Below are 144,179 nucleotides of genomic sequence, written 5' to 3'. Positions count from 1 at the left end.
AAGCGTTTTGACATTAGATATAGAGATACAGAGTTTGGAGTTTACTCAATTGGTTTTCGGTTTTGCATTGATCCAGTATTTCTTTACTATGTTTCAATCCCTATGTTTTAGAATAGTAATGTAATGTGTTGGAAGTATGTGATCTGCTTTTTTATTTTGATTTTAAGGGAATTACAGTTAAGAGATTGCACTAATCTCAGAAGAGACTTTGAACTTTAGACTTTTAAATAAGTTTGAGAGTTGAGCTGAACGCATTTTTGCAATATGGTATGACTACGTGCCTTAGGGGGCCAGGGAATGGAATGTGGTGGTTTGAAAGAAAATGGCCCCGAAGAGAGTGGTACTAGTAAGAGGTGTGGCCTCATTGGAGTAGATGTGGTCTAGTTGGAAGTGTGTTATTGTGGAGAAGGGCTTTGTGGTCCCCTTTGCTCAAGCTACCTCCAGTGAGACAGATCACTTCCTGTTGCCTTCAAGCCAAGTTGTATGATACTCAGCTACTTCTCCATTACCATGTTTGCCTGCATGTCACCATGTCATACCATGACCATAATGAACTAAACCTCTGAAAATGTAAGTCACCCCAATTAAATGTTTTCCTTTATAGGAGTTACCATGGTCATAGTGTCTCTTCACTGTGGCACAATTAATAAAAACCCAGAGACAGATATTGGGATTCAAACTGAAGGTCAGAAAAGTAAGGCAGCTGAGCCACTAGAGAGTTCTTACCTCTACCGAGGCTCAGACAAACAAAGGGGTGATCCTGTCCTCACTGTGACTGTAGACTACAACGCTCTCCCCCAAACACCAGACTGCTGTGAACTCGCCTCCTCCTGCTTTATATACCTCTCTCTATACAGCCATATCACTCCTGTCTCCACCTCCCTAGTGCTGGGACTAAACGTGTGTGATTCCCGAGAGCTGGGAGCGCCTTTGTGTGGAGCTCTGTTATTCTTTTTAGGTAATCTCACATAGCCTAGGGTGGCTTTGAGTCCTGAGATTAAAGATGTTGTACCACCACTCCTGGCCCCTAGTGGTTTAGCTCTGCATGCTGATCTTCAGGCAATATTTATTTATTAAAACACAAATAAAATATCACTATGCTTCACAGCAATAGAAATCCTGACTAAGACAGCAGGTCAGTGACTTTAAGACTAAAAACTATTTCCTAGAAGCCCACATTTATGTGTCCACTCATCTGTTAATGCACATTGAATTGCTTTTCCCTCTAAGTGACAGTGACTAACTGCTGTGACAACTGATGGGGCAATGCTGCTCAGGTGGCTGCCTGTGACTCTCTGGGTACCTTCCTGGCGGTGAGCACTGCCATGCCGCTTCCACAGCACTGCCAGGTCGCCAGCTTCTCCCCATGCTTGCCGACCCTTCTTAGTTACTATCGTTAGATGCCTATTTAGTCGTCTGTGTATCTCACTGTGGTTTGACTTGCGTTTCTGTGGTGATTGGTGACACCGAGCATCTTTTCACCTGCTTGCTGGACGCTTGTCTTCAGAGAAACATTTATTTAGTCTTGGGCTCTTTTTAAAATTGGGTTGCTTTTTCCTGTTGTTGTGTATAGGTGTTCTTTATACATTCCGGATAGTCATCCTTTATCATATATATGATTTGCAAGGATTTTTCTCTCATTTCATGAGTTACCAATCTTTCCCATTTTTATTCGTGGATCAGATTCTACTAAAAAGATACGTTCAACCTTTACCTTGAATATTTAGGAATTGGAAATTCTTTAACAAACTGGCCTCGTCTATATAAAAATGATACCACAGTTTGAAAACCAAATGAAGGACTAGAGAGATGGTGCAGTTGTTCTTTTTGCTCTAGAAGACAACAGTTCTCAGCACCCAAATCAGGCAGTTTACTATAAAATCTGCCTGTAACTCCAACTTCAGTCGATTCTCTGCTGTCCTCTGGCTTCCTCCAGCTCCCCCCCCCCACATAACATACATAAACACTCATACACACATGTACGCATAGACACATACATACATGCACACACATATACACACAATACATACACACAAATGCATGCACACACATGCGTGCATATACACACACACAACCTTTGGAAATCAAAAGAATTTTTCACTTACAATTTTGTTCTTCAAGTTTAATATTATTTAATCTTAAATTCAAACTAATGTTAAATATATTTCAAACTTCCTCCATTCACAACTTGTCTCAGTAAGTTATACTCATGCAATGTGTAATGAATGATTACTTGGTTAATGACAGACCACATACCGAAAAATGGTCCCACAAGATCATATCATCTAGTGATGTCATAGCCATTTAAATTTGTGTTAAATACATTCAAGGATTTTGATACAATGTTGAAAGTGCCTAGCAACACATTTCTCAGAAGTTATCTTTGTCCTTAAGCAATGTATGACTAGGCTTAGTTTATTAGCAAACTAGAAAATCTATTTCTTGGCTTACACAATAATTAGATAGATTAACAGATTTGACAACAGAAAACTAAAGCTGTAGATGCCTGTGGGGAAAATATAATAATGTTTCTTGGCAATAACATTGCTTGATCATGCTTTACCATTCACCAAGGAAATCCAATGGCCCTTGTCATAGCAGAGACTAAAGACACTCTGCAGAAGTCAGCTGCTAAACTTCATGGAGGAAATGTGTGCGGAATGCTAGGAGTCTTTCACTCATTCTTCTGTTTTATGACTTGATAGGCTTGACTCTGTATCAGACACTGGGATCAGGATTCAGAGAGCCCAGTCTTGCCTTCAAGAAGTGCTCACTTGGGCCGGGCGGTGGTGGCGCACGCCCTTAATCCCAGCACTCGGGAGGCAGAGGCAGGCGGATCTCTGTGAGTTCGAGACCAGCTTGGTCTACAAGAGCTAGTTCCAGGACAGGCTCCAAAAACCCACAGAGAAACCCTGTCTCAAAAAAAAAAAACAGAAGTGCTCACTCTCAAGGCTGATGGTGTGGGGGAAGCATCAAGGAAAGAGGCAATCACAATACAATAAGGCAAAGAGCTAGCTCTGAGGAATGTTCCCTTTATGGGCAATTCACAGCTAATTGCTGTGAGGCATACCTCAGAACTACCAAGCCAGTGGCGGACATGCTTCAGCTTGTGAAACCCATCACTAATATAAAACTTTACGAAATGTGGATTGCTGTCATTACACTTCTCAGTGTCCCCTCAGTACTAAGAGATAAAGGGCAGATGTCTGACATTGTGTGTGTGTGTGTGTGTGTGTGTGTGTGTGTGTGTAAGAGAAAGAGATATAGACAGAGACACAGAGAGACAGAAAAGAGAGAGACAGTTTTTAAATTTGCTTTCATTATAAAAGTAATATATTATCCCACACAGGATTATCACTACCATCCACAATAGTCTGTTTCACCTCAGACACCACTAAGGTACAGTCTAAGCTGAAAGAAAAGAGAAAAAACTCAAGGATCTTAATAAGCACTTGAGATCCTTGAGCTGTGTGAGTGACAGCCGAGGCACCGAAGCAGGCCTAGGCAAACGGAGCAGGAAAAGACTAGAGGGGAACGATCCATATCTACATATATGAACTAAGGGGTAACCACTCCCAAAGACCTGGCCCTTATAAGATCCTGTTTATCGTCCTAGCTCATGCCTACTACCTTAGGAATGGGTTAAAGAACGCGATCCTCACCTTCTTGAAGATTTATTCTGTGTGACTCAAGTGAAAGTTTGCCTGAGAGACTATAAATCTCTAGTTTCTGAAACATTGGTCACTAGGAATATACTGGTCCCATGCCAGCCGCACAGACATGAAGGAGCATGCGGCTTCCTTATTCAGTTACCTTACATTTATTTTCCGTACTAAAATCCAAAGGGTCTTAAGAGATAAAATATGTTAAGATACAGCCTGTCCAACTGTCAAGTTACACTGTCACAGGAATATTAAGAATAGTATAATACACAGGAAGATGTGTGGAGAACCCTGGGTTCTTCTGTTATGGCTCCTGTTCACTTTCCAATTAAATGCATAATTTTAAATAAATCACTTCACCCCTCTACGCCTCTGTCTTTTGTCTGTAATTACCCTATTGAAAGCCCAGCTATTAGGAAGATCAAAAGAAAGTGTAAAGATGGAACTGCTTCAAAAATGTAGCACATTTGTATTGTAAGGTATTATTAATGCTTACATTTATTATCTGTCTGCAATATACTCTTAACACTCAGGCAAGAGGGGTCTTTGCTCCAAGCCTTGTTCTTAAGGTCACATGCTCGTAAATTTATTAAATATATATCAACATGTCCCTACAAGATGTGGCTTCAAGGCTGACAATAGTATTGACATTTCTTGGAGTGATTAAAAAACTATATATAACACATACTGGATTGTCTTTATTAAAAACATACCAAATATAACCTCAAAATTAGTCTCAACTGACGTGGGCTATTCCATTTAAAATGGAGTTGTTAGAATTAATTTAAACAAGCTAATGAGCAGAACAAGGGGTATGAAAAGAACTAGCAGAGACCCCTGAAATAAATAAAGGAATTGTGATCGATGGTAGAAGATGCTTTTTTTGTTTGTTTGTTTGTTTGTTTTGCTTTGCTTTGGTTTTGGTTTTTCTGAAACAGGCTTTTCTGTAGCCTTGGCTGTCCTGGAATTCTCTCTGTAGTCCAGGTTGGTCCCAAACTCAGAGATCCGCCTGGCTATCTCCCAGTTTTTGTGTGGGATTAAAGGCCAGTGAAGAAATTTTTCTTTTTTTTGGTTTTTTGAAACAGAGTTTCTTAGTCTTGGCTGTTCTGGAACTAGCTCTTATAGACCAGGCTAGCCTTCAACTCACAGAGTTGAAGCCTGTCTCAGCTTTCCAAGTGCTGGGATTAAAGGCATGTGCCACTATTGCCCAGCAATGGTGTTTTTTTAACAGCTATTTTAATTTTTTCATTTCTATTATTTTTAATTATAGGTAGATGTGTATGTGCACATTGTAATGGTCTGTCCTGTACCTTTAAGAGACAAGCCCCATCTAAAAACAAAGAAAAAAAAAGAGACAAGCCCCATCCACTCCCTCCCCCATCTGCTGAGGCAAGCAGATCTTCCTTCTGGTTCCAGCCTGAGTTCTTTTCTTCCTGTATCCTGAAGAGGAGAGGCAGCTTCTGACTTTCTCCTTTCTCCCCACTTCTCCCCTTCCCCCCCACTGTTTCTCTTTCTCTCTGCTCTTCTCCCTTCTCCCCTTTCCTCTTCCCTTCCATAACCCACTAAATAAATATTCACCCTCATTCTGCATGGCGTGCCTATCCATGTCTCTGTCTCTCACCTACCGTGGCTCCTCGTGGGACCAGTGACCCACCTGACGGCAGGCAGCATGTACTCAGCACTTCTGAGGCTAAAGCAAAGTCCAAGTCAACCTGGACTCATAGAGATGCCCTCTCTCAAAAGCACAACAACACAACAACGAACTTGTAAAAACGCAGAAATATTTGACTAGTTTATTTTTTAAATAATTTGGAATATTTCTGAAAATTTTAAGCAATGTTTTTCTTACAGGAAAGGGCAAATGTGGACTATGCAATGAAAATGAGATTCTAGCGGAAAAATTGAAATAAGGACACAAATACAGAGTATGATTAAAAAGAAGTTCATACGCAAATTGCATCTATTTTTAAATATGCCTATTTTCTATATATTCTAGACAGCAGTCTGGCCTCTTTCAAATGAGATTTGAATTGACTGAACCACATATTGTTCTTTTTGTTTTTCATTACAATATACTATCATCAAAATAATTGAAAGAAAAATTTAATACTTCATGAATAGATAGTGCTTTAGGGGCTGGAAAAATATCAATGAAAGTAATAGAATCCATATTATAAATATCCATAATATTTTCTTTTTTGGGTTTTTTTTTTTTGGTTTTTCGAGACAGGGTTTCTCTGTGGTTTTGGAGCCTGTCCTGGAACTAACTCTTGTAGACCAGGCTGGTCTCGAACTCACAGAGATCCACCTGCCTCTGCCTCCGAAGTGCTGGGATTAAAGGCATGCGCCACCACCGCCCGGCTTAATATTTTCTGATAATTACAATTTCACCTTCTTTAAAATATGTAAACATTATATGTGAAATTTATGGCTCATTTTCAAGTGTAAGTATTGATTTAGAAATTGGATTGACCTTGCCAGATACTACTGCCTCAGCAGAATAAAAATTCCTCCAATTTCACTGAAATTAATTTAAAATTAACATCTAATATTAAAGAATTATTTTTTGACATGAAAATAGCATTAAGCGGGCGGTGGTGGCGCACGCCTTTAATCCCAGCACTCGGGAGGCAGAGGCAGGCGGATCTCTGTGAGTTCGAGACCAGCCTGGTCTACAAGAGCTAGTTCCAGGACAGGCTACAAAACCACAGAGAAACCCTGTCTCGAAAAACCAAAAAAAAAAAAAGAAAGAAAATAGCATTAAGGTAGAGATCCTTTTTGTTTTTTTGGGTTTTTTTTTTTTGTTTTTTGTTTTTCGAGACAGGGTTTCTCTGTAGCTTTGGAGACTGTCCTGGAACTAGCTCTTGTAGACCAGGCTGGCTGGCCTCAAACTCACAGAGATCCACCTGTCTCTGCCTCCCAAGTGCTGGGATTACAGGCGTGCGCCACCACCGCCCGGCTCGGTAGAGATCCTTTTTATTATACATGCATATTAATATAATCGTGAACAGAATGCTATCTAGAATTTACTTTCAAATGATTAAATAGAATTGGGGAATATAAATTAAAAAAAGGTTGATCAACAGTTTATTGTTACTGAGGTTAAATGAAGGACACACGGAAGACCTTTCAAAATATTTAAAAGTGAGTGTGTATGTGTGGTATATATAATGGTATGTTATTTGTGTTTTAAAAATAAAGCTTGCTTAAAGATCAGAGGGCAAAGCAGCCACACCAGTCAGCCAGACAGGCCAAGGAGTGCTGGCACACACCTTTAATCCCAGGACTCGGGAGACAGAGGTAGATGGAACTCTGTAAATTCAAGCCAACCTGGGCTACACAAGATTGACTCTGTCTAAAAGAGAAACAGAGCTCACACAAAGGTGATCCCAGTATTTGGGATCATGCACCTTTAATCCCAGCACTAGGGAGGTGGAGACAGGAGTGATATGGCTGAGTTGAGAGAGGAATATAAGTGGAAAGAGACGGCGAAGTGTGGAGTTTGAGGATTCATGGAGACAGTATCTTGCCCTTTGGTCTGAAGATTTGATAGAGGTAAAAGGTCTCTCTAGTGGTTGGCTGCTTTGCTTTTCTGATCTTTAGGTTGAACGCCAGTATCTTCTAGTTTTTATTATTTGTGCTACACTTGCCCCTGTGTGTGCTCAAGTGCCTTTCGGTCAACTCACATATCTCTCTAAGCTCTCTCACAGACTCTCTCACTGATCCCAGACTCTGATTGGCTAGACTGGCTGGACAGCAAACCCCTGGGCCAGCCCTGACAGTCTTTAGTAGCCTTTCAGCATCAGCACTGGGTTTACAGAAGCTTGCTGCCCTGCCCACTTTGTTTCGTTTTTTGTTTGTTTGTTTGTTTTTGTTTTTGTTTTCACACTGGATCTTTCTTTGCAGCTTTGGGCATTCAGGATGGCCTTGAACTCACAGAGATCCGCCTGCCTCTGGTTTTGAAAGACGCGTGCTGACATGTGTGGCTCCAAGCCAAGTGTTTGGGTTCTGAACTTGGGTTCTCACGCTGGCACAGTAAGCATTCACCTGATGACCCATCTCCCCAGCCCAGGAAGTTCTTTATACTCTGTTATCTATATTTGTAAAAGTTTTAAAAATTCCATAATAAGAACATAACCAAAAAGCTAAGAAGTGGGAAATAGCCAGAGGTGGAGACGAGGGGACTTACCAATCATGCCAGTAATGAATGGAGGGGCCCAGCAATCTGTTAGTTGGAGAAGCAAGGCTGGGTTCCAGGGTCCCCAGTACACCTCAGGGTGCCAGGAGGGCCTGCCGAGTCTCATGGCGGCAATATTATAATTTAAAAATGGTGGGATAGAGAATCACACCATACAACAAGGCTCACATAGGACGTTTATTGGAAGAGGACAAAGAAGGGACAGAGAAGAGAGCAGAGGTGGGGCAGAGACCCACTATTATTATCTCCTTTTTTTGAACCTACATAGTTTCCACCCACCCCTCTGCCTGATACAAGTAATAATCAAAAACCCCTAAATAGTGTTCCTAACCCTGAGGACAAACTTTTGAGAGAGGGGACATCGTCCTCTAGAATTGCTTCCCGCTGTCATGGAAGCGATATTCTCTTTATGGGATTCTGCAAATGTAAAGTGATGGTTAAGTTTCAAGATTACTGTCTAGTATAGGTGCAAATGACTTCCAAGCAGTCGATAGGATTTTTTTTTTTACATTTTTATTGGGAGTTCTGACCAGAACGTCATGAGAAGATGCACCATGTCAGCAGCTGATAACCAAAATAACCGGTCTTGTAATAGCACTATCAGCATCATGATGTCATCTCCATCAGCTGGAGTTGTTGCTGTGGGACCCCATCTTCTTCCTGGAAACTTCAAAGATTACTGCAGGAAAAGAATCTGTAAGAAACTCTATTGTTTATCATGGAAAACTTAAAACATTATTTATATAAACATACAGTCAATAAAGAATATGATATAGACAAAATCGACATGGAGAAAGTAAAATTTTTCCTAAAGTCTTCCTTCTGTCCCATACCAGATGGCTCCCGATATGAGACAGAAACTCTGAAAGTTCCTTTTAACAACACACCATGCTTGGATTTAAAGAAGTATAGAGTCATTGTCCAACTCCAAAACCAGCTCTATATATTCATATACATATATATATGTTTTGATCATCTGTCCTCATAAATCATATTCCTTTTTCTCACTGATCCTTAACTAATAGTTATTTTTTCCTTCTGTCAGCATCCAAATATCTGGGGTCTCTTGATGCATATTTTCCTGTAAAGTCAAGAATAGAACCCTGCCCCAACCCGATATGGTTTCCTTACCACCTGTATGGTTGTCATCCTTGTGGATAAGCTGTCATTTTTCTTTCTTAAGAGTTTTAAAAAAAATCTTTATTAATTTTGATGGTATCTATAGTTTTTTTTTTCTCCTGTGGAAACAAGAGTGAAACCCCTTCCCCAACATAGCACATCTCCTGGTTTCCATTGTGAGGTCAACACATCCTTGAAATACACTGGTTGATTTAATTTAGAATTTTTTTTTTCATTATCCAATGTCTCTCTGCTGCCGTTGTTCCTTTCTCATTAGCGTTAAGAAAATTCAAGGTTAATAAAGCATTATGCAATCTATTTCTGGGGGTTTTTCCATCCCTTTCTGTTTGTTTAGCATATCCTTTATAGTTCTACTTGACCTTTCTATAACTGCCTGACCTGTAGGATTATTTGGTATACCTATAATATGCTTTCTATTATAATAAGCAAAAAAAGTTCATTTTCTTTCATATATATTCTGGACCATTGTCTGTCTTTGTTTGTGCAGGAATACCCATGATAACCATAGCTTCTAATAAGTGTGTGATTACTGAGGCAGCCTTTTCCAAGCTCAAGGCAGTTGTCCATTGAAAACCCAAATACGTGTTTATGGTGTGGTGCACATATTTCAATTTTCCAAATTCTGTAAAGTGGAACACATTCATTCACCAGATCTCATTCCTTTGAGTACCCTTTGGGTTACTCCCTGCAGGCAATGGTGTTTGATTATAGAAAGAGCAAGTAGGACATCTCTTTATAATCTCCTTAGCTTGTTGCCATGTAATAGGAAACTCTTTCTTTAAACCTTTACTATTGACATGATGTTTTTTATGAAATTTTGAGGCCTGAAACATACTTCCAATCAATAATTGATCAATTTTTGCATTACATTGTGCTAGAGGACCTGACAGACCCGTATGGGATAGGATGTGAGTTATGTAATAGGATAACTTTCGGGAGTCAGTTCTCTCCTTCCACCGTGTGTTCCCTGAATCACACTCAGAGGCCTTTACTGACTGAGCCATCTCGCTGGCCTTAAATTATTTTTAGTGTTCTTTATAATTAAGAAAGTTATTGGGAGGCCTTGGTGAGCGATAGGAATCAGAGACAGGTGTACTTGTGGAGCATGTGGGGACAGCATCTGGTCCCTCAGCTGTGGTCCTAAAGGCAAAGACATGACCTGGCGTGAGCAAGTAGGGGAGGAGCCTCAGAGCAGCCAAGGGTCATGCAGGGAAGGAACAGAAAGATGTGCTACCTCACCAGCTCGCTTCTGCCTGGCTCAGATTTGAAATAAACCTAAGGAACAGAAACCTGGGGGAGGTTACAAAGGTAGGCTCTCCCCTCCGAAACTTCTTTCAAGATCTCACCAGCAGCCGGGGGAGTGATGGCGCATGCCTTTAATCCCAGCACTTGGGAGGCAGAGGCAGGCGGATCTCTGTGAGTTCGAGACCAGCCTGGTCTACAAGAGCTAGTTCCAGGACAGGCTCCAAAACCACAGAGAAACCCTGTCTCGAAAAAGAAAAAAAAAAGATCTCACCAGCAGGCAAAGCAGACCTTTCTGCTTGGGAAACTGAACTGGGAGTTCGCCTTGAGCACTTCCAATAATATTTAACCTCTTTGTGCATGCTGTTACATTATTTTGATTTTCAGGCTGGAGAGATGGCTCAGTGAGTAAGAGAAACAGTTGCCCTTATAAAAGGACCAAGATTCGGTTCTCATCACCCACACGGTGACTGACAGACACCCATGCCTCCAGCTAGAGGACATCTAAAGCCTCTTCTGACTACCGAGGGCACCATGCACGGACACGTTTGCAAGTAAAACACTCATATTCCTCAGATAAAAACATATCTAAAAGTATTTTTAATATTTTGAATGCTATGTGTTCAGAAATGCAAACTATTTTAAAATTAGGTCCCAGAGATTAGAGTCATTGGGTGTTACTATGTTTGCCTAATAATTGAGCCCTTTCCTGGAATGTATAAATTCTGCTTCAGACTGGAAAAATAAATTAAACAGAAAGCATATTCCCCGAATAAAGGTCAGATGGGCTCTTTGTACCAGGAGTGAGGTTCCACAGCAAGTGTGCTGGGCGCCTGGTATTTACTGCAGGCGGCTTCCTGTGAAGGCCCTGGAAAGGTTAATAAGAAGCACTTACAGGCCTGAACTGTTTTAACGGATATGTTTATGTTAGCTGTGTCCTTATTCTCTGAAGAATAAACAACACAAAAAGTGTAAGCATCTCATCTACAAGGCTGTCTGAACGAGAGCTGACCGAGGACGACACCTAGAGACACCCTAAGATAACAGGGGAAATCTCATGGGGCTTCAACTGGAACACTGAGAGTGGGAGAAACAGCGTTCTCCAGGGAAGAGCCCCATATCAATAGCAAAAAGGCGGCATTGAAATCATATACATACAGGTAACTTTAAAATGACTGAGCAGGCTGCATTAAATCTGTTTTATTATTTATTTATTCATTCGTTTGTTTGCTTGTTGTTTGAGACAGGGTGTCTTTGGCTGTTCTGGAACTCACTCTGTAGACCAGGCTGGCTTAGAACTCACAGAAATCCACCTGCCTCTGCCTCCTGAGTACTGGGCTTAAAGGCGTGCATCACCTCTGTCCAGCTAGGCTTTCACTCTTAATCGAAATTAGGAGTCTGCCAGGCTGGTCTGTAATCGCAGAATTTGGGAGGCTAAAGCTGGAGGGTTAGGATAGACATATTGAAGACTTGCTTATAAGATTAGATAGACAGATAGACCGATAGACAGGCAGACAGACAGACAGACAGACAGACAGACAGATATAAGTAAGCAAGTCTGACGGTGGTGTTGGCGCATGCCTATAAAAAATAAATAAAATATAAATAAATAAGTACCCTGGGCAGTGGTGGCATACACCTCTAATCCCAGCACTTGGGAGGCAGAGGCAGGTTAGTGCCAGAGTTCAAGGCTAACCTGGTCCTAGTCTACAGAGGGAGTTCCAAGACAGGGCTATACAGAGACACCCTGTCTCAAGAAACCCAAATAAGTAAATAAATAGTTAGGTAGATAAGTAAATGAAATTAAAAATAACTATATTAACTATATATAGGAATTAAGCCCTAGCTGGAAAAAGCCTTCTCGGTAGAGGGCAAAATAAACTTGGCATGGCTGGGAGATGGTGGCGCACACCTTTAATCCCAGCACTTGGGAGGCAGAAGCAGGCAGGTCTCTGTGAGTTCAAGGCTAGTCTGGTCTACAAAGTGAGCTCCAGGATAGCCAGTACTATTACACAGAGTAAGCTTGTCTTGGAAAACCAACAAAACAAAACAAAAAGACCTTGGCAGAACCTGGGGCCTGGGAAAGAGAAACCTCCTCTACAGGTGGGGAAAGTAGAGTGGTCACATTCAAGTTTCAATCAGATCGTCTGTCGGCTCTGCTTTGGGGGTCATCTCTTTCACTTTTTAAAATTTATTTCAAGGTTTATTTATTGTATTTATGTGCACAGCATGCACGGCTGCACACACCTACACGTGTTTATGTGGCCCACATGCACGTGTGTGCCAGAGCCCTGGAGGCTAGAAGAGGGCACTAATACCCTGGAACCAGAGCTACCCGTAGCTGTCAGTTGCTGTATGGGTGCTAGAGATCCAGCCCGGGTCCTTAGCAAGAGCAGTAAGTGCTCTCACCTGCGAGGTAACTCCTCATTTGGAGCTATCTCTTTCCATTCATGAGTCCCTTTTTCCTCTGACTTGGCTCCCGTAAAGGCTACGCTAACACAAATAACAGGCCCTTCTGGATTTGGCAAGTCTCCATCTTACAAGCCTGCCCCTGTTCTTGTATAAATATTAAACTTAGTTTCAAAATTGTGTGTGGTGGCACACGTCTTTAAACCTAGCTCATGGGGGGGGGGGGGAGAAACAGTTGGATCTCTGGGAGTTCAAGTCCAGCCTAATCTGTGTTTCAAGTTCCAGGCCAGCCAGAGGTACGTGCTGAGACCCTGTCTCAAAAACAAACAAACAAAAACAAGCAAACAAACAAAAGCCTTACTTTCATACTTACTGTCTTTTTTTATAAAAACAATATAATTACTCAAAATAAAACTGTTAGTTTTATTTGTCTGTTTGTTTTTGTAGTTTTGTTTGTCTGTTCATTTCATTTATACTGATGTACAAAGAAATAACCAGGTGCTACTAAGATCCAAGAAAACCAAAGACAATAATAAGTACAGCTGGGCTGGGGATTTGGTTCTGTTGGTAGGTGCCCCTGATTTGGTCCCAAGCACCACACGAACTGGGCAAGCTGGAATACATCTGTAATCTCAGCACTTGGAAACCAAAGGCGAAAGGACCAAGAGTTCATCATCATTGTCGGCTGCACAGTGAGTTCAAAGGCAGCCTGGGCTACATAAAACCCTATCGCAAAAAAAAAAAAAAAGGAGACAAGGAAAGAAAGAAGGTACATTCCCGGTATGTGGAACTATCACCACAATTTTCAATCAGAGCCATATGTTGTGATGAATATTAATATGTTCTTTTTACTAGAAAGGAGACTTCCTCAGTGAAGTGCTACAAGTAGGTCAGAGCACCAATTAGTGACGCAGACAACAGTTGAACCAGGTCTGTCTGTCTTCAAGATCCGTGTATTCTGAGCTGGGGAGATGGCTTGGTTAAGAGTACTGACTGCTCTCCCAGAGGTCCAGAGTTCAATTCCCAGCAGCTACATGGTGGCTCACAACCATCTCTAATGAGATTTGGTGCCCTCTTCTGGCCTACAGGCACACATGCGGACAGAACACAGTATACATAGTAAATAAATCTTCAAGTAAAAAGAAGATCCATTTTTCCTACTTCATTTACTGTCGAAGTCATCTCTATCACTGAAATTGGTATTTCACCTGGCAGCTCAGTGTCTATACCGTACAGGTGGGAGACAAGTAATCCAGTGCGAGACTTCAGAGAGGACACAAGAGGTTGGAGTCGAGAGATGCCTGTAGGTCTTAGAAGGGTGAGTTTGAAAGGGTGCTCGTTAGTCAAGACACCGAGAACTTCTGGCTGTACTGTTCACGCTACTCCAGTTTAATAACAAGCTATATTTTAAAACAAAGATGCGCTCAATTTCACGTTAGACATTCATTAAAATAAGTCACATAAGAAAGTTGATCTGTATCGGGAGGGAAACACCCTGGGACGAGGCTTGGCCCTGTAAATGAGGTTTGTAATGTCTGGCGAGCTCCGGTTCCCTCTTGTTAGGACAAGGCTGGTTTCCCGGTCCCACTCACTCCCAAATCACACGCTGGGGCACTAAAAGTCATCCGCCTTGATGATGAGTATCTCTGTTTACTTTCTAACTAAGGGGTTTTAACGAAGGCTATTAGAACATAGGGAGGTGTTTAATCTGTCCATCTGTTTGTTTTTAGAACTCTGACTCCTTTCATTTGTGGTCCTTGGTAAGTAGTAGCTGGGAGGGTTTTACTTACACAAAAAAGATGAGCTCCGTAATTGTCAATTTCCCTAAGTTTCTAGTGCCTGACCGGGGTTGTCTTGAAATGGGGGAGGGGAAGTTATCAGGATGAGCTGAGATTCCCTGATGCTTGAAGTCTAGGGCGCTGCCTTTTTTTCGGTTCTTACCTTCATCCTCCTCCCTGCCCTCACAGCTCCTCTGAATTTTCAGAAGGAGTCTTGAAGGAAAAGTCCTGTGTCACACTGAGTAGCCAGTCACACAAAGTAGGCAGCAGTAGCTAGACTGCAGGGTGACAGAAGAGACTGACTCAAGACATGTGGGAGGGAGTCTTGAGGTAAGGAATACTCAGGCACCCCTCCAACCCAATATCCTTTAAATGGCTGAGGACATTTTCTGTAGATAGGAAGGGTACCGCTCTTTATGGTTAAAATAAAGAATCTATTACACTCACTGAATGCAGTAATATTGCCATTGCTTTAATAGTCTCTCATCTCACACTTTTTCTTTCATGGGAAGAGCAATAGTTACTCACCAATCAGGAAGGACATTTACATTTGCAAATTTTTACTCAAACTGTATTTACGAGGGCTGGAGACATGGTTCAATGGTTAAAAGCACTAACTGTTCTTATAGAGGACCCAGGTTCGATTCCCAGCTCCGACATGACTGCTTACAACCAGCTGCAACTCTGGGTTCAGGGGATATTACACTCTCTTCTGACATCTGCAGGTATCAGGCGTGCACATGGTGCACAAACATACATGCAGGTAAAACACTCGTACACATAAAATAATATATACATACATATGTTTTGCTAGTTTTCCTGTCATGAAAACAATTTTAACTTCTTCAAAGTTCTTGTTCTTTCACGATTTTTCTTTGAGGAGTTTGTGAGCTGGGAAACCTCCTAAAAGACATTCCCACAGTTTTCAAAATGCAGAAAACAAGCCAGGTGTGGTACACACCTGCAACTCCAGCACTTGGAAGTGGAGAAAGGAGAAGCAGGAGCTCAAAGGGTACGTAAGACCCTGATCCAAAATGTAGTAATAGGAGTGGCGGGCCGCTTCCCGCCACCCGGCTAGCTTTACCTGAAATAATTACATGGAAACTGTATTCTTTTAAACACTGCTTAGCCTGTTAGCTTTAGCCTCTTACTGGCTAGCTCTTACATATTGATCTAACCCATTTCTAATAATCTGTGTAGCCCACGAGGTGGCTTACCAGGGAAGATCTTAACCTGTGTCTGTCTGGAGTGGGAGAATCATGGCAACTCCTGACTCGGCTTCTTTCTCCCAGCATTCTGTTCTGTTTACTCCACCCACCTAAGGGTTGGCCTATCAAATGGGCCTAGGCAGTTTCTTTATTAATTAACCAATGAAAGCAACAGATTAGAAAGAAATCACTCCCACATCATTTCCTCTTTTTCTGTTTAAACAAAAAAGAAGGCTTTCATTTTAATAGCAAAACAGTTATCAAGCAAGAATTACAGTTACAATATTTATATCTATTTTATCTTTTATCATAACTAAGGAAAACTATAACTATAACTAACCATTCTTCAACTCCATCAAAGACTCCAGAAGGATATAATATTACTTAAGTAAACAAGAAATCCAAAACTCTGGAAACAACAGAGACATCTCGCTGCCTGGACAGTCACACAAAGTTCCTCTGTACCGTTGGGGCATCCATCTTCAGCCTTCAGGCCCATAGTATCCAGCAGACATTTCCATGAAGCAGGAAAATTTAAAGACAATTCAGTCACTATCTGCTGTGTCCTGCAGAATGTCTCTCAGACTCTTTCATGAGTCAGGAACCCCGAAAGACCATCTCACCTTTAGGCAAGTTCAGCAGTCCTCTCTCTGCGAGTTCTCTATGTCCAGTTCATACATCAGTCCAGCCAAGAGCAGTTTCTTGCCCAAATGGCTATCAAACTCCATAAGGAGCCTCTTCAATGCTCATCTTCCTCTTGAAGTAGCTGGGGCTGCCAGTAGCAGACATGTCTCATTGTCATGAAAAGCCCTAAGTTATTAAAACATTAAATGCCATATTCTGTAGTCTTTGAAAGATATGAAGAATGCCTATCTAACTAAAATATATCTCTATATATCTAGAAAATCTAACTAACATGACTACAAGCTTGACTATTATTGATGATTATCATTAACAACCTATATTTCCTAATTATACATTACATTTTAAATGAACTACACAATCACAATACCTTAATCAAGATCAGAAATACATATACATATAACATAATTGACCTTAAAATCCATACCAATGTAAATTATTCATATCTATATACCAAAAGACAGAGAGATGGAGCCAAGAAGGTGACTTGGCCAGTATCTTGGTTACTGTTCTATCGCTGTGAAGAGACGCCATGACCAAGGCAACTCTTATGAAAGAAAGCATGTAAATGGGACTGGCTCACAGTTTCAGAGGTTTAGTCCATTATCAGCACTGTGGGACTGCGAAGGCAGGCAGGCAGTAGCCAAAAGCTACGTTCATAGCGTGGGGAGTTGGGGGTAGCATGGACTTTTGGAAGGGATATAGAGAGGTGTGGGTTTTTGGATGATCACAACCCATCCCCCAGTGACACATTTCCTCCAACAAGGACCTCCTAATCCTTATAATCAAAGAGTTTCACTCTCTAGTGACTAAGCACTCAATTGTATGAGCCCATTGGGGCCATTCGCTTGCGAACCTGACAACCTGAGTTCAATCTCCAGAACCCAGAGTGAAAGGAGAGAGCCAGATTCCAAAAGTTATCCTCTGACTTCCACATATTTTTGCAGACAATCATGCATGCACATGTGCACACACACACACCACATTATACAACACACACCAGATACACAACACACACAATACACACCATACACACAACACACACCGTACATACAACACACACACACGGCACATACATTCATACACACACACTGCTAATAATAAATTAAGTAAATACAAAAAAAGACAAAAATAACCCATCCTCCCCTCAAAAATTTGAAATTTGTAGTAAAGTTCCCAACCCCAACCTACAACCACCTTTTTTCTTTCACCTCACTTCCTTGAGGAGTGAACACACCTGAGTCCATCCCTAAGGAGAAGCCTGGCACCATTTTATTGGTATGAACTGACAAACGCCTACATTTAAACTGAATCTTGCGAGTCAGAGTCTTCGGCACTAAAATAACATCTTGGGACTCCTGTCAGGTGAGCCCGAAGAGAGTGAAGGTATGGCCTCAAGCGGAGTGGTACCAACAGCCAAACTGTACTTAAGTCTACCTACCCTTCCCCATGCCAGAACCACACTGGCTAGCCAGAGTCATAGGACTGAAAGCAGAGAGGGTCAAGAAGAGGAGGCCATCTCACCTCGCTAGCTCCTGTCTCTAGATTTGCTGTGTGTGAGTGTGTGTGTGTGTGTGTGTGTGTGTGTGTGTGTGTGAGAGAGAGAGAGAGAGAGAGAGAGAGAGAGAGAGAGAACCAGCTTGTTCCTAATGAAAGCACTGAAAGAGATGCCATTCAATATTCCTCTCACTCCCTCTAGGAAATTGCCCCCAGTGTCTCTGACCAGATGTGCCAGCTTTTGACAACTTGATGCCCTCTAGCCTGAGATTTCTCCATCCGACTGACTGTAAAAATGTCTGTGGGAAATTTTCTTGTGGGAATGCACAGTCAACAGTGGGTAGTGCCATCCTAGGCAGGCGGTCTGGGTTCTATAAAAAAGCAAACTGAGCAAGCCATAGAAGCAAGTCAGTAAACAGCATCCCTCCATGGCCTCTACTTTAGCTCCTGCCTCTAGGTTGCTGCCCTGATTTCCGTCACTGGTAGACAGTGATTGGGTTGTGCAAGCCAGAAAAACTCTTTCTTTCCCAAGTTGCTGTTGGTCATGGTATCTTCATCACAGCAACAAACTGTAACCTGGATATCAGACTAGCCCCTTTCTCCATGTAGAAGATCTAGCAAGAGAGGAGAAGAGTGACTGAGGTTTGGATGAACATTTTCTGTTTCATGTGCTTTGGCAGAAATGTTGAGCTTTCACACCAACCTTCCTGGTCTCCATTATTTTTGACATCTGAGTTTGACTAAGTCCTGGTCACAGAGGACTGTCCAACTAAGAGAGATTAACAGCTCCTAGGCAGTTACCATTGGTTCTTGCTGTAACTTCCCAGGACCAAAGCTACATGCAGTTAAACCATCCCTCTGAAGATATTCTACAGTGGATCATTATGGAACTTAACAGGTCATTAATCAACTTAACTTCAAGGCTATCCTGCACCTTGGGACAAATCCTCACTCTCTGGGTCTGTTTCCCATTTGAAATAATATCTAATCATAATATCCAAAATCGGTCAGCAGAGAAAAATACTTTCAAAAGTCCAAATAAAACAGCAAAAAGTCTAAGAATTGAACAACATAAAAGCTTTTCCCATTGGTAAATTTCCAGAAGTCAATCCAGAGTTGAATTTCTATTGTAAACCAAACTCTAAGGACTTGAAGCATCTACTGGCATTGCTGTTTGCTTTTCCAGTCTCAGAAGATGGCTCACCCTCAAATGACTGTGGGTATGTGGTCCCGCATGGACCACTGAGTCTCCTTCCATCAGAACAACATTTTCACTACTTTCATGATTAGTAATCTACCAAGATCTCATGTCTCATAAATGTAAAAGGAGAAGAAATTTCTACAATAATAGAGGAATGCTGTTCTAGAACCCATGTAAGAGCCTTGTAACGTTAGCCATCGAGGATAGTGGCCGCCCTTAGCATCTATGGGGAAAGGGAGAGACATTGAGGATGATGGCCGACCTTAGCATCTATGGGGAAAGGGACAGACATCGAGGATGATGGCCGACCTTAGCATCTATGGGGAAAGGGAAAGACATCGAGGATGATGGCCACCTTAGCATCCACAGGGAAAGGAGAGACATGGAGGATGGTGGCCACCCTTAGCATCCATGGGGAAGGGGAGAGACATCTCCCTACCGCTTTACAGGGTGCCCGTGAGAACACGACTATTCTCTAGTTCATTTGTCATCTTAAATTCAGTTTGCAATTCTCACCATGGGATTACCTGTGATGCTATATATTCAGTAAGAACATAGCACTTCCTGTATTAGTTATTTTTGTCATTGTCACCGACTACTTGACAAAGGCAACTTTTTTTTTCAAGACAGAGTTTCTTTGTAGCTTTGGAGTCTGTCCTAGAACTTGCTCTGTAGACTAAGCTGACTTCGAACTCACAGTGATCTGCTTGCATCTGCTCCTTGAGTTCTGGGATTAAAGGCATGAGCCACCACTGCCCAGCACAAAGTCAACTTTAAGAAATGGTTTATTTTGAATTATGGCTTAAGAAGGATGTGCTGGCTAGTTTTATAACAATTTGACCTCAGTGGACAAAATGCCTCCATAAAATTGTGCTGCATTCTTTCCTCCTCAAGTTGCTTCTGATCATGGTGTTTCCCTGTAGCAATAGAAACTTAACTAATGGTATGGGATAATTGTCTGTATTCTGTCAATCATATCTTAAATAAACACTGATTGGCTGGTAGCCAGGCAGGAAGTATAGGTGGGAAAACCAGACAGGAAGTAGAGGTGGGGCAATGAGAACAGGAGTATTCTGGGAAGAAGGAAGCTCTTTCCACAGTCTTTCCCAGACCATGGAAGAAACAGGATGTGTCCTGCCCTGCTGAAAAAGGTACTGAGCCACGTGGCTAACATAAATAAGAATAATGGGTTAATATAAGTTATAAGAGCTAATACAAAGCCTGAGCTAATGGGCCAATCAGTTTATAACTTATGGAGACCTCTCTGATTTTCTTTGGGACTTGCTGGCTGTGGGAAACCCCAACAAGCAGGCCCTCATGTTACAGAATGGCGCCCAATGTGGGGCAACTGCATCCACATAAAACCTGACAGAGCTTGGGAAGTAATTCTGGGGAGAAAAGAATAAAGCATGGTTTCTTGGTAACAGCAATTTCTCTGGTCTGCTCTGCTTGCTAGAGGCAAGCAAGCACTCTCATTTAAGAGAGGCTTCCTGACTCAGCTTTAGCTGCAAAACCTTGCAGCTCTTTTAAGAGGTCCTGCCATGAAACACTTAAATGGTGTTGATAAAAAGCTGACCACATGCTTTTTGGTTTTCAGCCATAGCAGGAAAAAAGCTGTGCCATTTTAAAATGCCAGCTTTTTGGGCCATCCTGACAGTACAAACTCTGATTCTTTCAGTCAGGTGGTCTGACTATGGAGCATTTGAATGTGATTTGTGAGCAGAATGCTGCAGCTTGCTTGCGGGCAGGGACCTTTAAATGCCATAGAGTTGTGGCAATAAAGATGGCTCTGGCTGGTACCTCTACCATGAGCCTGGAATCTCATAAAGCTAAGGAATGGGCTGGATCCAGCAGTCAAAGAGACAGCTTTAATCCTACCCATATTGCTTGGTAAATTAAAGACTTTTGTAGTCAGAAAAAGAGAGATTATACAGTAAAGAGAGATTCAAAGAAAGAAAACCTCTAAAAAGTTTACTCTGTGTTAAAAATATATGCTGGTTTGGGAGAAAAAAGAAAAAGGTCAAAGTCCCTTTTTTTTTAAAGAAGACATTTTATTTATTTATTTAATATGTATACAATATTCTGTCTGTGTGTGTGTCTGCAGGCCAGAAGAGGGCACCAAACCTCATTACAGATGGTTGTGAGCCACCATGTGGTTGCTGGGAATTGAACTCAGGACCTTTGGAAGAGCAGGCAATGCTCTTAACCACTGAGCCATCTCTCCAGCCCCAAAGTCCTTAAAATAAAAAAGAAAGAGAGTAGTTGGGTGTGGTGGTATACACCTTTAAACCCAACACTTGGGAGACAGAGGTACACTGACCTCTGTGAGTTCAAGGTGTGGTGGTACACACCTTTAATCCCAATGCCTGGGAGGCAGAGGCAGACAGCTCTCTGTGAGTTCAAGGTGTGGTAGCACACACCTTTAATCCCAGCACTTAGGACGCAGAGACAGGTGGATCTCTGTGAGTTCAAAGACAGCCTGGTCTATAGTTATTCCAGGACAAAGATATATAGAAACCCTGTCTCAAAAAGCCAAAAATTAAAAATAAAAGAAATAGAGATTAAAATAAAGACACATAAAGATGGAAAACACACAGAGAATCTTCATACTGTATGTTATTATGCTCTCATTGAATTGTTTGAATGCTGAGGAAGGAGCAACAATTGCTAAAAGATATTTGCTTCTAAATGCTGCTGAATTAATCCAAGATAAGTATTTTGAAAATATCTTGACTTCAAAACTGAAGTCAAAAGGTATGTTACTTTGGAGAAGAGATTTTGCTTTTGTTTCCACAGGAAATGAGAAGCTATGGATTCATTCTGAATTAAGAAAAATCAGGTTTGATCAAGGAAGACCACCTGAGAAATCTTCGGTTGGAACAGATGGCCTTCTAAAGTTTCCATAACCTTCTAAAACATCAACACCACTTAAGAACTGAATGTTTAAACATATGAGCTGTGGGATACATTCCATTTTTTTTCTTTCCTGGCCACCACAGGCTTAAGTCATCTCATAATGCTAAGGCATTATTTCAATTTTTAAGTTCCTTCATAGTCTTTTTATGAAATTAATTACATTCTCTCTCTCTCTCTCTCTCTCTCTCTCTCTCTCTCTCTCTCTCTCTGTGTGTGTGTGTGTGTGTGTGTGTGTGTGTGTGTGTGTGTATGTGAGACAGTGCAGGTGGAGGTCAGAGGACTTATAGAAGTTGGTTTTCTCCTGTACTATGTGAGTCCTGGGGACTGAATTTAGGTCCTCAGCCTAAAAACCATCTCACTGACTCCATGACTTTGAATAGTTCCAACTGTTGACCGAAGTTTCTATCCCACAGAAACTGGTTTCTGGTCCTACAACCATTCAGTCCCAAATAAACACATAGAGGCTTATATTCATTATAAACTGTTGGCCTATAGCTCAGGCTTATTACTAACTAGCTCTTACAATTTAAATTAATCCTTAATTCATATTTATGTTTAGTCACGTGGCTTGGTACCTTTTCTCAGTAAAGCATTTTTATCTTGCTTCCTCTGCATCTGCCTTGTGACTACTTCCCTGCCTTTCTTCTTCCAAGAATTCTCCTGGTCTTGTCATCCCACCTACACTTCCTACATGGCAACTAGCCAATCAGCATTTTATTAAACCAATATGAATGACAAATCTTTACAGTATACAAGTGCATTATCCCACAGCGCCCAATACTTCAAAAATCCAAAGTCAAAATCTCCTCTGACATTCAAGGCAATCTCTTAGTTGTGTTACCTTTTAAAAGAAGATGAAAAATAATTTACATACTTCCAATGTACAATGACAGGGGGTAATCATTTCCATTCCAAAAGGGAGGAACAAAGGCGTAACAAGTTAAAATCAGACCAAAGCAAAACTGAAATCTAGCAAGGAAAACACCAAATCATATAGCTGTATCTGGTCTAGAGCCTAACGTGGAATCCCCACCACTCCAGGTCTGCTGTCTATAGCAGATACCAATACTCAAGGCTGCTCGACTCTGCCTCAGGCTTTTTTGCAGAAGTCCCACAGTCCTGGCACCTTTAACATTCTGGGGCCACTTCTGGAACTTAGACTTCACCTTCCCAGCTCTATGTGCTGGCCACTCAGGGCCTTTCAGGGAATTCAAATGCTCCCACACATTGCCTGGCCTTGGTAGTTTTCTGGAATGTGGCATGAGTCTTCATGCCCCCCTCACTTGTATGTATTTGATGCATGACAAAGCAGTACCATGCAAATGATGCTGCCAAGTTCTTCTGCAGGTTTGAGATGCAGCTGAACCACTTGGACCATAGCTGTAGAGGCCTCTCTATACTTTGGTGTCTGAATTTAAGAAAACACTTCTGTTGTTGGCCATTTGGAATCAGGAAATCCTTTTGGCAGTATATACAGTTCAACCCTTCTCTTCTCAAACATACTTACATTTTTATAAGCCAGAGCCTTTAGTACATCCATCCTCCTGTCTCAGTGTAGAACACTAGCTTCCTCTATGTTGGCATTATTTCTTCAATAAATATATGTGCTTCTGCATTCACCTTGTCTGCAACTCTATTTTTATCGTTTTAACATATAAACATACACTCACACACAGAAAATGAGAGAGAGAGAGAGAGAGAGAGAGAGAGAGAGAGAGAGAATGCATGAGCTGCGTATTTCTGTCAACTTGACACAAACCAAGGGAATCTTAATTAAGAAAATATATCCACAAAGCCACAAGACTCTCTATATAGACAAGTCTATGGAGTATTGATTAATGATTGATGTGGGAGGGCCCAGCCCATTGCAGGTGGTGCCCCCCTGAAAGATGGTCTTTGACAGTCTAAGAAAACAGACTGAGAAAGCCACGTGGAGTAATGGTTCCTGCCTTGAGTTCCCATTCTTACTTCTCTTGATAATAGATAATGATGTGGAAGTATATGCTAAATAGACCCTTTCTTCCTCAAATTGCTCTTGATCTTGGTGTTTTATCTCAGCAATAGAAATTCTAAGAAGTGCACTCTGCCTAGATCAGAGGACAACTTCTTTCTTTTTTGTGTGGGTTCTGGGGATTGGATTCAGGTCATGGGGCTTGGCAGCAGTGTTAGGCCTTTGTCTACAACTTTAAATCTTCTTTTGCTTACTTGCCAAACTGCACAGTTCTCTTATCTTTCCATTCTACAGCTTTCTCCATAGACCTAGATAAGAACAAGGAGGATTAACCAGGACACTGCCTAAATGCTATTCTACCTTGAATTTTTCTCCACTAAACAAGTTAGTCCATTACTTTTTCCTTTTCCTTTTCCTTTTTTTTTTATTTTGAGACAGGGCCTCTCTACACAGCTCTGAAAATCCTGGAACTCACTACATAGTCGAGGCTGGCCTTGAACTCACAGAGATCCGTGGGCCTCTGATGCCCAAGTGCTCAGATTAAAGGTGTGTGACACCACACCTGGCTTTAGTCCATTCCTTTTGAATCCAACCTCACTCAAAACTTCAAAACATGGGCAGAGCATAGAAAGAGTCTTTGTCATAATGTAACATGATGGCTTCCAATCTAATTCCCAACAGTTCCCCCCCCCCCCGAAACCTCATGAGCTGTGTCTCTACTATTTTCATTTCTCTAGAGCAGTGGTTCTCAGCCTTCTTAACACTGCAACCCTTTAATTCAGTTCCTCATGTTGTGGTGACCCCAACCATAAAATTATTTTCATTGCTATTTCATAACTGTAATTTTGCTATTGTTATAAATTGTAATGTAAATATCTGTGTTTTCCAATGGTCTTTCCCAACCCCATGTGGAACCCACAAGCTGAGAACCACTGTGCTAGGCATTCTGTCTTCCAAATTCCCACCTGCGTGGTCCAGTAAGCTCTTCTTCTAGCCTTCCAGGACTTCTCTAGACCATGGCACCAAACTCTCTATATCCCTCCCTCAAACAGTTGCAAAGGCTTAAAATCCATAGTGAGCTCTATCACTGTAACTCCCGACTCCTGGTACTACTTCCCTATATTAGTTCCTTTCTCTACTACCATGGCAAAATACCTGGCAGACACAATTTAAGAAAAACTGAGGATGCAGCTCAGCGGTAGGATGCTTACCTACCATGCACTAGCAAGCACAAAGTTCTGTGTCCAAGTTTGCAACATGGATTAAAAAGAAAAAAGAAAGGAGGGACTGAAAAGATGACTCAGCGGTTGAGGTTGCTTGCTTCTCTTTCAGACAACTGAAGTTTGGTTGCCAGTGCCTATACTGAGCAGCTCAACACGACCTGTTACATCAGCTCCTGGGGACCCGACACCATTTTTTTCCCTTCAAAGGCACCTACATTGTATATACCCACATAAATAAAAATGAAATAAAAATGTTTTTGAAGCCAGGCCGTGGTGGCGCACGCCTTTAATCCCAGCACTCGGGAGGCAGAGGCAGGCAGATCTCTGGGAGTTCGAGGCCAACCTGGTCTACAAGAGCTAGTTCCAGGACAGGCTTCAAAGCCACAGAGAAACTCTATCTCAAAAAAACCAAAAAAAAAAAAAAAAGCAAAAATGTTTTTGAAGAAGAAAAGCAAGCAGGGTGTGGTGGTATACACCTTTAATCTCAGTACTCAGGAGGCAGAGTGCTATCTATGAATCAGGCAGGTATCTGTAAACTCAAGTCTAGTCAAGTGAGTTCCAAGCCAGGTAGAGTTACACAGTGAGACCCTGTTTCAACCTCCATGCCCCCAAACAATGTAAGTAAGATTATTTGTTTGTTTGCTTATTATATTCTAATTCCAATTTCTACACGTCTCCTGTCACATCCTCCCTACCACCCTACGTTTGTGGAGTCCATGCCTCCTTTTTTTTCTCTCTCTCATTAGAAAACAAACAAAAAACAGAATAAAGCAAAACAAAGGGAAAAAAAACAAAGAAAAAGTATAAGACACACACACACAATGGAAACCATAGTGTAGCGCCAAAGACCAGTAAAGCAAAACAAACAAACATTATGAGACAAAGATTCTCTAAAGCTATCACTGAGTTTGTTTCCGGTTGGCTGTGGACTACTGGGCACAGGGCCTGACCATGTGGTTTGTGCACCCAGTGAGCTTGGAAGGGTTTGTTGGGCTCGTCCACCATGGTAGGGAAGGCATGGTGGTTGAAGTCTGAGGCCGCTTCTGCACCCAGAGAGAAGCTAGCAGACAGACAGTGAGGCCAGGTTCTAAATCTTCAAGGCCCACACCCGCACCTACTGACCCTCCTCTTCCATCCAGACCTCCCCACAACCCTGTTAAAGTTCTGGAACCTTCCAAAATGGTGTGTTCAGCTGGAGACCAAGCTAAAACCATTGCACGTTCAAACTGTTACACCACTTTTTATACAACGTCTTCCTTCCTCTCCCTAGGCCACAGCTCCAAACTCTTCCATATTCCTCTCCCAAAAAAGTGGCAAAGGCCTAAGAGCGACAATTGCTTCAGTAACCACCCCACTTCTGGTACTATTCTGGATTAGTTACTTTTCATTGCTTTCACAAAATACCTGACAAAAACTTCAAAATGTCTTTAATGTTTTTTCTTCTAAAGGCCTACATCTGGTTTCACTCCATATGAAGGTCAAAGCTAGTCTGATTGGTCTGAGGGCAATTCCCTCTCCTTTGCCAGAGACAAAGAATTGGCATGAAGCCAATTAGTTATGGACCCGAGGGTTTGGGTAGCATTTCAAAGTCTAGTTCTTTCTCTAGCCTCTCTTCTTTCCCTTGGAATCCTCTCCGTATCTTGAATGCTTATTTCTCTTTCAGCCTGGTGTTTCTGGCCTGGAAACACAAGGTTGATCTTATCCTGGTTTCTGCCCAATGATATGACTTCTCCCATATGTGAGCCCAGCACTCAGTTATAGTAATCACCTCGACAATCCATGCTTACAGCCTTAGTGCTGATTTTTCTGGGATTTGCCCATTTCCAGAAAGAACTGGAGACTTTGTCAACTGTAGGGTACAGCTGCTGCCACTGTTTCTTTTTCTAGAGCTCGGTACTAACCCTGCTCCCAAGGCCCCCTTTCCTGCAGTGTGTCCTAACTGCATGGATTCCTGACTTGAAGCTGGTTACAGCTTCAAAGGGTCATGATTGCAGAAACACGGCGGGAGACCAGAGTGTCCTCTGGCCCATGCTTGTCTTCAACTGCCTGCTTCTTTTAGTTGTTAGACTCTCGGGTAGGTTTATTTCTGTCTCTTTTCTTCCTTGTCCTGTTTTTTTTCCTATCATTTACTACTCCCAATGGGGCTTGATTAGTGTTTTGTTATTGTTTTCTCTTTTGGAGCCTTGACTGGATATACAGAATCAGCTGCTTCCAAATCAGAGATGCTCCTTTCTCAGCCTCATGAGTGCTGCTGGGATTAAAGTCATTTGCCACCTTACTAGGATGAGTATTTATTTTAACCTGCTACTTAAGTGGGACCAATTCTTCCTCTAACACAAATAAGCCTTCAACGGCTCCCCAACCCCTACCCTGCCTCAGCCCTGTATGTTTCTCAACCTGCTGCTTCCACTTGCCCTCAGCAGCTACCCTCTACCTATGAGTTCCATGTACTGCTTGAGTGGAGAAATCCTTCCGGAGGATTCTCCTCTCATCAGATCCAACCCACGTCAGGTTCATGCCTATAGCTGCCCTACCTCTTATTCTCAGGGCTGGAGAGATGGCTCAGAAGTTAAGAGCAGTGATTGCTCTTCCAGAGGACCCCAGTTCAATTCCTGGCAACCACACTATAACTCACAACCATCTAGAATGAGATCTGGTGCCCTCTTCTGGCCTGCAGGCATACATGCAGGCAGAACACTGTATACATAATAAATAAATAACTTAAAAAAACACAAATGCATATGTACAATAAACAAATAAATAAAATACATTTTAAAAATTCTTATAACATTAATTTTCTAGTCACATTTCCTTACAAGAACATACCTACTCCCTATGCCCCCATCCACCCAATGTACAGGTAATCTTTTGTTTGGTTAGTTCTTGTTTGTTTGTTTGTTTTTCGAGACAGGGTTTCTCTGTAGCTTTTGGAGCCTGTCCTGGAACTAGCTCTTGTAGACCAGGCTGGTCTCGAACTCACAGAGATCCGCCTGCCTCTGCCTCCTGCTGGGATTAAAGGTGTATGCCACCACCGCCCAAGTGTACACAGAATCTTAACACTGGTCAGATAAAGTGTGACGTAAAGGCACCCTCAGCAGCAATGACCACAATGATTAACCAGAGACTGAATGTCTACTATGCATTAGGCACTGGTTGACGCACACTCTTTTAATAAACACTAATTTCTTTAGTCCTTGTGATAACCCTGCACAATGAGAACTATTATCATAACTCCTCACCCTCATTTTGCAAACATAGAAACAAGCCCAGAGATGCTAAGGGATTTGCCCAAGGTCATCCAGCCAGTGACTGCACTTCTATGACCTTGTCCCTCACAACCGTGGCTTCTGTCACCTCCTAGACCTTCCATAGGACAACTTCCATACAGAACTTTGACCTAGTCTTCTCAATATTGAGAAACTGAGTTCTCCCTTTTAAAAGCGAAATATAAAGATGTATAAATATGGACCACAATCCACCCTAAATCTTGAACATAATTAATTTCTCATACTGTGCTGGCTACATTATTTTTTGGGGGAGGGCATTGAAGCTATTCTGCAATTCTTTAAAGATGACCTCTAGAGTAAGTATAGCTGGATGAAGGTCACCAGGCTTTTCCATGTAGACAGACATTTAAAGCCTTGTTCCAAGTTAATTTTTACTACCCAATAAAGCACTATTTGAGCACATACTAAAGAATGACTTTCTGAAGCTTAGTGAAATAAGTCATTCATACTCCAACACGGATATCTTAGTGCTGGTTATTCCTGTAGGGAAACTATATTCAGATCAAACTAATTTCTTCAATGACATAAAAGGAGCGAGAGGCTTTGGGGTGTCTTATGTAACCAACTGAGTGCTGATGCCTTGGGACTTGATGGCAGCTGACAGGGAAAGGGAAGCTGAACCTTAGAAATGGCAGAAATTATAATTTAAAAATTACAATAAATATCACCTGCCAGGTATTAAAATGATTAAAGGGCTTCTTTTTCTACACTCCTATTGTGAGAGGTTTCATAAGCAAATAATTTTAAGTATGTTAACCTGTTAAACACTAGTAATTAGCTGAGAAAAACAAACACAAATGTTCTTTAAGATGGAGCGAACCCTGAGGGAATTCAGTCCTCTGAGATCATACTAAGTGCTACTGAAGTAATTCTTGAAGACTGCCACCCCAGGTGAAAAACCCCCTTTACATTTCCCTCTCTTTCCCGCCATTTAATAACAGTGTCTGGAAAAACAAAACCAAAAATCAACCAAACAAACAAACACCCCAGGGGATTTGGTTCAGTAGGTAAGAGAGTTGAGAAAAATGAGAACCTGAATTTGAATCCCAGCACCCATGTAAATACATGGGTTCACTCCATGCACCCACATGTAGCCCTAGTGCTATGGGAGGCAGGCACAGCAGTTAGAGCACTTGGGCCTGCTGGCCACCAGCATGTGAGACCCTGCCTCAAAGGGAAAGACACGGCGGTAAAGCAGGTCACCTGATATCTTCCTCAGGCCTTTGTGTGTGAGCACGCTGGAGCACAGCATACCTGCCTATATACCACCCACACAAAACAGGGGCTCTCTGTAGCCCAGACTGTCCTGGAAATCAGTATGTAGCTCATAGTGGTCTTGAACTCACAACAATCCTCCCACCTCAGCTTCTTGAGTGGTGAGATTACAGGTGTGAGCTATCATGCCCAGCTCATTGACAACTCCTATGGCAACTGTCAGGATCAGTTGCTAATATACACGGGCCTGGCGATGGATGAAACCCCTCTGGAATGTTTTAGGTTTTCATGAGAATCATTAAATGTTTGTAATAGCTCAGTGGGTCTGTTGCTGAGCAGTTAATGGGGTATGGTTTGGTCACCTCATGTCTCTGGACTTTAGTTTCGCAGTCTGTCGAACACAGAAATGAGATGAAATGGTCTCCAAAGCCCACCCTAAAAACTCTGAGCTCCACAATTTAAAGATATTTTTGAACACTGGTGTACAAACAAGACTTAATTCCATGAAATAAATTAAAAATATGTTTAAACCAGTGACATGGGAATAGATACTTTAAAAAATATTTCCCCAAAGATCCATTATTGTTAAACTAGTTTCTCTCACACATTTCATCGTTTCAGCTAGGACACGGAGCAGAGCAAATGCGATCTCATGGAGGAAGAGGTGCCAGTGTTCTCAATACTGCCAAGGTTTAGGCAGGAAGGATGTAAGTTCAAGGCCAGCCTGAACTACAACAGAGATCATATCTTAAAAAAAAAAACCAAACAAATCTAGTACATAAGGATTGTTTCCAAAAGAAAAGAAATCCATTCTTTGTCACTCAGGAAAATGAGGAAAAGAAGGCAAGGGGCCAGGGGAGAGCTAAGAGCTAATTCACTTTCCGTGCCCTCTCCTGGTGGAAAGATAAGTTGGATGTAAGGAGCTGACAGATGCACATACATATGGATATTCAAGAAGCCTAAGATAAAGGGTTGCTTTTCTGGGCATGCCTGCAGAAGGCCAAAGCCTCTTCGAGTGCACCATCAGCCTCCAATTGTGTTCAACGTGATGCAGGGAGAACAACGCAGTGTTGGAAGAGGTGGCCCCAGAAGCACAAAGCAAGTCTCCTGCCTCATCAAGGCATGGGGAATTTGAGAAGTCCAGAAGTGATGATGTGTCTCAGCAAGAAGCCAAAGTGCCACTCTGAGGATGACCGGATCCCTGAAGCCTTGAGTTCAATACAGACACTAGTGTGGGGGAGGGAGGAAAGTGACAAACACCTCCAAATGAATTACAATGAAAGGAAATCGCACAACATCTCAAAAATGATAGAAACTACCAGTTTTAACCTAGGGGCCACACTAGAGAACAGTAATACATGGTGTGGCACTTGGGGCATAGACATCCGTCCTTTCCTCCTGCGTGTAAACCTCCCTATTCCTCAGTCACTGTTTATTAGAAAACAGAGTTCCTGGGCGAGCAGTATATGGCACATGCCCTTTGTATTTGAGAGGCAGAAGTAGATCTTTTTGAGTTCAGGACCAGCCTGGTTTTACAAAGTAAGGTCCAGGTCATCTAAGAGCCTGTCTGGAAGGAAGGAGGGCTGTTTCTTTTCTTTTTTTTGTTCGTTTTGTTTTTACCAGACAGGGTTTGTCAGTAGCTATGGAGCCAGTCCTGAACTTTCTCTGTAAACTCACAGAGATCTGCCTGCCTCTGCCTCCCAAGTGCTGGGATTTAAGGGCATGCACTACCACTGCCCGATTATAAATTTTTAAAGTAATCAGGATATGAACACAATTATGCTATTTTCCCATACTTTTAAAACTCTTCCTTTAATCCCAGCACTCGGGAGGCAGAGGCAGGCAGATCTCTGTGAGTTTGAGACTAGCCTGGTCTACAGAGCTAGTTCCAGGACAGGCTCCAAAGCCACAGAGAAACCCTGTCTCGAAAAAAAAAAAAAACCCAAAAAACTCTTCCCTCAATGTTTATTTAAACCTAAAACCAATGTTTAGGGGCTGGAGAGATGGTTCAGCGGTTAAGAACATTGCCTGCTCTTCTAAAGGTCCTGAGTTCAATTCCCAGCAACCACATAGTGGCTCACAGTCATCTGTAATGCGATCTGGTGCCCTCTTCTGGCCTGTAGGCATACACACAGACAGAACATTGTATGCATAATAAATAAATATTTTTAAAAAACCAATGTTTATTTTCACCTAGATAACAACCATAACATTTTAATGCTTATTTGCATATTTGCTTAGAGATGAGCCTTGTTATACATATACAGTTCAGGATGGCCTAGAAATTGCCATCCTTTTGTTTCGGCCTTCAGAATTCTGAGATTATAAGGCATGATCTACTCGTGCACGACTCAAGCTTTTTTTTTTAATTAAAAATTAAGTTTAAGTGTATGGGTGTTTTGTTTGCGTATCTGTGCACCACATACATTCCTGGTGCTTTCAGAGACCAGAAGATGCTGACAGATGCCCTGGAACTGGAGTTCTAGACAGTTGTGAGCTGCCATGTGGGTGCTGTGTTGAACGTGGATCCTCTGGAAGGGCAATCAGTGCTTTTAAGGAATGAGCCATCTTTCTTCAAGATGTTTTTCAAATAACTGTCTTCACATATAGGTTTTGAAATGATTGTTCACAAGTCTTCATCTTCCTGACTTAAAATTAGAACATCTCAAAAATCACCATACTCCCCCCCCAAAGAAAGAAAAACAATTGTATATCATATGATAAAGTTTTATTTAAACGGCAGGAGAGATGTCTGCTATCCAGAAAGGTGATTTGCCTAGAGTCACCTAAGAACTCTGGGGCTCACAGGGCACAACACTGGCTTACTGCTCTCCTGGTGCTTCTCTCAGAATTCACGTTTCTCTCTCTTGGTCTGGCTTTTATCAAGCTTTGTAATGTCTTATCTATCGTAAGCCTAGAGAGCAGTCAATGAAATTCAAGCAGGAAATCACTGAAAGCTCTGAAAAGATGGGAATCCAGAAGTGTACCACTAGCTAGCTGTGCTATAACGAATAAATAGCGAGAGGAGTGCGTTTTCAGCCATCACAGTGGCAGCCTGGGAATAGAAACGCGATCTCCCTAGGGAGAGATTATGCTAACGGGACCAGATACAGATACAAAAGTAATTCCTCTTGGGAGTTTCTCTTTTTGAGTATGTGGGCCCTAAAAAATAAAACAATGAAATAGTCACGATCACAACCTCCACACATTTATTTCTTCCGGAACATTATGTAGACCACTTTTCCAAAAATCAAAGCAAACTAGTTGGCCAAGATCTAAAACATTCTGGTTTGGGTTAACAGACACTGGAACCGACTCCAAACTTTAAGCTCGGCGAAAGCACATCTCTAAGGTTTGCAAATACCCCCAGCTGGTTTCAGGGGCACAGAACCTGGAGCGCTCCCTACAGCTCAGAGTTAGAACCTACCGAGCACAGAAATCCCGAGTTACCAAAGACTGACTCCCTCACTCCACTCCACTTTCCGTTTAAGAAAACCAGGTGAAGGCTGGGGTGGAGGGAGGCTGAAACGGCAAAATGCAAGATTAATCACTTCTCCCAATTACATCAGCAGCCCCCGCCCTTTCTTCCGAGCACCTCCTCTCCTAGAATCTTCGCTGCGTACTGGCGCTCCTTCGCCTACCCCCAGCTCCATTATATGCCCTGATACCTCCCCATTATCACCCGCCCTGCCACACTCCCCCTTTCCTCTTTCCTCCTCCTCCGCGGGGGGAAGGAGGAAACCCGAGAGAGGAAACAGGGCGTTGGAGGAAGGGACTTCGCGATAAGAGAGGAGGCTCCATTGGCCCGGAGGCTGCACGGGCGCTCCCCATTGGTCCTGCCCGGCCGGAATCCCCGCCCCTGGCCCCGCCCCTCCCCTCCCCCGCCGCCCCGCGGCCCTCCCCCGCGCCCCCAGGCCAGCCCCACGGCGGGGAGGGACCGACTGGGTTAGAGTGGAGGCTCCGGCGGTGTCAATGGCTCCTCCTGCCACGGTGCAGCAGCAGCGGCGGCGGCAGCGGCGCTGGGGCTGAGGAGGAAAGGCTCCTTTAAGGAGGAGGAACGACGACGCCTCTTTTTGCCCCTATCTCCTCCCTTTACACTCATTTCCCCTTCGCTGAGGGGGGGGGCGGAGGAGAGAAGAGGCCGAAGAAAGAGAAAATTCCTCGCAGGGCGCTCTTTCAGGGGGTGTGGGGGGAGGAAGAGGAACGGAGGCGCCCGGCGCCCCCCGCGCGCTCCCGCCCCGCTCTCCCTCTCCGGGATCGCCCGCCCACTCCCCCCGCCGCCGGAGACGCCGCTCGGGAGTCGGCGGGCCCGGCTCGTCTGCTCGGCCGCAGACGCCGCCGCGCTTCGCCTCGGGCTCCCCAGGCGGACGGACGCCCTTTCTTTCTTTCTCTCGCCCGGCCCGTCTTTCTGTCTGCGTCCCTCGCGGCCGCCCCGCCCGGCGGCCTCGGCCTTGCCCGTGCGCCAGGCCTGGCCGACCGGCCTCGCTCGAGCTCCGGCTGTGCCCCCGGCCTCCTCGCGGACCCGGGGGCTCACGCCCGCCCCGGGCCCCCCCGTCCCTCCGTCCGTCCCTGCTCTTTCCCGCTCCCCACCCCCCTCTTCCCCGGTACCCGGAGCTCGCGGTGAGTGTGAGAGAGTGTGTGTGTGAGTGTGTGTGTGTGTCCCTCCGCCAACGCCGCCACCTCAGCCCGGCAAATGAACTCCGTCCGAGCCGCCAACCGGAGACCCAGGCGAGTGTCGCGGCCGCGCCCGGTGCAGCAACAGCAGCAGCAGCCCCCGCAGCAGCCGCCGCCGCAGCCGCCCCAGCAGCAGCAGCAACAGCAGCCGCCGCAGCCGCCCCAGCAGCCTCCGCCGCAGCCACAGCAGCAGCAGCAGCCTCCGCCGCCGCCGCAGCAGCAGCCCCCGCCGCCGCCACCACCGCCTCCGCCGCCGCCTCAGGAGCGGAACAACGCCGGCGAGAGGGGTAAGGCCGCGCTCAGGGCCGGGCAGGCGGGCGGGCGGGGGCGGCGGCGCGCCGGGGGTGGGAAACGGAGGCCGAGCGGAGGCGGGTCCCACCGTGCCGCAGTGTTCGCCTGGGCCCGGCCTGGCCCGGCAGGAAAAGCCGCGGCTGCGCGATTCGCCCGGGCTGCGGCTCAGGCCGCGCTTTGTTTGGTTTCGGGGCCGGCACTCTCCGTCCCCACCCCTCCTTGGGGCTTCCCGGCCGGCTCACCCACCCCACCGGAGTCTGTTGGCGGCCGGGGGCGGGCAAAGGGTGGGATTTTTCTCCCCCTTTTTGCCGCCTGGCTGGGTCTGGGCTCCCCCTTTCTCGTGGTAGGTGGGGGGACAGCCGGCAGCGTGGGGCGGTGAGGCTGGCTGGGGAACTTGTTTTTTTCCCCTTCTCTGTGGGCTCTCCCTTGCCCTGGAGGAGGGGGAGAGGGGCGCCCGAGTGGTCCGCTGGCTAGGGAACTTGTGTGCTCCCCGCTTCAGGTCATGGGGCCGGGGGAGCAGTGGGTCCATTTCCAACCCCACGATGTTTGCTGCGCAGTTTGTCTTTAGTTACGGAGCCCCTGGGAAGGACCCGTTAAATCAATACCTTTAAATAAATAAATATAGAAGCCATCGGCCATTTCCAGCCCCCTCCCTCGTGTGCAGTGCAGTTACCCTTCCGCTGTGTCGTTCCCCTCATCTATCCTCCCCACTACACCGCGGTGCTCCCCTCTGTCTCCTGGTGGGTTTTGAGCACCCCTGTGGTGGAACCGGCCCTTTGGGATCGTGTGTGTGTATCCGTCTGTAGACTCTCTCGCGCGCGCGCATGTGTTGTGACCAAGGCCTAGTGAAATGTGTCATTTGGACCCAACTGTGCTGCGCTGTCTGGTAACCACCATTGTCTAAGGGTTGAGGCTCCCCGGGGTTGGATTCCTGCTTTAGTAAAAATAATGTTCGGTTTTGCCTGGATGATGTAGTTATCTGGGGAGGTTTGTGAGATGAGAGTTGCACCTTGATCTCCGAACATAACTAGTCTCTCTATTAATGAGCTGCTTGTAGTGGGTGTAAGTAAGCACGGTATTTTTGTGTGTGGTTGTTTAAAGGAGACTTGTTAGGAGACATTTTGCGAGTTTGGTTGGCGGATTAAGGTTAATTTTTCTTGGGTTGCGTTGGTTGTCACACCTCTCTTGATTAAGAAGACTGCGTTTAAAGGTACTTTTTATTTTTAGAATTGTACATTCTTTCCTTAACTGTTTAATTGTATTTGATCGAAATATTTATCGGGAGTAGGAAATTGTTAGTTTGAAAAACAGTTTAAAAGGTTTGCGTTAGTCACTGTTACTATAGACTTTGATAAAGCAGTTTGTTGTATGTTGTTTGAGAGAAGGGGATGTTTCCAGCAGCTAGAGTGCTTTTGCAACGGGGTTGGTAAAAATGTTTTAGTAATTCTGTGATACGTTTACCAGTTTTTGACAAATTAAAAAAAAATGTATCTCATCGTTACCTTTCCGTTAAACTACCAGAGTTCTATCCAAATAATTATCAGGTCTTCTAGAATTGACACTAGGGAAAACAAGCAAAATTGAAATGTTACATGAAATGTTAAAGATTCTGTCGTTACGGTAAGCCTTTAAAGAGGTCCTGATCTGTTGACAGTAGCAGGTCACTTAAAGTGTCAGTCCACTCGCGTTGTGTATTTAAATGTTTCTTCTGCATTCCAGTCTCACCACTTGTTCTAGTTCTAGTTGAGGTAGACCCTGGGTGTTTTCTTCATTTATTCTGAATTATTAGTTACCAAGGTCTATTCCTGCCTACATCTTGGTTATTGATGGTCACATGCCACAGTGTCAGTTTTCTTTTTATTGTTGTGCAAAAACTGACAAAGATGTTTTTGAATTGTGGTTTCATTATATACTTAACCAAATAGTAAGTGAAGTGCACTCTGGGGTTGTTGGTTGTGTTGTAGTTGTGGAGGTTCAGTATTCACACAGAGGGGATAAGGACTTGCTGGTTAGCCTTGGGGGAGAATAGCGTGAGTCTTTTCAGCCGGCAAATAGATGACCTCAAAATGAATAAAACATTAAGATGAATTAAGACTAAAATAATAAAGGTTTTGCTAGACTTGTGCAAAAATAATATCATTTTTTTAAAGATTAACATTTTTGTTACATTTTTAAATGTGCTTAAAAATTTTAGGGTGTATACAGAGTATTTCTAGCTTAAGAGTATCATATTATTAATAGCCATTTAGGAATATGCTGTAATTAATAATTTTATGAGGAGGGGCAGAAAGATTATTGGATGGATAAAGCAGCTTGTCACCAAGCCTGATGACCTGCCGAGTGTCCATGCTGAGACACACGTGAGAGGAGAGGACCCGCTCCCTTAGGTCATTTTCTGACCTAAAGATTTAAATGATTTTATAAGGGAATTAAGGAACTAAGGCTAATGTGTTTGTGGTTATTTTTTTAAGTCTTGATGAATATGTAATTCTTACATTATTCTTAATTATGTAATAGTGGTTCAGGTAGTAAATCAAAATGAGAATCACAATTTTTAGACAAATTAGTTCAATCTATTATAAAATTGACTTATTTCATATGAAGATGTGCTATAAGCTTTTTAGTTCTAATACAGTTATAGACTTTTTTTAAACAAAAGTTCTTTCAGGTTGTTAGTTGCTCCTTTATTCACAAGTTAACTATAATAAAAATTCCTTGGCTGTGCTATTAAGTATCTATCTACAGCTATGTGTATTTGTCTGTTTTTCTCTTGTATTTAATGACCAGTGTTTGACGTGCAATAGAAACTTGGATGGGATCTTAGTAGGATTATACGCCACTTACCTGGAGGATTTAGTAGGCTACACTGGGAGAGGAGTAGTCGTCTACACTAACTGAAGCTGTTTGTTTTAGACTGAAAATTTTTAGTTTGGGATTTCGCGTACTACAAAAACTAGAAGAAAATTTGTGTTCCACGTAGTCACAGTTGGGAAATATATTCCATGATTTAATGAAGTTGGAAAATATTGGGGTTGAATTTTGTTTTTTGGTTTGTTCATATTTTATTTGTTTACTTATTTATTTAGAGTCAGGGTCTCCTTTGTAGCTCTGACAGGCCTGAAACTCACTACATAGACCGTGCTGGCCTCCCACTTCCTGAGTTCTGGGATTAAAGGTGTGTACCACCATGCCAGGCTATAGCTTGTGTTTTTAATTTACTATTTATGGAGAACTCTGTTTAGTAGTTGTATATATAATGTGTAAAGTTCAAATCAGGATAAGCATCAAATAAACATCGCTTTGAATGTTTATAATTTCTTTCTGATTAAAAACAGTCCTAACTTTTTTTTGAGGTACATAGTACATTGTTTCTGTAGTCCTCCTACTATAACAGTAGGGCACCAGTGCTAAGTTCTCTTTTTACTGTGATGGTGTGCGGTCCCACCTTCCACATCCTCTCTCCAGCTTTCGTGATTCTGCATCAGTGAGGTCAACTTTTGAAGTTCCACATAGACATCTGTCTTTCTGTGCTTGGCCTGTTTTACTTAACATCACGAAAATGACAGATTTCATCCCTTTCTCTCCCTGAAAAAAGTGTGTGTGCATGTGTATGTATGTGCTGGTACTTCAGTTACTAGTTCTTGAGTTGTTTGCATCTCCTGACTAAACAGTAAATGAGGCAGTGTAGGTTTAACATACTGAATTCATTTCTTTTGTTTACGCATGCATGCTTACTCTAAAATTCTAAAAGGGTTTAGCTTTTGCAACCTGTCCCAGAGTTCATTCTCTTTATTCTTAGAACCTATTTTTTTACTTTTTCTAGAAAATACAAGGAAAACAAATGTGTAGATGTGCTATAGATATTTTAACTAGTAGTTTTTTAAGATTTATTTCATAACATGTCTGTGTGTGTCTGTGTGTAAGTTATGTCAGGTCCCTAGGAATAGTTATGAGCCACTTACTTGACAGGAATGGGAACCTGGATCCTGAAGAGTAGCAAGTGTTCTTAACAGCTGAGCCATCTCTCTAGCCCTTATTTTTTAAAAAAACAGTCTCTCCATGTAGCCCTAGATGGACTGGAACTCACAGCCTGCCTCTAACTCCCATGCCCAGGGATCAAGAATGTGCGCCACCGTGCTCAGTTTCTCAGTTTCCTGTTGCTGTGTTAAGGCACTGTGTGACCAAGGCAACCTATAAAAGAAAGAGTTTATTTGGGGCTCACAGTTTCAGAAGGTTAGAGTCCAGGCATTCATGGTGGGTGATACTGCAGCAGGCAGGGCACTAGAACAGTAACTGAACACTTATGTCTTGTACAAACACCCAGCAGAGAGTGCTGACTGGGAATGGTGTGGGTGTTTGAAACCTCAAAGCTGGGCCCCCAAGGCACACTTCCTCCAACAAGGCCAAACCTCCTCTGCCTCCTTCTCAGATAGTTCCACCAACCAGTGACCAAGCATTGAGACTTGAGCCTATGGGTAGGGGAGCATTTTAATTCAAACGCCCCCACCTAGTTAACCAGGTTTTTTTTTAAGATGCTAAAATAATTTTTTAACTGGATACGATTGACCCATCATTGTAATCTTAGCTGTAGGGAGGCAGACACAGGATCATGATTTGTAGGCTAGCCTGGGCTACAAAGCAAGACTCAAATAAAAAACAATTAGTACATGTGCACAATTTAAAATTCAACTCCCTTTTTTTATTAAATATTTTTATATGTAAATGCCTGTGTATGAGGTTGGGGAGTATGAGATCCCCTGGAGAAACAGGCAGTTGTGAACTGCCTGGTGTTGGTGCAGGGATTTGAACTCGGGTCCTCTGCAAGAACAAACAATATGTGTTCTTAACCACTGAGCCATTCATCCAGTCTTGATAGTACCTTTTTATATACGCCTGTCCCTACTAAATTCTACTTGGGATCAGTCACTCTTCCCAACTTCTCCATCATGATGTTATTATAAGAGAATTTGAGTTGTGTAAATATATTTACATAGAAGTTTGTGAAAATAGTAGTAGTTTCTAGTATGTGGGAAAGAGCATGACTGTTTTGGGTGGTGAAAATTTTATAAAGCATTACTTAAGAAATGTACTAATGCCATATATTAGTAGATATTGCTATTTATTATCAGAAGTGATTTCTTAACACAAAAATTTAGTATTTATTTTTATATTTGTATGATAAAGATCTCATCTCTGACTATAGGCTCTGGTCATGTGTGCTGGATATACCTTCTGTGTGACTGTTTGGGCTTATAGAATTTTACCTTCAGGTTCTTCATACTGCTTATAGAAGGAACCTCTAAGACCTATTTTTGGATCTAAGATGTGATTTTTCTTTTTTGAGGAATTAAGTGCCCTAGGACACCGTTTCCATCTAGCGACATAACCCTCACTAAAGCTCCTGAGAGAAGAGTGTTGTTCTTTAGACCGCTTTCTTAAGGGAGCCTGTTTTCCCAAAGCTTAGAAACTGAGGGATACAAAATGTTAATGTCACTGTTCTGCTGGTGAGACCTCAAGGCTGTGTCACTGCAGTACTTTTTTCTTTCTTTGAACCTCCTTGAAATCCTGGCAAGCCCAAGGGAAGGCCAGCTAGCTTGTGAGCCTATTAGGTAGTTAAGAACCGCCAGCAGTGCTGTCTAGTTGTGACGTCTGCCTTCCATAACTCAAATTTGGCAGAGTCCACGGTGCATCCTGCAGTATGCTAGGGGAAGGGGACTAGTTTTAAGACCCTAAACCAAAGTCTGAATCCTAAAATCCCTTCTACAAAATGGCATAGTACAGAATCTGCATATAAACTTTACATACTCTCCCATAGACAAGAAGTCATTTCTGGATTGCTCCTTATAATGCAAGTGTTATGGAGACTGTTATAGTCTTCTCGGGAATAGCAATAAGGAAAGGCTTATATACACGACAGTTTCCAGTATGGATGCAGTTTCCTCTTCAGATAGTTTTGCTTTGTTGAAACAGGGTCTTTATTATCTTTCTCTGACTATCATGGAACTTGCTATGTAGGTTAGGCATTTGGGCCCTTAATTTTTTTTTAATGTTGGAAATAGCTTACTGGAGGTCTGGCATGGTAGCATATACCTTTAATGCCAGCACTTGGTAGGCAGGAGCAGGCTGATCCCAGGGTTCCAGGCCAGGCAGGGTTGTATAGTGAGACCTTGTCTTTAAAACAAAAGAAGGAAAAATAGCCAGTCTGTGGTTTATTTCAATGTAAGAGTTCTTGACTTCCTATTTCTCTGTCACTAATAATGTACTCTTATTTTGTATAAATCCTGTTGTACCTATCTCAGAAGAATTCTCATTTTTACTTTCCATTTCACTTTTTTATTAGCTTGAATTACATTCTTCCAAATAACTTGGATTGGTGACAAAGTGGCACTCCTCAAATTGCACTTGTCCATTGGAAACAAAATTAGGGAAACATAAAATATAAGGGGCCTGACAGACAGCATAGTGTGAAGAACTTAGCTGCTATAGGGCAAGCAGCACACTGCTGTGCCTTGCTTTAGAGTCTTTGAAGAGGTGAGCACTTGAACTATACAAAAGTGTAAGAAGGATAGAGAACGAGCACCCATGATATGTACATATGATAATCCTCAATAATGACTACTCTTTGAAATACTTTTTAAAAGGGGAGGTTCTGACCAGTTATGTACAAAATTAAATGTAAGAAATAAGTGCCCATGAGACATTAAAGACTTGGGTTGGTCCAAAAGTTTTGATCTAGATGACTTGGTATAAACTGAGCAACACTGATTTATTTATTTATTTATCTATTTATTTATTTATTTATTTATTTTGGTTTTTTTTTTAACTTTATTTCATGTGCATTGGTATAACGATGTCAGATTCTTCTGGAACTGGAGTTACAGACAGCTGCGAGCTGCTATGTGGGTGCTGTGAATTGAACCCGGGTCCTCTGGAAGAGCAGTCAGTGCTCTTAACCACTGAGCCATCTCGCCAGCCCCGTTTTTTTCTTTTTTTTTTTTGAGACAGGGTTTCTCTGTGGTTTTGGAGCCTGTCCTGGAACTAGCTCTTGTAGACCAGGCTGGTCTCGAACTCACAGAGATCCACCTGCCTCTGCCTCCCAAGTGGTGGGATTAAAGGCGTGCGCCACCACCGCTCGGCCAACACTGATTTTTTTAAAGCTATTCTTTTTAAAAATAGATTTATTTATTTTATGAGTGTTTTTGCCTACATGTATGCATGTGTACTATGTGCATGCTTAGTGCCCATGAAATTCAAAAGTGGGCATTGAATCTCCTGGAACTGAAGTGACATTGTTGTCGACTCTCTGGGAGTGGAACCTGGGTCCTCTGCAAGATCAGGAAGTGCTCTTAACTGCTATGCCCCAATAGCACTGATTTTTTTTTTAATTGTAAACAAGTAATCTTAAATATAGTGAATTGAGTTAGTTTGTTTTTGATTTTTTTTATATGTAGATGAGTGTCTGCATGTAGGTGTGTACACGTGAGTACAGCTGCTGAGTTCGGTGGTATTGGGTCCCTTGGAGGTGAAGTTAAAGGCTGGTTGTAAATCTCCTGACATTGGTGCTGAGAATTGAACTTGAGTCCTCAGGGAAAGCAGCAAGTGCTCTTAACCACTGAATCATCTCTCTAGACACTGGTTGATTGTGTTTGTCTGTTTGTTGTTCTTAAGTAGGAAACAAGCAGTAGGTATTGAACAATAAACACTAACTTTCTGCAGGCACTTTCATAATATTCTCTCATCGAACCACGCAGCAAGTCTGGAAAGTACGTTTCATTATTCATTTCTCAGCAGAACAATCAGGAATCACATTTTCATGCATAAGAAGTAGCAAAAAAGGACTTTCAAAGTTGATTTATGTCACTGTCTCCGTGTAAAAGGAAATGGCCAGAACATGTTTGGTTGAATGCTTCCATCATGTTCAGAGGAGGATTAACCTAGCCCTTGCAGCCGATCTGTCCTTTATCTAATCTCATCTAGTTTTTGGATCTGGGTACGTTAGTTTCTCACCGTTAATGAGTCTCGTGGCTTCACATGTTCCAAATAACCTGATGATAATTTTCCTCACTTGTGGACTAGTTAGTCAAATGCTGCTCTGATTGACCAATATGAATTTTTTTCTAGTATGTTGATGACACCACTAGCAATTATTGTACAAAGAAGGGTCGATTTCCTCTGAATTACAGTTTAAGAGTAAAGGATTTCAAGCCATTTTAGCTCATGGGTACAGGTGGAATATCTCAGGAGGGGAAATGTGAGTTAAATAACAGTAACTTAAACTGGTTTAGAACTAAATATGCTTCCCTTACCAGAAGATTTTTTTGTTTCAATATTTGTTTAATATTAAAATAGATGTGCTTAAATTTAATGTTAGAGAACAAAGAAATGAAATCAACTAACTTCCTTCCTGTAATTTACTTGGTTTTAGCCAGATACCAAAAATAATTTGTTTTACTTTAAAGTGGACACTAATTGTGTTTATTCATTTTAAAACACCTTAATTGATATGTATGTTAAAACAAGTGTAGGTTCTATATGATTATTGCTTACCTCTCGGTTTCTGAGACTTACTTTCAGATGTTCTGCTCTTCTAACACGTGGGACATTGAAAAGTTAACAATTTAAAAGGTGAAGGAAAAATTATTAAAAGCTGTTCTCCTATTTGGTGTCTAAACATTAAAAACTATTACTACTACTGTATCACGAGAAAGAAGGGTTATTTAATTTTTTCTTTTGTTTTTTGAGAAGAAAGATTTAGGGTTTATGTGTATGAAAGTTTTGCTTGTATGTATGTATTGTATGTGATCTGCCATGCGGTGCTGGGAATTGAACCCTGATCCTCTCCTATCACTTGTTATGCTTTGAGACAGACAGAATTAGTATAAACGTTTCACTAGTAATTTCTTCCCATGTAACTGGTCATGTACCGTTTTGGAAAAAAAAAAACAACTGAAACAACCCACTTTTTTTTTAAAGAAAGACTTGTGCCAGGCGTTAGTGGCACATGCCTTTTTTTTGCCAGCACTCAAGAGGCAGAGGCAGGCAGATCTCTGATAAGGCCAGCCTGGTCATAGAGCTAGTTCCAGGACTGCCAGGGTTACACAGAGAAACCCTGCACTGAAACAAACAAACACCCCTAAAACAAAAAAAATCAGACTTGCAGTCAAAGTATGTTAAGTACACAAGTAGTGCCCAGTTTGATGCCTTTGGACAAATGTGTAACTGATAACACCTACATGAAGACATAAACATTATGTCTTCTGTTACTGCTCCCAACTCTTTCTAATTCCCTGGATTAGTTGTACATTTTTTTTAACTTTATGTTAATAAAATTACCCCGTGTGGACTCCTGTGTTCCTTGCTACTTGACTGTAGTATTTGTGGGCTTCTTCTATGTTGATGGCTTATAACATTAGCCTTTTCACTCATTTATTACGTTGCTTAAATATGCTGCAACATTGAACCTAGAGACAAACATAGAAATTGTTTTTGTGTTTGGATGTCAATGAACCTTATTATGTGTATCTTACATTATTATGTGTATACACCCATATTATGTCCACAATTCTTTTGCATTTTATGTCAACATATATTGTTGCATCTTCTCAAAGAAATTTACAAGAAATGGAAGATAGAACAGTTTGAAGACAAGTGAACCCTGGCTTTTCATGATTATGTCACTAAAACTTCACCATTCGAATAATCCAAAAATACAGTGGAGGAGAATGTTAAGTCCTCTGTTTTCATTTTTCAGATAGCCACATTGGTATTAAATTAGCTGGGTTATGCCAGAGACATTACTATAAACGTGTTGGTGCTTGTTCCCCACCACCACGTTCTTTTTGTTTTGTTTTGTGAGACAGGGTTTCTCTGTGTAGCACTGGCTGTCCTGGAACTCACTCTGAGGTTGGCCTTAAACTCAGAGATCCTCCTGCCTCTGTCTCCCAAGTGCTAGGATGGGCCACCACCAACCAAATGACTTTTTTTTTCTGTTATACATTATATCCTGACTGTAGTTTCCCCTTCCTCCATTCTTCCTTGTCCCTCCCCCCATCTCCACTCTTACCCAGATCCATTCCTCCACTGTTTCCTTCAAAAGGGAAAAAAAGGGTCCCAAACACAAGCAAAAGAGTCAGAGACACCCTATTCCCAATGTTCGGAGTTCCACAAGAACACCAAGCTATTCAACCATAAGATAGATACAGAGGACCTACGCAGACCCATTCAGGGTCCGTATTTGTCGCTTCAGTTTCTGCTTAGTTGAAAATGTGGGTCATGTTCTCTTTGTGTCCTCCACCCATCTGGCTCCTATAATCCTTCCTCCTCCTCTTCTCAGGGGTTCCCCTGATTCTGCCTAGTGTTTGGCTTTGAGTCTCTGCATTTGCTCCCATCAGCTGCTGGAGGAAACCTCTTTGATAACAATTGAGCTAGGCTCTGATCTGTAAGTATAGTAGAAATCATTTTATTGGCTTTCTGGGGTTTTTTTATTTTTATTTTTTTTTTTGGAAACAAGGTTTCTCTATAGCTTTGGAACCTGTCCTGGAACTAGCTCCTGTAGCCCAGGCTGGCCTCAAACTCACAGAGATCTGCCAGCATCTGCCTCCTGAGTATTGGGATTAAAGGCGTGCCCAGCTACTTTTTTTCCCCTAAGGATCACTATGAAACTTGCTTTGGCCATGCATTCTTAGCTTCAAGAAATCTACTTCAGTCTTTTAAGTAGCTGGGATTTAACATTTGTGCACCATTGTCCCTGCTCGCTCTCTCGCTCTCTCTCGTTCTCTCTGTCTCTCTGTCTCTGTCTCTCTCTCTCTCTCTCCTCCTTCCTCCCCCCTCTCTCTGTGTGTGTGTGTGTGCGTAAGTGTATGCACATGTATGCCATAGCATATGTGTGGAGGTCAGAGGATATTCCTGGATGGCAGTCTTCACCTTCCACCTTGTTTGAGACTGTGTCTTTTTGTTGTTGTTGTTCCCAGTTGTCCAGTTCCATTTTCCTGTAGGAATGCTGGAACTACAGGTGTCCGGGTACTTGTCCAGCTTTCACATGGTTCTGAGAATTGTGGCTTTTACTCATTGAGCTACCTTTGTAGCCCGTATAAACTGTGTTGTGAGTATTTCAAAGTTTACCTTTCATTGCCTGAAATCCTATCTACTCAAGAGGCTGAGACAGAAGGATTATAAATTTAAGGTCAGCCTGGGCAATTTGGGGAGTTTCTATCTAAAAATAAAACTTTGGAAAGAGAATTGGAGATGTGTCTCACTAGTCTTGAGTTTAATTTCCAGCATGGTTTTCTTCTCTCCCCAACCTACAAAAAAAAAACAAACTTCATGTTTCACTTATAAATTATAGGTTTATGTGGTTGCAAGGATAGCGTCTTTTTATCTTCAGAAATTTTAAAATATTACAGATTTTGATTTTTGAGTATTCACTCCAATAACTAACGCTACTGAAGTGGTTCTAGCCTTAAAGTCATTAAAAAGGGTCTTGCACTGGGCAGGTACCACATGTGTAGGCAGAGGGATTATGAGTTCAGGATGTACCTGGGCACAGAATTGAGTTCCAGACCAACTTGGAGTATATAGTGAGAGCCTACTCCCCATCCCCATCCCTGGGGTATTCCTAAATAGCCCTGGTTGGCCTGGAACTCCCTATGAAGATAACACTGGATGGAACTCTAGAGTGCTGGGATTAAAAGCATGTTCCATCACACCCATCAAAGAAATACTTTTTCTGTTCTCTGGCTTTTTGCTCATTCTTAACTGCTCTTATTGTCTTACAGTCAGCATACAGTAAGAATTTTAAAAAAAACTTAGGGCTGAAGTGATGGCTCGGCAGTTAGCAACATTGGCTTTTCTTCCTGAGGACCTAGGTTTGGTTCTTGGCACTTATGGGGTGGGTGGTTCACAACCATCTGTAACTCCAATTCTAGGGGATCAGACACCTACTCTGGCCTCTGTGGGCACCAGACATGCACAATATGCAAGATGTGCTTGCAAGAGAAAGACCCATTCACATAAAATAAAAATAAAAAAATCTTAATTTTTTTTAAAAAAATTGTTAACTTTTTTGGTTTTTTTGAAACAGTTTTTCACTGTTTAGCCCTAGTTGTTCTGGAACTCACTTTGTAGACCAGGCTGGCCTCAATCTCAGAAATCTGACTGCCTCTGCCTCCCAAGTGCTGGGATTAAAGATGTGCACCACCATTGCCTGGTTAAGAGTTTTAAACTTTAGCTGAAAATTTGAAACTTGCTTTGCTGTCCTGACAGAGAGGAAAAAAGATGAAAATAAACATCATTGGTAAGTTCTCAAGTAAAAGCTTGTGCTAAAGTGACTTCAGTCTTGTGTCCCTAGAATACAGGTGTCCCCCGAGAATGACTTCTTGCTTGAAATGGATGATATGGTAGCCTTACATACCAAAGGAGAAGGGATTCGCTGCTTTAAGTCTGTTCTTAGTATTTGCTGGTCTAGACTGAGGTTATCTTTCCTGTCCACAAAAGCAGGTTAGAGGAGATTACTGTCTTCCTTTCCTGACTTATCTTTTTTCCAGACAAGGTCTTACCCTCTTTGTTTCAGCTTTGTGTTTTTTTTTTAATTTATTTTACTGAGCTATGTTTTGTAAATGTTACCTAAAAATTTGGAGATAAGAATCACCTCCTCCCTTTCCCCCTCAGAGTGATTTCTTTTTGACACCTACACCTTTTCTTTGGAGGGGCGGGGGCTGGGTGGTGGTGGTGGCGGCTGTCTCATTTGTAGACCAAGCTGGTCTCATACTTCTGGCAGTTTCAGCCCCTGGAATTCTGGAATTACAGGCATGAATCATCATGCCCTGTTGAGAAGGATTTCTTAATTAGGGACTTTTTTTGAGTAAAATGACTTCTGAGACCTTACAAATTCTTTGTGTAGTTTTTGAGTTACTAATATAATTCAATGGGGTTTGAATTTATTAGTCATTATGTATGCATAATTCTTGCCTTGTGAAACTTAATGCTAAGTTAAACTGACTTTAAAATAAAATACAGGACCAAGTTGGATTGTAAGTAACGATATTGTTTTCAATATCGTTTCAATTTTTTTTACTTTTTTTGATAGAAACTTACTGTGTAGACCTGACTGGCCAGGAACTCAGAGATCTGCCTGCCTCTGCTTCCCAAGTGCTGGGTTTGAAGGTGTGCACCACTACCACTTTGCTTTTTACTTGTGCCTTTTTCTTCTAACAAGTAGAAATCAATGTTTAAAATAATAATTTATTGCTTAAATCAGATACATATACATTTTCAAGTATGGTGACCGATGTAGACGTGTACTAGTCTATGTGTGTCTTCAGTTTTGTGTGGAGCTTTGTTGGGACCCCTGTTGTTTAGTAATATTTTTGCTTTTTAATGGTCTTATACCATTTTGTATTTCAAAAGTAATTTTAACTTAACAATTATTTAGCGTTTTTGTGTATGTACATTGTTTTTTTAAAAAAGATTCTAGCTAAGGAAATACCTGCAGAATTCTGGTCACTCATTTTATTTTCATGGTTTTGTCCTATTTTATTATACTTTTTTGACCTTATCTAGAAATTAAAGGTAAGAAGATGGGTTTAAATTAAATGTGTGTTGCTAGAGTCCAAATAGCTCAACTGCAGAGATAGAACAGCACTTGAAGCATATGTGAACAAGTAGTTATGTCTCCCAGTGGGCTTTCCGGAGCCTAGACTGTTTCTAAGTTAGTGAGCTGAAAGACTAAGAACTAACTGTCAGGAACTTGAACCAAAACATCTACATTAAAGCTCTACGTTTAGGGGGCTAGAAAAATTCCACTACCTATTATGGACATGTTTTAACATAGAAACCGAAACTAAGAAATGTGCGTTCTTGAGTTGATGAATATCTGAATGTTTTATTTTTTTTTTTTTTTTTTTTTTTGGTTTTTCGAGACAGGGTTTCTCTGTGGCTTTGGAGCCTGTCCTGGAACTAGCTCTGTAGACCAGGCTGGTCTCGAACTCACAGAGATCCGCCTGCCTCTGCCTCCCGAGTGCTGGGATTAAAGGCGTGCGCCACCATCGCCCGGCCTATCTGAATGTTTTAATGAGAAACTTGATAAGAAGTTATGATGGTAGAGGTTACTCTTTTACATTTTTTTCAAGTAGTATACATGTAACCTAAAGAGAAAGAATTTTGTGACATTGGTTTTGTCATCATAGATAGGACAGCAAAAGTGAAAGTAGATGTCTAGTTCTACATCAGATTAAAAGGCTTCTGCATAGCCAAGGGATTGAAAAAGGAGCCTATGAAACGGAAGAAAATATTTGCTTACCATTTATCTGATAGGCAGTTAGTTTCCAAAATAAATAAATTATTACTACACTTGATAGTAGAAAAACTAGTAACTATTAGAAATGGGCGAAGGACTTAAGAAATTTCTCCAGTAAAGATACAGATTAGCAAGCAAGTTGGTGAAAAAAGACAATGTCTAACCATCTGGGAAATGCAAGTCAAAACTAAGATGTTTTCTCACCTCAGCTATTTAAAACAATAGCAGCAAAACATGATGGGCTGGAAGGGTGCCTCAATGGTGTTCAGAGTGCTTACTGCCCTTGCAAAGACCTGACCCAACCTTTCTGTCGCCCATGTGGCAACTGACAACTTCTATTCTAGTTCCAGGTCATTTGATGCCCACTTCTGACCTCTGGGGACTCCTGCATGCATGTGGTACGCATAAATTCATGCAAGATTACATATATGCACATTAAAAAAAATAGTCAAGGCTTAGGAGTGTAGAGTATTTGCCTAGCCTGTGCAAGGCCCTGTGTTCAATCCTTAGCACCTCACTCTCTAAAAGACAAGTATGGGGGGGGTGGCGCCGTGTAGAAGACTGAAGCTTTTGTAATCACTGTTCTTAGATACAAGATAGTACAATTCTGTAGAAGATTAACAGGCAGAAGGTTTCCAAAAAACTAGTGTATTCCCAGAAATTCTACTTCCAGTTACTGACCCAAAAGAGGGCTGAAACCAATACCTCTTCTCCTCTCTCATCTTGGGAGTTAAAACCAGCAGGCAAACATTTTCCATTTGAACTCTATTCTCAAGTCACAGACAGCCTCTGTATCTTGAAGAGATGTTGACTCTCTGTGTTCATAACAATAATTATCCATAGTAAGTAAGGTATGAAAACAATACACCTTTTATTGACAGATGAATGGATAAACAATGTACACACACGCACAGGAATATTATTCAACCTTTAAAAAAAGATACTGTGCAATATGCAATGACATTGGTGCACTGTGAGGACTGTATGTTAAGAAAATAAACCAGTCAGAAGAAGTACTACCTGGCTTCATTTATATGAACTATCTAAAATAGTTTCCCAGAATGAGCTTGTCAGAAAATGAGGGAGAGTCCATGGAGAATTCAGTTATCAGCAAACATAAAGTTTCAGTTAAGCAATACAAGTAAGTGCTGGAAACCTGCCTGTCTTCAGCACAGGTTAAAACAACAAAACTCACCTTAAGTGATATTGGCCAAATAAAAGGAACTAGTTAAAAGTTGTGATTTAGTAGATTTTGTTTTGTTTTTGAGGTAGGATGTATGTAGCCAGGTCTGTCCTGGAACTCCCTATGTAGACCAGGCTGGTCTAGAACTCAAAAAGATCTTCCTGCCTCTGCCTCCTGAGTGCTGAGATTAAAGGTGTGCACCACACCTGGCCAGTGTTTTTGATTATGATATGAAGTCACACTACTTGGTTAATTGTGTAAACTTCAGCTTAATTCTTTTTAAATTAGAAAAGCTTAAACTTTATATTTCTCAGCGCAGTTGTAAATACTAAAATCTGACCTGTTTTGGTATTTATAACCCAGCAGCTTTGCAGTGACAGTTGGCTAAAGTTACTGTGGTTAGAACTGAGCAGAGCTAATAGCAGAGACCTAGTGGAGAATTTAAAGGATAAATATTTGGGACTTTGAACAAGCAGTACTTTCTGGAGTAAACTTGGTGAGTGTGGCATAAAAATCTTTTTGTATCAATTAGATTATGATAACAAATACAAAGAAATTTAGTGTCTAAGTAAACTGAATGAGATTTGAAAGGAAAATGTGTTTTTGTTGACAGTAGTTGGTTCTTCTAAATATCAGTGGTATAGATCAAAGGCTATTTGATGTTTTTCATAAAATTGGGTTTGTCTCTAGAAAAATTAATGACTGTTGCTTCAAGAGGTGTTAAAACAGATTGATAAATTGTTTTGTCTTTATTTTACACACACACACTTTTGTGTGTATGATATATGCATACTAGAGGATGTATGGGGAGTCAGAGAAGGAACACCTTGGGTGTTGGTTCTTGCAACATTCTGCCTCATTTGAGGCAGGGTGTCTTGTTCACCTCTGTGAACCAGGCCAGCTGGTTCCATAAATGTGTGTGGATTGTCCTGTACCTGTCTCTCATCTTCCCTTAGGAGCACTGATGTACAACACCCTAGGTCTAGTGAATGCTGGGCATACGCACAGAGGTCTCGTTCTTGCTGCAGAGCAGGCACTTTTGCTGTCTGTGCAGCCTGCCCTTTACCTTTGGGCTGTGAGGATACCTAATCTGTTTGGGAATAAGTAACTGCTTTCAAAAAGTAAGGGCCTTTGAAATACAATTAGTTGCTATTATTTTCTTTAAATCTTTCTTAATTTACTTTGATTTTATGTGTATTGGTGTGTTACCTGTGTGTATGTCTGTATGAGTATGTTGGATTCCCTTGGAACTGGAGTTACCAACAGTTGTGAATGGCCCCATGGGTGTTGGAAATTGAACCTGGGTCCTTTGGAAGAGAAGCCAGTGCTTATAACCTGAGCCATCTCTCCAGCCCCCACTAGATTTTTTAAAATTGATTCATATATTCAATTAGTTATTAATGACTGTCTTACAGGATTCTTACAAACCTAGACCAAGAGAAAACAAGAACTTACCTGTTTTAAATACATTAGACATATATCAAAGAATTCAGAGATGTTTGTCTTAAAGGTTAATGAACTGGGAATAGCTTAGTGATAGACTACTTGCTTAGTATGCTCAAGTGCCAGGTCTGATAATTAGTACCATTAAAACCCAAGTAGCTGGACATGGTGGAGCACACATGTGGATCTCTGTGAGTTCCAGGCTAGCCAGATCTACATAATGATGATACCCTGTCTGGAGAAGAAAAAAAATTTAGAGGCTACTGATTGATTTAGAAAAATCATTAAGAGTGATTCTAGATAATAATTTATATGGGTATATACTTGATGTGTTTATCTGAGACTGTAATTTTTTTAGCCAAAAAATTAATAAGAAAAAAATTTAAATAAAATTATTGTGGCAGTTATATTTGTGTTTTGTCAGTTGCAGGAAACTCGTAAATGTGGTTTTAGTAAAGCTTAACTTACAAAGTAATGCCAGCATTGGCAGCAGATTTTATTCCTTTTCTTCTCTGAACCTGGTTTTGTTCATATAATTACTGGTTGATATTACTAAACATTTTGAGATAACATTAGATAACAAATCTGAAACTTTGTTTTTTGGGAAAAAAAACAAGAAATCAGAGTAATTTGATGTTTTTAAGGCAAATGTACTTTGGTGTGTAAAAGCAAAAAAGTAGACTCTTAGAAATAGTATGTGGAGAGAACTAAGTGTAGCAGATATGTGGTATAGTTAAAGCTCGAGAGGACATGTGTGAGTGTGCACCCAAGCACAAATGTGATGCTATAGCAGTAAGTGTGCAGGTTTTTTTAATGTCTTGGCTGGGTATGTAGCTCTGTTATAGTATATGCTGAGCATCTACACAGCCCTGGATTTGGTATCTAGCATCATGTAAAGTAGACATGGTAGTATATACCTTAACACCAGTACTGCAGCCTTGGGGGGTGAAGGCAAGAGGACCCAAAGTTCAATGTCATCCTCAGCTACATACTGAGTTCAAGGACACCCTGGAATACATAAGATCCTGTCTCAGTTTGGTGCAGGGGTAAATGCCTCTGCTCTCAGCGCTCAAGCTAATGAAGGATTCCAAGTTTTTTATTTGAATGTATATGATTGATTTTCTTTTTAAATTAAAAGAAGCCACAAGATATACAGGAATTAGTTTGTTAAAGCTTTGCTTTTTAGTTAGATACTTAAGAGTATTCATTCCTCCATATCCATCACTCAGCTTTTTTATAGTTGCTGAGTAGTCTTTATAAATATACTGTATTTATTATAATGTTTTTCTACTAATTGATATGTAAGTTTTAATTTTTATCTTTATTGAACTATAGCAATTAACCTTATGCTGGTATCTTTGCATGCTAATGTTGCAGTTTCAGGAAACAGATTCATAAAATAAGGTCATTGGGTCAAAAGAACCTGGGCAGCAGAGGCAAGAGTGAGCTTGAGGCCAGCTTGATCTACAGAAGTAGTTCCAGGACAGCCAGAGCTGTTTGTTACACAGAAACCCTGTCTGGGTGTGTATGTGTGTGGGGGTGTGCATGTATGCAGTTTATCATTCCCATTAATGTAAAAGATTAAATACTATTGAATGAATATGTACATGAAATACTTAGGGAATAACTAGGCCTAGGGTAGAAGTGATTTCCAAAGATGCTCAGAGAAAGTAGATAAAGTAGATTTGCTTACTTTGGTTTGGTTCAGTTTGACTGGATACTGGGTTTAGGATGGTCCTTCTGTCTCTACTTCACAAATGCTGGGATTATAGGCCACCCCTTTGGGCAAGTAAATTTTGAAGAATGAGTATATACCACAGGTAAGGAAAGAGAAAAAGAAGGACTTAAAAGCCCCCAAAAAACAAAAACCTGTTAGAGAATGTGAGTAAAATGTAGAGATTGGGAGAGTTACCAGTATACTGTCTTCACTGTGTCATACTCTGTTCATCTCTTTGTTTGCTCTGAACTCCAACTTTTTGGAGTTAGCTTGTTGTTGATTTAAGATTTCTGAATCTTTGGAATTCTGGATTTTTAGAATAACAGGTTGAGTTGGTAATCCAGGCAGGTAGAAGTCAGAAATGCGTGGTAGCTGTAGTGGTGCATGCTTATATTCACAGAACCTGGTATGTGGGGCAGGAGGAGCTGGCATGTAGAATCATCCTCAAGATCAGCCTCTACCTCTAATAATTTGATGCCAGCTAGTTTGAGATCTTATCTCAAAAAGAACTTGAGGGTGGAGGAAACCAAACTCTTATCCCAAACATTTCAGATAAAGATTTCTGCGGGACCTTGGTGGCACTCCTTTAGTCCCAACAGAGGCTGGTGAATCTCTGTGAGTTTAAGGTCAGCCTGGTCTATATAAAGAGTTCCAGGACTATATAAAGAAAAGAAACCCTATATCATGAAACAACAACAAAAACTCAAACAGAAATATTTCTAAGCAGTAATGCTGTTTGACACTTAAGTTTGCCAAATATTTAATTGGAGCATATTTTCCTTGTTTAGAAGTGTATATATCAATGCGTGGACTTGTCATATACAATAGAAACCCTGTAATTTATGTTAAATGCAATAAGATTTTTTGGAAGAATTTATATATACTTGTATTTATTTCTGGAAGCATGGGAAACAATGTAGAAAATTTCAGATAATGGTAACAAACACTACTTACAACAATAATAATAACCATCACTTTTGGTCATTGTTCTAGGGAAGCACTAAATACTCTTTAGTGTTGTAACAGCCCACATCAGACAGATAACGTTTTATACAGTTTACATGTGACAGTACAGAAGTTTAGGAAATATAAAGAGATTGGAAACCATGGGTGAACCTTCGTTACTGTATTATACTGTACCAATCATGATCAGCTCGTGTAAAAGATGTGAAACTATTTCTAAGAAATGTAACTTTTGTTACATAAAGTTAATCACTAATTGTGCTGTAGTTTCCTGCCTTTTCTGAAAGGAGGAGAGAGCACACCAGCACTCAGGAAGCAGAGGCAGGCAGATCTCTGAGTTCTAAGACAGCTAAGGCTGTCTTAAAAAACCAAGAGCGAGAGAGAGAGAGAGAGAGAGAGTAATAAATTACATGCTTATAATTTTTTAAATTCAGGATGTTTAAAAATTGAAAAACTGCAGCAATTTAACAAAGTAAGGAAAACTATACTTTCATCCAGTGAAAGTAAATATCTAAAACATAAAAATATGTAAAATTGTGTCTACTAGAACCCTATGTTTACCTCCATATCATTTGTTTTTTCACGTAAATGTGCGTGCATATGTATTCTTTTTGTTGTTGTTGTTGTTGTTGTCAAGGCCTCACTTTATTAGTGAAATGGTTGTGGTTGTGGCTTATATAGCCTTTGAATGAGGAATTTGGCTTGGGATGGGGGCAGGGGCATGGCAAGGGCAGGAAGGGGTCTTAGAGCAATAGTCACGAGTCGACACTTGGTCACGAGTCATTGGTCACGTATGTATTCTTTGAAAAGATTTTGCTTTGTTTCTTCAAACAAAGTTATTGACTGGAACAACCTTTTTAGACCAGGCTGGCCTCAAACTCACAGAGACCCGCCTACCTCTGCCTCCAAAGTGCTGGGAACTGAAGGCATGCTGAAAATGGTTCTTAATGGATGCACAATACTTTACATGTATACTGAAGCTTACCTAATCACTACTAGACATGTGAGTTACCATAACTTTTCCTGCATTTTAAGTTGTGCTGTAGATAGAACAAAACTAAAAGAATGGTGCTATAATTTCAGCTCGGAGAGTCTCTGTCTCTCCAAAAAGAGCATTGGCAAATGAGAGTCACAGTTACAGTCTTTGGAACAATAACCATTGTCTTTGCCTGGGCCTTTTTTCTCTGAAAATTATAAAAAAGGAGAATAAGAAAAAAACCTTGACTTTCATTCTCAGTGAAATTAAAGATTATGATTATTAAAGGCTGTCAGACGTGTCAGAGAAGGGCAGAAGCTATAAGTCTATTTGTTGAAAGGGGGGTTTCACGTTGAAGTTATTTATAATGAGAGAGGTAGTGGCAGAAATAACTGGTTTGGTTTAAGAAGGAAGAGAAAATAGATTAATCCAGAAGCATACACAGCCCCAAGTTCAGAAACAGCCATCCTCTGGATTGTACTGTGTGACATCTGCCCCCTCATACCCCTGCTGCCTGCTCTGCCAGTGTATTCTAGGAACCAGCATATTCTGTGTCAAAAACAAAAGAAGTAGTCATGGTAGTAGAAATTTACCAGAGCACCAAAGGACACATTAGTAAAGGTGTTCCTACAGCGCACATGTGTGTGTTTTTGTGTGTGTGCGCGCGCGCACGCGCGTGCATGTGTGAAAGAGAGAGAGAGAGATTGAGGGTCTTACTTTATAACCTTTCAGACTAAAATTAGATGTGTAAGCCACCTTGTCTGGCTCCATACCCCCATCCCAAACCCATTTGATTGAGACAGAGTCCCTCACTGTATATACCTTGGATGTCTTAGAATTCACTATGTAAACCAGGCAGTCCTCAAATTGGGAGTGGTCCTTTGATTATAGGTGTACACAGCTGTGCCTGGTTTGTTTCTGAGCTGAAGATGCTGTAAACATTTCTACCAAAGATGATCAGAAATCAGGAATGCAGGAACTCAGGGAAAAGATGGTAAACCAACAAGAGATGGAGTATGAACTGAGAAAACTTAGAAAAGGACTTGAAAAGGCAAAAATCCAGAAGTTCACAGAAGTTAGAAAGAGGAAATAGCCTTGAAAAAGCAGCAAAGAAATAAGCAGATAAAACTAAGAGGAGCCAAGCTTGGTGGGCACATGCCTGTAATTCTAGCATTTCGGAGGTAGAGGCAGGAGGATCGTGAGTTCAGCATCATCCTTAGTTTCATAGTGAGTTTAAGGCCAGCTTGAGCTCTAACAGACCATGTTTCAAAAGGGAGAGGAGGAGGGTTATGGAAGGAAGGAGGGATGGATGGTCTTTGCCTATAATCCCAGTATGCCTGTAATCTCCATTGGGTGGTAAAGAAGGAAGATTGTAAATTTGAGGCCAGTCTGAGTGCAAAGTGAATTTCAGAATAGCTTTGGCTGTGAGACAAAATAGTATAGAAAAGATGTTTACAGTTGTAAAAGATGATCAGAAACTCTGGATGTACTGTTACCCAGCACTTGAGAAGCAGGATTGAGGCCATTTTGGACTGCATACAAACGTCTCAAGAAACAAAACAAAACAGGAAATAAAACTGATAGAAACTGCTGTAGATCTAGTACTCAGAATTGGAACCTCTGTCGAGAAAACCAAGATAGTAAAACAAGATAACTGATAAGAGCTTTATGACTGAAAAGAAGCTAACTTTACTGAAATATACATTAAAGACTGCGCTGAGGAAAAAAACTGATCATTTTATACCAGGTAGACAAACAGCCACATCCCCACAAATCTGACTAAGTAATTTATAAGGTATTGAAATCAGGCTGGCCTTCTATAACACTGAATAGTACAGCCGCATTTATAGCATACAGGGGGAGTAGGGTAGGAACAGAAGATTTCTCCTGTCCATTCACATTGTCATTGAAGTGCACATAGAGCTCAAACGGCACTGTGTTTTGTTGTTTTGTTTGTTTGGGTTTTTTTTGAGACAGGGTTTCTCTGTGTATCCCTGGGTGTCCTAGAACTCATTCTGTAGACCAGACTGGCCTTGTACTCACAGAGATCCACCTGCCTCTGCTGGGATTAAATGTGTGTATCATCATGTCCAACTAAGAACACTGTATGAGTCCTGCAGAAGTGCAAGAGAAACCTCAGCTGACAGGCATATGGAAGAAGCTTTGGTGGTAAGTATTGAATATAGACAGACTCCCAAGGAAGTAGAAATACAGAGGCCGAGGTGACAGGACAGTGTTATTCACAGCCATGTAATTCTGAAGGTGACTAATCTTGTCAGAACATGATGTTGATGTTATGTAACTCAGTAAGGCAGAAATGATAGGAATAAGATACAGGCCTGTGATCCCATCTAGTCTGGAGTCTGGGGCAAGAGGATCACAACGTCAATACCTGCCTATACCACAGAGAAAGAAGGTGGAATATTCTCATTACCACTTGAGAGTAATAACCAAAAGGATTACATCACAAATCGAGTAATAAATTCAGTGGTGGAGCATAAACATACAAAAGAAACATTAAAGATACCACAATAAAATGTTATTGGGATGGATGAGGAAACATCCTTAGTTTTAACATTGTTCTTATGCTGTAGCTAGTGAATAGAGAAATATAGATGAATTATGGAAATTACAGTTAATCATGTGCCTGGTAGTACTACACGTGACTAACTGTAATTTCTATAATACATGGGCAGAACCAGTTTTGCCTGGAAAGCAACCTCAACATATTTCTCTTGTCAAGGCGAATTAAGCCCATTAATTGTTCTGTTTGAGTTTTTCAGCAAGGGGATTGAATTCAGGCCTTCCAGCATGCGAGGCAAGTGTTCTACCAGTGAGCTAACCTCAGATCAGGCCCTTTATTTTTTTCTTTCTTAAGATCTTAAGACTCCTATGTTTTGCTGCATGTAAAGTTGGATGTAAATTTTCTTTCACTAGATTTTAATAGGTTTTTGGGTCTTTCAGTATTAAAATTTATATTTTTGTTTTTAAAGTTTGATTTAACAGTTGTGAGTCACCTAACTAAGGCATTTTCAAGGAAATGTGCTTTTAGGTATTTTGCTGCATGAACACTGTGTGTCCTTACATGTCACAAAACAAGCCTTAAACAAATGAGAAAAACATACTGAGTGTTTTTGGAATGGCAAAGTAACGTCAAAAACAGAAGTCCTCACGGAGGAACTTATATAAATTAATTTTAAATAATAGACATGCTCTTTCCAAAGTGTATGTAAGGAAAAAATGAATGTTGTTTTTTCATATAATCACGTGGATCGTTGAAAACTAAGTATGAAAAACAAAATTGTGCTGGTTGTGGTGCTGCACACCTTTTAACCCAGCACTCATTAGGCAGACGCAGGTGGATCTCTGTGATTTCTAGAGCAGACTGGTCTACAGAATGAGTTCCAGGACAGCCAGGACTGTCGCACAGAGAAACTCTGTCTGGAAAACAAAACAAACAAACAACATCAAAACTCACAAAAAAAAAAAAAAGCCAAAAATGTAGGCTGAATACTCATGAAATAAATTTTAAAAATTTAAAAAACATAGATGTCTTTTTATAATCTTAGTAAGGGAAAACATTTAAGTGATTTGAGCTAGGGTGTAGCTTGGTGATGGAGTGCCTCTTCCGTCTGCACAAGGTTATGGTGCTCTGCCAGGACCAACAGCAAACCAGCTCAGATAAGGACTAATAAAGTGACAAATACGAACATAAAGTAAATTTTTTTTCTTTTTCTTTTTTTTGGTTTTTCGAGACAGGGTTTCTCTGTGGCTTTGGAGCCTGTCCTGGAACTAGCTCTGTAGACCAGGCTGGTCTCGAACTCACAGAGATCCGCCTACCGGAAGTAAATTTTAAAAAATTAAAAAAAAAAAAGAGCAGTGACTGCTCTTAAGGAAGACCTGACTTCAATTCCCAGCCCCTGACAACCAAATGTAATTCCTGACCCAGGGGTGTGGGCGGGCAGTGCATACATCTGGTGGTCAGATATGCATACTGGCAAAACTCATACACATAAAATAAAGTAATAAAGTAGTTGATATGCTTACTACATTAAAAAAAAAAAACACTTTTGCAGCTGGTGGCTGGTGGTATGGATCAACATGTAAAGGTGCTTGTTATGCAAACCTTGTGACCTGAATTAGATTTCCAGATCCCAGATGAGGTGAGAGAGAACAGATTCCACAGTTGTCCACTCCTACACATGCTCCCCACCTTATCATTTGTATGTGCACACAATAATAACTTTAAAAAACAAGCACTGGGTTTTTGCAACCCCAGCACTTGGGAGGCAGAGGCAAAGGCAGGAGGATTGAGAAAATGCAAGGCCAGGGTGGGTAAGAATCTTATTTCAAAAGAACAAAACCAAAGTCAAATAAATTCCTGTCTGAATGGTTAAGGAAAATGTGTTTTGTGTTGTGAAATAGTTGGTCCTCCTACATTTAAGAAGCATGGGACACACCACAAATAAATAAAACTTGAAGAAGTCATACAATGCCAGGTAGGACTGAGCAGCGTGGTGTAGTAAGAGGCTCTGACAGGAGGACTACCCTGAGGTCCAGGCCAGCCTGGGTGCATAGCAAGGCAGTGCCTCCAAATTAAAAAAAAAAAGGAAGGAAAAAGAAAACAGCCATTGGGTGGACTTTATTTCACTCAGTTGTGGATTGCTTGTCTAATGTGTACAATTGGTGTATGGTTGCATTTGACCCAGGTACCTCAATTAGTTATATCCATTAAAAGCAGAATGGGTATTGTTGGGTTGTTCAGTATGTATGGATTTGTAGCAAATATTTATGTACATTCTAAAATTTACAATTAAAAGTGAATGGGCTGGGTAATGATAGTGCACATCTTTAATCCCAGCACTTGAAAGGCACAGGCAGACAGGTCTGTGTGAGTTCCAGGCCAGCTTGGTATACAGAGCTAGTTCTAGGACAGGCAGGGCTGCACAGAGAAACCCTGCTTTGAAAAAACCAATAAAATAAATAAGGCATAAATAAATCATATCATAGTGATATACAGCGCATTTCCAGACAGTGGGTGATAATTCAAATAGGTAGTTCTTAGGAAATTAAGTTGTTTTTAATAAGAAATTGCCAGCCTCATTCACAGAGAAATTAAAGTTACAGTGTTCTAGTTTACTTAGGCATAAACATAAAGACTGGGTGACATGTTCTTGTTCTGCTGGTTGTGATGGAAATGGTGTATACACCATGGACTATTCAACCTTTAAAAGGCTGACCTCAAACTCAGAAACCAGCCTTGTCTTTGTCTCCAGAGTGCTGGGATTTAAGACATATGCCACCATGTCCAGCTTATGAGTCTTAATATTATCATATCCTATATGAATTTTCTCAAGAGAACTCATCAGTGGACAAGATTTTTCTGATGAATAATGTTCTATTTTATTTTATTTTTAGAGACAGAGTCTCACTGTTTAAACAGGACTTGAACTCAGAGAAATCTGGAATGAAAGGCTTGTACCACCAAAGCCTTTGCTCTCACTATGTCTCTAAGGATTAAAAAAGTCATCTGCCTAGTTCATTATTCAGAAATATTTGCAAAATAAATCTCAGCCATCTCTGAAGAGAAAAGATGTCATGAGAGTGCTCTTCTGCTTTGTATGATGTTTGTGTGTAAACTCTACTTGGTGCCAGAGACTGCTGATGTTGAAATCCTCGCTACATTTCTTGCAGCCAAGCATGGTGCCATATGCCTATAGTCCCAGTCATCAGGAGACTGAGGCAGCTAGACTGCATTTGAGGCCAGTTTGGGTAGGAGTTGAGATAAAGGGAAAAAAAATAAAGGTCATTTTGTACTTTCCCTTTATTTTCTTTGTAAAATAATAGACAATTTATCCTGAGGAGGACCATTTGCAAAGACATAGTAAATGATATGCTGAGGTATAAAGTATAAGGAACAGCAGGAAAGGGGCAGTAGGAAATGAAAAAGGATAGTTGTAACAAGGTAGTGGAAATACCGTCAGTTAAAACTAATGGACTAGCAGTGTGTAGTTAAGAGTTCTAGGCCAGGCGGTGGTAACGTACTTGGAGTGAGACCTAGAGGACTGAGAGTTAAAACTCGCATAAAACCAGATGGGCATCCAATTCCCTCCCCGTGTCATGTGTGGTCAGGCATACACCTGCTTCTACTATTAAGGCAGGAAAGCTGAAGATAAGGAAGGGTCTTCAAACCTATGAGGATGATGACTTAAGTGGGAGGTGTGCATACGGAAAGGTTACACACTGGGTTTCTAGATTTGCCTTTAAAGATGGCATGTCAGTATCGTGGCATTAAAGGAGGTAGGTTGAGCCGTCCAGAAACAAAGTGAGAGCCATGGCTGTAGCTCAGTAGTAGAAGGTTCGCTTACCACACACACAGCCCTGGGTCAGTCTGTAGCACCCTACAACATCCTCCCTTAATAAAAAAACCAAAGTGGGTTACAGCTGTTAATACAATAGCTGTGGCATAAAAAAAGGCTGAGCAAGATGGCTCAGTGAGTAGTGGCACCTGTCACCAAGCTCATCAACAAGTTAGATCCCTACGGCCCACATGGTAGAAAGAGAGAAGTGACTCTTGCAGATTGTCCTTTGGCCTTCACACAGATGCTGTAACATATATGTACACAAATAGAAAAATAGAAATCTAAAAACAAAATGTTTTTGAAACTATAGCAAAAACATATGTGTTAACATGGCATACTTTAAATGAAGAGTAATGCTTTTAATCTGAAATTTCTCCTACAGGAAAGTGTACTTACTGTGGCTCAATTCTTAGCCCGTGGTATTATTTTGGAATACTATGGAGCTTTTTGGAAGTGGGACTCGGCTGTCTGAAGGTATGGCCAGCCCCAGTTTCCATCTAGCTTTTATTAAAGACATATGTGAGCAAGCATCTGTCACAGATATTTCACCATAGTTTTCCCCACCATTATGGACTGTATACACCCTTTGAAGTCAAAAGCCAAAACAAATTTTTCCCCCATAAGTTTTTCATGTTAGATTTTTTTTTTTGGTCATGGTAATGAAAAAAATAAGTAGTAAACTAACTTCTCCACTAACACATTTATAGTATCACTGTTTTATAATCTTGTGATTCGGTGTTCAACTTAAGAAATGATTTAATACTTGCTTCCATGTTTTTGTTCTTATTATCAAATATGTGTGTATTGATACATGTATTTATTAATAAGGAACTGGCTTGTGTAGTTTTGTGGCCTGTGGCATTTAAAATCTGCATATAGTCTACCAGGTTGGAGACCGATAAAAGTTGATGGAATGAAGTCTGGATCTTTTGTTTTATTCAAATCCTTAGTCCCACTCAGCACTGATGGAGAGCTATTTATTTACTTACTCCAGAGTTTGCTGGTTTCGGTTTTCTTCTTACCACAAGATGCTCTCCAAATTGATACATTGGCACCCAAATTTATTTTCTTAAGCCTTGCATAATCTGTCACTGTCCTGGAACTTACAGAAGTCTACCTGCCTCTGCCTCCTAAGTGCTGGGACCAAAGGTATGTGCCACCACACCCGGCCATAATCTCCTTAAAGATAACCCTCACATAAGTAAATAGTGTGATTTTTCTTTTTTTTAAAGAGTCAAGACATGCAGGCAGGATGGTACACATATTTAATTTGAGCACTAGGGAGACAGAGGCAGCTGGATCTCTGAGATCCAGGCCACCCTGGTTCCAGGACAGCCAGAACTGCATAGGAGACCTTATCTCAAAACAAACAAACAAAAACAGAGAATGAACTGTAGCTTGGTAATAGTGTACTTATCATGCATGTCTTGAGTTCAGTCTGATTCCTACCCTCCCCAGAGGATCATATGTGTTAAATATCTACACACAGAGGAGGAAGAAGTACTTCTTTGTTTCTATAACTACTGTTCATAGCAAGCAGCGTCCTTTTGCTATCTATTCTGTATTATCTTTGCATTAACAGCTCAGATGTAATTCTTCGATTCCTGAAGGATCTGGGCTATTTGTAGTCTTGATTAATTGGGTTGTAGTTTTCTGTTGATTTTCATTACATGAACAATGATAATATGATATAACCTGGGGAATCTCCTACATGCTGTATATGGTCTTCCTTTTCCCTTTGTAAGTGAGGAGTAACCTACCAGTTTTCTCTCAGTAGTCCAGATAAAATACTTAGGCAGCTTAAAAACTCCAGATTCAGATACGCATGGGTATTTGAAATGCCAGGTAGCAGTGGTAACTTCCAATTTAGTGGAATTGTTTTATCTCCTGATAGAAGCCTTTCTTCCTTTGGAACTAAGATCTCTAGGCTGGGAGAGTATATACTCACATATACTGGAAGAGTATATGCTCACAGTGACAAAAAGCAAAAATTTTGTTAGTGTGTCACTAAAGACAAAAGAGATAGCACTCTTATGATTCTTGGGCCTGTGAATTTTGGCTACTGAAGAAACCGTATGTTAAACACAAATTCAGAGAAATACATAGTTGCTTGTAGATCATCATCTCATTCCTACAAAGTATTAACCTAACAATCTTCAAAAGACTGTTCTCTAAAGCCAAACTGTTTTAGAATGGTATAGTCAGTGAATTTCACAAGCATTTGCGGTTGTCTCTAAGGCAGATAAGATGCTGGTATTCCATTTTGGGACTGCTCCAGTGATAGATAATCAGACTTCAGTGACATCAACCTTCCATCGCAGGGGGAAATGTCATGTCAAGTCTAAGTACTGGTCTCCACTGCTGACAGACTCAGCGCTCAGCAGCAGCCAGAACTAAACCCACCTACCTCCCTTCTCACCTCTAAACCCAGCTGCCACTTGCTTAATGGACACTTTATTCATGAGTCCATTCGTCACTAATAGGGAACGTCACCACTTGAATATTTATTAAAAACCTCCAGCCATTGACCACAGCCCATCGATTTGTGTATGATTGCGTATCTGGCTATATTCCTTCATTACTGCCCTTCAGTGGGTGGCCCAGAATGGAGTTGGAGTACTACAACTCTCCACCCAGAACTGCTTTCTACATGTTATACAGGAATATCCTATAAAGTAAGCCCCTTTATCAACTGATATAGAATTCCCCCTGGGGTCATGTGTGCTGGTGATAGCAGTGGCGGGGTGGTGGCAGGAGTAAGGATCATCATGAAATGTTTCATCTAGGGCCTTGTTGGTACAGTCGTAACTGTATCGCTTCCATTTGATGACAGAACATTCTTGCCCTTTCATCTGCCCTTTTCTGGGCCAACTGTCATTGGCCTATACGAGCAGTTCTGACCAGAAATGTTTTGTCATTTCCAATCTGAGACTTTCAGAGCTCTCTTTTTGTTTTGCTCCTTCAGCTAGCAATTAGCAGTGTTAAGGAGTGTGTGCTTGCATATATGTATGTGTACCATCCTCAGAGGCCAAAGAACAAGGGTGTCAGATCCCCTGGAGGTGAACTTACCTTGCCCCATGGGTGCTGGGAACCGAGCTTGGGTGTTTGCAAGAGCAGCAAGTTTTCTTAACCACTGACCCATCTTTCTAAATCTTTTTGGTTTTTTCAAGACAGGGTTTTTCTGTAGTTTTGGGGCCTATCCTGGAATTAACTCTTGTAGACCAGGCTAGCCTTGAATTCACAGAGATTTGCCTTCCTCTGCCTCCCGAGTGCTGGGATTAAAGACATGAGCCACCACTGGCAGTTTTTAGAAAGAGGAGACTTGGGAGATTACTGTGTAAGAAGCATGAGTACCTGTGTGCTGATCCCCAGTCTGGTATGGCAGCACATGTCTTCAGATCCCTGTGTTTGGGGAGTTAGAGACAGGAAGATCTCAGAGGCTTGCTGGCTAGCCACAGTTGATGACCTCCAGATTCAGTGAGAGATCTATCTCAAAATATAAAATGAATAGAGCTGTGACCATAGGTCAGCAGCTAAGAACTCTTGGTGGCTCTGTCGGCATCTGTATCACAGCTCACAGCTGCCTGTAACTCCAGCGCTCTCTTCTGGCTTCCACAGATACCTCCTCCATATGCACATACCACAAACATACAGACAAGAAGGAGAAAAATAAATAAAGACCCAACCATTGGCTCTCTGACCTCTGCACACACACAGGCAGGCATGTTTGCCTGCACACACGTGCATGTACCACACATACGGAAGGGGGAAGGTAAGAGGCTTTCCTTCTCTCAGATGAAGCATTTGAAGTAAGTTAACATGTACAGTTGGCATGAGGGCTCATCATGACATAAGGGACCTAGGTTTCTCTTTTTCCACTTCATTCTCTTAAATATATAAATTACTTTTATGTTGCAGATATATATTCATGCTCCAGCTTTCTGTCTAACAAGAAACTGAGGAAAGGCATTTTTTTCTTTAGAATGTATCCTAGAAGTCATACAGAACACTTGGTGTATTCTCTTGGCCAAAACACAGTCTGGTAGCCAAGTCAGTAGATGTAATTTTGCCATTCTTACAAATCATAATGTAAATATCTCCATTTTCCGGTTGTTTTAGGTGACCCCTGTGAAAAAGTCAGCCCACCCCTGTGTGTTGCAACACACAGGTTGAGAACCACTGTTCTAGATGTTATTAACCTCTAGATGTTATTAAAACTGCAGGTAGAACCTTAGCAGTTTTTCTACACTGATACAATCATTGTTTTTTAAAGTCCTTATTGGTAGGTACTGTGGTGAGAATTGCATTTTTGTGTTCATTTATAGTTTAGCAAAGTTGAGCTATAAATATGTTCAATTACCCGGGTGTTTTTTACTCACTTAGATGTCTCATCAGATGTTACTTTACTTGAAAAGAAAAGGAGAAAAACCCCTGACAAAAGGCAGAAAGTTGGGGCTGGAGAGATGGCTCAGAGGTTAGGAGCATTGGCTTCACTTCCAGATGTCCTGAGTTCAATTCCCAGCAACCACGTGGTGGCTCACAACCATCTGTAGTGAGATCTGATGCCCGCTTCTGGTATAAAGGTGTGCACGTAGATAGAGCACTGGCATACATAAAATAAACAAATCTTAAAAAAAAAATTTAAAAAAAAAAAGGCAAAAAGTGTGCTCTGGTTTCACATAGCTTAATACAAGAATGTGAGGATTCCCACCAGAATCTTAGAATCAAAAATAAAATGAGAGTTTTGATTTTAATGTCCATCCCTCACACTTACGTGATAATATACCTCATTCATCTATCTGCTGCTACTGAATAAAGTAGTTGTCTACCCAACCTCTGTGGACATCTCATTCTTGACAGAAGCCCCTATTTACAAATAACACAGCTAGTTTTTTTGTTTGTTTGTTTTTCAAACTGGATCTCACTATATTGGCCCTGGCGTATAACAGGCAAATCTCAAACTTGCAGTGATTCACCTGCCTCTGCCTCAGGTTCTGGGATTACAGGAATATGTCACCTAACCTGACTTACAACTAACTTATAATTTAATGAATAGAAATATTAGTTTAGGATGGATTCTGTTTATAGTTAGTTTGGTATTACAAATCAAAGATGAGTGAGGTTAGCCGGGCGATGGTGGCGCACGCCTTTAATCCCAGCACTCGGGAGGCAGAGTCAGGCGGATCTCTGTGAGTTCGAGGCCAGCCTGGTCTACAGAGCTAGTTCCAGGACAGGCTCCAAAGCCACAGAGAAACCCTGTCTCGAAAAACCAAAAAAAAAAAAAAAGATGAGTGAGGTTATAGTCACATGCCTTTGTAAATATGATCAAATTGCTAAGTTTTTAATTGAGGTAAATTTAAGGTTCCAGCAAATATACCATTTTTTGGTAAGAAGCCCCCCTCCCCCCGGGTTTCTCTGTGTAACAGCTCTGGCTGTCCTGGGACTTATTCTGTAGACCAGGCTAGCCTTGAACTCCACCTGCCTCTGCTGGGATTAAAGATATAGACCACTGCCACCCAGCCTTACTTTGTTTTCAAGATGGAGTTTCACTGTGTGGTCCGGGCATGCCTTGAACTTGCCATTCTCCTGCCTCAGCCTCTCCATATTGAAATTACTGAGATTGCAAGCATGCCTTTGCTGGCCTGGGCATCAATTATCTTTTTTATAGTTCTGACAGGTCTACTTCTTTTTTTTTTTTTTGTTGTTGTTGTTGTTGTTGTTGTTTTTCGAGACAGGGTTTCTCTGTGGCTTTGGAGCCTGTCCTGGAACTAGCTCTGTAGTCTAGACCAGGCTGCTCTCAAACTCACAGAGATCCGCCTGCCTCTGCCTCCTGAGTGCTGGGATTAAAGGCGTACACCACCATCGCCCAGCCAGGTCTACTTCTTATTGAGCTAATTTAACAAGAGCTTGGTTTCGATTCTATTTTCTAGATTGAAACAGCACAAATCCTTGTATTTGGAACTGTTGAGTCTTTGGACTAATTGTTTTAGATTTGTTGTATTATTAATTAGCAGTAATATATCTGGTACTATGATAATTGAAGCTAAAGGGGATTCAAAGAAAGATTTATATATTGTGCGTGTTTTGAGAGTTGGGCTTGAATTGTTAGTCTTTGCCCCATAGATTACATTACTCCACCTTGCTTAATCCCTTTAATAACACGGACTTCATGTTTTTACTCCTTATTTTGTATCATAAATGGTGGAACTCCTTCAAAATTCAAGGTGTTTTGGATGTAAATTAAATTAAACTCAGTGTGTGAAACATAAATAATTAAACACAGCAAGTCTTATTTCTGATTTTCCACAGTTGTATCTTTGCTCTTGTCAGTTTGTCAACCTAGCATGCTGTTGGTTTTTCTCAAAGAACTGGATAATTGCCTACTGTAGATGAGCAGTCACCTGTTTTTGATTCTGCTAGCAGAAAAGAGTGTTGCTGTCTTACAACCCCCTCTTCCCTTCCAAAAAATAAAGAAATGCATAAGATTGGCTTGGGCTTACCTACCCTGAAATAGATATATATCTGCCATGGGAGACGGCTTTGTGAAATTCGTTCTAGTGGCTAGTCAACTATTTTTACAGAGTCTGCAGGTGACTGTTGTGGGAGTGGGGTGGGGGCATGTACCATTTTACTAGTGGAAGTCCAAGGACAGCTCTCTGAAGCTGCTTCTTCGGTGCCCCCTTTACATGGATCCCGGCTATCAAAACAAACTCACATCTCCAGGCCATTCATTGTTTATCTACTGAGGACCCCAAGGCTAAAGTTTGTTAATTGTGTTGGTTAGATTCCAGGGTAAAATGTTTAATTAAGGATAAAGATTGAAATCTTATATTCTTGCCATTTACTAGCCATCAATATGAAATAGTCAATTTTTAATGTCCTGGTTGTGATTTTTGGCAAGAGCTAACCAGTTGGAACAATGGTGGGAGTTTCTAAGTTTCTTTGTACGTGTGTGTATGCACAAATGCACTGGTGCCTGTGCTTGTGGAGGTCAGTTCTTCACCTTTATGTGGGTCTCAGGTCAAATTGAGATCTGAGTTGGCCAGGCTTGCACAACAAGTACCTTTAGCTGGTTTAGCTCTCTGGCCACCCCAGAAAATTTTGTAATTATTTGAAATACAGTACTCAAATTCCATAACACTAAAAAAACAGACGTAATAGAGACTTCTATGCAGCCTAACATAATTTTATACCCTATGTACTTTATTATTTGGGAGAAAAACACAGTCTCCCATTAAGTGTCCACTTACTTAAAAAAATAGATGTAGATGTTTTGTTTTGTTGGTTTATTAGAAAAAAAGATATTCTGTACTGTTGGTGGACAGATGGAGAATTTGACAGACAGACAGTAAGGAAAGGGGAATCCCAACACTTACGAGACAGGGAGGGTGTCTAATGAGGCCTTTTAAAACAGTACCCCATGAAAACTTCAGTATTTTATTATTCTAATGTAGATTCTTCAGTTTTACCATGATGGGTCCTGGGCCCCACCTCCTGCCTTTGGTTCCAGTTAATTATGAATTCATTTATAGTAACCCAAAAGCAGTATTTTTAATGATATTTTGGCGCCATCTGCCGTTTCTTAATGTGATGCTCTATTTACTTTGATAAAACTTGTAAGTAGGAGGTTAAAATATATGTTCTTTGTTATTTTTGCCCATGTAAGCATAAAATTGAATTTAAAGCATGCTTTACCTGTCTAAATTTTTATATCACATCTGACATGACTATAGAAATATTTTTGTACTCTTGTCTCTGCTGGTTTTGCATGTTCAACCAGTGCCTTTTAAGTTCCTAAAGACTTTGCTTATGGAGTCTCAGTGACAAGGCTCCTTACCATTCATGTTTTTATGACTCTTCTTGTCTCTGAACTCCTAGTTTTTCATCTTGTATAGGTTTGTTTCTTACCTGCAAAGTTCCACGGCTGTCCATTCAGATGAACACTCATTCCATAATTCTAAACTACATTTACAAGATGTAGTTGCTGTTTTGTTTTTTTTGTTTTTTTTTTTATAAGATTTTTTTTTTTCCCTTGGTTTTCCAAGACACGGTTTCTCTGTGTAGCCCTGGCTGTCCTGGAACCAGGCTGACCTTAAATTCAGAGATCCGACTGCCTCTGCGTTAAAGGCCTGTGCCACACCGCCTGACTTACATTTACTTCTTAACATCTTTCCCCAAACCCCAAAACGGTTTTCTTTTTTACTTTTTAAAAATTGATTTTTTTTTTGTTTTATGTGTGTTCTGCTTTGGTTACAAGTATGTATACACGCTAAGTGCATGCTTGATACCACAGAGATCAGAAGGGATCCCCTGGAACTGGAGTTACAGACGGTTGTGAACCACCTTGTGAGCTCTTGATACCACAGAGATCAGAAGGGATCCCCTGGAACTGGAGTTACAGACGGTTGTGAACCACCTTGTGAGCTCTTGATACCACAGAGATCAGAAGGGATCCCCTGGAACTGGAGTTACAGACGGTTGTGAACCACCTTGTGAGCTCTGGGAATTGAACTCAGGTAGTCTGCAAGAGTAACAAGGACTCTTCTCTTAGCTGAGTCTCCAGACCTTTGAAACAGGGTTTTTATTGACCTCAAGCTAGCTTCCAACTCCAACAGTGTAACTGAGATTAGCCTTAACTCCTGATTATCCTTCCCTCTCTTCTGTGATAGCATATGCCTGTATATAGCTTCTTTTATAGAAATCATTTCTACTACAAATACAGCGTCTTATATTTATAGTCTTTTGATCATCTTACATGATCTAGTACTGTGTCTAGTGTAGCAATTTGTATATGTGGGCATATTAAAGATTATTCTAGGTATGTCTTTTCTTTCTCAACGGAGATGTCTTCGTGTCTACATATGTGAGTATAGGTGCCTTCAAAGGCTAGTGGAATCTGATCCTCCTACAACTAGAAATATAGAGGTTTTGAGTAACTAGATGTGAAGGCTAGGAATGAACTTGGGTCCTCTTTAACAGCAGTACACACCCTTAACTACTGTGCAGTTTTTCTGGATCCCTGTTTTCGTAATCTCTAGAAAGTAAATCTGCATGTATTATTAGATATATATAAACTTGGAACTTTGTTGTCCTAATTGAAAGACTTATGCATAAAGAGAGATGGCTCCAAATGGTAGATTTTTTTTTTTAGTAAAGTAGATCATATGGCCATTCAGAGCTCATCCAGTCATTTCTGTGTTACTTTTAGATGTTGTCTATTGAGTTCTGCTGTGATAATCAGCTTAATTCCCTTAAACCTTTCGGTTGATAGCTATAGATCCGTTCTTTAGTATAATGATGGCATTCCCCATTCTTGCTTTTTATTGAAATACTGTCCTAGATGAGTTCTGTATTTGTATTGTATCTGTACTGGCTGGTTTGTGTGTCAACTTGACATGAGCTTGAGTCATTAGAGAGGAAGGAGCCTCAGTTGAGGAAACGCCCCCAAGAGATCCAGCTGTAAGGTGTTTTCTCAATTAGTGGTCAGTTGGGGAAGGCCCAGTCCATGGTGGGTGATGCCATCCCTGGGCCAGGAGTTCTGGGTTCTCTAAGAAAGCAGGCTAAGCAAGCCATGGGAAGTAAGCCAGTAAGCAGCACCCTCCATGTCCTTTACATCTGCTCCTGCTTCCAGGTTCCAACCCTGCTGGAGTTCTTGTCCTCACTATGATCTGAAAGTGTAAGCCAGATAAGCCCTTTCCAACTTGCTTTTTGGTTGTGTTTCATTGCAGCAATAGAAACCATAACATGTATGATGAAGGTAAAGAATGTCTATATTGCCTGGCGGTGGTGGCGGCACACACCTTTAATCCCAGAACTTGGGAGGCAGAGAGAGGCAGGCAGATCTCTCTGAGTTCAAGACCAACCTGGTCTAAAGAGCAAGTTCCAGGACTGGCTTCATAGCTATTGAGAAACCCTCTCTCGAAAACCTCCCCCCAAAAAAGAATGTCTATATTGGGAACTGGAGAAATGACTTCAGAAGTTAAGAGTTCCAAACTACCCTTCCAAAGAACCTGGGTTCAATTCCCAGCATCCACATGGCAGTTCACAACTGTCTGTAACTCTAGTTCCCGGGATCTGGTACCCTCACATGTAAATACATGCAGGTGAAACTCCATTGTACATTAAAAAATAAATACATCTTTAAAAAAAGAATGTCTATATCGGTAATGTGTACAACTGTTTTAAGTTTTCCAGTAATTTGTGTGTGTATTGAGTGTAGAAATTGAATATATACTTGTGTTCACCTTATTATGAAACAGATAATGTAATACTTCTGTAATGCTAAATATGTACCAGAAGTAAATTTTCTTCTCCAGTGCATAGTATTACCCTATCCCTGGGCCACTAAAAAGGGATTCTTCGTAGTTGTGTTGATGGAGTGTGGTTTTGCCTGCATGTATGTTTTTGCACCACTTACATGCCTGATGCCCTTGGAGGCCAGTAGAACTGTGAGATCCCGTGGGACCAAAATTACAAACATTTATGAGTTGCTATGTGGTTACTAATAATTGAACCCAGGTACTTTGGAAAAGTAGCCTGTGCTTTGAATGTCTGAGCCATTGCTTCAACCCCCAATGAACTTTTTAAATATATGTGTTGCTTTTATCATTTTATCTGTTACTCTGGGGAAAAAAAAACATTGTTTGATTCTTTTTCAAAAGATTGAGTGTCTACTGTTTCTCTTGGAGCTTCTCTCCTCCTCCTTCTGTAAGGCGGCTACATTATTTGCTGGATTCTGTCATCTTATTTCTGTATTTACTCTTTAGTTTGGCTGAAATAGATCTGCATGTCTGGAATATTTTTTTATTCTACCTCCCCTTGTGTTTGAGGGTTTAATGAAGAGTCATTACTTCCTTTGCGACCTACAATGAAGGCCATTATTTTGACATTCACTATGACAGTTGTCCTTTGTTGTATTTGTACTTTTATAATCGGAAAAAAAATAATCACACTAACTGGCAACATTGTTGACCTTTTTACAGCTTTACCAAATGCCTTACATTGTTGGCTGTTTGTAAGGTTTTACAGCCTTACAAAATGACTACTAGAGTTAATAGGAGACAGGGTTTGTTTTTAAGCTGTAGTCAGCCGTTGGCATTTATGAATTTAACTCTGTAATTTTTGCTCTTTGAGACCTATCATGAGATGTATTTTGTAATCATTATTTTTGCTTTTCTAAATACTAGATAGGTAATATTAAAAAAAAACTTTTACCTGGGATTTGAAATAATGTTTTATACGTTTTGTAACTTTCGGTGTCCCATCACAGTTATGATGATAGCTGATGTTGAGATAAAATATCTTTACCAGGAACTATTATCAGTCATCACAATAAATACTAAGGTGGACAACCATGACATACCCGTTTATTTTAAATGTAAGGTTACTATTTGTGTGGTGTGTAATGCGTGTGAGTAAGCAAGTGTATGCAAACAGTCAGGCATCTTTCAGGAGTTCTTCTATCATGGGTTCTGGGCATTAAATTCAGGTTGTCAGCCTTGTACAGTAAGTGTGTCCACTTACTGAGCCTGGCTGGCTGGCCTACTTATCTCCATTTTGTAGATGAACTGAGAATCAGTAAAGGAATTGAAATTTAAAAACAATAAACTGAGGCCAGGGAGATTTCTCAGTTGGTTAAAATACTTTACGGTGTAATCATGAAGGCCTAAGTTCAGATCTTCAGGATCCATATAAATCAGCTAGGCCCAGCATCATGTATCTGTAGTTGTTGGGGAAGCAGAGACACGGGGACCCCAGGTCAGTGAGAGATACTGGAGAAACCATAACCATATATCCTCTGTGTGTGTGTGTGTACACATGCACAGAAACTTTCTGAACAGAATGGGGCTAATAGTGAATTCTAAATAAAGGCCAGTCTTTCTAGAACTCTTTATCTTTACGTTGTCCTGTACTGTCTCCAGTTAATATTGATATTCTTTTACTAAATGAAAATACCCAAGGAGCTACCTCTTTAGAAAATATTCTTAAAAGGTGTGTGTTCCACTACTTTGTCTTTTTCTACAGGCCTCTAAAATACTACTAGGTAACAGGTGTACTTAGTGATATTTAGTACAAACAATATGCATTTGGATAGCAATAAAACCCCAGCTGGCCACGGACTGATCATCCTCCTGCCTTGGCCCTCTGAGGTTGAAGATTGGGGCCTTGTGCTACCATGACTAGGTCATACTGGTTTTTGGTTTTTGTTTTGTTTCATTTGTAGAAACATTACTAGACATTGTACTGCAGTTAACTATAATATGTGGAAAAAAGAACTGATTATGCCTCTTCCCCATTTGCTTTCCTTCTTCTAAATAAAGTAGTTGTTTTAGGTGACACTTCACAAAGCAGAGGTGATAAAATTATGTTCCAATTGTGTCCCTAAGGAGGACAAAAGGAGGAACTGGAGTTACAGATGTTTGTGAGCTGCAGTGTTGGTGCTGGGAACCAAATTTTGGGTCTACTGCAAGGACAGCAAGTACTCTTAACCGATGAGGCATCTCTCCAGCTTGAGGTTAAATATGTAGTGATTGTAAGAATAAAATAGGAGCCAGACAGATGGCTCAGCGGTTAAGAGCATTTGTTGCTCACGAAGAGGATCTGAATTCTGTTCCTAGCAACCACATCCTTCATAACCACCTGCACCTCCAATTTCAGGAGCTCTACCGCCCTTTTCTGACTTCAGTAGGTAGCACACTCACACATACACTTAATAAATCCTACAAATAATAAAATAAAGTAGCCTTATTCTCATTTTGCTCTTTGTGCTTGGCTGATCTAAGTTATTCTTTCTCCAGTAAATATAAACCAATAAAAGACATTTTTAGAAATCTTGCGTTTCATATGAAAATAAGTGATAGACACAATAAACCTTTTCCCCTAAGCTTGTGTGCTAAGAGTGAGGGTCATTGTTAGTTTGGAGCGATGGTCATTCTGATGATATATTAGTCACATCAGCTTATACAGGTCTAGCCATGCTTTTAATTACTGTGTTAACTAGTTAATCTTGGGTTAAACTTGGAAATGATTAATATTATGCAAGTTGCTGGACATGGTGACTACATAGTGAGTTCCAGGCCAGCCTGGGCTACATAATGAAACATTGTCTCAAAACAACCTGAGAAATGTCACTAACTTTAAAAATAATTTTTTTCTTGTTCAATAGAATAAGAATATATTTATGAAGATTGACAGGTAATAATGAAGATGCAAAATTGAATGAACAGCGTGAAAAGAGAAAACACCTTTTGAAAGAAAGAATTTTTAGACTTGCAAGATGGCTTGGCAGGTTAAAGTGCTTACCATAGAAGGAAGCCTCATAGTTTGAGCTTAGTCTGTGGAACCCACGGTAGAAGGGGGGAAACAATTCCCAAAAGTTTTCCTCTGACCCCCACACGTGGTGTGCATTCACATAGACACACACTAGTAAATAAAAATAAATTCAAGAAATTTTATGATGTTCCATTTTACAAGGAGAAGGGGCTGTTTTACACTCCTCTCCCTGAAAGCCTGAGAAAAATGTCCCGAGTAAACGGCTTGTTATGTGTAACAGGAAAGCTAAAATATTCCCAAAGAAATGTAAACTTGAATTAATAACTGTAAAAATTGAGAGATTTGATTTTTCAAGTTAAAGCTATGAAATTTAATCAGTTCTGGAACAGAGATTTCTTTCTAGACACTATCAATAATTTTGACCTAAACAAAAATAATAACACAAGTCCATTGAGCAAAAATACTCTATCATTTACAGTGCAGTTTTCTCTTGAATTGGATGGCACATTAAACATGAAGCATCACTGTTGTGCTCTATAAAAATGATGACGGGTAGTCTGTGCTTTCTGACCGCATGCATGCTGCAGTGTATTTTCAGATGACAGGAGCAGCTTCCCTTGTAGACCTCACTTGTCGCTCTGGAGATCTGGCTACTCTCTCCAGGGTTAGCTAGCACCATGCACGGCACAGCCATCCATTGACTCACTCACTCGGCAGTACTTGTTAGCCATGCAGTGTAGAACAAAAAGGTATGAATTTCTTCAGTAGAATTGAATCCTCGTTGGGTTTTCTGATATTTATAATTAGCAAAGATTAGACTTTTCAAAGTTGTTAGAGAATAGCCAAAGTGTTTTTATCTTTTTTTTTTTTTTTGAAGAAGGAATTGGCTGATCCGTACAGTTATGTGATGGTGAAAATTTAACAAACATGTTTATACGTTTATATAAATAAATATATTACTACAGGGTATTATTTAGCATTGTATTAAATGATTACATTTAGAAAATTTGTAATATAAGTATAACCAGAGTCTGGTCACATTGTACACCAGGCCAAGACTTTCAAAAGCAGATTTAAAATACTTACTTTTAGATTCTCTGTCTTAAAATATCTCTGTTTTAAGTGAAGTATTTAAATTAAAGAATATTTAAAATAAGTGTTCTCTTGATTTCACTTTACTCATGGATATTTTTAGTTGGAAAAATTCTGTAGTGTTTCCTAGCTGTGTTAGAAACAGTTGTCAAGTCAGTGCTTTGCACTGTAAGACTCAGAGCTGTTTCTAACACACAGTTGTTACCAGCACAGACTGGACTGTTTGCAGGTTGCCCAGTGTCTCTGTAAGTAATGTGGAATATAGATAGTCTGTGTATAGGGGATAGCTTCTATATGTTAATTTCTATAAACTATTCTGCAAACCTTTGATATGGTCACAAATATATATATGAAAATCAAGGTGTTCTACCTAGCCTTAGACTGGATAGACACCAGATTATTATTTGCATCCTAATACATTTTCATTGCTACTTAATTATGAAGTTGTTAAATATTTACCTTTAAATTAAGAAACCCATTTATTTTCTAAAGATCTGCCTTTTCCTAGTGTTTTCAATTCATTGTGAAAATTCAAGAAAAAAATATAGGATTTGAAGAAAAGTCTGGAAATGTAAAAAATTTTGGTTATGTGTATGTATATATAATATCTATGTGTAGCTTTCTGTTAAATTGCATATTAAGTTTTATTACTATTCTTGAGATTACATATATATATATATCGAAGTGGGGTGTTATATAGCGAATCCTAATTGAGTTATGGTATTTAGTAGCTGCAGTGGACCATTGGCTTTATATAGTTTTTCTTATTTATGTAATATATCATATTTTATCTGTTCTTGTGTGATAGGTCTGTCTTGGGGAATATTTCTCTACAATTTTAGATGGGAACAAAAAATAATGTAAAAAAATTCTAAATTTGGAGGATAGAAAAGTTAAATCAGTTCCTATCTGTTCATTCTTCAGTAAAAAATCATAGTTCTCATTAGTTGTGGAAATTAATTCTCTATTGAGAGTAATCAACATTTACTGAGTCTCTATAGGTACTGAGCTGAAACAGTGAAAAAAGATATAAAAGAGGTCCCTTGCCTTCAGAGATTATAATTTTGTTAAAATGTTACAGCTAAGGTAAAAATAATTAAGGCAACTGTCTTTATCACTGTTCTATTGTTGGGAAGAAAAATATCACTAAGGCAACTTTTTTGTTTCATGACAGGGTTTCTCTGTGTAGCCCTGTCTCTCCTGGAACTCAATCTGTAGACCAGACTGGCCTTGAACTCAATGATCTGCCTGCCTCCTGAGCACGTGTGCCACCACAGTTGGTTCCAAGGCAACTCTTATGAAAGAAAGCATAACTGGGGGCTTGCTTAATTCTAGCCCTTTATCATCATGGTGGGAAGCATGGGGTCAGGCAGATGTGATGCTGGAGAGCTACATGCTGATCTTCAAGCAGAGAGACACTGAGCCTGGCTTGGATATTTGAAATCTCAAAGGCCACACCTCCTAATCCTTCTAATCCTGTCAAAGAGTCCCTCTCCCTAGTGAGTAAGCTGTCAAATATATGAGTCTGGTAGTCATCTTATTCAAACCACCATAGTCACAGTACTACAGTAAGGAAGATGTGGTACATACTCAAAGACAAATCATAGAGACAGTGACAACTAGAAAACGTCCTCCTTTGCTTGCTCTACTGATGAGAGAAAAAATTCCAGAGCAGATGGGTGGGATGAGGGTGTAAGTAGAGAGTTTGTGTAGAATAACAAAGTTGATACTGTATTTTGAGTCTTAATAACATTATTCTGAGCATGGCTAAACTAGGCTGATAGAAGTACCAGTCTAATGTATGCATATATTCCAAACATAGCAGAGTGACATCACAGAATTTTAGCTGAACCCTGAGGAAGGAGGAAGGGGAGTGGGTGCTGGGAATGAGAGAGCCCAAGCAGTGAGTAGGAAGGACATGGTGCTGCTGTAGTAGCGCTGGGCTTGTGTGTCCTGCCTGACTCTGCATGATATGAGACCTGTGAGGACGACTCAGTGGTTAAGCATACTTGTTGCACTTGAAGAGAACCTGGGTTCAATTCTAAGCTCACAGCCATCTCCTGTTCCAGGGTATCCAAAGCCCTTTTCTGACTTCCACAGGTACCAGACATGCATATAGTACAAACACATTTATACAAGCAAAACATTCATTCACATAAAAAAAATAAATGTTTTGGGGGGAGCTGGATAGATGGATGGCTCAGTGATTAAGAGCACTGACAGCTCTTGCAGAGGTCCTGAGTTCAATTCTCAGCAACTACATGGTGGCTCACAACCACCTGTAATGAGATCTGGTGCCCTCTTATGTGCAGAAGCACATGCAGACAGAACATTGTATACATAATAAATAAGCAAATCTTTATAAAAGATGCTTTACATATTTAAAAATGATTAAAGATATTCAAAACAAATGTTTTTAAAGTGTGACATTGTAACTTTTTAAAACAGCTTGCAGAGACTTAGAAATTGAAAACATTGACAACATTCCTCATTGTTTGTAGTGACTAGAAAAAGACCTCTGGTCAGACACAAACAAATTCAATGATAGAGAAATCTTAAAGATAGTATAAAACGTTCATAAAGTAATTAGGGGCAAGATGGTAAAGGACTTGGTGCACAAGCCTAATTTGAGTTCAGTCCTAGGAACTCGTGGTAGAAGGGATAGCTCTGAAAGTTAAACTAAAAATGAATATTTTAATAGATTAAAGAAGGGAATAAAGCAGCTGGGCAGTGGTGATGAATGCCTTTAATCCCAGCACAGGAGGCAAAAAGCAGACAGATCTCTGTGAGTTCGAGGCCAGCCTGATCTACAAGAACTAGTTTCAGGACAGGCTCCAAAGCTATAGAGAAATCCTGTCTCAAAAAACCAACAAAGGAAAACAAAGGGGGGGGGTGGATAAGGCATGAAAATTTAACAAACAAACGTGAAAAAGTGAGTCAAATCAACTTTCAAAAATTAAGGTTGGTAGTGCATGGCTTTAAACTGCAGGGAAAAGCAGATGGGATGGTCATTCCAAGTTTGAGGCCAACCAGGTCTACATCACTAATTCCAAGGATATATGACTATATAACACAACCCTGTCTCAGAAAGGGTGGTGGTAGTGCCTAAGATGATACTTAGGATACTTTATGAAAAGAATAAAAAGAGCTATTACATAATGATACATTGAGTAATTTCCCAGGAATTAATAATCTTGATCTGTAGCCACTTAACATTTTGAAGTATATAGAATAAAGGCTTATAGGTTAAATAGATTACCTAGAGACATGGTGGGAGATTTTAGCCTATTTCTTTCTGAAGCTAGTAGATAACCATACTAACCCAACCCACAATAAAGGACAGATACTGGAATTGAACCATATTAAAATGGAGTTAAAAGAACACTTTCTGTGCTGGGCAGTGGTGGTGCATGCCTTCCAGCACTCAGGAGGCAGAGGCCTGTGAGTTCCAGGAGAGCCAGGGCTATACAGAGAAACCCTGTCTTGAAAAAAAACATAAGCAAAAACAACAAAAAGAATACATTTTGTTATATATCCTAGAGAAGCCTCAAACTCTTGGTCCTCCAGCCTTAGCCTCCTGCATGCTGAGGTAATGAGCATGTGCCCGATACCTGGCTAAAAACAATGTTTAAATGAAATATTAACAACTAAACTCCCTGCTCATTTTGCTGCTTCTTTCTTGAGGGAATAGAAAGTCTGGTTTCTCTTTTAGTTATACTAAGGATGATTGATTTTTCAATTGCTGAATTTATTAATTCATTAGGAAATTGCAAAGCAGTGATTCTGCAGTTTTATTATTTTCTTCTGAAGTATGTGTCTGTAGGGGAGACATTTCTTGTCTATTGGCCATCTGTGATGGTTCAGTTTAAGCCAGGAAAAAATTTTTTTACTTTATGAGTTTGAGTATTTTGTCTGTATGTATGTCTTACACCACATGCATGCCTAGTGCCTGAAAAGGCCAGAAGGTGCCAGATTACCTGGAACTGGAGTTGTGAACACCTACCAGTGTAGGTGCTAGAAATTGAACCTGGGTCATCTGGAAGAGCAACCAGTACTCTTAACCACTGAACCATCTCTCAAGTCATTTCTTTTCTTTAGCCGATAAGAGCCTTTTTCAAGCTAACTCCCTGTCCTGTAGAGAGTGTGTGTGTGTGTCCCTGAACCACAAACAAGTTCCATGTGTAGATATATGTACAGAGTTTTTGTTTGGTTGTATTCTTCAATTGTTTCGTCTTAGTTTAGTAGTTTGGGCCTTGTACATAATGGGCACTGTACGTTCTTCAGCCCTGATTGTTTGTTGTTTTGTTTTGGGTATTTTGTCAGGCCTGACTGTATCCCTGGCTGTCTTGGAACTCATTGTTTATACCAGGCTGGCCTTGAACTCACAGAGATCCAACTGCCTCTGCCACCCGAGTGCTAGCAGCCCCAATTTGTATGCCACCCTGTATATTGGAGGTAGTGCTTCATCACACTGTATCTATAGACTTGCTTCATATGTTGTAACAGCTTCACAGTAATCCATTGTGAGCTATCTGACAGTGAACATTTTGGCTGCTGTCTTATAGGACAGCTACTGTGACAAATGTCTTGATACATCTACTACTTTGCCGCTTGTGTGACAACAGCTGCAAAAGCAGCTGTCAGAAGAGCTTACCACACTGCCTTCTGAAAGCAATGAAGAGTCTTTCCTCCTGTCTTTGGTTCTAAAATGTAAACTGTCTTTTGTACCTTTGGTAATGTGGTACATAAAATCAGCTGGAAGGTGGCAGAGCAGGTGGATCTCTGAGTTCAAGGCCAGCCTGAACTACACAGAGAAGCCCTGTCTCAAAAAACCAGTGTGTGTGTGTGTGTGTAATTATACACATTTATTTATTTATTTATCTCACTGTTTTTATTTGTATTTCCTTAATTTAGAACTGTCTGTCCACATCTTATTTACCACTACAACCTGTTGATCATGTATTGGTTTGTGAACAAATTGTCCCTTTGTAACGTATTGCAGTCTTCTTTTTCTGTCTTTCTTCTTTTGGCTTGTTTGTAAAATTTGTAAGATTTTTTTTTAAATCCAAACTTAGAGAATTAGCTATAGAGAGTATTCAGTCCTTTAAAGGTTAAATCACCTTTTTACATCCTACTTTGTGAGTATATGTGTCCTACAAACAAGACTTTGTCCTAAAGAACCATGAAGTTAAACACATCCTACTTTCTAGTCTCTAGGTTTCCAAGCCTCACTAATTGGTGATGTGGGAGGGAAGTAGCATTCTTCCCTCAAGAAGCACATGTTGTTCTTAGTTGCCCTGTCTCTTTGAGTCCTACAGAACAACTTTTCTGTTGTGTTTTGACAGAAACCATTTTACTTCATAGAACAAATTTGGGCTTGTTTGATTCTTCATAATTCTCCTTATGCATCTTTATCAGGGATTTCATAGAAATTCTATTATGCTATCGGGTTTTCAGTTTCAGTTGTTTGTCTTATTAATGATGTTAACTTTGAGCTCTTAACACAGTTGACATTTATACTGTTTCACTTCATAATCTCTGGGTAGATAACTTTTAAGTACCGTACTTGTTATATTTTTCAGCATGTTTATATCATTGTTAATTTATGGATTATATATTTGCTTTGGTTTCTTTTGATGCTCCAGCATAATTTTGCCTTTTCAAGTTCATTTCTACCTCATTTTATATGACCTCATCAGTTTTTGAGTAGTTTCTGCCACAAGCTATTCTCGGCTTATTTTGTACTTTTCCTGCCCCAGCCCTGGGATCTACCATTTTTTTCCAATGAGTATGAAAATTTACTTTTATAAAAAATGTTATTCAGAAGCAAGATCCAACTATTAGTCATGCTCATTACTTTGGGAAGCTTTGCATTCTTAGATGTGGAGAGAGCTAAGGATGATAAGCACATTTTCCATGCACATCTAAATATTTACATCTGTATTTCTATATTCCGTGGTTGAAAATCATGAGTGCACACTTTATACCTTTAATTCCAGCTTATCCATGCTTTGTGTTTTTATAGTTACAGCTGTTTTCTTTAACAGAAATATGGCTTTCATTATCCTGTGTACTTATTTGATCATTGTATCACTCTGTTGTTACTTGTACTCCCGTCTCTGCCATCACCTCCACTGCATGATTCTTCCCTTCCTTCCGGTCTCCCTCAGCCTTTGCCTTCCCCTCCCTGAGGCAGATTTCTTCCACACTTTGGATCTCTAGGACCGGACCTCGGCACACCTTTCTACCCATTGGTATCTAGTACGCAATACTGATGGCAGAAGTGACGCCTCCTCTGCTCTGCTCTGCTCTGCTCTGCAGTGGTGCTCCTTGTCAGTCTGCTCCCCTCACCTCCCTGTTCCATCCTCTTCTCTCCTTAACTAGGTATCTCTTCACTTTTCTAATGTCTTCCAAGCTTTTTGTTTTGTTTTGGTTTTTTGTTTTGGTTTTTTGAGACAGGGTTTCTCTGTGTAGCTCTGGAGCCTGTCCTGAAACTCAATCTGTAGACCAGGCTGACTTTGAACTCTCAGAAATTTGCCTCCCGAGTGCTGTCATTAAAGGCATGCACCACCACGGCCCAGCATGTCTTCCAAGCTTTATAAGACTTCTAACATCTGCCAGGTAGTCAGTCATTCAAATGGCTGGAATTCCATATAAAAATTCTGTTTGTTCCTATCTCTTGCCAAATTTGAAATTTTTATTTAGAAAGTTGAATATTATTTTTCTTTTATCTCTTACAGATGATGTTCCTGCAGATATGGTTGCAGAAGAATCAGGTCCTGGTGCACAAAATAGTCCATACCAACTTCGTAGAAAAACTCTTTTGCCAAAAAGAACAGCGTGTCCTACAAAGAACAGTATGGAGGTCAGCTAGTTATAATTGTTTTTGTAATGAAAGAATTGTGGGCGAGGGGACACAGTTTTGAGAGGTAATTATATACTATAGAAATACTTGATTGATAATTTTTTTTCTGATTCTGAAGGGTGCCTCAACTTCAACTACAGAAAACTTTGGTCACCGAGCAAAGCGTGCAAGAGTGTCTGGGAAGTCACAAGACCTATCAGGTATTTTGAATGGGAAGCTAAGGAGTAAGAAGAAATGAGTTCTTCAAAGCCATCCTGGTCTACATAGAGATTTCCAGGACAGCCAGGGCTACATAAAACACCCTGTCTCAAGTAATGAATAAATAAGTAAATAAATATTTGATGCCAAAAGTTTTTAATTAAGTATCTGAATATGTTAGGAGTAGTTATTACTAAAAAAATATTTCCCTCCTTTTTTAAAGATTTATTTTTAATTATGGATGTGTGTGTTTCTGTGGGGAGGGTATTACAATTGCCTGATAGGCTAGAAGGTAAGAACAGTACCAGTTTTTTTTTTTTTTTAAGCCAGGCCAAGTAGTATGACCAGAAACCCCAGCTACTTGGGAGGCTAATGTGGATATGTGCGGGGTTAGAGGGTTGGGAAATTAAGTGCCTGACTTAAGTTAGTGAGTTCAGGGCCAGCCTAGGAAACTTTGCAAGACTGCCTTAAACATAAAGCAAACAAAAGCCATTGTGTGTGTATGTTGGTGTATACACATATATGTAAGATAAAAGGAAAATATAAGTCATCAAAAAATACTAGCTGTTTGCTAGATAAAATAACATTAGTTAATGAGGAAGTCATTGTTTGATAAATGAATTGTTTACATTTTGTTTGTAATCTCTTTTTAGCAGCACCCGCCGAACAGTATCTTCAGGAGAAACTGCCCGATGAAGTAGTTTTAAAAATCTTCTCTTATTTACTGGAACAGGATCTTTGTAGAGCTGCTTGTGTGTGTAAACGCTTCAGTGAACTTGCTAATGATCCAATTTTATGGTAAGTAAAAACTTCCTTGTTATCTTGAAATATAGTATGGGATATACAAATGCCAAATGTAGGGAAGTAAGTGTTAACAGCTAAGTAGTTAAAAGAAAATTAAAATGTTTATAAATTCTAACCAGGTGGTGGTGGTGCACGCTTGTAATCCCAGCACTTGGGAGGCAGAGGCAGGTGGATCTCTGTGAGTTTGAGGTTAGTCTGATCTACAAAGCAAGTTACAGGACAGCCAGGACAAGACTGTTAGATAGAGAAACTCTTGTCTCAGGGCAGGGGGTGGGGGGGACAAACAAACAAAAAAAACCTTACCTGATTATCATAAATGTGGAGGACTAGTCAGTCCAAAAAAGTATTTATAAAGCAATGAATGAAATTGTTTCTGCTATTTGCAGGTTGATAGCAGTTGAGTGATTTGGGAGGAGATGTTTTATTTTTGGACTCGGGTGGGGTGTTAAAGACAGAGTCTTGTGTAGCTGAGACTGCCCTTGAACTCCAGCATCCCGCTGTCTCAGCCTGGGATGCGAATATATGCCCCCACGCCCAAATCCTTTCAGTTCTACGTTTTTAAATGAAGCAGAGTTGAGGTGTAATAAAAATATTTCGATATAGACTTTAGTACCAGGGTCAAGAAAAAGATGCTCAAAGATCCACCTGCCTCTGCCTTCTGAGTGCTGGAATTTTAAAGGCGTGCGCTACAACCATCTGGCCAGCCTGGTGTACAGAGCAAGTTCCAGGACCTGTCCAAAAAAAAAAAAAGAAGAAGAAGAAGAAAAGAAAAGAGAGAGATACTCAGAATAAAGTAGGTCAACCAGGAGCAGGGGCGTGGGTTTCTTAAAAGAGTCACAAAGATATGCCCAGGTTGGTACAGGCTCCACAAGATTTGAGAGCAGGGCTAGTTGGACTGGTGACACATACCTTTAATCCCAGTCCCAGCAGAGTTCCAGGCCAGCCTGGGCTATATTTGAGACCTTGTCTCAAAAACAAACAAAAAAATAAGCTGGGCAGTGGTGGTACACGCTTTCAATCCCAGCACTCAAGAGGCAGAGACAAGCAGATCTCTGAGTTCGAGGCCAGCCTGGTCTATAGAGTGAGTTCCAGGACAGCCAGGACTACACAGGGAAACTGTCCCATCCCCCTCAAAAAAAAAAAAAAGAGAGAGAGAGAAATCATCCAAGTAATTTTAAAATAGTTCCTTAAATCTAGTAGCTCAGTGAGTATATGTGTTATACACACCTGAAAAAGAAAAATAGCTACATTCATAAACTTGAAATACACATTCCCTTGGCCCAGTCATTGTATTTATGAAAATGTTTTCACTATTTGCACAGTTTTTCATAACAACGTGTAGTTAATGAGTAGGAAACTAGAGACCCTCTCCTTCCAGCAGTAAGGCATGAGGTGAGGACTGGCACTCTTAGAGGATGCAGTGCACATATAGAGCTCATGCAAGAAAGTCACACAAACACCTCTTTTACAAAAAGAAAGAAATGAGTGAACTGTATAATGTCACTTAGATTGAGATAAATCAGCTAATGGTGACTTTTACTTTAAAAACGGTTGGTTTTTGAGCCTGGTGTGGTGCACCCCTGTAATCTTCGCACTTGGGTGGTAGAGGCAAGAGACTCAGTTTCCCAGCTACATAGGGAGGTTACATGAGACCTTGTCCAAAAGAGAGGGAAGGAAGGAAGGAAAGAAAGAACATGAAACAAAAGGTGAATGGAACAGAGTGAGGATGGCTACCCTGAACTGTTGAGACAGCTCAGAAGTGAGAAGACACCACCACCAAGCCTCACAGCCTGCATTTGATCTCTGGAACCCACATGGTAGAGGGAGGGAAATGGCTCCCAAAAGTTGGCTCTGACCTTCACATGTATTTACATGACATGTATATACTCCCTCCAACCCACACAGAGTTAAATAAAATTGATAAGACATTTTTAAAAGATTTTGAATAATCAAAGTAAATGAATGATCTATAAATCAAAAAAAAAAGACTGGAAGGAAAATATATCAAACTATAACAAATGCATTGAAGCTTGTGTTTAGTCTTTTATGCTTGTGTTTTATGGAGTAAGAGAAGGAGAGAGTGCGTAGGCAGGAACTTCTTGATGTTTTGTAGCCCTGGCTGTCCTGGAACTAGCTTTATAGACTAGGCTGGCCTCAAACTCACAGAGATCCGCCTGCCTGTGCCTCCTTAGTGCTGGGATTAAAGGCGTGTGCCACCACTGCCGGCTTTTGAAAATTAATAATTTTTTAAAATACATTTTGTCAGCCAGGTGTAGTAGCACATGCCTTAAATCTCAGCACTTGGGAGACAGAGGCAGGTAGATTGTTAGTTTAAGGCCAACCTGGTCTACAGGAAAAAGAAGGTATTTTGTTTGCACAGTGGTACATGTCTGTGGTCCCAGCTATTCAGAAGGGTAAGGCAGGAGGCTCCCTTGAGCCCAGGAGTTTGAAGCCAACCTGGACAACACCACCAATACCATCTCAGGAACTAATCAGTTAATTAATTTTTATATTTTGATATTTATCTGTTCTTACTGAAATTTTGATCATTCAGATAATATGTTAAATATTTTAGTAATCTAGAGTATTTTATAAGGAAATCTTGAATTACTTTTTTTCCGTCAGGAAACGATTATATATGGAAGTATTTGAATATACTCGCCCTATGATGCATCCTGAACCTGGTAAATTCTATCAGATTAATCCAGAAGAATATGAACATCCAAATCCATGGAAAGAGAGTTTTCAGCAGTTGGTATGAAATACAGAAAATACAGATTTATATTACGTATCTGTAAATACATTTCTTTATAAAAAAATAAATAGATCCGGAGCTAGAGAGATGGCTCAGGGGTTAGAGCGTGTATTAATTACTCTTCTAAAGGACCTGAGTTTGGATCCCAGCACCCACATAGGCAACTCATAGCTTCCGGTAACTCCAGCTCCATCGGATCCAATGCCCTCTTCTGGACTACTTGGCCAATTGCACTCACACATACCCACACACAACTATACATAATGTAAAGCTTTTAATTAAATACATAAATGTATCCAAGAATAGATTGTAATCCCAGTGCTCAGGGTGCTAAGACAGGAAGATCCTAAGTTGAAGGCCAGCCTCTGTCTGATAGTAAGACTGCTAGAAGGAAGAAAATGTAAATAGCAGGAACCATCAGTAGCATGGATGGTTATGAATCCAATGGATCTGTTTAAATTTGTACATAGATTAGTAGGTTTTAGTCATTTTAAAATTTTACATATGCCTTACTTTTCTTGTTTTTTAAATGAGGTCTCACTGTGTAGTTTTGGCTGGGCTAGAACTCTCACACCTGTCTCTACCTCCACTTGTGATGGATTAAAGGCATACACTACATCCTTCATATTTTAATTTTCTTGTCCATTTTTAGTGATTCTCAGCTAGGCACGATTGCTTTCTCAAATGTCAGGGAACATTTGGTGGACTTGAGACACTTTGTCAAAGCAGAAGGAGGGCACTTATCTTTAGTATCAAGTTTGGTAGAGGCCACGGATGTTACTGAATAGCCTCTGCTTCATAGGTCAGCTTCCATCTCAAAGAACTGTCTAGTCCAAAGTAATAGTAGTGGTGAAATTGAAAGTCTGCCTATCTTACTAGATAGTAGTAAATAGATTCTTCATTGTACTGTATGATTAAAAATTAGTTGGGATAGTTGAGAATTGTTTCATATTTAATAAACATTAACTTCAAACACTGTGTTTCTATGATAGTAGACAATGTCTGTCTTGTTTTTGACATCTTAGTATAAAGGTGCACATGTAAAGCCGGGATTTGCTGAGCATTTCTATAGTAACCCTGCGAGATACAAAGGAAGAGAAAATATGTTGGTATGTTTGTTTTTATTTTTTAATTGGCATATGGGATTTTGTTACAGCATTTTCAAATAGAATGTATTTCTGTTGACCTCCCCCTTGTCTCTCTTTCCATTATCATATGACATATGTTCTATACTACTGTGAGCATGCCTAGTCCTGTCTCATTTGTATTTTTATGACTTTACATGATAACTTTCTGTTCTGAACGATAGTAACTGTTCTGTACTGATACTTTTATTTTTTTTCTAGTATTATGATACTATTGAAGATGCCCTTGGTGGAGTACAGGAAGCACATTTTGATGGGCTTATCTTTGTTCATTCTGGGATATATACTGATGAATGGATATATATTGAATCTCCAATCACTATGATTGGTGCAGGTATTTTGAAACTCATTATTTTTAGAATTTTAGCATTTTGTAATATTATTTATTTTACATATTGGTGCTTTTTTAGTGCTAGTGACTTAAAATCCAGTTGAACTTTGTTAATACCTTAGTGGTAGGAAAGCCCAGCAGTGGAGATCCTTGAGAGCAGGGAAGGTTAGGGTTACAGATGTTTGTGTGTTTCGATGTCACTCGTGCAGTTGCCCTCAGTTACTCATTGAAAGAGAAAACATGGTCATGTGATTTTTCCCTTTGAAAACAAACATGCTGGTTTGTTTGTTTTGTTTTGTTTTTTTTTTGCTACTGGGCTCAAACTCACTCTACAAGTGCCTACCTCTGAGCTACCTCCCTAACGTTAATGCTTATGTTTTTATTGCTGTGCCATTTTGTCTTTTTAGATATGCTTTATTTTCTGTGTTCTTGTATGTATGTATATATGTGCACCACATGCATGCCTGGTGCCTACAGAGATCAGAAGAGGCCATCAGATCCTCTGGAGCTAGAGATAGAAATGGTTCTGAGCCTTCACATGGGTACTGGGACCTGGACCCAAGTCCTCTGCAAGGGCTTTTAACCTCTGAGCTTCTATCTCTAGCCCCCACTGCTGTGTTTTTAAAGAAACAAATTATAGCTTTTATGCTTTTTTCACTAGTCAAGTTTCTAACACTAAATGTAATAAAGTATTTATTTAAAATACTAATGAGTTATTTCAAGATTTGACTTTCTTTTTTGAGAATACAGCTGCTAAAACCTAACTTTAAGTTAGCTAATACTATTACTAATGAAATTTACATTTACTGCCTCTCTGCTTCCCTCCCTAGCTCTACCATAAAGGGGGAGGGTTGAGAGTTTAATGTTTGTCTAGAATGTGTGGAGGACCTGTTTAAGTCCTGGCTTTTTAAAATTTTTTTATTTTTTTGGTTTTTCGAGACAGGGTTTCTTTGTAGCTTTTGGTGCCTGTCCTGGAACTAGCTCTGTAGACCAGGCTAGCCTCGAACTCCCAGAGATCCACCTGCCTCTGCCTCCCGAGTGCTGGGATTAAAGGCCTGCGCCACCACCGCCGGGCCCTGTTTAAGTCCTAACAGCACCACTGCCCTAAAAAAGAGAGAAAACTCTATCTTTAACAGTTGAGGTTCCCACTGAAAATTAATTGAAATAAAGAGATCTTTTTTCTCCCCGGGCTGCTGTTGCTGCTGCTGGTGGTGGTGTCTGGTTATTTCTTAATATTTGCTGCATTTGATATTTATATTCTTTATAGTTTTTGTTTTTTTGTTTGTTTGTTTGGTTTTGGTTTTTGGAGATAGAGTTTCTCTGTAGCTTTGGAGCCTGTCCTGGAACTAAATCTTGTAGACCAGGCTGACCTTGAACTCAGAGATGCCTCTGCCCCCTCTTAGTGTTGGGATTAAAAGGTGTGAGCCGCCACTGCCTGGTTGGTTTATAGTTGAATTTTACTAAAAGTATTACTTACTATATGTGAGTTTGGGTGTAGGGTTGATCAAACAATATCTCCAATAGATATGATCATTTGTCATAAATACTAATGAAGCATGTAGTTAACTAAAAGATCAATATTAGTCCTGCTGTTTAATATTGATATCTTTTTAATTTATGTATTCATATGTGTGTGTTTGAGTATGGGCATGTGTGTATGGAATCCAGAAGAGAGGGCCAGATCCCTGGAGCTAGAGACACAGACAGTTGTGAGCCACCTGGTGTGGGAGCTGGGAATTGAACTTAGGTCCTCTAGAAGAGCAGGAAGTACTCTTAACCACTGAGCTATTTCTCCAGTCCAATACTAACTAGTGTTTTTTACACTCCCCTCTATGGTGATGTAGGCTTGTCCCCAGGCTATCCTGAGTCAGTCCTACTCTTGGGGGAGGAGGGTGGTCTCTGCACAAATACTGCACTGGTTGAATAGAATAAACTGATGCTTCAAATGTCTTCCCTACAGCACCTGGGAAAGTGGCAGACAAAGTTATCATTGAAAACACTAGAGATTCAACTTTTGTTTTTATGGAAGGTTCTGAAGATGCTTATGTTGGCTATATGACCATACGAGTAAGAAATTTTTACTTTCGAAATATTTTTTGAATTAGGTAATGCGATGACTGTTTTTAAATACAATTTCTACTTTTCAGTTCAACCCTGATGACAAATCTGCCCAGCATCATAATGCCCACCACTGCTTAGAGATTACAGTGAACTGTAGCCCTATTATTGATCACTGTATCATCCGAAGTACATGTACAGGTTAGTGTTTCCTTTATGTTTTCTATGAAATAGAGCCACTATATTGTTCCTCAATGGGTTTTTTTAATGAACAAATCATTTTTTTTTTATAGTTGGTTCTGCAGTGTGTGTTAGTGGTCAAGGAGCATGTCCCACCATCAAGCATTGTAACATCAGTGACTGTGAGAATGTCGGGCTTTATATAACAGATCATGCACAGGTATTTCTGTGGTTCTAGCTTTCTTTTAAATTAATTTTTTTTTGAAATCGCACTAATGTTTGTTTCTCATTGTTGTAGGGAATATATGAAGATAATGAAATTTCTAATAATGCATTAGCTGGGATATGGGTTAAAAATCATGGAAATCCAATTATTAGACGGAATCACATTCATCACGGACGTGATGTTGGTGTGTTCACATTTGATCATGGCATGGTAAGATTTTTTTATTAAGATAAAACTTGGCTGCCAATTAATATTTCATACTTCAGCATTATTTTTTTATCATCTGAGTTGAAGAATACCATTGTATTTTTAAAGTCATATAATATTCATTCTATAAATTCATGTGCCTAAATCATTATGCCCAGAAAAATACGTTTATGGTAGAACTCATAAAGAGTTGATGTGATCTTTGAAGTTTAATCCAGCAGTTAGTTCTCAAGTCTGAATATATATAAAATCACATGGAAACCTATGGAGTTTTTGGTTGTTGTTGAAGGGAGTGTGTGCTATGCCCACATGATGTACAGTAAGGATTTCCAAAAATGAGACCAAAGAATAGTGTTTTAACCAGTACCATAATGAGTCTAAGACAGTTTATCTGTAATGTGTTTGCTTTGGAAACAATAGTCTCAATTGGTTTAGGGTTTTTTTTTTATTTGTTTGTTTATTTGGTAGGGAACAGTGTTGAGGGTCAAACCCGGGACAATGGGAATAGTAGGCAAATGTTTCTACCCAGCCTCCCATTGTTAATTTTTAACTTTCATAAATTCAAAGCCAATATAAATAATAAGATACTAATTCTAAAACAGGCAGAAATTATTGAGCATCTAAATTTGGCTCTTTATTTTACACAATTTTCTAGACTTGACTTTTAAGTTCTCTGAAGTCATTATTCCAAAATAGTGTTAGTAGCATACTGGTGTAGGGCTCATGTCTGTAGTCTGAAAACTCTAGAAGCAGGAAGATTGTCACAAGTTTAAAACAAGCCTGGGCTGGATAGCAGGCTCGAAGCAGATCAAGGCTACAGAGTAAGACTCTGTTTCAATAGACAACAACAACAACAGCAAAAGTAGTATTCAGGAGGCAGAAGCAGACAGATCTCTGTGAGTTTGAGGGCAGCCTGGTCTACAAAGTTGAGTTCCAGGACAACTAGAACTGTTATGCAGAGAAACCCTGTCTCGAAAAAACAAAAGTAGTATTAATAGATACTCATTTAGATGTTCTTTTGGTTTAGTGTCTGGTTTTTCTTGAGTTAATTTTCAGGTTCTCATACTGCATTGCCAACTTTTTTTTATATTGTAGGCATCAGAGAAATGGGAGAAAAGTGGTGACAAATAGGATTATGTTGAGATTTGATTGCTGTAATGCTGAGAATATTGGGTTCATATATGCATATTGTCCATGGCAAGGAAAATTTGTCAGATTGCTTATATCTGAGACCCAAACACAGATCCCAGGTGAACACGATGAGGGACACTTTCCAAATGCTGGATTAGTTTATCCTCTTTACCACTGTAATCTGAGAAAACCGTCCCACTTAAAAGTCAAGCTGTGGCTGGAGTTTGTATATAAGAAAATAATGTGGAGGCAGGGTGGTGGTAGCGCACGCCTTTAATCCCAGTGCTAGGAGGCAGAGGCAGGTGGATCTCTGTGAGTTCGAGACCAGCCTGGTCTACAGAGCTAGTTCCAGGACAGGCTCCAAAGCTACACAGAGAGACAAGACCCTGTAAGAAGTAGGGAGAGGTGGGGGGGGCAGAGTGAAGGTGTAGTGGTGCACACCTGTAATGTTAGCACTCAGGAAGACGACAGGTTTAAGGTCAGCCTGAGCTGCATAGCAGCTCCCTAATGTAGGCGGAGGCGGGGTGAGGGATCTGTAATAATGATGATGATGTAGCTCTTTTACTGACAGCTGAGAAAAGGGGTTTGGATAATTATACCAAGGGCACTGAAACAAGACTGCTACAAAGTTACACTCCCTGGGAAACACCTACTGGTAATAGGTCCTAAATAGAATTCTTCATCTTGTGATGGAACTGTATGCTATAGTATGTCTATGTTTTCTTTAGGCTGTGTCCAGAAGTTGCATTCAATTCAAGTATCATATTTATGAATACTTTTGTCTCATTCACAAATGATTAGAAGTACAAAGGTAATTTAGCCTGAGTACAAGCTCCTTATTTATGAAGTATCTATGGTTAGTTACTAAAACTCACTTTAGTAATTTATTCCTTATCTTATACCCCTTAGGTAGGTTTTTGTAGTGTTTGTTTACATATTTGTGTTTACAAGTATTATAACAGCATTTTGAAAACAACTCTCCACAGTGTTTTGGATTGATAGTTCCATTAAGGGTTAGTGAGAGCTTTTCTAAATAATCACAAATTTGTGAGGGAAAAGAAGTGTATCTTTGCCTGTTGTATCTGGATTTCTTTGAGTACTGTGCACAGTCTGAAAACCCTTTAGAGCTGTGCTTCCATTCCAGTCCTGTTTGGCCTGTTGTCTTGTTGGCAGCTCATGATGTAGTCACATCACGCATCCCAGGTAACCTTCCTAAGATTGGCTTTTGTTTTCTATGGAGCTTTCAAGAACATGAAAATAAATATTAAAACCACCTACTGGTCTATCACTTGTCTTTGAATACATTTATATTTATTGTTAATTTTTGAAGTTATCCTTTTCTGTGGATATTGCATTCCTAGAATTTGAATTCTTGTATTCCTAAAATAAATCACAAGAGATGTTAAGGGCTTGGGAGATGGTTCAGTATGTAAAGTGCATGCTGCTCAAACTTGAGAGCCCAAATTTGGATCCCCAAACCCATCCAAACCTGGGTACTACATCACTTGCCTGTAATCCCAGCCCTAGGAAGGCAGAGACAGAGTGATAACAGAGGATCACTGGGCAGCTAATATAGCCAAATCCTTGAGCTCTGAGTTCATGAGAGAACTGGAGAGAAGACTCTGAGGTTATTAGTATATACTGCTCTCATAGCTGGGTTCCCAGCACCTGTAACTCCAGCTCAAGAGAGATCCAATGCCTCTGGCTTCCAAGAGCACCTGCACTCAAGTGTACATACCCTACACTGATACACATAACTAAAATACATGTTTTAATAAAAATGGTGACATAAATTGAGGAAAACACCTATAGTGACCCTACCCTACACATTTGTACACAGACATGTGCTTACTACCCATGGATATATGTGCTACACAAACACCCTAAAGATTTTCTATTTTTTTACTTAAAAAATGTTGTTTCTTTAAACTTTGGTTTAAAAGAAATAGAAAAAAAATGAAATGCTTTGCTACAACGTGTTTGAGCTCTCCTATTTTAAAAAAAGAAAAAATAGCCTGGCGATGGTGGCGTACGCCTTTAATCCCAGCACTCGGGAGGCAGAGGCAGGCGGATCTCTGTGAGTTCGAGACAAGCCTGGTCTACAGAGCAAGTTCCAGAACAGGCTCCAAAGCCACAGAGAAACCCTGTCTCGAAAAAAAAAAAGAAAAAAGAAAGAAAGAAAAAATATACTTTTCAACTAGCTTCATCCCATCACTCATAAATCTTTTGGGGATTTGGTTTGTTTTTTTTTTTTTTTAGATAGTGTCTCACTTATTTAGCCTTGGCTGACTTGAAACTCACTCTTTAGACCAGACTGGCCCTTGAACTCACAGAGATCCACCTGCTTCTGCCTCCTGAGCACCCTTTTATTTTTTTTTAATGTATATAGGTATTTGTCTATGACAACATGCAGGTCCCAGTGACAGACCCTGCCTCAAAAAAGGAGATAGGTTTCTTAAGAGTTCTTAAGAGTTCTGTGTTTGTGCATACACGGGGGGGTGGTGGTGGTGGTAACATGCACACACAGATTTTTTTAAAAAAAAGAATAAATAACAATATTTCCTTCTTCAAATCTATTGTCAGTATTTACAGTTTGGGGATGTTTCCCCTTTGTTTTTATTTTTTTTTAAATAATTTATTTTTATTTTATTTGTATTGGTATTTTCCCTGCATGTCTATGTGTGGAGTCAGAGACAGCTGTTAGCTGCCATATGGGTGGTGGGAACAGAACCCGGGACCTCTGGAAGAGCAGCAGATAGTGCTCTTAACTGCTGAGCCATCTCTCCAGCCCCCCCCCCCTTTGTTTTTAATTTAGTGCACTGAAGAATATTAATTTATTTGGAATTAGAACTGAAAATGTGAGTCACCATGTCCAGTTTGAAGACTTAATCTTTGTATGATAATGATTAAAGGAGAGTTGCCAAATTGTAATCGAATTTTGAAACACTTATTCCAAATTTCTGAACTTAAACTTTGACAGATTGAATCTTCATTTCTTGTATTTAAATCTGACTCTCATCCTTTCACTTCTTATCACTTTAAATAGGTCATTCTGAGGTAATATTAGTTTAGTGTCTTCTTTTTCCAGAGGATGCAACAGTTTGCATATGTCTTATAAATTATAATTTGTGTTATAGGTGTTGATTTCAATGAAAATAGCCCTTTTCTTGGTGGGCCTTTTTTGTTGTTGTTTTCTTTTCCAATCTTTTTGATTTCCTTAAATGCAGTGTTCTGCTGTGTAGCATAGGCTGGCCTTGAGCTCAAGGCCTTGTTCTCCTGAGGTCTGGAACTAAAAGCTCGCACCAGAATACTTTGGCCCTTTTTTTAATTTGGAAAGGTTTCACGTGAGTCTCTTGCACATCTTTCATTGTGATAATAAAGATGGTTTTACACCAAAAATTACAATTAGTGCTTTTATATTACAAAGCAGTGCTCTGTACAAATTCATTTTACAGTTTGGCTTTACTGAACCATTTTATGTTTATACTGGAGTTGTAGCTTAACAAAATAGATGCATTTTTTTTACCCTGTTTTAAAGCAAAATATGCCTCATTCCATTGGTTTAGGATGAATGAACCTTTTGTTTTTTCTAATGATTTTTGAAACAGGGTCTTATGTACCCCAGGCTGATCTCAAACATCTTATGTAGCCAAGGCTGACCTTGAACTCTACGTCCTCCTGTCTCTGCCTGCCAAGTGCTAGGGTCACAGGCCACAATATTTAACAGTTGGTTTTAGGTCAGTGTTTTGTTTATTACTACTGGTTTTGAGACTAGGCTTCTCTGATGCAGGTTAGCAGGAACTGCTGGGATCAGATTATGTAATCCTCTTGCATCAGCCTCCAAGGTAGCTAGGGTTGGATGCTGAGCCCATTGTGCCTAACTGCAGGTCTTTTAGAAGGTTGAGCCCTTGTGCCTAACTGTAAGTCATCTTTTAGAAAGTGATTTATGAAGCTGTTTTTCTTTTTCTCTTTTTCAAGCATAACAGGCATTTTATTTTCCCCACCCTCAAACCAGTTGTTAAATTTTAATTGATATGTACAAGTGTTTTGTCTCTGCGTGTGTGTATATGCACCAGATGCATGTCTAGTGCCCACAGAGCCCAGAACACATTATTGGATCTCCTGGAACTTGAGTTAAATACATGGTTGTGAAACACCACATAAGTGCTAGGAACTCAGCCCAGGTTCTCTGCAGGAAGAGCAGGTGTTCCTAACCATTGTGCCAGCCTCAGATTGTTGATATTTTTAAGACAATAAACATGTATTTTCTTTAATGATGTCAGCCTTTTGTTAAAAGGATAATACATATTAACTAAGTAGTTGCATTTATTGAATAGTTCTTTATCTGTTTTTCTTTCCTACCATTGAATGCATTTCAATAATTAGACAATTTGTATTGTTTCTGTATTATTATTTGAACATTAATGTATGTGTTTCTTTTTTTCATTTCTATTCAGAAAGTATCCTTTACATACAGACTTTAACTCGTGTTTTTCAGGGTTACTTTGAAAGTTGCAACATACACAGAAACAGGATAGCAGGCTTCGAAGTGAAAGCCTATGCTAATCCCACAGTGGTTCGATGTGAAATTCACCATGGGCAGACTGGAGGAATATATGTCCATGAGAAAGGAAGAGGACAGTTTATAGAGAATAAAATCTATGCAAACAACTTCGCAGGAGTATGGATTACCTCAAATAGTGACCCAACAATAAGGTATTTGCATCATTACAGATACAGGTTGGGTTTATTTTGCTTTGGGGGTTTTGTTTGTTTGTTTTTACATCTGAGAAAAGATGCTGAACTTAACTCTTAAAAAATATATTTTGGGGGAGCTCTGGCTGCTCTCCCAAAAGACCCACATTCAATTCCCAGCACCCACATGGCTGTTCACAACTGTATGTAACCCAGTTCCAGGGAATCTGACACCTTCATACCAAATGCACATAAAAAAGTTAAATAAAAATTCACATATATATACAGAGAGAGAGAGAGATGGCTCACTGGTTAAGAGCACTGGCTCCTCTTCCAGAAGACCCAGGTTTAAGTCCCAGCACCCACATGGCAGGTCACAATTGCCTGTAACTCCAGTTCCAGGGCATTTGACACCCACACACAGGCATACATGTAGGAAACCATAGATACGTTTATAGGTGTTAGCACAGGTTATTAACTGCCCATGTTATAGGTTATTAAATAGGTCTAACTGTCTTAGAACATAAATGCCTTTGTCTTTTTTTAAATGAAAGACAGCAAATAATCTCAAAGATCCTAGGACAAAGAGACTAAGAGTCTCTCAAAGTTTTTGGCCTACTCTGGTCACAGTAAGAAAGCAAACAAACTGAAAGCAAGTCTTAAAAGCATCATTGGTCAGTCCTGTAGTACAAATCTATTTTAATTTAATCAGAGCATGGTTTTTTTTTTGTTTTGTTTTGTTTTTGTTTATTAAATGGTCTCCTTGCATATTTGACTGGCCTCAAATTTTATGTAGACCAGGCTACCCTTGAACTCAGAGGTCTACCTGCCTTTGCCTCCTGAGTGCTGGGATTAAAGGTGTGTACTACCATGCCCAGCTGATTTATTTTTAATTATCAAGTTGTCTGTTGATTTTATGAAAATGTATAGACAGAAATTTCTTTCCTGCCTGGTCCCACAGCCATTAGGTCCCAAAGAAACACACAGAGGCTTATATTAATTATAAACTGTTGCTCAGGCTTATTATTAATTAGATCTCACAACTTAACCCATAATTCTTATCTTTGTGTAGCCATGTGGCTTGGTGCCTTTTTTCAGAAAGGGATTCTCATTTTGCTTCCTCTGTGTCTGGGTAGTGACTGACTTGCTGCCTTCCCTAGGCTGGTTGCTCTGCCTATAAAAATATATGCTAATATTCACCACATGTTTCTAAAACAGCTAAAAGAAATTGTTTCTAGGGTTTCAAGGGAATGTTTAAAAATACTATTTTGGAGTTGGGTATGGTAGCAAACACCTGTATTCCCATTGCTTGGGATTCAGAGGGTGGAAGAGCCCTACAAGTTTGGGGCCAACCTGTCTGCATAATGAGACTGTCTGAAAAAGTTAAAACCAAATCAAAACAGGAAGAAATATTATTTGCAATCTTCGAATATAGCTCAGAACTTACCCAGCAATATAGAAGGCCCCAGATTAGTTCAACACTGCAAAATAAACATACATACATACATGCGTTTTCATCTTAAATAATAAAAGAATTTTGAAATATCAGGTAGCTTTTTTGGGTTTTTGTTTGTTTTGTAAATTAACAAACTAAGTTTCTGAATATAGAAGCTAAATGATTTTTCATGTTACCATGGATGATCTTACAGTATATTGTCTAAAACAAATTTTGTTAAGTATATGATTTTTTAAAAATTTATTTACATTATAGGGGGAATTCTATATTTAATGGAAATCAAGGAGGAGTTTACATCTTTGGCGATGGACGAGGACTTATTGAAGGAAATGACATTTATGGTAAGCATATGATTTTGTTCTATAAAACTTAGATGTTAGCTTTTTTCTCATATGTGTGCACCGGACACATACAGATTTATTGAATGAAGGAAAGTACAGATGAGGCAGGCTCAGTTCTTGGCCTCTGCTTTCCTCATGGCTACCTGTACATTGCTCAACTCCTTGTTTCCTCTGGATGTGTGTCCCACATTCTTGATAAACTTCAGTACCCATTTGTCCTTGGAGATCTTGAGCAGTTCCATAGTGCACTAGAGTATGAAGTCACATCCTGCCAGATCATGTCCTATATAAACTTGGTATGTTTGGTGAGATGCCATAGAGTCAGCTGTGCCTCGACTTGCTGTATACTTTGTTACTTTGTGGCCTTGTAGAAGCCCACAGCCATGCTGTAGTGCAGAGCTCTGGCTCTTGAACTCGCAAGGACTAGGACAGTAAAACTAGCCTACCTTCTTCACGTCAGCAGGAGACTGGTCTGAAATTATCTAAGGGAGAGAACTGATCTAGTTCCTTTAAAGTCTCAATGAAGGGGCTAGAGCGATGGCTCAGTGATTAAGAGCACTTGTTCTTGAGAAGACCCAGGTTCAAGTTCCAGCACCTACAACTATCTCTAACTCCATATCCAGGGTGTATATGATACACAAAATACTCACACAAACAAAACAATAATAAATCTTTTTAAAAAGAATAAATTCTCAAAGATTATTCTCTAGTATTTAAACATTCAATGCTGTATATGCAAAGCACTAAGCCAAATACCACAGAAAAATAGAAATAAGACCCTAGTCTTAAGGAATATGTATGACTTTTTTTTTTTACATTCACTAAATCACTAAATATCTAATAATAAACAGTTCTGTTTGAAGTTTAGTCTACTTTGAGCTCAGTAGAGAAGGGAAGTACTTCTCACTAAAACTTTTATTTAGCAACTGATTAGCCAAACACAGTTCTACGAGATACATAATATTAAATATCTCTAGTTGCTAATCAGAACACAGGCATGAAGAATTTAAAATACTGACTCAAAGTCACATTGGAAATGAATCTTTGGTAACCTGGCTTGACCTCTAATCTAACTGCAACAGTTCTACATCTACTATATTCTAGTACTATTGGTGTTGTCTTGTAATGCTCACTAAAAATCTAGTAAATGAATTGTTAGTGTTGCTTGATGTAAAATTTTTATTGTGTACTACTAGACTCTAAACATTGACATTGTAAATTTTATTTTCAAATAGGCAATGCATTAGCAGGAATTCAGATTAGGACAAACAGCTGTCCTATTGTTCGACATAACAAAATTCATGATGGGCAACACGGTGGGATTTATGTGGTAAGTTAATGTATATACTTACGTAAATCCTTGTATGAAGTCAAGGCCCGCGGCTAGAGATCTGCTTCATTGGTAGAGTGCTTAGCTAGAGTAGGTTTCATTTCCATCACCACTTAAACCCAGCCTAGTAGCCCAAGCCTATATAATCCCAGAATTTGGAAGAGGCAGGAGGATCAGAAGTTCAAGTGTAATTGTCAGCTATATAAGCAAAAATCAAGATTAGCCTGGACAGCATGAGACCCCGACTCAAAAAACAGGAGAGAAAGGAGACAGGTACAAAAAGTGACTCATTGGTGCCTACACATATGCTCTTGGCTACATCTTCTAAGCGCCTCTGTTTGTCTTAACTCCCATGTTCAAGCCTTATGTTAAAATACTATTAAATTACCAACCCGAGAGAGAGAGAGAGAGAGAGAGAACACTGGTGGCAGCTGGGTATGTTGGCCTGTAATTCCAGCACAGAGCTAGGACAGGAGAACCAGGGCAGGGGCTGTATGGTGGCATTGGTGACAGTGCACTTGCCCTACACGCATAACAACTTGAGTTTGATAAAAGTGTTTAAAAAAAAAATAAAAGGAGCTAAAAATCTGTTTTAAAGAAAAATGGCCATTCACACCTTTAATCCCAGCAGCAGAAGCAGAGGCAGGTGTCTCTGAGTTCAGACTAGTCTACTTAAGGAGTTCCAGCCCACATGTCTCAAGCTGGAAGGGCAGTTTGGGGCCCAGTGAGATGAATGGTGTAGCTGTTAAAGGCACTTGTACAAGCTTGACTTTAGAAAAGTCCAGGGCAAGGCCTGTGGGGTAGCTGGGCCCCCTGGAACCTGTGTAAAGGTAGGAGAGAACTGACTCCACACAGCTGCCTTCTGTCCACCTGGCTGTGCCATGGCATGTGCACACCCTCACACATCATGCACACACACAGTAAATTACAAAGATTTTTAAAGACCAGGGGAGAAAAGAATGATGGAAGGTACTGCTTAGTAGTAAAGCGTATTCCTAGCTTTCATGAGTCCTAGGTTCAGTTACCAGTGCTAGAAAAGTTGTCATCATTTCCTTACCTACCTGCTGTTGGCAGAACTGTTTGAGGGAGGATCATCTTAAGATTCTGCTATAGACAGCATATACTGTAACCAGTTTATCTTCTGTTCAGCATGAAAAGGGACAAGGTGTAATAGAAGAGAATGAAGTTTACAGCAATACTCTGGCTGGAGTCTGGGTGACAACTGGCAGCACACCAGTACTGAGAAGAAATCGGATACACAGTGGCAAGCAGGCAAGATCACTTACTTGGTCTTCTTTGGGTCACTACTGTTTGTTTTTAAAGAGGTATCATCTGAAAAAATTGTTTTCTTTCCCTTCCAATTTAGGTTGGTGTTTATTTTTATGACAATGGACACGGTGTGCTAGAAGATAATGACATCTATAATCATATGTATTCAGGGGTTCAGATAAGGTAAATGTTTTCTTGGCTTCTTTTGTGAAGGACTTGGGAGTACGTAGACTGTAAAAAATTGTTCGTTTTAATGATCAGTCAGTCACTCTGTAATGAGTATTCATATTGTTTGCACTTGTAGCTTTTCTTGATCAGGAGCTGATAACATAGGCCAGAAGAGCTAGCTCATTTCCCTGTTCTGCAATTTAGAGCAGTTCAGCTGCCACCTACTCTTATCCCTATGTCTGGCATGTCATTGGCATTTGGTAAAATGGAAACGTCTGCTTTTATGCTTTTTTTTTTTTTAACTCACTATGGATACCAGTCTGATGCCTACCTCTGCCTGCACAGTACTAGTGCAGGGATTCAATACATGCACCACATGTCCAGCATAAATTTTTATATTGCGTCTGTAATATTTTATGAAACTACAAGTCTTTGGGTGTTGTTGTTTAACTTTGGTTTTTGTGACAGGGTCTCTAGACCATGCTTGTTTCAAACTCACAAATATCTGCCTCCCAAATTTTGGGATTAAAGGTATATGTCACTCACCATGCCTGTCCCTAGAATCCTGAGAGTCTCAATGATTATAAATTCATACTTTAACTTCATTCATGTATGAAGAGATATAAAGTCATAGAACTTCAGCTTAGCTTATAGAGCTCTGTGGTGATAATCTATAGCAGAATAATACAAGGTGAAGTTCTATGGGAAACACAAGATTAATAAAGATTTATAAAGAATTTTTATTTTGGGTATGCATGTGGGCAGGTATATGTGCAAAGGCACAGAAGTGGAGTTCAGAGAAAACTTTCAACCCAGTTCGGCTTCCCCCATGTGGTTTCAGGTCATTAGCATTGTTGTCAGGTGCTAAACCATGTCACTGGCCTGTTGGTTCATTCTTGCCGTGATTAGTGATGCTTGTCAGTTATAGAAGAGTTACTGAATACGAATGGTTGACTTAAGTGGTATTTCTTTCTTATCCATAGGACTGGAAGCAACCCTAAAATTAGACGCAACAAAATTTGGGGAGGACAGAATGGTGGAATTCTAGTTTATAATTCTGGTATGTTTAATCCAACATCTTTTTCTGTATTAATAAACTTTAGAAATATGCTTTCTAAATAATGTACCTAAATTTTACATTTATAGGTCTAGGCTGTATAGAAGACAATGAAATATTTGACAATGCAATGGCTGGAGTCTGGATTAAGACAGATAGTAATCCTACACTAAGAAGAAATAAAATCCATGATGGAAGAGATGGTGGCATCTGTATATTTAATGGGGGTCGAGGTATTGTTGTTAATTTTGCATTAGTAAAAAACCCAGTTTTCTGTTGTTCTTCTATATCTTTAATGATCAGTGACACTGCCAACTAAAATGTTACAAATGGATGAACGTTTTCCTTATTTTTAGATGGTTAGGAAATTAGTGCCTAGAATTAAATAAATGAATATGTAAAGTATTTCTCTTTTGTAACTACCTTGACTCTGTGCCAGTTGTCAGTAAAGCTTTTTGAAAGTAGAGTTGCACATCCTCACTCTGGTCCGTTTATTATTCTAATAAACATGAAATCAAGTTACAGGAGTAGATGTGACAAATGAGTATGTAAAAATACATGCAACTCTTTATAGCAAACATGTGTTGAATTTGTAACTGTTGGAGAACTAAATTAACAAAGCCAAATTGATCCTGGTCCATAAAGCCAGCCCAGTTTGCCTTGAAGCATTAGTCCTACATTGGTCACCCTTTGCAGAGGAAATGTTCAGAGACTGTGTGAGACAGTGCTGAGAGCAAAGCACAGTTCCTGCAACGTCAACAACCCAACACCCAAAATTCTGTATTACCCAACATGAAAGAAATGTACCAGTACTTGAGATAACTTACTATAATAGCAGTGATGTAAACTCTTAAAGAAGTTAGATTTAATAATTCAAAATTGACATGCTAATAGTCTTTTATAAATACAGTGAGGACAAGCCAACTGTAGTGGCTTACACCTCTAGTCTCAACACTTTGAAGTCTGAATCAGAAGCACCATAAGCTTGTGATTTAGTGGAAACTGTCTCCAGAAAAAGAGAGACAGAGAGTGTGAGCACCAGGCAGTGGTGCACACCTTTAATCCCAGCACTTGAGGCAGAAACAGGTGGGTTTCTGTGATTTCGAGGCCAGCCTGGTCTACAACTGTCCAGGACAGCCAGGACACAGAAAAACCCTGTTTTGGTGGGGAGATAAGATGTACAGAGGGGCTGGTTTTAATTGTGGGGTATTAAGCAAAAGTTCTTACAGTAAAATGAGCTATCTCAAAATATTCAACTGGTAGAGGGAGGGCTTTCCAAGTATAATTGTTTGCCTTTGACCTATTTTGTCATACCTCATTGAATATTTGTACCAACCACTGGTAGAGATAGCTAAAGACCATAAATAAAAATTATGATAACCATAAAATCTACAATTAAATGGAAAGGCACATTGTTTACAAAATCTGAGGTAAACTGAAAATGGTTTAGAAGATGCAAGAAGTGAAGAGAGCTGAGGGTGGCTAGGAGGTTTTCTATTTGCAGTGGGGGTTTTAACTGTCTTCACAGCATTAGAGACCTATGAAGACAGCAGTGTATAGAGGTGCTTGTGCACAAGCCTGAAGACCTGAATTTAGTCCCCATATCCCACAAGGTAGCCCAAGACCTCAACACACACACACACCTACATTCATATACATTTTCAATAAATGAGTGAAGACAAGCAAGCCGGTTAGGAGGGACGTGGTGTAATATAGGCGAGAAGTTAAGAATACATGAACAAAGATTATAAGGGCTGTATGTCTAAAAAGGGTAGGAATGGGGTGGGAGAGATGGCTCAGTGATTAATACTATCTGTTCCTGCAGAGGACCTGGGTTCAAGTCCCAGCATATACATGGTGGCTCTCTGTTAATGTCCGTGTTAGACCTCTCTGAGCACCAGGCTTGCATATGGCACACAAAAATAGAGACAAAATTGGAGGGAATGTGCTGGTGTTCAGTTGTAGATTGGGTTAATACAATTAACACTGCAAAGGGAAAGATGAGAGAACATTGCAGTGAGATACAATGCAGTGCCCGGAAATAGTAGAGGTCAAATGTCTACTGAAATGTCTACTTTCTGGAAACAAAAACACCAGTGTATAATTACTTACTGTACCAAAAACAGATAGTGGTCTTACTATGAAAGTCTGCACACCACTTGCATGCCTGATATTTACAGAGGCCAGAGGAGGGCTTTGGATCCCCTGAAACTGAAGTTAGAAGTGGTTATAAGCCACCATATGGTGTTGGGAATCAAACCCAAGACTTCTGAAAAAGCAGCCAGCACTCTTAACTGCTAAGACATCTCTTCAGCACCCAAAAACAGGTTGTCCATGTAATAGCTGTTAGTAGTGTACTTTACCATGAAAGTAATTTACCAACTCATACCTAGTAATACAAGTATTTGAAGGATGAAGTCCTTGGCCCTTGCACAGTGGTGTAAGGTGTGAAAACCTCATAGAGGAAGTGACAGAATGAAAGAGTGCACGGCATTCCAGGAATAACATGAAACAAAGGTTCACAAATGCACAGTCATGTAGTCAGTCAGACAGGAATGAGGAAAATGATCACAAGTCTACAAATTATAATATAGTTATTAAGAAACAGGAGGGAGCCAGATACCATGAGATGCTAGTCAAGTTAGCCCTGTATGCTCCAGGCATGATGATGGTACATGTAACTCAGGAGGCCAACCCTGGGCTACATCGTAAGACCCTGTTTCAACAATGTTTGCTGTATACGTAAGCTTTAATCTGAGTATTTTAATTATAGGTCTCCTTGAAGAAAATGATATTTTCAGGAACGCTCAAGCAGGTGTTCTTATCAGCACTAATAGTCATCCAGTCTTAAGGAAAAACAGAATATTTGATGGATTTGCAGCAGGTTTGTATTCTTTATCTGTGACTTATTTTAAACCTTAATTAAAGGTTTTCTTGTATTTTATTTGGTTAGTAAGAATGAATCTATTTAAGATTCTAGGCCAACCTTTCTCTGCAACCTTGGCTGTCCTGGAATTTTCTCTGTAGACCAGGCTGTCTTAAAACTCAAGAGATCCATACCCATCCACCTTGATGTGTGCCACCACCAACCTTGCTTCAAGAAACCACTCTAACATTTGCACATTAACTGGAATAAATCTGTAGTCAGGCTGGGCAGTGGTGGTGCACGTCTTTAATCCCAGCACTGAGGAGGCAGAGGCAGGTGGATCTCTGTGAATCTGAGAGGCTGGCCTGGTCTATGGAGCAAATTCCAGGACAGCTAGGGCTGTTACACAGAGAAGCCCTGTCTCAAAAAAACCGAAAAATAATTTATGGTCAGATTGGAAATACAGATAAATTTGAGTCGTGTGACTTTTAAAATATTTAAAAGTGAAAAAAAATGGTTACTTTAATTACTTCAAATAACCATTTAGCAGCTTTCCTTTTTTAATATGAAAACTTTCTCCCTTTATCTGTTGCACGATCTGGTAGATTTTCACACTCATAGGCCCTTTCTCTTTCAGTATTATTCCACAGTTTGCTTATCCTTGTGACCATGTCACTATCAGCAGGGAAAAGTGAACGTTACTGTTGATGATTAAAATACTTGCAATTTGTTCTTTAGACAGTAAGCAAACTAATTTAATGTGAAACTACCAGCTTACATCCGTCCTAATTTGGAGATTCTTTAAGAATAAGTGGCCAGTACACGCCCCTTTAATCCCAACACTTTGAGTTCGAACCCAGCCTGGTCTACAGTGAGAGTTCCAGGACAGCCAGGGCTGTTAGACAGAGAAACCCTGCCTTGAAAATCCAAAAAGCAAATAACAAATGAACAGTGTAAAGTGATGATGCATCTACTTGTTTGTAAATTTCACTTCAGGTATTGAAATTACAAATCATGCAACTGCAACACTAGAAGGCAATCAAATTTTTAACAACCGATTTGGAGGCTTATTTTTAGCATCTGGTGTTAATGTGACAATGAAAGGTATGTTGGAGTCTGTTCTTCTAAGCACTCTAAAAATGGGAGTTGGAAGTCATTGTTAATTCCTTATGTCACTTTCTGCATTAGCAGTAATTTTAAGTGACCAGTTTTGAGTTTGCCTTAAGCTTGTTTTAAGAGTTGGGATATTTTACACAAAGAAAACATATTTCTGTTTTTAGTTTCTTACATATAATTGTATCCTTGGCTAGCTGTTGAAAATACTTTTGTTTTTACAGATAACAAAATAATGAACAATCAAGATGCCATAGAAAAGGCTGTTAGTAGAGGACAATGTTTATATAAAATATCAAGTTATACCAGCTATCCCATGCATGACTTCTACAGGTATATTTCTAAATTACTTGAATACAGAAAAGTGGAAGTTAGTGATTCCCTTAAGTTGACATCTTTTGTTCTGTTGTCACTGGGGAGGGAAAGCAGTACTTGTTAACTGATGTCATCATATAAGTATTTACTAAGTTATAGACCAGGCTGGCCTTGAACTCACAGAAATCTGTCTTTGCTTTTCAAGTGCTGGCTGGGACTGTTTTAAAGTAACATTTCCACTGTGTTATTTATAACTCAGGTTGTTCCATTTTTCTAAGACACACACAACACTACAGTTTCCTTTTGGTCTAGACTGTAGCCAGCCACAGAATTCAGGTAAAGGTCATGAGTGATAAAATGCACTGTTTTAAATTCCTGACAAGCTCAGTAATACAATGTTTTGATTTTTAGATGTCATACTTGTAACACCACAGATCGAAATGCCATATGTGTGAACTGCATTAAGAAGTGCCATCAGGGACATGATGTAGAATTTATTAGACATGATAGGTACGTAGAATACTTGTTGCTATATTACCCAGTTACTTCCCTTCACTTTGCTAATTTTTGGATTTTCATTTTGCTTTAGGTTTTTCTGTGACTGTGGTGCTGGAACACTGTCCAACCCTTGTACATTAGCTGGTGAGCCTACACACGATACAGACACATTATATGATTCTGCTCCACCTATAGAATCTAATACGTTGCAGCACAACTGAATTCCTCCCTAAAGAAAAAGTCCTGTCATTCTAACATCGTAACTTAAAAACATTTTTTTGGAAGATTTAAAATACTTGCCCATGCTACAGAAAGAGACTGTACTGAAAAGATGGATACACAAGGTCAGTTGACACTATGAAGCTCAAACTACCAAAAAGAAAGTGGCAATATATTGACTCAGGATCTCAAAGCTGGGTATTTTAGCATTACTGTGTAAAGACTTTTGAAGGGACAGAAGTGAAGAAAATAAGCTGCAATTTTGTACAGATACCAACTTCTGAAAAAGCTGGTGTTTTTACAACTAGCATTGAATGCAGTCCGATTTGCAGTAGTAATCTTCAAATAGACGAGCAGCTTTGTTGCTGCCTTTATGGACATGGGTACCAATTGCTTTTGTAATATGGTAAAAATGTGAGCTAGCACTTCTGCATTGATTTTTTTAACATGTATTCAGATTGAGAATATGATTTTAATGCTTTAATCTCATGTAGTTTGTTTTTAATTTCAAGCAAAATCTTATTGTACTTGAATGTGCCCTGTTTTGTTAGCACACCTAGACTTGCTGTAACTGTACTCATGTCCCAGTATGTACGTTCTTTCTATGAAAGAGAAAAACACTAATCTTAAATTATATCCAGCAATGTTTCTGGTATCCTTTAAGAAAAGTTAAGACTATTATTTCCTTCCCTCTCCTGTGCAGCATTCAAAAAAAAAAATCATCCCTAGAAAAAAGTTGAGTGTGTTTTAATGAGACTTCCTAGGAAGGGATGCACTGTAAACAAAAGTATTCTTGTATCTCAGTTTTGTGAAAGGTAAAAACTACTATGTTTTAAAGTTCACTTTAGAAAGTCTCTTCAAAACAGGCCTGTATTTGAATTCTGTTCATAGTTTTTATTTGAACAGTTTAGACAAAATGGCTGGAAATTAAAGCAGTTTCCTACATTAAGCTGAGACCAGTATATATACAGCCCTATACAGTTTCATAGCTCCCCCTCCCATTTATGTGTATTGGTGACAGTGGGTATAAACAGCCTGAAAGTGTATGCATGTACCATAACATCTAGACTTAATATATTGTGGAGTATTCAATAACCATTATGTAGAAGGTAGATGAGAATTAAAAGGGTTTAATTTCCTAGAAAGAAAATGGAAAAATGGTCATTTTTAAAAAATAAAGTTTATTAGATCATAATGTTGTCTGAATTTACCACCTTTGTCAAAAGTCAACTCAGCTTCCAATGTAGTCTACAATTCCTTAATCAAAGCCAGCAACCTATGGACAGCTTCAGCATCTAAAGTCGGCTTTTCACTAGCCAGACAAACTTCCCTTAAAAAGAAAAAAAAAAATTATTTCATTTTGTCTATGTCCCAGCCTTCCAACTAAGTCAGCTATAGGAAAATTATATTCTTTATTCAGAAATAATTACCGAAATAGTCGTAATGACTGATTCATCTTCTCAAATTCTCTTGCTTTTCTGTGTCCCTTTTGAATAACCTCCTCCGGAAGATTAGCAAGCCTTGCTGCATTAAAGCCGTAGCTCTTGGGACAGGCCCCCTTAATGAATTTATAGAGGAAGGTAATAGTCTCCTGGCTGGGATCCTCACATTCATTTTCTACCATGCAAGCCTTCAAGAAAGAAAAGCTATTTTATTACAGCTCTATGATTTATGTGCTGCCAAATGAAAAATGCCTGGGTAATTCCACATACCATGTGTCCTAGGCGCACAGAAACGTTTTTAGAATAGTCTTCTACTAATGAATGATAGTGTGTAGAAAACAATGTTCGACACTTTATGGTTTCAGCAAGTTCTTTAACAACTGCATTGGCTATTGCTGTCCCATCAAAAGTTGCAGTACCTCTTCCTGTGAAAGTGAAATTAAGAGATGTACACCTCATGACAGGTGCCAGGAGCAGCCTGGGCACTACAGAAAGAGGGAAACAAAACTGCTTCTTCTTACCTAACTCATCCACAAGCACCAAAGAATGTACTGTTGCATGCCTAAGTATGCTGGCAGTTTCACTCAGTTCAACAAAAAATGTACTTTCACCTAAAAAAGGAAACAGGACTATTAACAGCAGATTATATCTTGTTTGAATATGACAAGCAAGAGGTAAAAACACAAAAAGTTTTAACATGTTTTTAAAGTTTGACTTTTACATAATGCCTTAGGGCTGGGTGGAGGAGAAAGAACAACTCACCTGACATTATCCTATCTGAGGCACCAAGTCTAGTAAACACTCTATCTACTGGTGTGAGCCGACACACTTCAGCAGGTACATAACAACCCATCTGGGCCATTACAGCCAATAGACCAGCCTGTGAAGATGGAAGAAAGGAATGTCATGATTGGTATTAAGAGAACCTATACATAGTACACATTTGACTCAAGAGTTCTTATGGAGGAATATGGCACTCCATAAGTAAAGCCTAACAAATATTTTGGACTTCTTTACAGCCTTTGGAAATTTAAAAGGCCAATTTTAGATCTGTGGTTGGCTAAGTCTAGTGAGTAATAGGAAAAGACAAGTATGTCAAAATGACTGCTTTGTTTCCTCTTAGTAGTTAATCTTATAACAGTACTGGGGAAGAAGAACAACAGTACTGCTAGAAGGATGTACACATGCCGGGCAGTGGTAGCACACGCCTTTAATCCCAGGACTTGGGAGGCAAAGGCAGGATCTCTTTGAGTTTGAGGCCAGTCTGGTCTATAAGAGCTAGTTCCAAGACAGCTAAGACTGTTACACAGAGAAACCCAACAAAAAGAACAGGTACACACATGAGGCCCTGGATGGACTCAATCACCAGAATCAAAATAAATCAGTATCATTATTTTATTATATAATCTCTACAATTTTGTTCACTTTGAATGTACCTTCTAAATTTAGTCAAGTAAAGGACCCTCATCACCTAAAACCTCCCTCCCCCTCTCTGTCTTTGTTGAGGTCATGAAAATCAAAGCCAGGGTCTCACACATCTAATTGTGTGTTTACCACCTTAACATTAGCTAAGAGGTTTCTCTCTGGCGAGACAAATGCAACTTTATACAGTTTCCCTCTGCTTCCCTTATGTGATTTTGTGCTATCTGGAAAATGGACTAGAGTATATTTGCCTCTCACTACTTTCTAATTAATAGAACATGAAGGGTAAATTACCTGTCTTATGAGTGTAGATTTGCCCCCCATATTTGGTCCAGTAACAAGCACACAATAGGCTTTGCCATTTTCTTCTTCTTCTTCACAGCCTATCAGGATGTCATTAGGAATAAAATCATCTCCAAAAAAAGTCTTGGTAATGCAGGGATGCCGTGACCCTTTAAGCTCTAAGAAGGGGTGTCTGTGTTCTCTCGGTAATAGAATTTCTGGGCGACACATGGGACCATCTCCTCCTTGACTATAGTTAGCCAAGCACAGTAAGACATCTGTCAAAAGAAGTTAAAAGCATCGTTTTGTTCATTTCTTGCTAGGTATACATTATCATACCCACTACAGAGTACTTGTTCTAGCTACCATAAAATGTCCTTAAAAATGCGCCAGCAAGATGGTTCAGCAGGCCAAAGGTGCTTGCCACCAAGCCCAATGACCTAAATTCAATCCCCAGGATCTGCACAGTAGGAGAGCAAATTCCCACTAAGCTATCATCTCCACAGGAACTGTACCAAGCCCAACACCTAACACACACAAAAGGTACTGTACTACTCAGTAAAGTATGTTTACTTTATGTTCTATTTTGTCCTAAAATGTTCTTAGTGCCAGGCATGATACCAAACACCTTTAATCCCAGCACTTGGAAAGCCATGAAGTAGAGCCCATTTTAGAACAAAATGCTGTGACTGAAACCAAGTTATTGGCCTGGGTGTTTTATGGAAAACTTCTCATGGAAGTTTCCGTTTCAGCAGTTCTCCACATCCACATGAGGGTGGCTGCTTATATAATAAGGAATAAGAGATAGATCAGCCGGGCGGTGGTGGCGCACGCCTTTAATCCCAGCACTCGGGAGGCAGAGGCAGGCGGATCTCTGTGAGTTCGAGACCAGCCTGGTCTACAAGAGCTAGTTCCAGGACAGGCTCCAAAACCACAGAGAAACCCTGTCTCAAAAAAAAACAAAAAACAAAACAAGAGATAGATCAGCTGGGAGGTCTATCTAAGGTGTGTGTCCCAGCACTTGGGAGACAGAGGCAAGGCGGAAATCTCAAGAGTTCAAGGCCAGCACACATTGTGATAGGGCCTTGTAGCTAGTGCTGGGTACAGCAGAGAGACAAATGAACCAATTTAGAAATCTGTGCTGTGAAAGGATTTTACTATTCAGTCCATTTAATAATTGTGTTCAGATGAGGGTTACAGTCTCAGGATAGTAGTACCTTAGGGCTGTAGTTCAGTGGACAAATGCTTGAAGCACTAGCTTCAGTCCCCCACCATCAAAAAGAAGGGGAGGAGGAACCTAGAACAAATTTTGGTTTCCATACTTTAAAAAACAGATGCACTAGCCCTGATATCTGAAGATTACCAAATTTCTGCTTTAAGAAAAAAAAATCAAAACCTCAATTACAAAAGCAATTTGGGGTCAAGAGTTGGCTTAGTGACAGTGTTTGCCCAGTATGTGCAAGGTTCTAGATTTGATTCCTAACATGGCAAATTAAATTGTAAAACTAGGCAATAGTGGCTTACTTCTACAAGTAATCCTAGCAGTTGAGGAACTGAGGCAGGAAGGTTGTCAGGAGTTCAAGATAAGCTTGAACTAGAGATTCTGTCTCAAATCAAAAAGCAAATGACCTAGTACCAATAAACATTTTTAAAAGAAATCTGAAAAAAAAAATCTTCCCTCAATAATTCAGCTATTCCAAAAAATGTCACAAAGTTATTATTAATGGCTAAAATCCAAATTTCAGTTACTTCAATTGCCTTGTTCATTTGATTCAAAACAAAAACGTATGCATACATGTCAATATACACACCCATAATTAGAGATGTGTAGCTGAGACACAAAGCCTTACCCAATACTGCAATGCACTCTACAGCAGACTGCCAGTCCTTGTAATTTTTATCAAAGTTATAGAACAGCCGCCTCATACAGTCCTTCAAAGACATGTCCCTACGTTCTTCAGCATTTATAAGATTAGCTAACTTCTTCTCAATCGTTTTGGTCCAGTATCGTTTACAGCCCTTTTTAGTAGATTTCAACTCATATTCTTCTGGTAGGTTGCGGGTAGTAAAATTCTCTGGAATCTCCAACTGGTAACGGTTCCTACCAATTCCCCAGTAGACTATGGTCCTGCATCCAAGCCGACTGCGTTGTTTATCTAAGTACTCCAGGAGACTCTGTTCATTCTCTCTTATGTCAGCAAGTGCTTGGTCATAATCAGAGTCAAATCCTGCCTTTGGAGTAATGAGTCCAGTCTTTCGAGCCCTCTCGTGGTCAAAAGCAGTATCCCATCGGTTCAGCTCTGTGTTCAGATCAGGAAAGCAGCCTTCAGGACTTTTTGTCTGTAGAGTGACAACCTGCTTAAGGGTTTTAGACTTAAAATCATCAGCAACATCCTCCATAAGCCCTATAATCTTACACATTACTTTGAATCCTTCTAGAGCAGAAAGAAAATCAATGATCTTTTTTTTGCTGTATGTGGTTTCTTCGTACATTATAGCCCTGCTGTCTGGGTGGTTCTGGCTTTTTAGGGGAGATCCAATATTATGGATCTTACTCAGTAGCCTCTCAAGATCTGGTAGCTTCTTTAGGAGGTCTGTAACTTCACTGATTTTGTCAGGCAAAGCCATCAGGTCTTCCACAGCATCTAAGCGGTCACTTATAGCACAAGGGCTACAGAGGGGGGCACAAAGCCATTGTTTTAGGAGCCGCTTGCCAAAGGGAGTATGACAAGTATCAAGCCTCTCTAGCAAAGTCCCTTCAGTAGAACCATTTGTCCCATTCAGGAAAACCTCCAAGTTGTTTAATGTCACTGCATCTAACACCATTCGCTGATTGGCTTTAGTAAAGACAGCACTGGGTCTTACTGTGGTGACCATTTTAGAATCCAAGGGAAAATATTCTTCAAAATTAGCCATTGATAGAAGCTCCTGATCAATCAAGCATTTTTTGAGGTAGAAAACACAACCACCTAGAGCAGAGAGGGCCAATTCACTATTCTCTCCTGGTGTCAGGCCAATAGAATCTGACCCTGAGGTCATACTTTTAAGTACCCCAGGCAGTGCTACACCACTGTCTTCATTTAACTTCCCAGTAAAATATCCTTCTTCAAGGAGTGTTCTCAGAGTCTTGGTGGCATCCCAAAATTGGGAACCTGGTATCAGACCTTCCTGAAGACAAGAGGACAATGAACCTTTCAGAACTGTTTTAGTTTCTGTTGAGAGATTTCCTTTCTCAAACAAAATTTGTACTGGAGGATAGTGTGCCACAAGAGTCCTAAATCTGGAACAATGGCGATCATCTGAAAACTGACCCATGAAAAACTTGCCCAGTGAAGTGTCAACGAAGCACACACCATATACACGAGTGTGCCCAGAGGAATCTTCCTCTTTCTCTTTAAGGCTCAGAAGGTACTTACTGTAGTTCTCAGAGGGATCACCTTCCAGCACACTGTACGTCTGGGTGCCCTTGGTGATGATCCTACAAACCTCCCTTCTCACCACTCTGTCAAACTTAGACACGTGTGCCGTCTTCCGGCATCGTGCTTCCATCATTTCTGGAGTCTCAGTCTGTTCCACTCGCGCTACTTTATAGCCCTTCTTCACCAAGGAATCTGAAAATCGGCCAAATGCAATTTCAGGAAAACCAGAATGGGCCCAGTTGCCCTTCATGAATACTAGTCCCAGCTCACTGACTCCAATAACGGCATCCATGTGATACAATTCGTAAAACTTCCCCACCTTATAAAAAATAACAAGATCAAAGTTCTGAGACTTAATCTCCCACCACTTCCTCATCCCTGGAGTACAAGAATTAAGGAAATCTTCAGGCACATACAGTGTGGAAGAATTAAAATCAGGGTGATCAGGGCGTCTCCTGTGCTCATCTCTTCTCTTTTCTGGCTTAAGCCATTCTAAAGTTTCATGATACCAAATAGTGGGCCCACTATTGTTGTCACCTCCTCCGCTAATATGGGTTTGGGATTCAGGATTCTGAGGGGCAGAGAAAGCACTCAAGGTACTCTTGGTTTCTGATGAAATTCGAGTCGCTCGTTTGGTGGCTGAGGATGTTTCCTTCCTTGAACTTTTCCTTCTAAATGCGCCCTGACCAGCCATTGCTCTCTTCCGCTTTGGAGCACCTTTGGCAAGGGTCCCCAGGTCCTCACTATCACTGTCTCCAACTCCACTGCTCATTTCGTCGCTGCTTCCTTCTTGCTTAGTGTCTGGCTTGAATTCTACATCAGAGCCACCAATGTCACTCTCAGAATCTGATATGATCCTTCGCTTTTTTACTTGCCGATTGCTTCGCCTAGGCCCCTGCACCTTAGGCTGCAGTTCTTCACTTTCACTTTGATTATCGTCTTCACTCTTATCAGATACGTAAGCTGCATGCTGCACCTGCCAAAGAGGGAAAAAATTTTAAAACAAAACTTAAAATCCTTGTGTAGAACCCAGACGTTATGACTCAGTACTTCGGAGGCTGAGGCATAAACATTACCAGAAAATTGAGGTCAGCATGAGGCAGGGACATAGCTCAGTTAACTAACATGCAAATTCCTTGGTTTGATCCCCAGTAATTCATAAACCAGGAATGTTGGCATACACCTGTAATTCCAGAACTTGGGAGGTAGAAGCAGGAGAATCACTAAAGTCATCCCCAATACATGTCAGTTCAAGGCCTGTCTTAGAGAAATAAAAACAATACTACAGTGAAATATTACCTGTATGCTGCAATGTTGCACACATCTTGAGAAAATGTTCTTTCTTAAGGCTATTTATTTAACCTAAATTTAAACATAAACTGAACCTGATACATCAGGTCAATAATCCAACTTCTTGTGATGTTAAGTCAGGAGTTCTGGCTAACCTGGGCAACTCGGCAACACCCTATCTCAAATAAAAAATAGCTTTTTTCTATAAAGGAGTGATAAAAAGACTAAGTGGTAGAGCACTGGTCTGACGTCTGACAATGGGTTCAATCCTAGGAGATAACATGTAACAGCCCATAATCCCAATATTTGAAAAGCAAAAAGCAAGAAGATTCTGAGCTTGAGGCTAGCCTTCAGCTACAAAGACTGTCTCAAAAAGGGGGTGGGAGGGTAACTGTTAAAATCTAGGAAAGTACAGATGTATGTATGTATGTATATACACACATACACTGGACAGTCACTTCAAAAAAACAAAACAAAACAGGGTTACTCTGTGTATCCCTGTCTGTCCTTGAACTTGCTCTTTGTAGACCAGGCTGGCCTCAAACTCAGAGATCCGCCTGCCTCTGCCTCCCCAGCGCTGGGATTAAAGGCGTGCACATCACATACATATATATCATTTTACCTCATTACGCTTTAAGAGAACAGAATGCCTGACCTCTGTCTCCTCCTCCTCTTCTGGCTCTGAAGGCTCATCACACACTGCCAACTCAAGCCTCTTCATCTTGTCTTTATTTAAGGCTTCGTCTGCGCGTTGCATTGCTCTCAGGATTTCAGACTTTGAACTGTAGAAATGACCTCCCTTTTGGGCTTCCTTGGATTTTGAACCTAGAAATATACTTACAATGAGAACACAGTGGCTGAATAGTTGGCCAAATTACACTGTGAACAAGAATGGTTACAATCAGTTATAATTTTTAATGCCCCATTTTTTCATATACATAGGTCAAAAGTTTATAGGAAGGAATTTTTAGGGAAAAGCTAGCAGTAAAATTGGAATCACCAATTTTACTTTGAATTTGCTCTGTTAAATCTTCCCAGGCCACTTAAGTCTCTCTTCTAAGGTCTCAGAATGTGCCACAGTATGACAAACCTCACAGTGAAGCAGATACCAATGTGGTTTGGTTAGGGACTCTTTCTAAAATTGTCCCAAGGACAAATCAGATTTATTTAAATAAGCAGCTGGATAACCAGGCTGGAATGTAACTCAACTGGTAGGTAGATTTTGCCCAGGCAGTTTTAAAATATTACATTTATTTCTAAAGAATCATTTATCATTGGCTGCCATAAGAAGGCATTTTATATATGAATAACAGTATCGGAGCTGGGCAGTGGTGATGCATGCCTTTAATCACAGCACTTGGGAGGCAGAGGCAGATGGATCTCTGAGTTCGAGGCCAGCCTGGTCTACAAGAGCTAGTTCCAGGACAGGCTCCAAAACTACAGAGAAACCCTGTCTTGAAAACCCAAAAAACAAAACAAAACAACAACAACAGTATCATTCACCAAGATTATATAGCAGGTTAAGTAAGAGAATCAACTTCCTGGTTCTCTAACCATTCTGACATGGTATTTTTCAATGAACCTACCACCTTTTGCAGGACAAGCATACTAAGCAAGAGGTATGGTTCTTAAGAGTTCTGGGAAACTGACCCTGTTGTATCCCGTATATTAGAGTTCAGTGTGCTAGCCTGGGATGCTGGGAATAAAGGATGTGGACTTGCTCACAGGTAATGTACAGTGCACTGAATCCTGTATATATACTATATATAACAAGAGACAGGAGATGCACTTGGCCATGTGAGGTAAAGTTTGCAGCACTGTTGGGTTTATAGAGAGTTCTGGTGTGATACACAACTCAAATATACTCAATAGGCTGTAGTTTTGGAGGCCATGTGGTATGCATCTGTCATAGAGAATGTCACTGACCCACACTATTATCCTGCTTACATTACCCACTTATTCCTTCAAAATAGAGCTAATAGAACTTTTTTACACTTCTGTCTGTTTCATAGTTCAATTAACTCCCATCAAGAGACAAACTTTTCATGAAGGGCTTTAATTGCTGTATGTCATTCAAAAGACAAAAATAAAAGGTTCCATACAAAACGAAGGAGCACAGACCAGCTGCATCCCATCTCTTTAATGTCAGATTACAACTGCTATTTTTACAATCTGCTGAGGAATCTCTCTCTCTTACTCACACACAATTTCACTATATAGTGGACAATCAGTATCTCCTCTCCCACTCACCCTGTATCTCTTACCTGTATATGGCTTTAACATCCTTTTGTTAACCCAGCCCCTTGTTGGACTGTCATCAAAAAACTGGACATGAACACGAACCGATTTCCCTTTCTTCCGGATGAATGTTCCATCAAAGGGATGATTATAAACCAGGCAAGGCCACCAGGGATAACCTTCCATCTTAGCCCAAACCAAATCGCCTGGTGAAAAGTCACAAGAACTGTTGCCAAAAAGAAATATAGAATTCGGTTAATATTTAGTTACCTTACTTCAAAGGCAATTACCCATAAATAAACAATTTTAAGGAAGCTCTCATTAAGAGGGCTAGAGAGATGGCTCAGCAGTTAAGAGCACTGACTGCTTTCAGAGGACCCAGATTCAATTCCCAGCACCCACATGGCAGCTCACAACTGTCTGGAAATCCAGTTCCAGGCAATCTGACACCTTCCTTCCAATGCACATAAAAAAATAAAGTTAAATAAATCATTTAAAAAAATCTATTTAAAAAAAGACTCCTTTAGAAACTTCTGGTAAGTCAGAAGGTTCACCTTTTATAACGTAAGCAAGCTAATATAATGCTTATTTAACAATTAAAACAAATACACTGGTACTAGATGACAACTGTTTCTCAGAAGTTTTAAAATGAAAATTCAGACAGTTATCTTGTCAGTTACAAGACTTAGAGTGGCTGGGCAGTGTGGTGTACACCTTTAATCCCAGCACTCAGGAGGCAGACGGCTCTCTGAGTTGAGGCCAGCCTGGTCTATAGCACTAGTTCCAGGACAGCCAGGACTGTTACACAGTGAAACCCTGTCTCAAAAGTCCAGAGAGATAGAGAGAAATAGTGACTACACATGCCTAAATGATCTGGCTCTTGTGGGTTGTCTCTGAGCACTCAGAACAGACCATTCAAGAACCCCCTCAATGATAGAAAGGCTACTAATAACTATTCCTGCCCAAGTGCATTCAATAGCAGTATTCTCTAGGCCCACTTAAAAGGTTCTCAGCACATACAATATTAAAATATTGCAACCTTTGGAGGGTCTGCTCCAAGACCATACCCAGGGTATGTAAAAAATCCAGGAATGCAGCTTTTCTATCTGAGGGGAGTAAGAAACACACACTCAAGAAACATATCATTCTTTCAGTAAACATAAGAAACAGCCATTCTGACACACAAGGAATCACAAGTTTCTCTCAGGCTCAGAATGTCACACCGACCAGCTGGAAATGAGTAACCATGACAACACTTGCACTTGGTCATGGAGGCAGGAGGCAAAGCCTCTCTGTACTTAGCCTGAGAGACATCATACAAAGTGACACTGAAATTCAGGACCTAAGCAATAAACAGCTGGCTGGACCTCGTATCATAAAAATGAGGAGTATGTGCAGCTGCTGAGAGGGTTTGTACAGGGAGTTGTGTCTTTAAAGTTATCTGCCAGGCTTTTGCAAGCAAGAAGACTGGCACAATAGTTGTCCATGCTTGACCCTGGTACAGCAATGGACACTGGGAACTTGTCCTTGTGCATTTCATTTACTTTGGGTTTGGTCTGAGGTTGTAAATCAGCTAATTGTATGAAACTGTCTTGAAGCCATGGAATAAAGGCCTGGCATGAAAGTATATTTTATTCACCAAAATTATACAGTATAAGAACAAGTCATCCTTCTGTCAATTCAGATATAATTATGCCCAAAAAGTGTAAAACACACCACCAGTGGGCTGTGGAGAGAGCCGCACAGCTGTTCTTTTTAGGGAAGAATTGTGGCAGCGCATGAAAAACTACAGGCAGAAACAAATGCCACCTACAGCCAGCCCACAGTGGAGCTCCCCATCACAATTATTCATCCGGTGGGCCCCGACCAGCTGAATAGCCATCATCTGCTGTACGTTCCTAGTGGGCCCCGGCACTAAGACAAGCACACTACTGCAGTAATAGTTCAGACATTTCCAGAGTAGTCTGTTGAAGTCAACTGACTTGGACCCAATCATGAAGCAGTATTTCTTCAAAAACCACTTCCCCAACCAGGCATGAGGACACAGGCCTGCAATCCCAGCCCATAATTATGGCTGAAGCAGGAGGAACTCAAGGATTTTAAGGCCATCCTGGATTACAAGACCTGCTCAAAAATGTGTCTACATGCACACAAGAACACATTTATTTGGGAAACATGGGTCAATGGTACAATACTTGTCTACCACGGGCATAGCTATGGGTTCCATTCCGGCACTCAAAGAGGGAAAACAGATACTTTTAGAATACAATAGAAAGAGGACTAGAGAAATGGCTCAGAGGTTAAGAGAGTATTGATTACTCTTTAAAAGGTACTGAGTTCAGTTCCTAGCAGCCACATGGTGGTTCACAGTCATCCAAAATGAGATCAGATGCCCTCTTCTGTGGTGCAGGCAAGTATGCAGACAGAACACTGTATACATATTAAATAAAATAATTTTTAAAAAAAATACAATAGAGAATATGAGTATCATCTTGTATTGTCTCTGTATCTTTATAAGGACTGGCTTACAATTTCACTTTTTGGTTTTTGTTGTTGTTTTGAAACAGAGTGTGTGTGTGTGTGTGTGTGTGTGTAGCTCTGGCTGTCCTGAAACTCATTTTGTAGACCAGAATGGCCTTGAACTCAAGAGATAGATCCTTTGCCTCTGCCTCCCAAGTGATGGGACTAAAAGTGTGAGACACCACCAATGCCTGGCACAACTTCAGATTCTACAGTGACCAGTACAAGTTTATGCATATCACATCAGGCTCACTACAGGTCACCAGGAAGACCTGCACAATTCAAACAGATAACTGTTTCCTTATCTTCAGTGACACATTCCCAAGAGGAAGAACCAGGGGACCAAAAAAATAAAGATAGGAGAACTGAGGTCAGGAGGTCTTACATAAACTGTGCCTTAATACCAAGCAAGTTTATTAAATAAAGCATGTAATATACAGCTTGGGGGGGGGGACAAAATCAGCAGGAAGCTGATCAAGCAATGCTGTAAAAAGGGACAGAAGACACCTCAAGTGCACCCAGCAGCTTTGGAACTGAACACTGTAGCCCTTGGTGGCTAGGGTGGGGGTGGGATGTTTCCAGGATCCTGAAACTTCCCCAATGCCGCGTCCCCAGGCTATTACTGGCCTTGCCAGGTTTTCAACAAGTTCCCTCTCCACTCCCAGGGACTTAGATAAAGGCTAAGCCTAAGGCCAAGTGAGGGCTGGCCTTCCCTTCCTTCACTCAAGCAGTTTGGCCACTGAAAAGCTGGACTGAGTTCTCTAAAATCTTTTTTTTCCTTAATTTTGTTTTTTCGTGATAGTGTTTTCTTGTGTAGCCCAGACTGTCTTGGAACTCCTCCGTATACTTGGATAACAAACAAAAGATCTGTCTGCCTCTGCCTCCTAGGGCTGGGATCAAAGCCACCACGCCTGGCTTTGATTTCTAAGGAAGAAGGGGACTTTTTCTCTATATTCCTTTATTATCGCTGACAAATGTCTATGGCTGTATTTCCCAATGTGGAACACATTTAACCTCTGTTGCCAACCAAGACAATTTTTTTTTTTGCAGTAGGGAAAAAGATGCCAATGAGGTCAAGTGTCGCTAGAACTTGCTCTGTAACCCAGGCTGGCCTCAAACTCAGAGATTCACCTCCCTCTTCCTCCTAAGTGCTGGGATTAAAGGCTTGCACCACCACTGCCCGGCTCTCAGGTTTTTCTAACAATAATAAAAGCTTTGTGTGTTGAGTACGTGTATATACTTATACATTCACAAGGATGTGGGGACCAGAGGTCAATCTCAGGTGTCACTCCTGTTACCAGCCATCATTTTTTGTTCTGAGACAGAATCTCTCACTGCCCTCAAACTTGCCAAATGGGCTAGGCTGCTAGCCCCAGGGATCTGCCTCCCTAATGCCAAGGGCATATGCCACCATGCCCAGCTTATTTTTTAGGTGGTTTCTGTGTAATGAACTAAGATCCTCATTCTTGTAAAGCAAGTTCTTTACCATCCAACCTCCCCAGTTCCCAATATACTGATTATGCAACCTTCAATCCCAGCACCTGAGAGGCAGAGGTAGTCTGGACTACATCTGGGACTACAGCAGAGCCAGAGTAATAGTTTAGCAAGTCAAAGTACCTGGGTAAGGGTGCCTCTCACTGTAGAACTCTAAAATAACTCTGAGGCCTCTCAGCCTTAGTGCTTTCACCCCTCCCCTGGGAACCAGGAATCTAACAATTACCCACATGTGCACTGAGATGTTGGAAACTTTCCATCTCCCTGAGTCTTTGTGAATGTTCTCCAGATAGAACTCTGTTATTGAAATTGGGGCAAGATAACCCTTAAGATGTTGACTCAATTCCTGATGTTTTGACTCAGTTCCTGGGAAGGGGTCAAAGTAACCCTCAAAAGTTTCCTCACCTGATCTGGCAACTGCCCTCCAGTCCTGGCTCGGACCAATTATTGTTAATAGCACTTTGAATAAGCCAATCCCAATAGTTGGAAAACAACACCCGGACTCCCCCCCCCCTTGTTTCTGTGACGTTTTACTTTAAAAGTAGCCTGTACCAGCTATTCAGGGTCTTTTTGGCTTCTCGAATGCTGAAAAGACCCTGTCGCAACAGAATCAATCAAATCCTCTTGCTTTTATATCAACCGTGGTGTGAGGGTGGTTTCTTGGGGCGACTCCTCAGTGATTGGACTCTAGGGTCCAACATCACAAGTTGTCCTGAACTCCATACACACCCCATGCCGCGAGCACAGCCATACCCATCTCTCAGAGCCCCACATATATAGTGCAATTACTTTTGAAAAAAGAGCCAAGACATCCTAGTGTGGTGGTGCACACCTTTGATCCCAGCGTGTGGGAGCCAGAGGCCAGTGAATCTCTTAAATTCCAGGCCTGCCTGGTCTTCAGAGAGAGTTCCAAGACAGTCAGGGCTACACAGAGAAACCCTGTCTCCCAAAAGTCAAGACAGTGGAGAGGAGATGGCTCAGAGCGTAAACACACTTGCTGCCAAGCTGGATGGCCCGAGCTCTATTATCTGCAGGACCCACACAGTAGAGAACCAACTACCCCAAACTGTTCTCTGACTTTCACAACCTACTACGGCATGCATATTCTAACAGGTAATTTTTAAAAAATAGAAATAATGGGACTGGAGAAATGGCTCAGCAATTAAGAGCACTGTCTACTCTTCCAGAGGAACCAGGTTCAATTCCCTGAACACACATGGCAGCTCACAGTTATCTGTAACTCCAGTTCCAGAGGCTCTGAGGTCCTCCTCTGGCCTTCCTCAGGCACCACATACGCACATGAGTACATATACATACAAACACACAAAACACATATATAGGCATCTCTTATATTTAGCTGTTCCTGAGTTGTGTCCTTTATCAAAACAAACAAAAAGTGGGAAATAAGTAAGCCAAAATTATCTTTTTTTTTAATTTATTTATTATGTATACAATGTTCTGTCTGCATGTATGCCTGCCCACCAGAAGAGGGCAGCAGATCTCATAGATGGCTGTGAGCCACCATGTGGTTGCTGGGAATTGAACTCAGGACCTCTGGAAGAGCAGCCAGTGCTCTTAACCTCTGAGCCATCTCTCCAGCCCGAGGTAAAATTATCTTATCCCCTCCCACAGTAACATACATTGGCTCTTCATGATGCCCAAGGTGAAATGCCAGAATATTGGATGCCGTAAGTTTTTAAATTTTAAATAAGTTATTCTCGGATAAAAGCTAATAGTAAAAATAAATGCCAGACGCAGTGAGAGACACTTGTAATGCTTAGTATCCAGAAGTGCGGTGGGGGGAGGTCAGAGATTCATTACACAACAAATTGAGGCTAGCTTTTGATATTTGAGACTGTCTCAAATATTAATTAGTGGGCTGGAGATAAGGCTCAGAGATTAGGCTGTTCTCCCAGAAGACCTAGATTCAAATCTCAGCATCCAGATCACAGTTCATGACTATCTGTAACCCTTCTATCCTCCACGGGTACCAGATACACATGTGGTGCACAGGCATACATGCAAACACAGCACACATAAACAAAAGTAAAACTTAACTTTTATAATAGCCTTTACATGTAACATGAGCTAGCCTGGGACTCTCTACATTGATAAAGTAGCCTCCACCTCACAGAGATCCACCTGCCCACGTGCAGGGATTAAAGGATTGTTACCATGCCAGCCTTTAAAAAAATATTTAACTTAAAATTTAAATAAAATAATGTAATAGTGAAATGATCCGCTTAAGATAACCAACAACCATGCTATTTAAGTCAATTAAGAGCATAAGAGTGCATTAATAACGGCCAGACCAAGAGTGAGCTAATGCCTCCAAAATGTCTCTTGGGTGCAACTCAGGAGTACAGTCTTTTTTTTTTGGTTTTTCGAGACAGGGTTTCTCTGTGGCTTTGGAGCCTGTCCTGGAACTCACTCTGTAGACCAGGCTGGTCTCGAACTCACAGAGATCCGCCTGCCTCTGCCTCCCGAGTGCTGGGATTAAAGGCGTGCGCCACCGTCGCCCGGCGAGTACAGTCTTTTTAAAGGCAAAACCAGTTATATTAGTGTTTGGGGGAGGGATGGTTTGGAGTATCTGTGTAACATCTGTCTTTCTGCAGAACTTAGAAGTATTTTCCAGACCCAAAACTAGAGTTAATGCTTCTTCTTAGATATTTTAATTTTATGTTTTAGCTTGCACAAACATGAATTACTTTGGTTAATATATCTGGCTAATGATCAGGGTTGACAGTCCCAACAGTGTTGCCAAGGTGGAAGTGGTTATTGGCGGGATGAGCTGAAGTGGTTAGGCACTGTTTTTTTTTTAACAAAATCTCAATCGTGCAATTCTACCAATAAAGACTCAGGAGCCAGATGCTGGGGTGAAAGCCTGTTAGCTCAGAGGCAAAGAAAGCACCCAGCGACTTCCCCAAACCCCTTTTCCTACACATCTCCAACAACAAACCTCAAACTGAATGAATGTCCCTCCCATCCACTTCCTAAGCATCTCCCTATCCCTCCTCCTGACTCCCTCTTACTCTATGGCTTTTTTCTGTCAACTGGTTGCTTGCTAGGCCTCTTGACCCATGGTTGACTTAACTTAATCCTGTTTACAGTATTCAAGCAGAAAGTTCTGGAGTTAAAGGTGTGTGAGGGCTGAGCCACACCACAACTAGAAAAGGGTTTTCCAGTAAGTAATGCAATCTTAAGGTTCACATGTCCTGCAACAAGAAGACACAAAATGGTGTTACCAGGGGCTGGAGAGATGGCTCAGTGGTTAAGAGCTCTGCCTGCTCTTCCAAAGGTCCTGAGTTCAATTCCCAGCAACCACATGGTGGCTCACGGCCATCTGTAATGAGATCTGGTGCCCTCTTCTGGCCTGCAGGAATGCATACAGGCAGAACACTGTATACTTAATAAATAAATAAATCTTTAAAAGAAAAAAAATGGTGTTACCATATTCATTTCAAAAGCATTTTAACTGAACTAAGAAACGACCTACTAAGGGGGCAGCTCGGTAGCAAAGCATTTCCCTGATATTCGGGTAACATTTAGTGCATGTGGGTACCAACTACTAGCTGTTTATAAACCTCATCAACAACTTTAACCTACATTTGAAAAAAGAATCCATTAATTGACCAAAGCTAGTATCTGCCTCTATAAATAAAGCTAGACGTGGTAGCACAGGCCTGTAATCCTTGCACTTGAGAGGCGAAAACAAAAGAATTTGGAGTTCAAAGTCAGCCAGTCACAGAAACAGTGAAAGTGGTGCATTCCAGGTGGTGGTAGGACCGTGTTCCAGAAACAATGAGTAGGATTGCTAAATTCACAACCAAAGTGATGTACAAAGCAAGACTCATCTCCAAAATATATACTGATTTAGAGATACCATATAAATAAACTATCCAGACTAATCTCTGATATTGTGTTGGGGGATTGGAGGACTAAACAAAACTAAAAAGACCACGGCATGCCTGTAATCCCCAGCACTCAGGAGGCTAATGCAGAAGGCTAAAGTTAAAGGCTAGCCCAAGTTAAAAGCTAGCCTGCTCTAGTGTGACCAAAATCCAAGAAAACCCACACCAAAAACACCCACAAGTTAGGTCTGTAAATGTATTATGAGTCAGTCTAAAATATTTTTTAATATTTTTCTATGTATTTTTTAAGCCTAAAAAGGGAAAAAGAGGAAGCCAGAGAGATGGCTCCAGAGTCAGTTAAAAGCACATAAGTACTGTTCACAGCACCCAACGCTGGGTGCTCACAACCACCTGCTAACTCCAACTTCCGGTGCCTCTGGCCTCCATGGGCATCTGCACTCATATAAACATACCAACACATATAAGTATGTATGCAATTAAAATGTTTCTATAGTAAATTAAGATTGTAATTTAAAAAATGGAATTGGAGGGAGGAAAATGAAGAGGGAAATGCTATATTAAGATAAACTAAAAAAAAAAAAATTAAAGGGCCGGGCGATGGTGGCGCACGCCTTTAATCCCAGCACTCGGGAGGCAGAGGCAGGCGGATCTCTGTGAGTTCAAGACCAGCCTGGTCTACAGAGCTAGTTCCAGGACAGGCTCCAAAGCCACAGAGAAACCCTGTCTCGAAAAACCAAAAAAAAAAAAAAATTAAAGGGAAACAAGGAAAAATGATAGACAAAGATGACATTATACGCTGAGCCAAGCATGGCAAATACTTTTAAGTCCAGCACTCAGGATGTAGAGGCAAGCGGGTCTCTGTGAGTTCAAAACCAGCCTGGTCTTAGGATAGCCAGGGACACACAGAGAGATTGTCTCAGGACAAAAAAAAAAAAGGGGGGGGGGTAGAGCTGAATGAGAAAAAAATGCAGAATGGAAGGACCCATCTGCATTACAGGTAGCTGATAAAGAACCAGTAAACAAACAAATTACCAACACTTAGCATAAAAGAAAACCTTTTGTTTTTCAAGACAGGGTTTCTCTCTGTAGCTTTGGAGCCTGTCCTGGGACTCACTCTGTATACCAGGCAGGTCTTGAACACAAAATCCACCTGCCTTAGCCTCTCGAATGCTGGGATTAAAGACGTGTGCCACCACCACCCAGGTGTCAAAAGGAAATTTTTTTTTGTTGTTTTTTGTGTTTTTTTTGTTTTTTCTTTGAGACAGGCTTTCTCTGTAGCTTTGGTGCCTGTCCCGGAACTAGCTCTTGTAGACCAGGCTGGCCTCGAACTCCCAGAGATCCGCCTACCTCTGCCTCCCACCGCCCGGCCGAAAGGAAATATTAACAGCAAACATGATGCTGTTATCTTCTGCTCCCATCCTACACGCAAGTCTTGGACTATCAGTCCAGTGATTGGACCGGTTACATTCTCTTGCAAGTTGTCCTCTGACCCTCCTTCATTTTCTAGTTTGCAGACTCTCTTCCAGAATCAGAAGCCACTCAAATCTGGCTAGTTCCAACTGTTCTTTTAGTCTGTTCACAGAACTGAATCGCTTAACCTGAACCACTCTTCTCCTTCCTCCGACGCACAAAAAAACTCCTATTTTACTTTGGGATCAGTTTCTACTCAGGATACATTAAAATACATAAAGTACCTTACAGTAAAGTAAATGCGACCCTTTATTTTGGATGCCACAAAATCAATTCACAGCCAAGTAAATATGCGTTCTTCAACAGATGCTCGCTTCAAGTTCCCACAAGCAGAGACAACTAATAATTCTTTAGGTCAGACACAGCGAGGGCCTTGAACACACTACAGCAAGCGCCGAGTTATAACCTCCAACCCTAGACTACTCAAGTGGCTTTTTCCTATCATTTAAATACACAATTGCGGGAAGGACATTAAAACTCAGTAGTACTGCATGCAAAGGTCTTATGCTCCAGGCCCAGAACCACAACCCCCCTCCCAATACACAGAGACTGCCTCTACAATCAGTTAAACTCTGAAAAATCCAACAATTCCTGTAGGACACCTTGAACACAGGGCATCAAAAATCGCTGCTAAGAACCATTGGCTAGAGATTTGATCTGATTTTTCTTGAGTCTCCAAGTCATGGCTTAAACAGTCACCATCACATTATGTGTTTAAAACAATAAAAGCGAGCTTTCCAGAATGTCTAATTACCCCAACAAAAACAAACAAACAAAAAAGACAAATTCACAAAGTGATATGACAACCCCAGGCTGGTTTCCCCAGCAAACTTTCTTGCCAAGGGCACTACACTCCAATACTTCCAAGGCCCACAAAACCGAAAAACCTTCCGCACCCTTCCCTCGTATGGAATCGTGCGTTTAAAAACTGCGTCGTCCCAAACCGGAACACCTTTTTCACCAGATACAAACTTCCACCTGCAGCCCAAGTTCCCTGCTATCTTCTCCTGTAGGCGTACAATCGTGACGTCTGCCCCGCCCCACCCCCTCCAGGCCCCGGCCCGCAGCGGGACACGCCCCCGCCCGCGGAGCCGAAGGGGGGGGGGGGTCTCAGCCCCAGAGCCTCCTGACCTGACCTGACCCATCCCACCCCACCCCACAGTGGACACGCGCCTCCACCGTCCCCCGAAAGTCCCAGGCACTAGCCCTGCTCCTCCCGGGCAAGCCGCCCCTCCTCCGGCCGGCCGCCCGTCTGGCCCTGCACAGCCTCCCCTTCCTTCCGGCCGCCCACGCGCCGCCTCAGCGCCCCCAAGCAGCTACCTGTCGGGAACCGCCGGCACGGCCGAGCTCCGCGGTCCCCCGTTGAGGTTCTTTGCCTCGGGCGACGAGGCGGACACCGCCGCGGGCCGGGGCTCAGATCCAGTCTCGCTCCAGGCCGCATCCCTGCCGCGGGAAGCGGAGGCCCCGGAGACGGCGGCGGCGGCGCCTCCTTCGCGTAAGGCCCCGGCCGCGGCCTTCTTGGTGTCGCCAAGCGCCGGGGACTTGGAAAAGAAGCTGTACAGGGTGCTTTGTCGCGACATTATGGAGGATGGCGGGCCCGACCGTGCAGCCACTCGGAGCGCCTACAGGTACCACCTCCGCCGCGCGGCAGCAGCTGGCGGGAAAGTCGGGAGGAGGCGCGTCCGACCCAAGCGCCCGGAGCCCGGCAGCCAATCCGCACGCACCTCGGCCGGGGCGGTGGGCGGGGCCCCACCTCGGACGTGCCCCGGCGTTGGTGGGCGGGGTCTAGTCGCCTCGCCCCGCCCTCATGGCAGGTCCGGCAGGACCGGCGGGCCTTGAAACTGTGGGCAGGAAAGTTGCCGGGTTTGCGGTGGGCACCTTGGGAAGTCCACCCGTCTAAGACGGAAGTGGCGAGCGCGGTTTCCGGAGCCTAAACTGGAGCGGCTGGATTCACCCTGCAGGAGGCCGCAAAAAACGTTCCCCGGAAACACCTGGCGCTGCGGGCGGCCCTGCGGTTGGACAGACCAGAGCCCAGAAATTGACTTTTACCGTTTCCTCTGGACGGTGTATTTATTCGAAGAGCGGTGTGCAGAGTGGCACTTGTGAATGCCAAGTGCGAGGCCCTGGTATTTCAAACCAGCTATCCACAAAACTTTCCGTCACCCATCATTGCTTCAACTAGTTTATGCTTCGTAATCTCTGAAGCAGACAGCTAAAATCCACAATCTTATATCAGAGTCCTTTGGCATAGGTGTTCAGATTTTTTTTTTTATTTTACTTTAGAAACTGAGAACGTTAAAGTAATGTTGAGAGTCGAAATCTGGGCCTTAGCAGCCCTAACACACTAGGCTCTTCCCACCCATCCTCAATAACTGAATAAGAAAGAATAACAAAAACCAGAGAAAGGAGATTTAGTCAATGGGGCCACATCAAGAAGAAAAAGAAGTTCGGAGGCCCCCTCTAAATTCATCTTTGGAGTACTGACATGAGATTTAAAGAGAAACCAAAACGGCCCTTGGGAAAGGGTAATCTGGCCCAACAAGGCTTCTGCTCCCGTCTGACCTGCAAGGTTGACACCACAAGGTTTAGAAAAGTGTGAAACCTCTTTCCCGGAAACAAGTTTTCCTCTGGCCAACACCAGAATTTGCCTCCCAATCCCTCCCCCCTCCCGTCCCGTCCGGTCTCCACCTCGAAATTCCCGGAGAAATACCAATTCCTTGGGATCCATTGTTTCAATTGCTTGTTAGACAAAGGGAAGGGGTTTAAGTGTCTCTCAGAAGGGCTTCCTGCCAGATTGGTTACAAGACTCCTATTCAAATTCAAGAAAGCTGTTGGAGCCAGGTATACCCCAGCAGTCAGAAGGCAGAGGCAAGTGGTTCTCTTGAGTTCAAGGCCAGCCTGACCCACAAAGTGAGTTTGAGGACAGCCAGGACTCTGTCACACAGAGAATCCTGTCTCCAAAATCCAAGCCGCACCCCCCCCAACAAAAAAGAAAAAAGAAAGTGGGAGGATAATGATCCTGTGATCTCTTAAACCAGCTATAAGTAAATATGGAATCAATCCCAACAACTTCACTGTGGCAAAAGGGTGTGTAAGACCCTCACCCCTTGTTCTCAAAGGGGCGAGAAGAAATTTCCTAGCAGAATGTTTTCCCAGGAAGATAGTGGCCTTCCCCTCTTTCATCCAGGAGATTCCAAGTACGAGGTCACTTAGCCAGTCACCTGGTGATAAAGAAAACAAGGAAAAAGCTGACTTAGCAGAATGGGAGGAAGCAAAAGACCTTACACCCACGCCAAAGCAACTTCAAAAAGCCTCTTTGTAGTTATGCCTTTAAAAGCCTACCCCAGAGGAGATACAACTCCTCTCTCTACCTCTCTATAGCGGGGTCAGTAGACGGGTTCCAAGCAGGGTCAGTAAACAGGGGTTCCAAGCATGTTTGTATTATGCTGATTAAACCTTGCTTATTACAGTCTGGGCCTCTCTGGTGGTCTCTGGGGGTTGTAATCTGGGCACAACAGGTAATAATAAGATTTGTTCTGACACTGGACAGTGGTGGCACACGCCTTTAACCCCAGCACTCGGGAGGCAGAGGCAGGCAGATCTCACTGAGTTCAATGCCAGCCTGGTCTACAAAGTGGGAGCCAGGGCTGTTACACAGAGAAACCCTGTCTCGGAAAAAAAAGAAAGAAAAGATATGCTCGGAACTGGGCTGTCCTGGAACTTTGCTCTATAGACCAGGCTGGCCTTGAACTCAGAGACCTGCCTGCCTCTGCCTCGTCAGTGCAGGGATCAAAGGCGTGTACCACCACTACTTCTGTACTGTCTTACCCTGTCACAGGACTAGCAGGTCATTCTTCAATAAGGTTCCTAAGGATCCTGTTCCTGATTCAGGAGATCAGAAATTAAGAAGACAGGAACCTTGAGATCAGGTCTGAATGAGCCAAAGACTTGGGCCAGCTTATTTACTAAGTACAGCATCATATATATTATTTTTGAGGGAAAAATTGAACAGCCAGAAGAAAACCATCACACATTGGGACAAGGTCAACAGAAAGCTAATCAAGTAATGTTGCACAAAAAGGACACAGGGTTTCTCAAGTGAATTACAGACCCAGCTCACATCATTCTTGGTACTAATACCTTAACCTTTAAGGGAAGGACTTGGGTTCCAGAATCAAAGCTTCCCCAGTATCCTGGCCCCAGGCCATTAATGTTCCTGGTTTTACACAAGGAAACATAATCCTTCTCCAAACATCATAGCCTTCAGGAAAGCCTTGGGTTGGCCTGACCCCAGCAGCTTCACAGCAGTGTCCCCTACACATGCACACACGCACGCACGCACACACACAGCTGTCACACTCTATATCCTACAGAGACATTATGAGTCCCTAGCTAATTGACCTCCCAGGGCCACGACATTGACATGGGAAGTGAGTTTACATCCAAGGGATACCATGTTCTATGTTTAGTTCTGTATTTTCCCACTTCCGTGCCTCCTGTCTGGTACCAGCTCTTGCTATGAAATCTTCCATCCCCAGAGAGCTTGCTAGAAGAGGCTCCTTCCTCTGACAGAATGGCTTTGGATCTCTTCAGAGACCCCCACCTTGCTGTCTGTCTCTGGTCCTGGGGCCTGAGCTCTCCTTAAAGCCCCTTGCCCCGCCATTGTCTGTCTGTCTATGCCATCAGCTCTTCTAATAAATGCCTAGTTCCCTGGTAATCTGCCTCACTTTCCTCTTAAGTAAACCTTACCCAAAACCTAACACATCCTGAAAGACCACTAACCCAAACGATCATGGTCAAATAAATTAAACCAGAGGTTCCCCCCTCCCCATGCTGATTAAACCTCCCCCTTGGGAGGCAGAGGCAGGTGGATTTCTGTGAGTTCAAGGTCAGCCTGGTCTATAGTGTGAGACCCTCCTCCCTTATTCTCGAAGGAACAAGAAGAAATTTCCTAGCACTTGGGAAATTTCAAAGCACAAGGACGCCCAGCCACCTGGTGGAGCCTGATAAATGTGTCCTGACTCAGGTATAGGGTGACCTTGCTTTAAAAACAAAGAACAAGCTGACTTAGCAGGAGGGGAAAGAGCAAAGACCTTGCACCCGCCCCAAACCCCACTGATAGTCCTGAAGGGCTTGTAGTTTTTGCCTTTAAAAAATCTAACCCCACAGAGGGATTTGAGCTCCTCCCTTCCTCTCTGCGAAGGAGCTAGCCCGCATCAAGTGAACAATAAACCTTGCTTATTGCAGTTTGGGCTTCTCTGGTATCTAGTGGTCTCTCTGGGACAGCTAGGGCTGTTACACAGAGAAAAATGAGTGAGAGAGAGAGAGAGAGAGAGAGAGAGAGAGAGAGAGAGAGAGAGAGAGAGAGAGAGAGAGAGATTATTTATTTATGTATGATACTGCATATGAGAAAAGATCTTATATAATTAAACTGGTTACGACCAAATAGTTACTTAGAGTTTTTCTTTTTTTATTTTATTTATTTAATTATTAAAGATTTCTGCCTCCTCCCCGCCACCGCCTCCCATATCGCTCCCCCTCCCCCAACCAAGGCCCCCTCCCTCATCAGCTCAAAGAGCAATCGGGGTTCCCTACCCTGTGGGAAGTCCATGGACCACCACCTCCATCCAGGTCTAGTAAGGTGAGCATCCAAACTGTCTAGGCTCCCCCAAAGCCAGTACGTGCAGTAGGATAAAAAACCCATTGCGATTGTTCTTGAGTTCTCAGAAGTCCTCATTGTCCACTATGTTCAACAAGTCCGGTTTTATCCCATGCTTTTTCAGACCCAGGCCAGCTGGCCTTGGTGAGTTCCCAGTAAAACATCCCCACTGTCTCAGTGTGTGGGTGCATCCCTCATGATCCTGAGTTCCTTGCTCGTGCTCTCTCTCCTTCTGCTCCTGATTTGGACCTTGAGATTTCGGTCCGGTGCTCCAATGTGGGTCTCTGTCTCTGTCTCCTTTCATCGCCTGATGAAGCAAGAAACTAGACCGTAAAAAGCTAAACAACCCAATTATAAAATGGGGCACTGAGCTGAACAGAGAATTCTCAACAAAAGAAGTTCAAATGGCCAAAAGACACTTAAGGTCATGCTCAACTTCCTTAGCAATCAGGGAAATGCAAATCAAGACAACTTTAAGATACCATCTTACACCTGTCAGAATGGCTAAAATAAAAAACACCAATGATAGCCTTTGCTGGAGAGGTTGTGGAGAAAGGGGTACACTCATCCATTGCTGGTGGGAATGCAAACTTGTGCAACCACTTTGGATAGCAGTGTGGCGGTTTCTCAGGAAATTCGGGATCAACCTACCCCTGGACCCAGCAATACCACTCCTGGGAATATACCTATCATACAACAAAAGTATATGCTCAACTATGTTCATAGCAGCATTGTTTGTAATAGCCAGAACCCGGAAACAACCTAGATGCCCTTCAATGGAAGAATGGATGAAGAAAGTATGGAATATATACATATTAGAGTACTACTCAGCAGTAAAAAACAAGGACTTCTTGAACTTTGCATGCAAATGGATGGAAATAGAAAACACTATCCTGAGTGAGGTAAGCCAGACCCAAAAAGAGGAACATGGGATGTTCTCACTCATATTTGGTTTCTAGCCATAAATAAAGGACATTGAGCCTATAATTCGTGATCCTAGAGAAGCTAAATAAGAAGGTGAACCCAAAGAAAGACATATAGGCATCCTCCTGCATATTAACTTTCATCAGGCGATGAAAAGAGAGTTTTTCTAAGATCAAAAAATACTGTGCATTGCTGCACTAAGGCAGGCTAGACAAAAAAAAAAAAAAAAAAAAAAAAAACGGCATGAGGATAAGAAAAGGGATTCTGAATGAAGCCAGGAATCTGAATGAAGCCTCCACCAAATTGAGAAACAAGAAACCTTGCACAATTAGCATTTGCTATAAAGGCCGCCAACTTTGCCTTAACACTGCTTTCATCCTCCCTTTCCTGAGAGATCTGGAACAAGAATACAGACCAGCTAATGAGCTGATGCTAAAAAGCTAAAGGTTCCTAAATGCAGCCACACCCTTCATCCACACAGCTGAACAATGCACCACCCAACCATCTTGCACCTTGCAACTTTGCTCACCAAGGGAAATTGTTTTTTGTTTTTTTGTTTTTTTCCAGACAGGTTTTCTCTGTAGTTTTTGGTGCCTGTCCTGGAACTAGCTCTTGTAGACCAGGCTGGCCTCAAACTCAGAGATTCACCTGTCTCTGCCTCCTGAGTACTGGGATTAAAGGCCCACACTACTTCTAGTTCCTGGGCCAGTCTATCTAAACTTCCTTTCCTATCTAAACTTCCTTTCCTTTCTTGCCCAATTTGGACAAAAGTGTGTGTGTGTGTGTGTGTGTGTGTGTGTGTGTGTGTGTGTGTGTGTGTGAATTGTTAGCTGGGTGTGGTGATAGTACAATTTTAATCCCAGCACTCAGGAGATGAGGCAATTGGCTCTCTGTGACTTCCAGGATAGCCTGGTCTACATATGGAGTTCCAGAATGGCCAGAGCTATTTAACAGAGAGAGACTTTGTCTAAAAAAAAAAAAAATCCTGGCAGTGGTGGCGTGCACCTTTTAGCCCAGCACTCAGGAGGCAATGGCAGATTTCTGTAACTTCAAACCAGCCTGGTCTACAGAGTTAGTTCCAGGACAGCCAGGACCACACAGAGAAAACCTCGCCTCACAAAAACAAAAAAAAAAGGGGGGGGGGGCTGGAGAGATGGCTCAGTGGTTGAAAGCACTGCTTGCTCATCCAGAGGTCCTGCATTCACTTCCCAGAAACCACATGGTGGCTCACAACCATCTGTAGTAAGATCTGGCGCCCTCTCCTGACTGACAGGCATTCATGCAGACAGAACATTGTATACATAATAAATCTTTTTTAAAAAGAAAGAGCATCCTTTCTCTGAAGCCTTGGCTATCCTGGAACTGGAAGAAAAAAATTATGTAGATCAGATTGGCCACAAACTCTGAGAAGTTCTGCTACCTCTGCCTCCTTCCAGAGTGTGGAAATTATGTAGTATCACACCTGGCCTTTGGTTCCTTTTGATTTACCTGGTAGCACTGATATGCTTGATGGAATCTCTACAATGTTGTAACTCGGTTGCTGTCACCCAAGACAAGGTGACCAACTAGGACAGTCTGTGAATCTGAGTTTTCCTTGAGCCCCACAGCCCCAGCTGGGGGCCCACACGCTTGGCTTGTGACCACGGGTCTAAAGATGCAGCCCGAGCTGAGTGAGCAGAGGGTTATAAAGGTGAAGAAAGCAGAAGTTTGACGTAGCTGCTGTCAGCAAGCATGACAGGATATGAACTTTTAATAAGACTAGGGCACAGTTATGTCACCAAGTAGGGTTATAGGGTTCGAGGAAACGCTGAAGACCCTAGACTCAAATAGCATGGAGGACAAAGAGTGTTTATTAGGCCAATGCATGTGGGCTTGTTCTCCTGTACAAAATGGCCACAAACTCTGAGAAGAATTGTAGGCTCCTTTTAAGCATAGCTAAGGGGAGTTTAGGAGCAGTCAGGCCATCTCAGACTTAGCTGGTTAAGCAAGCAGTAGTTACATTAGTATATGTTTAATTAGCTGAGGTTTCATGTTATCATTTTTGGACATGTATGTACAAGCTTGGACATGACTCAGAAGGATGCTGCTGGTTTTGTCCTTGAGATCCTGAGACCGACTTAGACCCTCTGTGTTTCTTCTCCCCCTTGGCTCTGGATGGAAGGATGCAGTAGATAATTGGCTCGTTGCTGGGAGAGACACCTGTGTGTGTGCTTTGCCAAGAACAGAAACCTAAATTCGGTTGTAAAAGTCAGAGAGTTTAACCCCTTCAGATACCATGGAGTTTCTGTTTGATCAGGAAGCAGAAAGCCTTCTGGTCATAGAAGCAGAACAATGCAGGTTAGCAGAAGTTCCTGAGGGTCAAGTTGCCTTCTGTTTTAGCACATGGTCAGGTCAGGATTTAGCAAATGTGGTTTTTCTCACTTCAGTACCAACTCAAGCACTAGATACCCAAGTCAATGACAGTGACCAAGTCCCTTAAGACTGAGGAATGGGGCCAGGCGGTGGTGGCGCACGCCTTTAATCCCAGCACTCGGGAGGCAGAGGCAGGCGGATCTCTGTGAGTTCGAGACCAGCCTGGTCTACAGAGCTAGTTCCAGGACAGGCTCCAAAGCCACAGAGAAACCCTGTCTCGAAAAACCAAAAAATAAAAAAAAAAAAGATTGAAGAATGGGGAAGAAGAGTTGTAGCTGGGCCTACCTTTAAGAACCATCCCATAAAAATGGAATGATGGAGGCCAACAAGATGGCTCATCGTCAAAGAGTGCCTGCTGCCAAGCCTGATATTCTTGAGTTCAACACTTGCCCCCCACCCCTGTGGTGGAAGGAGAGGACTGGCTCTAAAGTTGTCTTCTTTGAATATGTTAAATAGCCAGTCTGAAACCTGACAACCTCCACATGCGTGTAATGGCATGCTTGTGTAAACACACACAGACACACACACTCAAAGTAAATAAGTGTTCAAAAACGAAAGAAAGAAAAAGGAAAGACTTAGACGATAGCTTAACAGCGAAGGCTTTGAAAGAGGCACAGCTGGGGGCAATGGCGTAATTTTGATCCCAGCTCTTGGGAAGCAGAAGCAGATGGATCTCTCTGAATTCGAGGCCAGCCTGGTCTACAGATCAAGTTCCAGGCCAGCCAGAATATATAGTGGGAACTGTAGAACTGTAAGACAATTCTGAGGCCATTGCTGAGCCCTCAGTCTTAGTGCTTCCCCACCCTCTCGGGAATCTAACCACTATACAGGCATGTACTGAGATGTTGGGAACTTTCCATCTCCCTATGTCCTTGTGGATGTTCTCCAAAGAGAGCTCTGTTTCTAGAATTGGGACAAGATAACCCACAGATATCCACAGATGTTTTGACTGTCCCTGGAAAGGGGTCAGAATGACCCCCATCTGGCAACTGCTCTCCAGCCCTGGCTCAGACCACTGTTATTAGAAGCCCCCTGAATAAGCCAATCCTAATAGTTGGAAAACAACCCCCGAGTTCCTTGCCCCCTTGTTTCTACGGATTTTGCTTTAAAAACGGCTTGTAACAGGCATTGGGGGCCTTGGCATTGAAATGCTAAGTGAACCTACAGTGGCAGAATTACATCAACTCTTGCTATTACATCAACTGAGGTGTGAGAGTGTATTCTTGGGGTGACTCCTCCTCAGTAACTGGACTCTAGGGTCCAACAAGAACCTATTCCAAAAATTTAAAAAGGAAAGAAAAGAAGGAGGGAGAGAGAGGGAGAGGAGGCTCTGTCAGGTCCAGAGGAATCTCCAATTCCTCAGATCCCAAAAGGCAGTGAATATGTCCAGAAATGACAATCTTGGTTCAGATCACACTGGACTATAGGATTGCTGGCACAGGAAATTATGAAATGGTTTCTGTATGCATAGAGCCACTTCCTCATCTCCTCTTCCCCTGGCAGATGAGGCATCTGACTCCCTATTGACATGTACCTACCGTGTATACCAAAGTCAGTAGAAGCCTTCAGACTCCTCTGGTCTCTATTCACACATACTTGTAGTATGATGGGCACATCTCAGAGCCCATCCTGGCCCTTCCCACCCCTTTCCACCAACTCCTACTGTAATTGTCCAGGCTGATTCAACACACAGGCTTTCCTACCCCCAGCTACTCATCCTCTTTATAACCTGCATAATTTACACACACACACACACACACACCCCACATAGATAGCTTTGGCAGTTTGGAATAAACTTCAACTTTTCAATCCATGAGCGGTCTTTTCATTAGTTTCTTTATTTTGCCTACACTGACCTACCAAACTGCTCTGCCTTTCTGACCTTACCTTATTTCTTTCCTTTTGAGTTCTGAATTCTCCTGAGTCTTTCCAGAAACAAGTCTGACTGTGGAACAAAACAAAGAGATCACTTTCTAAGCAATAGAGACCTTCTTGGCTCTTACATAGCTCTACTTTGTGGATCCTAAGACAATGGCCTAAGATAACGATCAGCTAGCCCCCAGCCAGCCCCAGGAAACCTGGTCTTTTCTGTGGAACCCCCACCTCTGCCTTGTATTGTGGGACTCCTCTGTAAGCAACTTGAAGATGATTTAACTCATCAGACCCCAGGGCACAGGGAATCTGCGGAAGAGGAGGCAGAAAGAGTATAAGAGCCAGAGGGGATATAGGAAGACAAAGAAACCAGGCCCTCTAAATCAACTAGAGCAGAGTTCACAGGATTTCAGAGACTAAGGCAGCAAGCAGAAAGGTCTGCTCAGACTACACTGTGTCCTCTGCATGTATATTACAGCTTCTAGTTTAGTGTTTTTATTTTTGAGTGTGAGAACAAGTGAGTTCTTGTGCCTTCTCTCGGGCTCTTCCCCTTCTGTTTGTTTGGTTTGTCTAAGTCTGATGTGCTAGTTTTGTTTCATCTGATTATATTTTATTATTATCCCTCAGAAGCCTGTTTGTTTTCTAATGAGAGACAGAGACAGAGCGAATCCAGATGAGAGGGAGGTGAGGAGGAACTGAAAAGAAGGGAGGGAGGGGAAACCTAAATCAGGATGTATTATGTGAGGGGAAAATCTATTTTTAATAAAAGGGAAAGAAAGAGAGTGCTATCCCAGAGCTTGGGAGGCAGAGGCAGGAAAACAAGAGTTCAAGATCAGCCAGTTTAGGCCAGTCTAGGGTACATGAAACCATAGCAAAGACTAAAAAAGATCAGTTAATTAAATAAAAAATCATATTTGGCATTTCCTACAGACTGAGCACAAGTTGTTTCTTATTTATTTTTGTCTCATATGAGAATTAAGTAATAATATTTTAATTTAATAATAAATTACAGAATAACAGGTATGAGTTGGAACTTTTGTTTTGCTTTTTTGAGATAGGTTTTCTCTGTGTTTCCCTGACTGTCCTTGTTATTATTTATAAACATATGGTGGGGGACTGGTCCCCCAAGGCTTCAGCAGATCCCTTTGGCGGGTGGGAAATCACAGCGGGGTGAGAGACAGACAGATACGCCATGTAGAGAGAGAGTTTAGGTATAGAGTTTATTTAGTGGGTTATGGAGGGGAAAAAAGAAGGGAGAAGGGGGAAGAAGAGAGAGAGGTAGAGCAGGGAAAGGAAGGAGGCAGTAGTCAGCTCTTCAGAAGAGGGATGGACAGAGAGGGAGGGGATGGAAAGAAGGCCTGAGTTCAACTTGCCTGTGTGTGTGTGTGGGGGGGGGGGGCAGGGGGGCATGTCTCTTAAAGGGAACAGTCCTGGAATTCTTTCTGTAGACCTGGCTGGCCTTGAGCTCACAGAGATCCACCTGTCTCTGCTTGAGTGCTGGGATTAAAGTTGTGTGCCACCACTACCCAGCTTGGAACCATATATAAGAGTGTTTAGAGGAAAAGTCTGGAACAAGCAGTCCTAACTCTTGGGCCTGGCCAGCAGTTCCTATACCCCAGTGAGAGACGAATAACAATTAAGGGCAGACTAAAGAGACTTCTTCACTGTGTCCTCAGTGGGGACGAAGAAAGTGGCCCAGTGATGGCCAAGTCCATCTGACATTCTGATGAGTGTAACAGAGTCTTAGCTTTGGTTTGCATTTCTCTGATGGCCAGGGATGTGGGACACGTCTTTAAGTGCTTCTCAGCCGTTTGAGTCTCCTCTTTTCAGAATTTTCTGTTTAGATCTGTGCCCTATTTTTTTAGTTGGGTTATTTGTTTTCTCAAAAACTAGTTTCTTAAGTTCTTTATATATTTTGGATATTAGTCCTCTATGGAATGTGAAGTTGGTAAAAACCTTTTCCCATTCTACAGGCTGCTGCTTTGTCCAAATGACAGTGTCCTTTGCCTTACAGAAGCTTTTTAGTTTCACGAGGGTCCCATGTATTAATTATTGATCTTAGTGCTTGTGCTATTGGTGTTCTGCTCAGAAAGTCTTTTCCTGTGCTGAGGTCCAGTGTTACGTTGAGGTCTTTGATGCATTTGGAGTTGAGTTTTGTACAGGGTGATAAGCGTGCGTTCTTCTACATGCGGCCATCCAGTTTGACCAGCACCATTTGTTAGTGTCACGAGCTGGGGGGCTTCAGCTCCAGGTTCTTTGTGAGTAGTACAGTGAGGACTCAGTGCCCTTCTCCCCAGGGATAGACGAGTAACCAGACCAAACAAGAGAATTGTCTTTATAATGATCCTTTACTAGCAACTTCAATATCCAATGTATCATTGGGGTTTACAGTCTTAATAGGCATGGGGGATTGATAATGGGCAACACACACGCAATTCAATATCACAGCTACTAATCCTAATACATAAAACCAATTCATAACCTTAATGTGACTTATCACTTATCTATAAAACACTTCTTAACTGATGTGGGAGTGTCATATATCAATCTGTTGATTTCATTGGCTAAGCAATAAAGAAACTGCTAGGCCCATTGGATAGGCCCACCCTTAGGTGGGTGGAGTAAACAGAACAGAATGCCGGGAGGAAGAGGAAGTGAGGTCAGACTCCGCAGCTCTCCTCTCCGGAGCAGACGTTTCAGAGAGACGCCATGCTACCTGCTCCAGGGAAGACGCATGCTATGAAGCTCCGACCCAGGATGGACTTAGGCTAGAATCTTCCCGGTAAGACCGGTGCTATACAGATGATAAGAAATGGGCTAGTCCAGGTGTGAGAATTAGCCTAGAAGAGGCTAGATAGGAATGGGCCAAAGCAGTGTTTAAAAGAATACAGTTTCCGTGTAATTATTTCGGGTAAAGCTAGCCGTGTGGGCGGGGTGCTGGGGACGCAGCCCCGCCGTTGCCCCTATTACTACATCTTAACCTTAATACTACTTATCAATGAACATTTCTTAATCTTATCAATTATCCATAAGAGATCTCTTAATATTTCACACACTAAACATATGTATTAACACATCTATGCTCTTCTCTTAACATTTTATACACGCATTAAATAGCATCATACAACCTGGTATTCTTCAGCTTTCAAAAGGGCTTTTTGGATTTCTTCAGGCTGGACGCCTGACAGCACTGGGGGCTTGACAGCGAGGCTCAACTCTTGACCCCGTAGTCTGCGTTCGGGAGATGAGGCATTCGATGTCCTGCTCTCAGGCTGGTATCGGGTTCTGGATCAATTCTTGACTGCATAGTCTGTGGTCTGGTGCTAGTCTATCTCAGAATACAGGGCCTTTGGACTCTGCTTTCGGGTGACCGAGTCTCAGATGGCAAAGCGTTCTGTCTGCTCTTGAGTCAGGAGGTGAAGCTCTCCTCTCAGGATGGCAAAGCATTAAATGTTTAGGCAACGCGTTAAATGTTTCCACTTTCGGGAGGCAGGCTTGGAGGATCTCTTTCTACGAGGCTCAGTGTGCCCGGGCCATCATGAGAAGTGCAATAACTGCCCTGTTTCTGCCCTCTCTTTTTATGTCAGTTTGAAACTGCCTCTCGTTTGATCCTTCTGATAATCAGATATCCTAAGTTATCAGTATCGACTGGCCACAGAAGGGGTCCTTCTCATGTGGCAAGATTACTTTCATTACCAAGGTTGCTGGCTGCAGCCTCCCCATCTGGCAGGGCCAGATGTGTTTGGCAGCCTTCAAGTGGGCAAAATGTTCTCTTAATATTTCACCTTAGTAATTTTCCACACCACACACAAGAGGAAATGCTTTTACACTACATCAAGTTGCACTCATTCTTATTCTATAAACTTCCTGCTCTATCTACACTACGGATTTCCCTTTTTATTTATTCATTCAGAGGAATCTGTTTCCATGCTCATTACAGTTAAAGATGCTGTCTTTTTTCCAGTGTGTATTTCTGGCTTCTTGATCAAAAAAAATCATATGTCCATAGGTGTATGAATTTATATCTGGGGCTTCAATTCAATTCCGTTATTTGGTGTTTGTGTGCTTCTGTGGCGACACCATGTTATTTTTATTATCATAGTTTTGTACTACAACTTTGAGATTGGGGATGGTAATACCTCCCACAACTCTTTTTATTATTCCAGATTGTTTTAGCTAACCTAGTTTTTTGTATTCCTATATGAAGTTGAAAAGTGTCCTTTCAAAATCTGTGTTGGACTTTTGATGGGGAATGCATTGAATCTGTAGATTGCCTTTGGTAGGATGGCCATTTTTACTATATTAATCCTACTGATCCATGAGCATGGGAGATCTTCTCTTTTTTTCTTCTTCTTCTTCCTCTTGTTCATTTTTTGTGTCTTTAAAGAAAGAGTCTATCTCACTCTCCTGAGTCCAGGATAGCCCTGGACGTACTATGTAATCTTGGCTTTAAACTCAAGTACCAGGCCCCCAGACCTTAGCAGGCCCCTGAAGTTAGCACAACTGACTCCATGATGGAAGTGCCATTCAGGTTATAAAACTCAGAATGTAGACAGTACCACTTGCCAAAATGAAAAAAGAAGACTTATTCCATCAAAGTCCATAACTCTGTGAACGTCTCTATATCTACTAATCCATAGCTCTGTGAACGTCTCTATATCTACTAATCCATAGCTCTGTGAACGTCTCCGTATCTACTAATCCATAGCTCTGTGAACGTCTCTGTATCTACTAATCCATAGCTCTGTGAACGTCTCTATATCTACTAATCCATAGCTCTGTGAACGTCTCTGTATCTACTAGTCCATAGCTCTGTGAACGTCTCTGTATCTACTAATCCATAGCTCTGTGAACGTCTCTATATCTACTAATCCATAGCTCTGTGAACGTCTCTGTATCTACTAGTCCATAGCTCTGTGAACGTCTCCGTATCTACTAATCCATAACTCTGTGAACGTCTCCGTATCTACTAATCCATAGCTCTGTGAACGTCTCTGTATCTACTAATCCATAGCTCTGTGAACGTCTCCGTATCTACTAATCCATAGCTCTGTGAACGTCTCTATATCTACTAATCCATAGCTCTGTGAACGTCTCTATATCTACTAATCCATAGCTCTGTGAACGTCTCCGTATCTACTAATCCATAGCTCTGTGAACGTCTCCGTATCTACTAATCCATAGCTCTGTGAATGTCTCTGTATCTACTAGTCCATAGCTCTGTGAATGTTTCTGTATCTACTAATCCATAGCTCTGTGAACGTCTCTATATCTACTAATCCATAGCTCTGTGAATGTCTCTATATCTACTAATCCATAGCTCTGTGAACGTCTCTGTATCTACTAATCCATAGCTCTGTGAACGTCTCTGTATCTACTAATCCATAGCTCTGTGAACGTCTCTGTATCTACTAGTCCATAGCTCTGTGAACGTCTCTATATCTACTAATCCATAGCTCTGTGAATGTCTCTGTATCTACTAATCCATAGCTCTGTGAATGTCTCTATATCTACTAATCCATAGCTCTGTGAACGTCTCTATATCTACTAATACATAGCTCTGTGAATGTCTCTATATCTACTAATCCATAGCTCTGTGAACGTCTCCGTATCTACTAATCCATAGCTCTGTGAACGTCTCTGTATCTACTAATCCATAGCTCTGTGAACGTCTCTGTATCTACTAATCCATAGCTCTGTGAACGTCTCTGTATCTACTAATCCATAGCTCTGTGAACGTCTCCGTATCTACTAGTCCATAGCTCTGTGAACGTCTCCGTATCTACTAGTCCATAGCTCTGTGAACGTCTCTATATCTACTAATCCATAGCTCTGTGAACGTCTCTGTATCTACTAGTCCATAGCTCTGTGAACGTCTCTGTATCTACTAATCCATAGCTCTGTGAATGTCTCTATATCTACTAATCCATAGCTCTGTGAATGTCTCTGTATCTACTAGTCCATAGCTCTGTGAATGTCTCTATATCTACTAGTCCATAGCTCTGTGAACGTCTCTGTATCTACTAATCCATAGCTCTGTGAATGTCTCTGTATCTACTAGTCCATAGCTCTGTGAATGTCTCTATATCTACTAATCCATAGCTCTGTGAATGTCTCTGTATCTACTAATCCATAGCTCTGTGAATGTCTCTGTATCTACTAAGTTAGCTCCGTAGTTCTGCTTCTGGGTAACTGTCCTTGTCGACTGCTTTTGTTTTTGTTTGTTTGTTTGTTTGTTTTGTGCATAAAGCTCACCTCAAGAAAGGTTGGGAACTACACTGGTATCCCAAATACCCAGTGTAGTCCTCAGCTGGCTAATAATGACTTTCTATTGGCTTAAATCCACGTCTGAGTAGTCTTCTCTGGTGGATACCCCACAAGACTCACAGCCTCAAGGTAGAGAACCGATCCTCTCCATTGCCTTTACCTGGGGCCACTTCCTTCTTAGCTAAGCTTGTACATTTACAGAACTGTTGGGGAACACTTGGTCCAGAACAGGTTAACTGGACCCAGATGTATCTAGTTTCTCTCCTCTTCAAACCTAAAGGCAGATACTGACCATGGTAACCAGGAACACCAGGAAAAGCTCTGCCTATTCTCTTAAAGGACATAAACATTAAAAAAAAATTCTCTTATCTGGCCTTTCTCCCTTTTTATTCCTATCCTGGCTCTGTGGGCCTCAACCCCCAAGAGTTAGAATCTGATATGTGAACAAAGCTCTCTCTTTTCCATTCTTTGGCCTTCCTACATCTCCAACAAGGATTCTCCAGGCACCCATTCCCTTGGGGTGAGCCTCCAGGC

At 41.1% G+C, this 144,179-nt stretch overlaps 2 protein-coding genes across 5 annotated transcripts; one reads left to right on the top strand and one right to left on the bottom strand.

Moving 5' to 3' along the window:
• Positions 1-34,120: 34,120 nt before the first annotated feature.
• Fbxo11 (F-box protein 11) lies at positions 34,121-108,257 on the top strand. 3 transcript variants are annotated; one of them, XM_075955381.1, is made up of 23 exons: positions 34,121-34,530; positions 82,576-82,700; positions 82,819-82,900; positions 83,555-83,696; positions 86,328-86,457; positions 87,483-87,566; positions 87,804-87,936; positions 89,894-90,000; positions 90,081-90,192; positions 90,285-90,391; positions 90,470-90,607; positions 96,234-96,451; positions 98,142-98,227; positions 99,463-99,557; positions 100,707-100,829; positions 100,924-101,009; positions 101,978-102,054; positions 102,141-102,284; positions 104,825-104,935; positions 105,914-106,021; positions 106,255-106,363; positions 106,757-106,855; positions 106,935-108,257. In XM_075955381.1, the coding sequence occupies exons 1-23, from the start codon at positions 34,263-34,265 to the stop codon at positions 107,062-107,064; spliced, it is 2,814 nt and encodes a 937-aa protein (XP_075811496.1). In that variant the 5' UTR covers positions 34,121-34,262; the 3' UTR covers positions 107,065-108,257. The 3 variants fall into 3 exon arrangements, with proteins under 3 accessions (XP_075811496.1, XP_075811495.1, XP_075811497.1); XM_075955380.1 differs by having other exon boundaries at positions 83,552-83,696; XM_075955382.1 differs by lacking the exon at positions 34,121-34,530 and adding an exon at positions 34,635-34,877 and having other exon boundaries at positions 83,552-83,696.
• Msh6 (mutS homolog 6) lies at positions 108,224-128,186 on the bottom strand. 2 transcript variants are annotated; one of them, XM_075955378.1, is made up of 10 exons: positions 127,832-128,186; positions 117,182-117,381; positions 115,540-115,742; positions 112,059-114,603; positions 110,221-110,486; positions 109,267-109,384; positions 109,026-109,115; positions 108,775-108,929; positions 108,493-108,692; positions 108,224-108,392 (listed from the first exon to the last, which is right to left on the bottom strand). In XM_075955378.1, the coding sequence occupies exons 1-10, from the start codon at positions 128,089-128,091 to the stop codon at positions 108,311-108,313; spliced, it is 4,119 nt and encodes a 1,372-aa protein (XP_075811493.1). In that variant the 5' UTR covers positions 128,092-128,186; the 3' UTR covers positions 108,224-108,310. The 2 variants fall into 2 exon arrangements, with proteins under 2 accessions (XP_075811493.1, XP_075811494.1); XM_075955379.1 differs by having other exon boundaries at positions 115,573-115,742.
• Between the last annotated feature and the right edge of the window lie 15,993 nt (positions 128,187-144,179).

Source organism: Microtus pennsylvanicus, chromosome 21 (genome assembly GCF_037038515.1).
Source record: "Microtus pennsylvanicus isolate mMicPen1 chromosome 21, mMicPen1.hap1, whole genome shotgun sequence".
Classification (NCBI taxonomy): Eukaryota; Metazoa; Chordata; class Mammalia; order Rodentia; family Cricetidae; genus Microtus; species Microtus pennsylvanicus.
The sequence above is the reverse complement of the archived record's forward strand: the minus strand, read 5'-3'. Positions and strand labels throughout refer to the sequence as shown.

What these genes read in the sequence shown, in the direction of transcription:
- Fbxo11 (XM_075955380.1), top strand. Translation starts at nt 34,263, where the DNA reads ATGAACTCCGTCCGAGCCGCCAACCGGAGACCCAGGCGAGTGTCGCGG. An exon ending in AAGGAAGAGAAAATATGTTG is followed by an intron (nt 87,567 to 87,803) that starts GTATGTTTGTTT and finishes TTTTTTTTCTAG; the next exon opens with TATTATGATACTATTGAAGA. An exon ending in TGAAGGAAATGACATTTATG is followed by an intron (nt 98,228 to 99,462) that starts GTAAGCATATGA and finishes ATTTTCAAATAG; the next exon opens with GCAATGCATTAGCAGGAATT.
- Msh6 (XM_075955378.1), bottom strand. Translation starts at nt 128,091, where the DNA reads ATGTCGCGACAAAGCACCCTGTACAGCTTCTTTTCCAAGTCCCCGGCG. An exon ending in TTCTCTTAAAGCGTAATGAG is followed by an intron (nt 114,604 to 115,539) that starts GTAAAATGATAT and finishes CCTCTTTGGCAG; the next exon opens with GTGCAGCATGCAGCTTACGT. An exon ending in GGTGCTTGTGGATGAGTTAG is followed by an intron (nt 108,930 to 109,025) that starts GTAAGAAGAAGC and finishes TCACTTTCACAG; the next exon opens with GAAGAGGTACTGCAACTTTT.